Here is a 144,179-nt window from a genome sequence, read left to right on the forward strand (position 1 = left end):
TTTAATTTGCAACTTATCACAAGGGAAGCAGGCTGGCCCCTTCTATTGTGAGTCAGGCAGGGGGAATGTGGGACAGAGTCCAGAAGCGCCATAATTCAGCTGATTCAGGGTTTTAGTGAGTAACTGAGCCGTGCAGTATGGACCAGTACACACCAATACACAGTAAGACTGGAGCCACACTGCAGAGCCAGACAGCAGGGTCACTTTATCTGACATCTGCAAGTGAGATGAACAATATCATCTCTGAGGTTTTCACCAGAGAAAGTAGAAAACCAATTCTGCTGCTGACATGAATAAATAAATCAGGCCGTTCTGCTAATGTGTGTGCCTCAAATAGAACTTTACATCATCAACATTTGGGGGCAGCAGAAAGGTATTTTCACCTTCTCTAGATCCTTCTGAGAGCAAGCAACATCCTAATTCTGATAAAGGAGATATTCAAAGAAAAAGCAAAGTCAGAATAAGGTGATTTGATCAACAATGGAATAGTGAAGTCATTGTAAAGAACCATCATACTTCTATGACGCCCTCATAAAAACAGCAAATGCTTACACAATATAACAAAGAGTCAAATTGGTAATGGGAATAATTAAAAATAAAAGGTGAAAACAGCTGAAAAGGGAGCAATTTAATGTTAACGCATAAAAATCATTTTATAAAAATACACAAACTATGAAATACAATGCAATTGATGTCATTTTTAAAAATAAAAATAACATAATACATAACTGATATCTCAGATGTTAACTACCTGACCCAGTGCAATAAGGCACAGATTCAGAAACAGAGGTTTAGTGTACCCTGTACCCTTTCCTCTTACAAACAGGGATTGCAGTTGTTTTATCGACAGTATATGGTTAAGAGCTAAACTTGGGGAACTGAAGGCAATGGTTGCCAAAGCTTAATTTGGCTATAATGAGAAAAACAGACAAACGTTAGACTGTTAGAGTAGTTTAGCCTGAAGACAGGGAGCAGAGGCTGGCACTGACCAAAGGTAGAAAATGTGCCTAACAGAACCTCAGTGTTAGTTTATTAACACATTATATCTTGTTTTTTTTAATCTGTACTAAAGCCAAATCCTAAAGACCTGGATTCATGCGAATTCAAGCAACCAAAATTAATCCATTTTCAACTGGGGTCAATTTTGACACGCAAACCAGCAAGTACTTATTTTGCGTGGGTGAGTGGACGTCACCTTCTGGTGTGAATGCCAGGTTTAAAGAGAGGTTTTATGCTGTATTTCTTGGTCATGCCTTGTCATCACCCTGAGGATGCCAGCCAACCAGCAGAGAATTCCAGAAGTCACTGTACCCAACAAGTATGTAACCCCCCAAACCTGCAATTTGTTATAGATACCAACATGCTAATTAGTGAATTTTAAAGGGACTGGTAGGTGGATATTTGTAACTTTAGACAGAGTCAGACTAATTTATGCCAATCTATTATTTGGACTTGGTTTTGAAGTCAAGCACTTGTTTGACTTTCATCAGAATGAATAAAGCAATTAGCGCACATGCAGCTAAAGTGACCACGTACAGTCCCACAAAGAGAGCAGCCTCCCCATTCCTATGCAGGCGTGAGTACAGCTCCCTGCGGCCCACATAGTCGAGGTGGTACACATGGATCTGACACAGAGAGCAGCAAGATAGAAAAACATGGAAGATCTGATGACTCTGTCCCAGAAAGTCACACCTCCCAGGGAAGCAGCGCTCTAGCAGGGGGTAGGTGAAGAAGAAGGCGCAACTAAGAAAGAAAGCCACCTGGCCAAAGTGATAGACAATGGCTGGGTCATTGCTGGCTGTAGACCATGACATGAGTCTTTTAGCCACAGGACTGCTGTCCCAGACATAGGCGAGTGCTGAGGGCACCACCTGGCACACCTTCAACACCCAGGTCGGTAGGCTGTGGTTGCAGTATTTGCCATAGCAGCAACCCAGGCATGACAGACAGCTGAGAACAGTGGCAGCGGGCATGAAGATCCCATGCACATGTCTGTGCAAGCTCTCATCCACAGCATAGTAAAAGTGAACTATAGCACTGCCATACTGATACTGTGCTACCCCAACATAGTCCAGAAAGAAGAAGGTATAGTGACACAGCTCAGACTTGCCACCCAGTAGGTGAGCTGCCACACTGAATGCCGAGTAGGTCAGGGAGGACAGGAACAGGACCAACAGGGGCCACGAATGAGGATCGCCAGCAAAGTCCACAGTCTCAGCGAGTTGGCTCAATTTAACCAGGAAAACTAAAAACGCCAGCAGGTGAGTCCAGATGTTGATGGTCTCATTGTGGCGCTGGAATAAAGACAGGAAGTAGTAACGCCAGTTTTGGTTGAGTGGTCGGTAGCCGGTGCAGACGAAGCGCTCCCTGAAGTAATGGGGAACCTCAGCGTCTTTTACAGTGCCTGGCATGGAGGGGGCTGCCTCAGTCAGCATCCGGGGAACCTCCCTGATCTGCTGCAGGCTGATGAACACTCGCCCAATTCTCTCCATCACAATCGTCGCCATAACTGTCAGTAGCTGAGTGGTGCACGCTGGGTGGCTCCTGCAGAGAAGATTTAAAGAGTTAAAATCCACAACAGAGAACCTTTTGTGTGTTTCATAATTGTTATATTTTACACCCAAATATACATCCACCACTTTACTAACACAAGTAATATATATATATATACATGCACATACACATACATAGGGTAAAAATATGTTTTTAAAGTAAACAAGAGACCCCCGCATGAAAATAAATGGACATAAAAAGGGGTCAACAGAATTGAAAAACACTGTAAAAAAGGGCCTACTTACTTCATAAGAAAGTAAAAATGACTAAATAAGCTTAAATGTACAATAAGCTGTCAAACACTGTAAGCAGTATGGCTTGGATTTTTACACTTGAGATAAAGAATGAAAAACTTATACGTGTAAACAGACAGCTATTTGACCAATAGTGTCTGCAGGCTCCTTGTTGTCTTGTTTAATGCTAACTATGCCACATCCATGACCACTTGGGGGCAGCAGGTATTCTGTATTTCATTTGAGCTAGATCCATCTAATAACTGCCAAACCCTCCCGTCCAGCTGGGAGAGGAGGTCCATTCTGTACTGTAACTGTAAAGAAACAGTGAAGGACTCTGAGATGAGAGAATCTCACCCTATGAAGTGTGGAAGCTACCAGGGGTACTGGAGGGGTGCATAAAGAAGACCTCTCAGCCAGATGTTGGAGACTTTCTCCATCCCAAGTAGGGCACTGTCCCCACTGGAGAAAACCACAGAGGGCAGTGGGCTGAGCAGTCTGAGGCCAAAAGCTCCACTTGGCCTTCCCCATAACGATTCCAAATCCTCTGCACAATCCAGACATTTCTGCAGGCAAATCAATGAGCTCGCTTTGTTGCCTCACCGAGAGTAGAGGGATCCTGCAGTTGATGCTAAGATGACCCATATCCAGACAGTTGGTGTACAGCTCATCGTAGTCTTCGATGGAGTTTGGATTTTGTTCTCAGCTCTGGACTTTGATTATTGTGTTCTGTTTCTGGACTGCTACCTCACTTCAGGTAACCTGTAGATTTAATCTGGTTGTGCAAATAAACATTTCTACTTACCCACTCAGTGCTTTCATTCTCCAGTTCAGGGAATGGTTGACATGCAGTGATCCAATATTTTTGTGATCAAGCATCTTAAAAATAATATCATTATTCTAATGTGTGTTATGTGTCTCTTTCTCAAGATGACTGAATAAAAATATTGAATTATTGAGACAAGTTTTTGATATTTATTTTGGATAAATTAGTTGTTAGATTAATCGACTAGTAGAAAAAAAAATATTCGTTAGATTAATTCAAGCTTTTTAAAAATAATTGTTAGGTGCAGCCCTAGTCCTACAATCTTACATTGAGCTCTACAGACAGCACAACCTGGCAATCACTGTCAATTCAGACCTTGAACAGTGAAAGGGCCACAGGACATGTATCAGACAGGGCTGTACGCTAACCTTCTTCCCCAAGGAGTACATGTGCTCTTAAATGAAAACATTTAGGAGTACACAAAGAAATTTAGGAACCCAGCGAAAAATGTTCAATTAACACAGAGTTTATTAACATCTTATTACATACATACATGTATACTGCATGTGTGTGCGCTGTGGGACTTTTTGAACCAGGGATCAATACAGGATATACCAGCACCACCCATGCCACACTTTATGTAAACAAGATTACGGAACAATATAGATATCAATAACTTTAGTAAAACAGATGTAAAATAGAACAAGGGGAACGTGTTTCTCTCAGGAGGAGGTTGCTAGAAGGAGCACATGTTGGCACGCTTGTATCCTGGCTCTGGCTAAATCTATATCTGTCCACTGCAGAGGGACCATCCACAACCTGGAGGAGTAACTAGTATAATGTTGTGTCTTAGTACAATGTTGATTTATTTGATATACTGTTAGTATACTGTATTAATTATATCATGTTACTTTATTCATTATAATTTCAAATAATAGTAGCTTATCCCATACAGTTTACCACTAGTAGCTATAATATTAACTCCAGTTGGACAGCAGTTTCATTTTGTGGGTTTTCATTCTTTTAATCATTGTGCAAGAAAAGGGTCTACACTGATGGTTATTCTCTCATTTGTTAAAGCTAAGTACTGACTTGTAAATAATCATAACCATTCATGCATTTACATAGTTCAACATTTCCAAAGTTTGCTGTAGCACGTCAAACTTCTTTTATGTCCCGCCACAAAAAGTGACACTGACGATCGAGCACATAAACTTCATGAAAAGTTAAACATGTTTTACCATAAAGCGCCGATACAGCTGAACAGCCAAACCATGCTTATATGATTCCTATTGTCTTCTCTCTTACCGGTTCAGCTGCAGACAACGCATCTCTGTCACTGTTTTTGTATAACGGGCTGCTCCAGCGGCCCACAGAGAGACCGCCCCACCGGGACTTCTCCCGCTGCTCCCGATGGCCATTACCACAGTTTTGAATGATCAGCAGCGGAGGTGGTGGATAGAGAAAAGTTACGGTTGGTTGTAGTCTTTACTTGCACACTGTAAAATCATGGTAAATCATTTTTTTCCGGTTTGCACGTAGGCCTATCTATTTTTAGGGGGCATGTGCGAGTAAAGAGTTCACACCGCATGTAGCCCTGTGACTTCCATAAACGCAACTAACTCCAAGTGGGTTGCCAGCCAGGCCTACACATCACACATGTGACATGTCAGTGGCAGTCAGGGAGGGAAAAAATAGAACCCATGTTTCCTACATTGACTGAGGTAGCAGCTGCCAAACTGGCATCTCTTTCTATTAGTGGTCCTGTTTTAAGGACCCTTAGCACAGATAAGTGATAGAGAATTTTAACGGTGACATGCCACCTAATTGGTAAGATGTTGAATGAAAGGAACATTTTAATTAACTCACCCCAGTTTGTTCTTTTCTCCCATTACAGAGGACATGCTGCCCTTGCATACGGTCCTACTCTGTGTCTTGGCCTACATGTCCATGATATGTTGATTCAGTACAATAAGGCACAGATTCACAATGTGCTAGTCCTTAGCCTGATCTTACAAATTACCAACACTCATGCTCAGCATTGCAGTGTCAGGTGAATCCTCAGAGTATGTAAACAACAGCTGAGGTCCTGCCAGGAGGAACACTGTTTAACAGGTTGCTATGGAGACATCCATTAAGAAACAGCCATCAGATTTGGCATGGTATAACGATTTTCATGGTACAGTATAGTATTTTTTTCAACCCTTCTCCCATAAAAAAAAGGCTACAGTACCTGCATTAATGCACAGTATATCCAAAACAGCATACATTCCATTTTTAAAATGTCATATTATAAGAGGTTTTCCTTTTTTTAACACTTAAATTACAGTGGTTCCGAAATGATATAATAACAATACATTTTTATGCTATTAACCATACCAAGCACTATCATTTCATCTCCTTCTTTAGCTCTTGGTCTTGGGTCCAGCCATAAATAACCAGTCTAGTAAACAGGAGCTGCTGTTGCTTTGCTGGCAAGAAAAAATAGAAAAACATAAAAGATCTATTTTGTACAGCAGGTGGATTGGGAATATCACAAGCAGGAGGCCATTGTTTAAAATGCATTTCATTTGCCAATAGATTGATTGACAAAATCCTACAGTTTTTGCATAATGTCAAGAAAATAAACAATTAACAACACAGTATATCAACAGGCACAATAAGGTAGAACTCGGTTCCCAATTGGAGTTTCAGTTAATCCAAACATTAATAAGAGGCAGAGCGTAATTGGATCAGACAAGTGAGGTTTAACTAGTTATGTTTTGTCATTGAAAATACAGTTTGGTATCTTACAGATATATCTTGGCCAGGTGGTAGGCTAGATGCATATTATACTGTATTTTAAAGATAACAATCAAGATAAAGTTTTGGAAGCTTGTTCCTTGCACAGTGCACAAAACACTTGCCTTTGGTATGGGAGACTGGGGTTTAAATCACACTGTATCACACCCCTTAGCAACACACATAACCCCTAATTGCTTGCAAGACATGCAACCTCTGGCAAATATAGCAATTTTAAGTCCCTTTCCCTAACAAGCATCAGCTAAATTAATGTAATATAATGTAACACGCTCCTGATAAATATTATCCAATTCTCCCCATCCATATGGAACCGCAGTAATTTTCAGAGAGTAGTAACAGGGGAATTTGACGCAGTGCACAGCAACATGGCAAGAGTAAGAGATCACATCATTAGTCAATGTTGCACACATGAAATTCAAAGCTTATGAGACAATTGTTCAAAAAGGTTATTTCTGCCTCCAGACCAGCCCTGTCACCAAAAGATGTTTTTTAACTCGTACTGTCTATACATCTTGGTCAGTAGCAGGCATTATTATTTCCCAAAGACATATATTAACATGGTAATTTCATCTTTAATCAGTACTCTCCTGTAACACCCACACTCACTTTTCCCTTTTAACTCCCACGCATGAAAGAGTTCCAATAAGACACAATCAAGTGATTGCTCATATCCACATATACACAATACAATCTAATTTTATCAGCAACAGTAGTGAATTTATAATGCTAATGATTTTAAGTTTTGAGAATCAGATTTTTTTTATGTTCCCTTTTTCAAAAAGCACGGGCCTTTGCTGATGCATGAAAAATACTGATACTGTGAATTATTATAAAAATTCTAATACAAATCAGTGCTCAAACACTAACTCCTAATATCATTACGTATCCCTCTTGTAATCTTACGCTTACTGTTGTTGAAATGTCAAAATCCACTTACATAATACAAGCCCACAGCAAATATGACAAATTCCCTTTCTGTCAAAGCATTAAGTCTGGAAGGAAAGGCACATAAATGCTTTTGCACATAGTTCCTACAACATCTAATATGTTATATGGACTTGGTTTGAAAGTCAACCACTTGTTTGACTTTCCTCAGCATGAAGGCAACAATTAGCGCACATGCGACCAAAGTGACCACGTACAGTCCCACAAAGAGAGCAGCCTCCCCATTCCTATGCAGGCGTGAGTACAGCTCCCTGCGGCCCACGTAGTCGAGGTAGGACGCATGAATCTGACACAGAGAGCAGCAAGATAGAAAAACATGGAAGATCTGATGACTCTGTCCCAGAAAGTCACACCTCCCAGGGAAGCAGCGCTCTAGCAGGGGGTAGGTGAAGAAGAAGGCGCAACTAAGAAAGAAAGCCACCTGGCCAAAGTGATAGACAATGGCTGGGTCATTGCTGGCTGTAGACCATGACATGAGTCTTTTAGCCACAGGACTGCTGTCCCAGACATAGGCGAGTGCTGAGGGCACCACCTGGCACACCTTACGCACCCAGGTCGGTAGGCTGTGGTTGCAGTATTTGCCATAGCAGCAACCCAGGCATGACAGACAGCTGAGAACAGTGGCAGCGGGCATGAAGATCCCATGCACATGTCTGTGCAAGCTCTCATCCACAGCATAGTAAAAGTGAACTATAGCACTGCCATACTGATACTGTGCTACCCCAACATAGTCCAGAAAGAAGAAGGTATAGTGACACAGCTCAGACTTGCCACCCAGTAGGTGAGCTGCCACACTGAATGCCGAGTAGGTCAGGGAGGACAGGAACAGGACCAACAGGGGCCACGAATGAGGATCGCCAGCAAAGTCCACAGTCTCAGCGAGTTGGCTCAATTTAACCAGGAAAACTAAAAACGCCAGCAGGTGAGTCCAGATGTTGATGGTCTCATTGTGGCGCTGGAATAAAGACAGGAAGTAGTAACGCCAGTTTTGGTTGAGTGGTCGGTAGCCGGTGCAGACGTAGCGCTCCCTGAAGTAATGGGGAACCTCAACGTCTCTTACTGTGCCTGGCATGGAGGGGGCTGCCTCAGTCAGCATCCGGGGAACCTCCCTGATCTGCTGCAGGCTGATGAACACTCGCCCAATTCTCTCCATCACAATCGTCGCCATAACTGTCAGTAGCTGAGTGGTGCACGCTGGGTGGCTCCTGCAGAGAAGATTTAAAGAGTTAAAATCCACAACAGAGAACCTTTTGTGTGGATCATAACTGTTATATTTTACACCCAAATATACATCCAATATTTCATTAACACAACAAAGCACATATGCACATATACACACATACATATACACATACTGTATATGGAGTTAAAATCCATAAAAATGTACTGTTTTGTTTTTTATTTTGGTTATATTTCCAACACTTTTAAGTGGGATTAAAATACTTATTGCTAATAATATTACAAGATCACATCAACCTAAAGTATTTTATGTTTACTCTATGTTCATTTTCTGTACTTAATGTTAGGTAGGTTTGACTGTTTTGACTGTAGGTTGAAAGTGATAACCGCACTCATATTTTTGTGCTGAAATGGAGCCTGAAAATGAATCTTTGCAGCTGATGTTAAAATTACTAGTGAAGGCTAAATAAATACATACATTACATACATAAAACATACATATATTAAAACATTTTTAATATATTCAAATTGGATATTCATTGTGTTGGAGCTTTTGCACTCTTGTGGTGTATTGATAACACAATCAGTCATATCTGATAAAAGAACCAGGCTAAAATCCTGCCGGGAGTGTCTGGCTTTGTTGTGGCTAATGTTATTATCTTAGGTGCTTTACACAGAAACAGGAAAGAAGATACAGTCAGTCATCACCACAGCATTGGGCACGTCAAGCCATTGGCTATGGCCGCTGCTTCAAACTAAATTCCAAGTAAAATCTAGCCAACCGCCTGAAATCTGTGGATCAGCCAATTCTGGACAGCCGCTGACTTCATGACAATCAAAACAGTTTCCTTGATTTAGTCCTGGTAATTATAGCATAACTGTTTTCTTTCCGGCTAGAGGCAGGCCTAAGGTATGTCTGTTGCTCGGTCCAACACTTCGGTCAAGAGTGACATACTGGATCTTGACTTCTACTAAAGAAATTGTTATAGTTATCAAGGTATTACAGTGTACCAGTGTATTTTATTTAGAAATTCCTCTACAGTATGACTGTAAATACCATGAAAAATGCAGGCACTCCTCTTTCTATAGAGCAGAGAACAGTGAAGTGAATATCCCATTCACATTTTGAATTGATTATTGGATTATTGGATTTTGATTATAAGCCATAATGTCGCAACCATCCAAGACAGACTTGCCACAAGCTATGAGATTGTGAAACAATGGGATATGTTCCCATAGGATTCACAAGTGCGTATGATATCAACCTTATTTTAAGAAAAACACGTTTTATTTGTGATGTCATGGAGAAGTACACTACCCACAATCTAAACAACAGTGACATCTGATTGGTGGAGCTCGCTGTTACCATGAAAATGGTTATGGCACCAACAAACACGCAAACAGCTAGGGAGTTAGCGCTACCACTGAACTCTTCAATTGTTAAAGTCATGTTTACCACAGAGCAACCATAATGTCCTTTTCTGACAAGCTTTTAAAGAATCAGCCAGCCTGTGGGTTCTGTAAGGGCCAGTGTGAAAGACAAAGACATTCAGGGCTGGGAGTTTTGCAGGGTGGCTAGTTAGGTAGCTAACATTAGCTAACATGACTCCACATGAAACTACCTGAGTCGCACTAGCCATGCCACAATGAATATTAAAAAAATACAATTATATAACATCAAATTACATTAGTTAATAAGACTTGTGGAAAGTTTGAGAACTGTAACTAAGTTTAGCGAGTTGCAGATGAAATGAGCTGTAAATGGTGAAAAAGATTAATTGGCATAGGAGAAGATAGCTAACGTTAGCTAATTAAGGTGTTTAAAAGTGACTAAAGAATAAAAGTATTAATTATATGAAAACTATTATAGTATATCATGGTATAATATAAACAATGAGAGAAGTAATTGCGCAGAATGGCACGCCCTTTCCCAATATTCATGTTCATACTATACACAAATAAGAATACTTTGGTTACATTGTCCTTTCAATCAAGAGGCAACTTTAGATATATAAAATGGATTGATTATGTATTGTATTCTTTTTTGATTCCAATTACATGGTATTCACTGTGTTAAATAGGCTGTGTGTGGGATTTTTTAAAAAGTATTTGTCTTCCTCTTTAATGGTGCTTTGATGATCAAGTCAAAGCACCATTAAAGTGCTGCTTTGATGATCTGGGCAAGCGACAATCTCAGCTCCACAGATGTTGAGTGTCAACAGAAAAAGCCCAATGGGCCATTGTAGAAGGTCAAGGCAATGGAGTAGCTTTTTCCAGCGTGGGAGTACAAGCTATTGACTCTTCAAGTAACCCCGGGTGACCATAAGTGGCTGCTCAGTCGGTTCTAGGGCCGGTTTACTGGCCGGATTTCCTGGCTACTTACTCCTGAGCCTGAAACCCTGCAGGAACCTTTGCTTCACATCTCCACTGACAGCATCATAACCAGCCACAAACGCCTAAGCTATAAAAAATGTCAAAGAAGCAGCTACAGTAATGACCATCCAGACAGCGACAGTTGGGCAGAAGGATCACCTCTGGCATAAGTGTGCTGATGGAAAAGCATGTCATTCCTTCCCTCATTTCCAAGCTCTGTGGGAATCAGGACCTCCATGGAGTACAGCAGGGTATAGCTAATGAGCAGGAAGGAATCAAGGCATTTAAAGAAACCACGGGCATGAAGGCATCAGAGGGTCTGGTTTGTGGCTGGCTGACTCTGGGATCCTGGGTGCCTCCCACGATGGTCTGGTGGGAGAGACAGACATTGAGCTGAAGTGCCCAGCCCGGTGAGGAAGTAGTGCAGGAGATGTCATAACAATCATCAGGTGGCGCCAACAGCCTGAAGGAGGAACACCATTACTGGCACCAAGTACAAGGGTAGCGTCACATCTTTGTGCTACCTGCTGCCTTGCCATCTGTACACCTATGCAGCGTGAAATCATACCCATATCTCTTAATGACTTCTGGCAGCCTGAGTTGCAAATCTTGGCGTCTTTCGACAAGGATCACATGCTTCCAGGGCTTGTGAAGTTCTGTCAATAGACAAAAACTGTTGTGATGGCAGCCCGGCTGACGGTAAGTGTCCTGTTTATTTCTCCTTTTTTCCCCTACCCTTCTGTTTTCCCTTGTGTTTTGGCCTGCCTTGTTGTGTCTCCTCCTCTCCCCCTGCGTGTGCTCTCCCTGCTCCTGAGCCCAGCTGACGATCCACAATTGCACCTCATCAGCCACCTCCTCTGCCTACCACACCTGCCAGCAATCAACTCCATCTCTGCCAGTATTTCAACCCCGGTTCGCCACACAATCTCCGCTTGATCGTCATTGCTCCTGACCTGGTTCACTCACCTCCGTCCACTGTCGTGTCAGCTGGGCTCGCCTACCTACCCTCACCCCTCGGGCGTCTTCCACGGTGTCCTCTCGGCTACCCCCTCACTCCTCCGGTCAGTTCTCCTGGGACTCATCTCCTACTCTGTCCCCTGTTCCCCTCGGCTCCCTCGCCTCACCCTCCTCTGCCCCACCTCCTCCTTGGTCCTCCGTGCCTGCATTCCCTGGCGTCCACCTCTCCTTCACCTCCACTCCCTCAGCCCCTTGTCCCTTAATAAAAACCTGTTTAATCCTGAGCGTTGTGTTTGGGTCTGTTCTGTCCTGACTCACAACAAAAACAAAATAGTTCATAATGGTTAATCATTTCTGAGATCAGCTCACCTTTGTACATCCTCGAGGGTTTAAGAATTTGAAGAGACTGTTATGTTTTCTGCATTTTCTAGATAAATGTATTACTTATACTGCTTGTAGTACTGTATAATTAATTATAAACACTAAATACTAATCTTGTAAAGTATCATAATACTCAGTCGCATAGCCTTTTTCACAGCAGATACTTTGACATGCCATTGTAGGAAAAGCACAGGTGTTACTAATAACATTAACAATTGCTCCGCTCTATTCAAGCGTCCTAGTAGCCAGTATGCACAATAACAGGACCCTGAAACTGTTACGATTCTGTCCTGAGTTTCTCTGAGTTTATTGTTTGGTCAGTTCAGTATCTGTTATTTAGCCTGTGTCTTTGTAACCTAGTCCTGTGCCTTAGTTCATGTCTTAGTATTTACTTCTAGTTCTTTGTCTGCATTATTTTAGTTTCATCTGCTCTGTATTCTGTGATCTAGTTCTGTGTTTTCGTTTAGGTTTTGTCTGTTATGATCCCTATGTTATAGTTGGTCCGTTGGTCCTGATTCCTCTCACCTGTGTTTCTCCTGCCTGCTCGTTAGTCCCTGATGTAAAATGTTTGCCGTTTCTGTTCCGTCTCTGTCCGGTCATTGCAGTGTTTTGTATTGTGTAGCCTGCCTAGCTCTGTCTCTTGGTCTTCCTGTTTCCCTGTGTTTTGTGGATTTTGTATTTTCTGTGGATAATTTATTTTGGATTCAGCCACTCTGAAGTGTGCTCACCTTTTGTTGGTCAAATAAACCTTTTCTGAACTTGACCTGCTCAGTGTCCTGCGTTTGGGTCCTCCAACCTGCTCAACCCCACAAATCTGTGACAGAATCTGAGATGGTATTCAGCCATCTTTCATTTATTTGCAACTGAGCTTTTTCTACTGTGTCATGTCTTTGATGAAAAAGAAATGACATGCATTTGTTAAAAACATGAAATTAACCAAAACATCAAATCTTTCTTTGAAACAACTACAGTGAATGTCAGATGTTGCATAACTTCCAACCTTGCTTCTTACAATCCTGAACAAACCCCTTTCACCACTAAGTGATGACTTAGTGGTGAAAGCTTGTTTTGTTGCCTACTATCACATAAAAATTTAAAGAATAACAGAAGTTACCTTGAGCTGTGATTCTTGCATATTTCACGTTATCTAATTAAATCTACTGGGCTGGTAAATAGGCTGATTTGATATGACTTATTCTTTGTGTCTGGAAAAAAGCAGGTATGATATCCAAAACCCATATACAATACATGAGACTAAAAAAATAATTATCTGCATTTTAGATCAAATTGGCAATGTGAGATTAAACGCAACCATAAACTTATCACAGAATATTTACTGCTTTTTCTTGCTCAGACTTGAAAGCTTTCTTCAAATGAGTAAAAGATGAAAGTGATGAAACATAACTAAATACATTTACTTGAAGGTTCAGTGTGTAAGTTTTAGTGGCATCTAGTGGTGAGGGTTGCAAATTGCAACCAGCGGCTCACAATGCATTCACATGCTCCTCGGATGGGCTCATTTCCCAAGTTGTGAAGTCGTCGTTTCAAATTCAGTGTAATTGTGTGTTCTAAAGTCGGAATGTGTAGCATTATCAGAGCATATAAACAACACACAGACATAGAGTTCACTCTACATGGACAGCAAACTAACCGTTATAACCATATTACATGTTTGCAAAATATTTACGTGCAGTACGTGATTTTGCACGAATCAAAGTTCTGTATACAATAAAGATTTAAGGAGGAGAAAAATATTGTGATGTTTCGAACACCACATGAATGCACCACTCACCCCTCCCTTTCCAAGCACGCAGGAGAAGCTACGGTGGTCGACACACTCTGTCGGCTCTTCTTCTAAATAACAGATACTCCATTAGTCCAAATTTCACTTCTCTTCTTACTACTTATAAACCAGTCGACCTACTTTTTTGTGAATATTCAACGTAGTGATGAAACAAGCTCTCTAGAGACTTTTGCCCATTTGGGCTACTGCAGAAACAGGGCGGAGCAACGTGGCAACATCCATCTAACAGAGGATCCTAGGTGTATGCAGATAGAAATGGCTCATTCTAAAGTAATAAAAACATAACAATTCATTATTTAAAGTCGTAAACATAGTAATGGATATTATTTTGCTTTTCTGTCAATAGATCCTCCTAAATATTCCACACTGAACCTTTAAGCACTATTTTGAAGTATGTGTATTATACCTGTAAATATAATACATTTTTATAGATTGAGCATCATCACAGCACTTCCACATATTTACACATTAGAGCTGCCTCAGTCATCCAATCATCCAAACAGAGGACCACAAAGACTGCTCTGGCTGATGAGCACCTTGAACTAACATAAAGCATATGTGTCACCAGTCAGAAATTAGTATTAAAATTATTAGAAAGATACAAATTACACAATAGCTATAACGATGTGAATAAATCTAAAGCGATATCCATTTAGCCTCCAAACTCTCCTATGGTCAAAAGATAACAGAGAACAAGTGAATTAAGGGACACTCAAAGAGCTGAGCAAGATGTAAGGTGGTGTAGTTATGACCGAACTAGGTACACACTGACTGAAGAAAATGTAAAAAAAAAGACACTGAAATTATTGTTGAGGAGGTTGAAGCAATCAAGAACAAACTGTTTGGTGGAGAAAAGGTGCAAACACAGAGTGTGTCCCAGACGAAATTGGAAGCCAGAGCTCGACCTCCTTGATGAGCAACCTGCAGGAATGAGAATCCATCCAGGGTCTCTCCACACCTTTCTGATGATTTTGCCCAACGTTAATCTGATTCTCGTTTGGCCTGACGGGCTTCAGAAGATAAATCTTTTTAGCTGTTATTTTATTATTTATTATTATTTTATTTTTACGTGGAGTTTATGTTGGGGTCTCTATTATTATTTGTATTTTATTATATTGTTTTTGTATTATTGTCTCTTGGGTATTATTGTCTTTACACTTGTTAAATCACTTTGTAACTTGTTTTTGAAAAGTGCTCTACAAATAAAGATTATTATTATTATTATTATTATTATGCTGGGAGCCAGTCATTTTTTAGTGTCAGGGGACTTTCATTTCATTAGCTGCAGTGATGTCACAGCTCAGAGGTAGGAATCAGTAGGCAGGAGGCTCGGGAGCGCGCTTGAACGTCACAGCCCACATAAACTGGTGGATTTTGTGGAAAATCCAACCCAATTTCTTCACATAGGAAGAGGCATCCATTCATTTTTATGTGAACTTACAACCCGTTCACAAATAGGCAATAAAAAAGTGAGAAATTTCATTAAAAAACTACACTATAGTTATAGCCCATTTAAACATTATTTTACAAAAACAAATGAGACATTTTCAATTGTTTTTATTGGCTACATGTTCCAGCAGGGTCGGTGATTCTGCACCCAGCTGCACCAACTGCGTCTCAAACCTCCAGAGGCCATGTAGATGCAGTTTCTCATTTCTCAGTTTATGTGCGTAAGCATGGGTCAGAGTTACCGTGGAGGGACGCTCAAGTTTGTTTTTTATAAATCCCAAAGTTTGCTTAGAGGCCCGTGGTCATGCGTTGCTAGTGCTGTTTGAAAGTGGCGCTGTTTTAAGTTGACACAAAAGTGGGGCCAGGAATGTTTAGCCTCATCTCAATGCCCTGCTGTGGCTGAAATAGAGCTATGAGGGTGGCTTCCTAATTACAAAGAGAGAAGACCAGGGAACAGCAGACCCTCAAGTTTGAGATGGAAACAAATCAAACATGCACAAAATGCTCTAAAAGAAAGCAATTAATTGTTGTTGGAATTCACTGATAATTATTATTTTCATTTACATTTTTATTAGCAGTAGTAACTATAGTAAGGCCAGTAAAACAGGAGTGGGTTAAATTCTAGTGCTTGACATGATGAACCAGTTTCCCCCTATTTAATTTAATGATCCCTTCATCCTCTAAGAAGAAAGAAAAAACTGTATTTTTTCCTATACCCGCCCCTGGCGAGAACTGCTGTGTGTGAAATATCCCCATTAAACGGACTTCATCTGGGTTCACTAAACCGAGTCATGTCGATGACCTCAATCCTGTCTGGGCTACTGAAAAGGTCTTGGACCAAACCCGAGGCTGTTCGTTAAAGTTCTGCCACAGCCGTAAACAAGACATTACTTATTATCCCTTGTGCGCATCACTTTAGCAGGTTAGCTTTATTTCCTGATTCTATGCAGATAACGTGATACCTTAGCGATGTCTCACCTTGTAGTGATAGCTTCTTTCTTTTAGTGCCCGCAGCTCAAATGACCTGTTCTTCTTCTTCCTCCTCCGCCCGAGAAAGATTCAACAGATTGAATCGTTCTGAAGTAAGAAACCAACATCAAGTTACTGACCGTCCTTAAACTACAGACGGAAGTGTGGTGATTTTTGCCAGGAAAATAAAAGCGCCATTCTTTGACCAAACAATATAGGCTATAGCAGAAAATTCTAAAAATGTATTGATTCAGATTTTAAAATTAGATCTTACCATTAAACATGTCAGATTTATCAAAGAATAAAACAAACAGTGTAAATAGCACTAATTAGGAGTCATCTATAATATATATATATATATACCCATTATATATACAATCCATATATCCATTATATATATATACCCATTATATATACAATCCATATATCCATTATATATATATAAAGCCTATGATCAAGTGTCTATATTGGAAATCTACTTTACATATAGGCCTACTCTTTGCATTAGCAGGCATACAAATTGGCCTGGCACATAACGTTTGTGTTTGTTGTGAACCTCTCATCAGACTGAACAGTTTGCTAACCAGTCATTAGTCACTGCTCAGAACTGAAATGTAGCCTATTGCTTTGGTGGCAAAAATCATACACGATTACTGTTGTGGAGGATGCCTGGTTATTAAACGTCAGGAAGTCTTTTATTTTGAAAAGTGACACCGGAAAGTGTGCCGTACTTGTAACTCGCTGCCCTGTGGATCTCAGGAGGAAGAAAGATTTCTGAAAGGAAAGACGAAAACCTCAGACGTGAGGTGCCTTAACCAGGTTAGACGTCAGTAAGATAGATGTCCAGGCTTAAAGAGTAAAGGAAGTTGTTGTTCAGTTTAATCGCTCGGGGGAGCAAAGCAGCAGAAGAAACGTTAGCCCTCAGTAGCACTTAAATCGGAACATAAGAGAGAGAAAGGTAGAAAAAGGTGTGAACTCCTGGAACATTCTTTCTGCGCAGCAGTTTTTACATAGTTGACACAGACATGATAAACACTGGCTACAATACAGGCAGCAGCAGCAGCAAGTGTCCACGCTTCTTAATAAACAGGATTTGAATGAGTCCAAACAGTTAGAAATAACAAACTTTACATAGGCCTATTCATTCAGGTGTGTTGCAGTGTAAACCCAGAAGTCATGTGGGCTTTTATGAAAATACTTTGGGATTGGCAAATTCTGGTGACAATACAACCCTTATTCTCATATTTAAGATAATGTAAAATGTGGATACATTAACTATCTAAATGTAACTGAATTTGGAAAGTCCAGGCTAACTAATGCCGCCTTGACTGGACTGACTATTAATTTACAACCAAAGGGGAGGTATGGGATATTACAGGGACATTTATAAAGATAAAATAAAATAATAGGTAATAGTATAATAATAATAGTATATACATTTTGGGAAATTAGCTGTCATATCAATCTTGTAAATGCAGTGTAAGACTACATCCTGCAGTTAGCTTTGCTTAGCATAAACAGGAGGAAACAGCTAGCCTGGCTATGTCCAAAGATACCAAGAAATAGTCTGGTTTGCAGTGTTGTGATATTTCAGGAAATTGTTTTGAATCAAATCCAGCCTGTGTAGTCAGTTAAAAAAGACTTTGGCAAAGCTTTCTGTATTGTGACGTATCAAGTCCAGTTTACAACAAAGATTTCATTTGTTGTTTGGATCCACAGACAGCAGAGCTAACTGTTACATAATCATTCAGCCTGAAGCAATAGAACTGACCCTGGGGTTTGAGCTCTGCAGAATGTAAACCTTCCAGTGTGCCTACATATTTCCCAAGACTCATTTGTACCTTTGGAGTATGAGAGCATGTTACAGTCCCTGACAGTACAGGATTAGATGTTTTCAGTGTCTGCTTTATTTTAAACTTGCCTAGTACCAAGGCCTTCAAAGACACAGCATAGTATTTTCCAAGTATCTCACCACCACAGGAGTTAAACAATGTAATGGAATCTAATTCTTTGGGAGGCAATACAACATAAAGCAAGTTTCTCCAGAATTTCTGCTGTTCTGCTGGCTCAGACCCAGAGAAGACATTTTTGGAAGGTGAGGATGATTAGAAAGGTTAACATAATTCTAAGGGTTGAGGTATGCAGTTGTGATGGTTCAAGTTCAGGTTAGAAGGTGCAATATGTGGAAGAATGTCCTAACAAGTATAGAAGTAGTTTGTGGAAGAGAAACAGAATGTACTCATTTGTTTGCATTTTTGTGAGCGTGTTTATACTAAAGGATGATAAGAGGAGGAGGGGTGAAGCAACAGTGCAGATGTGAAAGATCTTCCCACTCTGACTGCACATTTAACTGAATAAATGTCCCATCTTAACCAGAGAACAGGGTTTTAAAAAACACTTACAGCTGCTTTCCAGCTTTTTTATAATAATCAAAGTTCTTGTGTCCTGGATGAAATGAGTTCACAGTGTACTAGACACCAGAAACTGTGGTCCACTTACAATGACACTAAATTTGGCTCTACTCGTTTTATTTAGAAGTCAGGGTTTCATCAGATGAATCTTACAGGGTTACATTTACATGATATCTGGAAAACTGGCCCCCTTCAAATATATAAAGTGCTGATGGTAGCAACTGCATAATGTTAAATTAGCAAGACACACTAATTTCCACACTGGGCAAATTAAAGCTACAGTTGCATCTAAACAAATAGATGACACTCATTTAAAGGTCTCAGTGGGTAATTTGGATCAGTGACATATTTGTGTGAAATGAATTACTGCTGTGCAAATAGCTATGTCTTGAACAAGTGTAATCTGTGAAATCTGGCTCAGTTGTTAGGCATTTTGAGCAGGAAATTGTCTACAAATCTAAATTCCCCATTTAGCAGAATTTATTTTTGACTCTCAGTGGTTCTGCATTGGGAGGATCTCTAAAAGTGTTACATTCACAACCCCAGTAACTCAATTTCTCTTCATAGTTTTAAATATAGACAAATGGCCCCTGATAAACACACATAGATACTGAGCACAAACGTTTTCACTCTGCCACTCCCCCTCTCATTTATCGCTCTCACAAATATTTACACACTTCCTGTTGCTGTGCACACTCATTTGCTCAATAATTTCATTTCCTTCCTCAGGCCTGTTTTGCCATGTTGCTCTCTTCTCGACATATCATTTTCTACATTTATCACTTTTTTTGTCTTTCTGGTCACTGAATCTACAGTTGCAAATCTCAACATCATTGACTCAACCTGTCATGACATGATGTGTCCAATTTGTTGTTTTGTTTAAAATGAAATCATGAGCATATCACTAAATAGAATTGGATTAAAAGCAAACTGACGAAAAGACTTACCACTGTTGCTGTGTTTTAATTGGTCTTTGATTTTTTGAGAAACTCATAAATTGTTGGAATTTGCACAAAACTGAAATACAAGATCTGCTTTAATGTAGAAGGCCCCTTTGTCAAAATCTAGTTTTAACACCTGTGTTGTTTTTGTTTATATTGTGCTTACAGGGGACACATCCATTCATAAGATATGATAAACTTCACTGATCCCACTCATGGAAATTCAGGTGTCACAGAATTAGAAGCACGAGAACAGATACATAAAAATAAAAAACTAGAATGCTGTATACCTTATAAACATCTACTGTTCACACAAAAGGAGCGATGAAAAACAGAATGTACTAAACAGAATGTACACCTACATAAAAAAAATTATTACGCGTACTGAGACAAAATAGTTACAACACAGGGGGAGGGAGGGGGCCGGTGTCCATTTTTCCCTGGAGCTCCTAACATGGCAATTCAGCCATGTCTTTGGGTGGATCAGTTCAGTACAGGTGTTTGATTTTTTTTCAACTGTTGCTCCTGTAAATCGAGCCTAGATCACTTTACCTTGTTCTCTTTTGCAGTAAGGCCACTGCACTTTTCAGCAGGATTCCCGTAATCCATGTTCAGTAACTCTCCATAATATCCACAGAGGGGCAGTGTTTCCCTTTGTTACCATGCTGGTCATAGCAGATAGCACTTCTTTCAGAGAAATGTTATTTGTAAACACATTTCACACTAATTTACTGTGTTTTTTCCCTGTTTATAGATGATGAGTCTTAAACATATGGCACACCCTGATAGAAAGCATTAAAGTACACCAAAGCTAAGGCAAATGTGGGCCCCCCACTGCACCCATATTCCTCCCACTCTCTGTGCATGGTCTATGTACCCACCTATATTTTGCCCAGAGCCCCAGACACCAACCATTGTTATATAATAATATACTGGCCCCGGTTGGGAGCTGTGTGTTTAACTTAGTGGTAAATTGATTGAACATACATTTATTTTGGAATGTGCAAACATTTGTCACAATATTAACTGAAATAATAATGTTTAACTAATTGCCACACAGTGTTCCCAGGACCCTTGGGTCCTCTGAAGGTCAAGGGCCCTAGGACAGTTTCCCCCTTTGTAAGGGTTAAGGGTATTTCATTGTCATTGTTACATTTAAAACTATCCCTCAAGGGAGCAGTGGGCAGCCACTGTGCCGTGCCCAGGGACCAACTCCTGATCTGTGCCAGTGTCTCAGATCAGTTGCACTGGCTGGACAACCTAACATGTCTTTGATGAAACCGGACCACCCGGAGGAAACCCACGCAGACACAGCAAACTCCACATGGAAAGGCCGAACACCACGCTGCTTTGTCCAGTTGGGAATCATGCCTTGCACAACATTAACTCTGGTTTATGCTGTAAAGACCCCCCTCTTCTCCGCAGGGATGTTATATTTGAAGTTTAGAGTACTGCTGAACAGAAAATCGATAACAAATGACACTGAATAAATGGATTGATTAGTTTTGAGAGTTGTATTTGGCTGCGCTTTTTACTTACATGACATTTCGCAAGGTTTTTATTCGCATTTATTGAAAAGCGCCTGATGTCTTAGGAGCTTTTAAAGTGACATAGTTTTATGTAGGGAAGTGGTGTGTAGCTTAAAACTACTGCTGAGAGAGAATTTTTTTGTGTCTTTAATTGGGGGCCTTTTTTTACCAGACAAATTGCTACATTTTACCTTCATTACTCTTTCATACAACCTTTCCGATAAATTCCCATTCTCAAATGGGTTTCTAAAAGTATAGAATTGGACTTTTTTTTTTCTTAGTTAGTTGGGTACTCACAGTCCAGAGAGCGGAACTGGATACTAGCAGACATCTGACATTTTACTTTCAAACCTTTGGCTGAAAAGGATAACATAGTCATCGAGTTACGGTCCCTAAAGCAGCACATCTTCTGGCCTAATTGGGTTGGATGCCTCAGCCAGATATTGTGGTGGCATTTTGCCTGAGAATTCCCTCAGCTCCCCGATGATGAGCCCAGTGTGCCTTCGTTTATCAATGTCTGCCTGCTTTTGCTGAGTAGTTTGTTTTTGGCCTTCGCACAATATATCACCTGTCACATCTAATGGGACCCAGTATGGAGTACACAGGGCCCCAGCAGATCCCTTGGGTTCATCTTTGTTTCCATTTCCACCATTGCCATAGATAACTCCTTCAATAGCTGCAGCCCTCCACCTCTGCTGTGCTGGAGAGCTCTCGCTGTGCTGCCACAAAATCAGGCTTTTTGCAGTACAATGGATGGAAGTCACAATAAAACACTTATGATTGAATTTGAATAATAACAATAGGCATTTATGGTTGACAAATTATTAAAGACTTCAACTATAAGTATTTGGTTGAGTGTTCCCCAAAGGTGCTTAATGGACATAATAGTACAACCACAGGTGGTGTGCTATGCTCAAACAAATAACTTTCTGTCACAAGTGGACATGAAATGATTTGGCCCCGGGACTGGGGAAATTGTTCAATTGTTGGGTGGAAAAGTATTGACATTATCCTCTGCAATGGGATTGTTTTATTACTATTGGTATATGTAGCCTAGTTGGTATGTTAGTTTAGTATTATTTTACTATTTAACATGATACTATCATATTATCATTCTCAAATGTATTGGATTGTTTTGTGCTCCTATCAATGTCAGTATATATATATATATATATATATATATATATATATATATATATATATATATATATATATATATATATATATATATATAGGGTTGGACCACCTCTTGCCGACAGAACTGCCTTAATTCTTTGTGGCATACTTTCAACAAGGTGTTGGAAAAATTCCTCAGAGACTTTGGTACATATTGACATATTTGTCAGCTGCACATCCATGATACGAATCTTTCATTCCACCACATCCCAAAGGTGCTCTATTATTGGATTGATATCTGACAAAGTTCAACGTGTTGCGCATTCAGACATGGTATTCTGCATACCTTGGTTGCAACGAGTGGTTTTTTGAGTTACTGTTGCCTTTCTGTCATCTCTGCCCATTTTCAACCAACTGCCGCTCCCTGGATATTTTCTCTTTTTTTCTCTGTAAACCCTAGAGATGGTTGTGCGGGAAAATCCCAGTAGATCAGCAGTCTTCTGAAACACCAAAACCATCAACCATGCCACATTCAAAGTCACTTCCCATAGGAAAGCAAAATCCAAGATGAGATCTCATAGTTGTTTCCTTCTTTTCTCCTAGACACAAATGAGCTGCTTTTAATACCAAAGTGAGACCAAAGGCCTTTTCTCCTACTCCTCAAATTCATCTCAGGAGAAACAACCATATAAAATCTCATTTATGTCTGACTCTGATCAAAACAAGAGATCTCTAACTGATCTTAAATAAGTCTAATTGAAGTCTCCTGAACATTGGACCATGAGATCAGAGAAAGAGCTCAAAGAAAACTCAGCTATGACTCCTGGGATCTCATGATTCTTCTCAAATATGTCTCAGTTTTCTCATATTGGCCTCAGGAACTCATCTCTGTCTTACTCTGATCAAAAGATGAGCTCTCTACAGTATCTTAAATAAGTGTCATTTCAGTCCAGAATGTGCATCAGAAAAAAAGCTCCAAGATATTTCTCAGTTTTGTCTTAGTGACCCCACTTAGGGCTTATTTTACTTTCATCAAATGTTGAGGTTGAGTATTTTCTTTTTATGGGGGTTTGTACTTTCACTCCCCTTAATTTCAAATCCTTATTGTATTTATTGTTAATTATCTATTAGAAGTTACTGAGAAAAATAAAATACATTTTGACATTGAAAATAATGCACTTCCAAATGTAATGTTTTCCAGTTTGTTAAGGTAGTCACAGCCAGCATAACTGGAACACCAATACTTTAACATGATGTTTAGAGATTAATTCATTAAGGACCGAATGCACGCAAGAACTGAGATACAACATGTATTCTGTATGTTTACAGAATGAGCACTTTTACTTTTGATAATTAAGTACATTCATTATGGAATACTTTCATACCTTTTTCTTGAGTCGAATTTTGAGGACTTTAATTGTGGTATTTCTCTTCTTTTGAGTAAAGGGAAATTGTACTATATTTAAAGACAATCAGTCCTTTGAGCAGTGTTGTTGCCCTTTGAACAGCAGGACCGGGGTTAAAATCCAGCTCAGGGCAAGCCTCCAGCAAGGTACTCTAATGCAATACAATCATACTCACAAACATCTCCCCAGTGCTCCTAACTGCTTTTTAGGAGCAATATAAGCAAGACATTAACAAACTCAAAAAGATACAATGATGAGATCTCATCTGTTACTTCCATTTGTAATCTCAATTCAATATCCATTTGTCTTACCTGAGTCTCAAAAAGTCAATCTCTCTTCATGCTCCTAGGTGGGTTTTAGGAGCAACAATTTAGGTTGGAATGATCTCAAAAAGATATACAATTGAGATCTTTGAGCTTTCTCCAGAGTTAAAAAAAAAAAGAAAAGTCTTCTCTGAGCAAAATATTTTTCCTCTGGGTTAAATACCCTTTGTTCCCCATTCTGCTGCTCGGTTTGAATCTCAGCAAGTTGTCTTGACCACATCTACATGCCTAAATGCATTTTGCTACTGGAGTTTATTAGGCAAACATTTTTCTTCATTGTTGATTAGCCCAGGTTATTCTTGAAACATGCAATATATTCATATTTGCAGCCATCAGTTTCAACATTTCATTGTTTTTGAATACCATATTATCCAACTATAGCTTAGTTACTTTGGAGAAAGGTGGTTACATCCGGTGTCAAGTGAACTACTTGAAGTGTAAAAGATATTTTTGCTCTTAGGGTTAAGAGTTAAAATAACTGTCTTGTCAGACTAAAGTTTACTACACTGATCTATTCATCTTCCTCGCTCGCATTGATACCGGAAGGTGCTGCTGCTGTCAAGACAGACGACAAGAATAAACTTTAGACTCTACCTTTCAAAGTAAAACCTACATTGAACTACCACATGTGTTGCTAATTATACAACGCTCGATTTTTCTGCTATGGTTTGCCCCAGGTGTTAAGGTAATACAGAATATTTCATTTGAATTACAGCGCGTAACCCTCTACTTAGCCATATTTATGACCAAAACGAGCAAGTACTAAATTTTATTTTTAAGCTAAAGTGATTACATTTCCGGGCTTGAGCCGTGTATTTCGGCTTACTTGACGCGGCTGTAAATGGGACAAATGAAGTTCATTTTCCACAGCTGGCGATGGCGGATGTTGTTGTTGATAAAGACACCATGAAGAATTACCACACAGCGTCTGAGAAAATTAACCCAGCGACCAGTCGCTATCCGTACTGTATTGTGTGGACACCTATCCCCGTGTTGTCGTGAGTTATCGCCGTCCACTGTGCCAGTCGGCTTTTGACAGACCTCGGGACAAGAGACGAAGTGACAGCTTTATTAGCTTAGCTAGCTAGCAAACGTACAATACCATCCTGTTGCTGATTTCCTTTTCTAAAATCTGCTATTACTAGCGTGGCTTTGGGGTTAGTAAGACACAGTAAGGATATGTATTCAGAATATTAAAATGTTATGTGTAACGTTATAATTTAAAATAGAAATAGATTTCGGTGCATATATAACGTTAATCAGGCAAAAATTAGTAAACCTATTATGAACACCAAGTAAACAAAAATGTCTTACAACACAAAAAGTGTTTAACATACTGAAAAGTTGAAGGCTAAAGATCTATGTGCTTTAACTGTTAAGTTACCCTGCAGTAAAGTGCACAAATCTTAATTTTTTTTTAGTAATGACACAATTTGTCAAAGATACCTTTTACATATTATTTCAAAACAATTTTCAACTTGCTAAGTATCGAGATCATATAGTTACTTTTAGTGATATTCCTATAACAATGGTTCTCCTAAAGTGAGCGTGTGTGTGTGTGTGTGTGTGTGTGTGTGTGTGTGTGTGTTGATGGGGCCGGCAGCCAGACAATTTCTTTTGAAATTACTACTTTCGCTTTTTATTGTCTGTCACCTCCATTACTTCCTCCAACTACAGTAAGTCTAGTGAGTGCTGTATAGTAGCACATCTCACACAGGCCTTGACTGTCCTGAGTGGACCTGGCCAAAGAAGAGGTTATGTCCACTGATATTTGGGTATGTGTCAGTGTTTCTGAGTTTCTAATGTTAACTTTGCATGTTTTGTTCAGATGGCTGTTTCCATTCATTGGCCACATGGGAATCTGCACTTCCACTGGTGTCATCCGGGACTTTGCAGGACCTTACTTTGTCTCCGTGAGTAATGACTGTAGTCTTGTAACATAAGTCTGTGTTTGAGAGAATGTTTTAGCCTGGATGTGATATTAAGTACAGTACAGTGGCTCTACACTAGCAGTGTGAGCTTCAAGTGTTTTTTTGGAGCTGTCAACAGAAAACATATGTCACCCCTTCAGCTTGAAAGTATACTTTTTGAAAAGTTGGTAACTTGCTCTTTCACAAAGGATGGCACTTACAGTGTCTTGCAGTGTAACTGCCATTGTTTTGCTGGAAAACTGTTTTGCAGTATTACTGCAAAATGAGAGTTTCCAAAACAAACTTGTCAAGCCACTGAATCATCCACTTCTTTTCTCTCCGTTTGTATTTTCAGTATGTTTCAAACACTACATTTTTTTTGCCAGAATATGGCTAAATAAACAACTTTAGTTTTGTTTGTTTCTCAATTGGAACCAGCGTCACTGAATGCAGTTGCGTCAGGCGTTTCATAAATAATGGACACAAACTGCACAGTACGCGTAGATGGAGGTACGGTAACTTTAAAATAATTACAAGAGGTGTTGCTTCAGGTACAAGTGGGATAATGACACATGATCCTGGAAGTCCAGTTTGACTCATAGATCCATGAGACTGAAAGCTTAACAGACACCAAAACTCTGCACAGCTGTGTTCACGTTACTGTTTAATTTACTAGGAAGGTGCGCTTGCATGCGATCGGGGAACGCAGCAGATGATGTATTGCAGTGTTGTACCACAAATTAAGCCCGATTCCCATGGCGGGGCCCTCTCCATTGGCACCCCTGCTGTATCAAAGCAGGGATCCCATTAACATGAGTGAGGGGGATGCATTTTTTTCACACAGTGCTGTTGTCTGTCTGGCCACTGCCTAACAGGTTCTTACACTTTTCAGCTGATTATAATGTAGAAATGGTTCACAAAACCCTACTGTACAACTAAAGTAAATTTCATGAGCCTTTTGGCCTGGAAAGAGTAATACAGTTTTACTCAAATTGTCTGGTAAAAGATGTCAACATTGCTCCTTTTGCTGGGGGAAAAAAACATACCAGAAGTCCAGCGTGGTTTCTTCTGCAAAGAACGCAACTGTTATCCAGAACATTGAGGTCTATCAGCAACAGCACAACCCACAGAGTGAAGCATGATCCCTAAATGCTTGATGTATGAGAACCAAATGTGTGATAGACCACGTTTAGATGTGCTTTACAGAGCCACTTTCAGGCCAGCCTTCCAAAGACAAAACTACTTAACAATTGCTTAAATTGTACACTCAAAGAAGTTAAGGGTAATTTTACACACAATGTTGTGAAGATGCCAAAGTCAAGTCTTTCAAACATATCAGATTATCATAATTTTTTTAGTCTGGACACCGCTTCTGATGAAGATGCATACATTTTGTAGAGGGGCATAGGGTGGCTCAAATTCTGTCAATTGAGTTAGAAAATCTATATGTTGTGGTTAGAAAAAAAGGGGGGGCAGGTAAAGAAACATGAATACAAATGATCACTTAATCTGTTTTGAAATTATAAATAGCAATAAACATTTTATTTTATTTTCAGGAAGACAACATGGCTTTTGGAAGACCAACAAAGTAAGTGAATGACAATGTTAGGGAAGATTACACAGAGATTGTTCAGTGAACATTTTGCTGCAGAGAAATGGTGAGAACCAAATGTTTTTCCCTACTGTCCTATACAACAATCCGGTTTGTTTTTCTCTCTTACTGTAGGTACTGGATGCTTGACGTTAGCAAAGTCTACGCTAGTGGCTCCAATGCCTGGGACACAGCGGTGCACGATGCTTCAGAAGAGTATAAGCACAGGATGGTAAATAAAATAATAAGTATGTATTTTATTTCATTTATAAAAGTGAAAACCCCACTAATGATTTGTGCTCTTGTTTTCTCCCAAGCACAACCTTTGCTGCGACAACTGTCACTCACATGTTGCCATGGCTCTGAATCTGATGCGATATGAAAACAGCACCTCGTGGAACATGGTCAAACTCTGCCTCCTCGCACTGATTCATGGAAAACATGTCAGGTAAAATAGGTCACATGTCCAGTCTTTGGAAAGACTGCTCGCTGGGGTTAGACTGTGATATGTATTACAGAGAACAACAATAACGTTCCAACTGCAGCAGAGATGGTTGAGTAGTGGTGCAAGGTCGTGTGAATCAGACTCTAAACATCAATCTTAAAAATGTTTACAGGTAGCGAGAAGGGATCCCACTGGAATTATACTGTTGATCTCATTGTCAACCAAAACAGGCATGACCCCATACACCTAGTTAAAAATTACATTAACATTAATTTCAAAACATGACAGATGACAGCTTTAATTCTGCAAGTGGTTCCTGTAAAAAAGGAATAACTTAAAATAATTATATTTTTCATGGAGAAACATGTAAGTCTGAATGCTGCGTAGCCTGCCGGAGTCTACAGTCCAGGCAGACAGAACTAGGACACTATATTTTTCATTGTTGTGGATCTAATCTAGCCCAGTGGATTTGAAATGAAATGGTTACTGATAACCACAAGGTTCACGTGCTAAAGGATGTTTGAGGATGTTCATGTCCATAGAAGGTAAACAGTGTGGTAACTGTCTCCCCAATTTTTGGACAATGCAGCCGGAAATGTTCTTGGCTGGTTGAATTGGTTACCTGATCTTAGTCCAACTGAACAGGTGGTCCACCTGCTGAAGCACCTGACACAAGCAAGAAGAGAAAAATGGCTGCTGCACGGGCCTGGCAGAGCATTGTTAGGAAAAGTACCTGCTCATGTCTCTGTGTTGTGGACTTTCACACAGAAAACACCGTCAAAGGAGGCTGAAACCCCGTATCAGCTCGACTCGCCTTTTTTTGGTTTTCCATTGTGGAAAAGTTGTACCTGAGATTCCAAGCAAGCTGAGGCGATACTAAAATGTGACGTGAAAACACAGCAGACTGCTGATTGGTCAGAGAGAATCGTCACTATTCACTGCATCATCATTGCGCGTGCCAGACCGAGGCCAGCAGCAGAAAGTTTTATATATTACAGTTTTCATCACTAAATCTACTTCTGAGAAGTTTTGAGGTGAGAAATCAACTGTGTAGATTTCAAATATTGACAGTTTTACGAAAAGTGATGGTAGAACAAAAATGTGCTTGAAAGTTTTCGGAGTTGAGGAGCCCCGCAACTGGCGGCAGGGGGAAGCCTGCTCACAAGGCCGGGCCAGCCGTCCGCTCACACAGACCGCTGCAGCAACAACAGCAGAGGAAAACGCAGCTGGAAGGTTTTCATACCGCTTATCTGTCTTTTCTGAGGAATGTTGAAACGTTTTAACTTAAATCAAGAGACAGCTGCATGTTGGTCCCTGGTGCGTGTGTCGCATTGAATATTACGTTGCGGCAGTTGCGGCGTCGCAATGACAACCAGCTACATTGAGGGGTACTACCTCTGGGAACTATCTGCAATGGAAAACGGAGCACGGCCAAACTGAGTCGCGTAGAGTCGAAGTGAGTTGAGCTGGTACTGGTAATGGAAAAACGTCAGAGTCAGCACTTCAAACTTGTAGTCATTGTTTGATTTCAAATCTATTGCGCAACACAAACATGAAAAATACCATCTGGCTACACTGTGAAGTAATTTTCTCATGTAGCATAAACTGTATATATAACAGTCTTGAAATAATGAGGATAAGCACGCTGGTACACACAGTGCAGCACAGTTATCCTGGACAGCATGTCATGTAATATTTTGGCTTTGGCACAGAAAATAGGCAATTTGTATCTTCTGACCAGAAATCTCAGCATTTTTTTTCCCCTTAAAGGCCCAAACTAGTGTCTAACTTATAATCTATAGCTGCTTTGTTCAAAGCCACCATAAGAAGTAGGGCTGAAGCTTGTGAATGAGGTTCCTCACTGGGATCCCAGGGGCTCAGGCATGATTTCACTGCCTTGAAACCTGTTGTGTCTCAGGACAAGAGAGAGCGAGAGAGGCCTGATTCTTGGGTGAGTATTAAGAGTGCATATAGGACATTCCTCCAGAAGCCGTTTGAATGCTATCTAAGGAAGGTTATAATCAAGGGCAGCTGGACTAGGTTGAAGATACTCGGGATGTTACTGGGATAGACTGCACATTCCAGTGAGACTCTGTTGATATTTGGAAAGTAAGGAGTTGATTAGACGAGAGAATTTAAACCACTACAGTCACTTCCCACTCTAGCCACTTGTGTACAGGGGCCACTGTATCAGTAGAGTTCAAGCTCAAGTCTTCTACAGACTGCCCGGGACTAAAGAGAAGAGGCGACATGAAGAGATACTTTCAAAGGTCTGTCTAACACTAACAAATCAGGCAAGCATGTCGACCCACATTTTTGCACTAGGAACCTCACTTTCTAGTCGCATTTCAACGTCCACACACTGTCTGGTACATTGATAAAATCATTGTTCACTCTGAATCCTTCACAACAGCTACTTGTTTCGCAGGGCTAAATGGGGTTGCAATAAAAAAGGAAACTGGTTACCGCAAGTGCAGGGTTACTGATGATTCATGCCTTGTCTTCAGCAGAACATTATCAGGACTGTGGGTGGGAAGGAAATCATACATAAATTCGATTACCCCCCCCCACACACACACCTCACCACGTCCATGCTCTTCTCCTCACCTTCATTTTTCACTTTTCTTTCTCTCTTCTACTGTCTGTGGGTGTTCTCTGCCTGATCCAGCTGTGTGGGCTTTCTGAAGACCTGGCTGCCTTTCCTGATGCTGATGGGCATCATCCTTACAGTGGCCCTGGCCCTCAACCTGCGGTGACCTGGGGGGCCGGTTAAGGACACAGTGGAACCCCTGCAGGGTCGGATGTGGGGTTGACCTTTTTAGACAACAAGCGGGGGGCATCACACGGTGTCGAGCGAAAAGTAACGGAGGAGACAAAGACGGCTCGCCTGCAAGAGAAGATCGTTGAACAGGAATGTCCACCGCATGTACGCCAACACATGCTTGGTTTGTGTAAAGCAGGAAGCCTGTTACTGGCTTTGCCCCAGTGGTGGAGCTGGAATGCCCTAATGATGGAAATTAATTTATATTCAGTCATTTATTTTTAAAGAAGTGATTGGACACCCCACCACCACCAAAAACTACCAGAACCGCACAAACACTTACTGGATTAAGATTATTGAAAGCCTAACAGCAGGTTTAAGCCATCGGCACCTGCAAAAGTGTAGAAGTTGTGTATGTAGCTATATTAGTAGCTATAATAGTTGAGTAGAGGTACATACTTTGTAATGCACTGGGAGTGTATTCCCATGATTCAATGCTTCCACAATGCCATTTTTATACTAGGGAGCACAAACATGTTAAATCAATTAGACGCCTTTCTAGGGAATTTATTGCTTCATGCTTGATCTAATGTAGCTCTTCTACAGCACTGCAACTTAAAACCTAAATATGGCAGAGCGGGTTGTATTTCTGTGCATTTTCTTACTTGTATTCAGTCTAACTCCATAGCATATCAAAAAGCCTGCATCTTCTAAAAAGAAAATATTTTCTTAGAGATACGTTGTACGTGCATTACATGCATCACCTCATGGTACTAATTTCGTAGGTTTTACGATAAATGTTTTCATACCTTTGTAACTACAGATCATCAGTGCAATGATTGTAGCAACCTCAACGAATGTGTCTGTGTAAAATACCTAGAGAAGCCAACAGTATAGTAAAGCTCTTTTTGGTTTTCTATACTTCTGCCAAATGTAAGGGAAAGGGAGACCAAGTCAAACTGTGTCCTTAAATATCTAACAGCTCGCTCATTGGTGACGAAAGCCTGTTGATGTCATGAGTTATGAAACCTGGTCTGATCTTTTTTGTTTTAATCTGAGAGACGTTTGACTTGACGGGAAGAAGTTAGTCAGTGCCTAAAAAATATATACCTCTTAGATCCCTTATGTTTTATATTTTCATTTTTAGCGTTACTTTTGCCGCCTTTAAAAAACAAAAAAAAACTTGCATTCCACATGATGGTTGGCACTCAAAATCCGTTGCCATGGCTGTCGTGAGTAGATTCAAATCCCCTCATTGTTTGTAATCAAACAGGAGGAGGGGGAAAAAAAGCGTTGAGCCCTCTCTTTGTCTGCGGTGCTGCCAGAAGCAGCAGGTAGCCAGGATCCTCAGGTTTTTCACACTCACCAACCCCTACTGAATATCCCCACTTTCACCCAGCGTCACTCCTGCTGGTTACCACCTCTGCAGATCAGATTCGAAGGTCATTGTGAAATGTCAGCGCTGTTTCACAAAAGCTTTGATATATGCAGGCCAACATCCTGCAGTAATCCAAAGTAGATGTCATTTCAGTGTGAGCTTGTAAATTAAACTCAATTAGATTTTCTGTGTGAAGGGTTTAACACTAGGGCTACCACTGTGCCACTTTTCTAGACTTGGCTCTCCTCAGTGGGCTTCTGTTAAGAGCAGATATTCTGTGGCCTCTTGAGTGTATTTCACCCATGTTGCCTGTAAATATATGATCACACATTATACTGTACACCAGGTGCTCTTTATGGACTTTGCAAACTTGATCACTCATTCTACAGATTTATCCTTTCAGTAATGTATCTTTTTGTTCTCTCCTCCTCTTCTGCATATCATCTCTGCTCAGCTATGAAGCAGGTTTGTGCCTGAATGTGTGTGTGTGATCCTGCACGCCAACTTGTGTGTATTGCATGCTTGCAAGAATGCAAGTGTTTTAGAAAGAAGTTCATATTTGACTCTTACTGTGGCTTCTCGATTAATAATCGGCTGCATTTCATTGCAGCCAACTGCTTGGTGATTGATTTTCTATATTTATTGCTCCATATCTTTCTCTTAATCTCTTTCAAAAATTTTATGTGATTGCTGGTAAACCTTAGCAAGAATAAATTATACTCTAACAGGCCTGCTTCAGTTAATGTTGTTTTGATGGAATAGCCTGCACTGTGCCGTGTGTAGCTGCAGATTCTGTAGATTAGAGATTCAGAGTCACATTCTGAACTTATTAAAATGAGGAAACGGAAAGAAATGGAGAATCTGCCCTCAATCTGAACAGTTGATGGTGTCGACATAAAAACAACCTTTTTACTGTGACTTTTTTTTTTTTAAAGACATGTCACTAGTAATTAATGTGAAGCGGTATAATCGCCTTTTATTGTAAATACAACTTTATTCCCCGAATACTCAAATTTTTATATTTTTATTATCAGGAAATAAAGATTTAGGACTTTGGGTGGAAGTTATCAGACTGATAGCCCTGCGTTCCAAGGGGTGTGACTAAAAGTGTAAGGTGTTTCAAAAAAGAAATCTGGAAATAATGCTCATTATCAGATTAGAATAACATTTTACATCTGAAAATCTCTGGTTCTCTGGAATTGTGCTAAATGATAGAAAATGGTAGAGAAACTGCATCCGTGGATATGTAACTTGTTGTCTTTAGCGAAACAGCTCATTCATTACATTTCGAGCTGTGAAAGGTAATGAGTGAATGGCCCAACATTGTCATTATTACTGCTTTTACACATAAATATATATGTATGTTTTAGGAAGAGAGAGATAATACACCACTCCCATATTAGAGTGCATGTGCAAGAATGCAATATTGAGTGGAAATCATTTGAATGGTTTTAGATGTGGCCTGCTGCAGTGCCTTGCTGTATCCAAGAGCCAGGTCCAGGAATGTGGAGACCTGTGGTCCTAGCGATTCAGTCCATTGACAAAAGACAGTTGGGATGCTATTATTAGTGCCACTATCCATATATACTTATACCAGTCTGCAATTTCAACCCCCCTTTTGTTTCTCCCAAAAGATCTTTTCTGCTGCAGATCATATAGCCGATGGGGAAATGTAAGACTCCTGTAAGTGACTGTGTCAACTCTGAATGTGTTTATGACTTACAGGTATAATACAAATAAAGATGTCTATTATTGTAGAAATTTGTGGGAGTGTTTTTTTTTTTTTTTAAACTTATTACTACTAATTATTTAATCATGACAACTGTGTTTCAAGGCTGTCAGCAGCAGGGATGGCTCTCTGAACCATGAAAGGGAAAATCACCACAGTGATTCCTGTAAAAATCATTATAAGCTGTCAGAATAAACATTAAGCAAGGGAAGCCATCACAGCTTTGATAGTCTACTATCAAGTGGCTAAAAGTCCCACTCAGTGGCAGTTATCCTGCAGAGCCAGTAAAGGGAATCAAAGGCTTGGAAGTTTGGCCCCCAAACACCCCTCCCCCAGTTTTACCATACCACCTGGGTAGGTGGGAATGACCCGGGACATCAAATTGACCAACTAAATAGTAAGAACATGGCAAAGTCATTGCATTTAACAGCAATTCTCGTAAAATAAACATCCTCTATAAACTCAAATTACAGTAATAAAAGAAGGCAGTGACTGATTCCTGACAAGATGCTGTTATACAGAAAGAAAACATGCTCCAGTGGGACTTTTATTACGGTAAACATGAAGAGAAGGAGAACTGAAAGCCCAAACACGTTCTCCTCCTCATCCATCTCTCCTGCCAGTGGTGTCTACTGGAGGCAGACAGGAAGATCTCGTGGATCCGGACGGGGGTGAGGGCAGGAGAGAAGCCCCTCCCCGCAGATCAACCTACCAGATGATGGTCCTTTTAACTTCATTGTTGCAGAAGAAGCGACGCCCCGCTTTGCAACGGCTAAGGATCAAACACCCTCTTCTGATCAGCACGACCCCCGGTTTTGTTCTCATGGAAATCAGACCCTGCCTCCCGGCCACACTTTCTGCAGAGATGCGAAGCTGAATCGCATTCCCAGCCGGGGCAGCAGATGATAATGATGTCTCGGAGCTGATCGTTTCGGTATCCGTTTTCTGTACGTTTCTTTTCCGTTGTTGCTCGCCACTCTCGGACTTCACACTTCCCTCCCAACATGCTGGATTTGGCACGGCGCATTGTTTTCTGCGCGCTGCTCGGCTCCGTTTACGCGTCGTGCCCTCAGCACTGCGAGTGCTCAGAGGCGGCTCACACCGTGAAGTGCGTCTCCAGAGATCTGCGGAGTATCCCGACTGGGATCCCCGGATACACCAGGAACCTGTTCATAACTGGGAATCAAATCGGTCGTATCGGTCCGGAGTGCTTTAAAGGACTGGATAATGTGACCAACCTGTCTCTGAGCAATAACAGGTAAGACTCCCCCGGTGACTTCTGTGCCTTTTTGTAATTATTGTAATGTAACCAAAGTAGTTCCTCTCAATAGCAGAACACTGTTTTTTTAGTCATCAGTTGGTCCTCATTGCTCTTGAAATATAGCTAAGCTAAGCAGATTTGATGAATTTGGTTGTATGACACTGAGAGGGGGGGGGGGGGGGGTGTAGGCTTTCAAGGTGTATTCAATTGACAACCATATTCTATTTTAGTTTAGTTTAGATCCAAAATAAATCAGAAGCATGCACTCTTTTTTCACTTCCTTACTCTTGTTTGTGATTTGAAAGTGAGAATGATATCTGATGGATCTCCTCAAATCCAGAATTTACGAGGTGGAATCCCATACCTTTGCCGGACTCCGCAGCCTTCGCTCTCTGGATCTGAGCAACAACCAGCTGGCGGTCATTCACCCCGAGGCCTTCACAGTGCAGAACCAGTCTCTGCGGGAACTCAACCTGAGCCGAGCCCTCTACAACCACTCGTCAGTGATGGACTTGGCCACCTCTCTCCGCTGGAGCTCCCTGGGGACCCTGAAGGGACTGGACCTTTCTGACAACAGCCTGATCTTTTTGCCCTCGCGGATCTTCTCCCACCTAACCAGCCTGCGGCGGCTCCATCTTTCCAACAACTCCCTGGTGGCCATCCACAATTCTACCTTCTCGGGTTTGGAGCACCTGGAGGAGCTTGACCTGACCCTCAACGCCTTCAAGACGGTCCCAGAGGAGGGCCTGCGAGAGCTGGACTCCCTGCCCAGCGCTTCTCTTCTGCTGGGGGAAAACCCGTTCACATGCAAGTGTGGAATCGAACCTTTTGCCCTGTGGCTCAACAGATCACAGGGACGCATTAGAGACGCTGAGGGCCTTGTGTGCTCCTTCCCAGCCAGGATGAGAAACACATCCCTGCTTGCTGTGGGCACGTTGACGCTGGGGTGCCACCAGAGGAATGCAGGGGCTGACCTTGCTCTGCAGACCTCTTACGTCTTCTTGGGTATAGTCCTTGGCTTCGTAGGCCTCATCTTCCTTTTTGTACTTTATCTCAACCGCAGGGGGATCAAGAAGCGGGTCTATGACATGCGTGACGCCTGCAGGGAGGTGTGGGAGGGCTACCACTATCGCTTCGAGATCGACTCTGGTCCCAGGTTATCACAGGTCTCCACGAGCGCTGACATGTGAGAGGACAATCACCCCTGGTGTATTTTCTAATGAAGCACACTCTTTTCTAATGCATTTATCAGTAGCGAAATGTAAAAACTGTACAGATTTGTCTGTAAATATATACATATAATAGTGCTAATAATGCCTTGTTGATGAAAGCATGCACTGCCTATCTTTCCTCATTACACCACCAGTACTCTCTTTTAAGCGTATCTTAGATTCGTTGTGAACTTTGTTGAGTCAACTGAACATGAATGTTGTATAGGGAGTTCAGTGATTGGCATTTCTTATGTCCTTGCATGCTCCACACAAAAACAGTGGGCTGAAGGAACCTTTTAGTTCCTTGAAAAGAGATCTGGGGACTTAAAAGTCCTTCTGGTCAAAAAGCGGCTAAAAGCAACAGCAAGTGCCTGAAGTCAGCTATGTATTGTTTTCAAATCAATAGTGATCTGAACTGAACTCACCCTCTGCATGGCACATTTCATTAATGATTCTGCATCAGATCTTGTCTTCATGTTTAGCTTGTGATAAAGCAACAGAAACTACAAAAACAAACCTCTGGGACTTTAAAGCACAACTGCAAATTCATCTTTGAACCATTTCAAGCCCTTTGGTCTCTCTGTCCTTCAGCCCCAGGGTGCCAGAGAGGAATTAAGCCTCCAAAGCTCTCCTAGAGTCACCACTCTGCTCCTCTTTGGCTGTTGGATTGGAAGGGGGAGGGGAGGGGAGGGGAGGGGAGGGGGGACAATTCAGTGCAGACTAGCGGAAATCTCCTAGCCCCCTCATTTTTTTTTTTCATGAAACGCTGCTTTGTTTCAACTCCTTGAGTTTTATTGTCAAAATGATGAGAACCAGTCCCGAGCTGAGGCTGCTGAAAGCAATCTCCCTCCCTACTTAAAGACAACAGCCGCTCTGAAGGCTCTTTGAAGGAAGAGATTGGCTCGCCACGTTTTTCTGTTTAGGGGATTTTTTCCAATGATAACATACAGATGATTCTGAAACACCAGCTACATTGTTTCATTTAGCAGTTTGCACTGACCAGTTAAGGAGTGAGCAAAGAAAGAAGAGGATGTACTTAACCCTTTGGTGTTACAATATGTGTCAAGATAAGAAAAGTTTCCTTTTAGTGGAACTTGTTTTCTGAGAGCAATTCCATAAATAATACTGAAATCAAGTGGTGTATGTCAGAACATTTATTTCTCAGTCAAATCCCAAGCCTTAGATTTTACATGCATGTTTAAATTGAATCAAAGTACCTTACTGCGCATGTATCCCAAAGACAACATGTTAGTCTTCTCAAATGTCATGTTCCTCAAAAGTGTTTTTCTCTGTGGCCTTTCGATGCCACAAAGTGAGACAAACACAGACAGAAAAAGGGGGTGGCAAGCTGCTATTATTCAAAGTGTTTATTGCTCTAATTGCTAGCTATCAAGGTATTAGAATGCCTGGAGTTAGCTCAAACAGCCTCCCATTGTTAGAAGCCAAAGCAGCATCTTCATCCTATCAAGATGTTCTCCAAACCCCTCTGCTAGCGATCCAGAAATGTTTATAACATGGAGTCATTTACTGCATGTGAAATGGCTAAATAAAGCTTTAGAATGTCACAATCTCTGTGTACTCATTAAGTGTTAATCTAATCTTCAGCAGAAATGAATGTGTTCATAATCTTTGGGCTAAACTCTTGGTATCATCTCTCTGCGCTGCATTTACTCGCTGAGGAGAAAACAATTGAGGCTGTGCGCTGACACAAAGGGTGACTCGGATGGCGAGACGCCTGAAACAAGCTTTGTTTTCCAGCGGAAAAAGATGCCTTGTGATACTCATTCTCTTTCTGTTTTCACAGACGGCCATTATGCTGCCGCGTAATAGGATTCGGTCATGATGACAAAGTTGAGCACTCTGATCCAGCTATTGTTGAAGTGTCATCATTCTTAATAATTGGCCTGTGGGAGAAAAACCCGGGAGCTTTCATTTGCTATTACACCAAGTGTCACAACCGGGGCATTAAGCTGGCCACAGGTCATTGGTGTCACTTGGCGGGGCAGAAAGAGAAAGATTACTCCCTGCGCGTCATGACTTCCGTTTTCACTCATTAAAGTGCGGATTAGGAGCCATGCCTTTTCTTTTTTGTCTTTTTATGAGTCTGGTTGTTTAAAAAAAAAGGTCTGTTTGCGATAGGCTATGCAAGATTGTCTCAGCAGGAATGCATTGAAAAGAGACATTCTCCATTACTCACAGTGCAAAAGAGAGGCTTGTTAAAAGCAGAAACATTGCTCCAATTACAGAGTTCTTTCAGACTGTATGTTGCATATATCTGATTAAAAGATCACATCTTTATTTCCACTTTGCTTGCCTTGTCTTGTATTTCCACAAGCCGTCTGTTACACCACTGTGGTTTCTTTTGAGGAAGCAGTTTAAAAAAACTTTAACAGCTTTATGTTGCTGTGTATGCAGCATATGGTTCTTGCTATTGCAAAAGGCTAAATACACATTTAAAGTATTTCTTTCTGTTTCAAGAATGTTTCTCTGGAGCACAGCAGGCCTTTTATTTTATACGCCTCCTGTCTCCGAGAACATCTTGGCACCATTACATGGGCTTAATGGTCATGATAGGGAATATGCCTTAAAAGTGAAGACCACATCTGTGAGGAATTGAACATGTTGAAAAGAGACCACAACAGTCAGCAGCATGACGACAGAGACAAAGTGGCATCTACCCCCCTCCACTGGCATGGTTTGACACATGTCAGCGTTTACATTTGCCATCACCAAATACTTGCACAGTCATCTGATATGTTCTGCTTCACATTTGGTTTCCCACTTACACAACCAAACCATGCACGGGACAGTGAAACAAAGTCTAGTGTCCCTTCTCTTCCTTTTTCTTTTTTTAATTTTTAAAGAACATCTTTGTGATGTGAGATCAATGAATTCATTCGCCCAGCTTCCTGTGTGTCGCCTATCCATCATTTCCAACAAGTCTGGTCAGTGAAGATGGAGACTAAAACACAGAGGTGGTTCCAGAGGGGTTTTGCCCATTGTTCTGCTGCTCACTTGATATTGAATTGATTGTGTTTGCCAGAGGATGCAAGCAAAGAGGAATTGGTGCAGCTGGCCCAGCTACCCATTAAAGCTAACTGGCTCCCCCATTTATCACTTTCATAAAGGCTGGAGCTGACAAGCAGTTAAACACACATATAGCATACAGTACATGCACACACACCTAAATTGTATAATTTTTTTAAAACTGTATTCAGATAGTCTCTCTTCTATATATCTAAATATCCACCTGAAATCAGTATACTTATTAGGTCAAAATTGTAATTACCCAAAAATAATCCCATGGGACCTTATTTCCAAAAAAGTATGGTAGCCTAGTCAACGGCTAGAGACTACTTACTTTTTAAAAATCTCGTTTGAACTGTACCCTGAATTACACTATGCTGTTTTTCAGTAATATTTATTTTTTTATTATGCAAAACCGCTCAGCGAACTTTGTCTCTCCTCTGGCCAAATATACATCACCAACATGTTAATACAAATGTATCTCACCTGATATGTTTAATCCAAATACTCGAGACACATTGAAATCTGATTGCTCAGACCATGGTCTATTGCCACATTCTTTCAGCAGTGTGTAGCCTATAGAATGTGTCCTGGGCAAGTGGCTAGCTTCAGGGCCATAGACATAAGAAATGGACGTAGTTATAGTGACGTCACCCGCTGGTTTGTGGACTGCGATTTTGAAGGACGAGTCTGGCTGATGGGGCGCCGGGCGCCGCCATGTTGATTTTTCGCCGTCGATTTGACGCCGAAGTATAAATTGCACTTTAGCTAGGTGCATCTGTAATTCACGTTAACTGTCATTTTAACAGGGCTGACAACTTTGTCCAGCGAACACCAGGCTTAAAACTAAATGTACTCACCAGAGAAAGTGAACAGCCAACTCCTAATAAGCTTTTTCAACGGCGCTGGTTAAATTTACACAGTGCCGTGGTTAGGAGTCACTCTAGCCTGATTGACAGGTCGCCATGGTAAGGACTTGTCAATCATAGATAATCCCGCCCTGAAGCATACTCTGCTTTATGGTCTATTTTCCTCTAAATGGGACCATAATTTACTGAGTGAACATCATGTTGTATTGAAGAAGACTTGAAACTAGCGATTGAGACCATGAACTCATTATGAAAGTGTTTACTGAGGTAATTATTCAGCTGAGAAGTAGGGTCATTTTACCATTATTTCTAATGGGGCCAGACTTCTTTTTGCAACCAGAAGAGCTGCCCGCTGCTGGCCGTTAAATAGAATGCAGGTTTCAGGGACTTCTGCGTTCGCATCAGATCGCTGACCGGAAGCTTCCCGCTTGTCCAGGGCTGAAAACTAAAGCCAATCTGGAAGTGCCAAAAACTGCATTTTCTCGAATGGCCACGTCAGGCTGGCTCCAGAAGTGAGCTGTCTGCTGTCTGCCAGCCGTCACGTCAGCTAATTTAAGTCACTGAACTTGACCTCGCAGCCTCGCTTGTGCCTTTTGGAGATTTGTTAATGCAAATATCGGATGAATAATATGGCTTGCTGTGTGGTTAATTGTACTAACTCTAACGAAATTCTATATTCAATAATTAGCAGGTATCAGTGTCTGCCCTCACCGTACATGGCTTGTTTGCTTAGCTCGGTTACAAGCTGATTAGCCAGCTTCAGTTGTAACTGAGCAGGACAGGAGAAAAGTGTTGAAAGGGAGAGAGTTAAGGTGAGTGTGCTGTTCTGTGGGGAGCGGCGCTTTTCTGGCTGCATGTATTTTCATCTTTCTCTCATGTGGAACGTGTGACGGCCCCTGCTTACTCTGCTTGTGTCTTTGCTTTGAGGTGCCAGAGGAGCTGATTGCAGTATCCAACCAGATGTGGATCGCCTTGGCCCCGTGCTCTACAGCAGCGGCCCCCAAACATTTCACTTCTACATATTGACCGGGTTGCTGCAACCCAGCCAATATTACTGAAGGTGCAATAAAGATCAAAATATGATCTGTTTCTATGATGACAATCAGCGCAGAGTCCGTGTTACACCAGTGAACATGCCCGAAGTCACCGCTACGGGGTTTCACTCAACGACATGAAAGTGACAGCTTTTAAATCAATCGCTCTCCACTTACCCACTCACTGCGCTCAAACACAGCATGCATCTTCTTTTTTCACTGCAACTCTGCATCGCGATGTAATGTTAGATATTTTTTACTTTAAAAAGTAACAGTGGCAGTAAAACTTTTTGTCAGACTGGTTAAACTTTGCAATGCGGAGCAGGGATGGGTTGGAGGGTGGGAGTGTAGGGATGAGGAGGAGCAGAGGTGGTAACGGTGTATAGCAACAGATGTTATTTTTACATTCACCGTGACTGCCAGGGCTTATGTTTAGGCATAACAAATTGGGTCCTAAAGGCCAAATTCAAAATCTGTGACACTGCCAAGCAGTTCACTGCATTTGTATGTGGTCCTTAAGGCAATTAGCTACTGTACTTACAAACATATAATTTCCCCTAGGGAGCTGGAGGAAGCTGGTGCAGGTCCACCTTCATCATGTTGACCAGCTTGATGCTTCTGTCATCCACCACAGTGGACGATGAGGACATCTGGTGCTGCTCTTCCTTACAGGGGGTGGGACAAGAAGGGGAAAATGTTTTTCCAACGCAGTCCATCCCAGCCAAACAGATATCCGGCACACTGAGGTTGCTTCCCAAGGTTTCTGTAGCTCTCTGGGCACCCCACCAGACTGTGACGCTGGAAGGAAAAGAAATGAGTGTAATAAATGTTTCAGGTATTGAAAAGTTAACTATAAAGGGTGGCTCAGTTTTTATGTTGACAATAGTATCATGTCACATCTGTGGGAGAAAATGGAGTTTGTATTTTCATTGTCAGCTGTCTAAAGTCAATTACAGTTAATGCCGTTTGGCTGTAACCTCAACAAGAACCAATCACTGAAATCTAAAAAAAATCTAAATTGAGGTTAATTGATTTGCTTTAAATTGTTCTTTAGACTTTAGACGAAGTAAACGCTACGCTGATTACACGGTCACGGGCCACATATCTGCAAGTCTCAACAAAATCCAGTGTTGAAAATGATCACAATTGTATTTTTAAGAAGCTATTTACATCTTGTGTAGTATAATCTCAACAACAGATCCTGAAATGTGTCATTACAGTTTAAATTTCATCTGACAAAAAGTGTGGAGAAGTTTAATAAAACTCAAGATACAAATGGATTTGATTTGCCTGTAATTGTATAATCTTTCAGTCCCACTTGGGTTTGAGTTTGTACAACATGTGTGTGTTCACATGTCATATTTGGATTCTTTATGCTCTTGAAATTTAAACAAAAACCTCTTGGTGCATGACCGCAATGGATCCCCAGACCCGTGGAAAATGAGAAACAAATGCTCTCAACAAAGTCCTCTCTAGTATGAAAGAAAGGCTCATGTAAAACACTCCACCGCAACAATGCAGCTTCCCTCTGAAGTCTTCATGACTGTCTCCATTGATCTCTGAATTGACTACAACTGTAAACGGAGCAACAGCACGGCTGTGTCAGGCTTTATAGCCCCTCCCCCCTGATTTCCCCTACTCTGGGCCTCAGAGCTGAGAGTGTCCTAAATCCTTGTTGTGGGCTCCGCTGTCCTCCAGCTGGCCACGAATCAGTCTCTCGATCCATGCGGCTTGTCAGAAGTTTGTTGTTGCTGTGGTTGTTTATAGGAGGATGAGGTTAGGGAGTTTTCAATTATAAAGACACATTTCCAAGTGTCCCATCCTGCCTCATTCTCTCAAACTCTGACTGAGACCCCAAAGCTGATGCTGACTTCACGCACTCGGTAACACAACACAGTATGAAGATGAATGATTCAATATGACTCATTAAAGAGTCTCTCTGGTCCGCTCAGATAAAAAGGAATAAGGCTGGTGTTGCTGGCTGATTACAAAGGGCCGTGACCCGTTTAAAAGAAAGGACAAGACACTCACAACTCCTGCACTACTTCATCATCTGCTTCATGCGTCTATGAGTTGGGTTGGAATTAAGCTGATACAATAGTCTGGCACTTGGGATCAAATGCGCCTTCGGTAGACTCAAAAGAATTCATCCACAATGACTTAATGTATTGCTATGTCCCCCCCCCCCACTTTCCAGTTACAGTAGTAGACATTTTATGAGAATAAAGCTGCAGTAATCAGTATTTTTGTATGTACAATTGATCGAATGCGTGTCAAAGTGAATGGACACTATTTTCCAAATGTCTTACTTTTAATGTGAAGATGAAAATCAAATTATCATCACTGTCTTGTTGCTTTCTCCAAGACACAAATTCAATGCACTGCAGAAGTTTTCCTGGGTGTATGCATGTATGTATATATGAATATAAATGACTGTATATAGTTTTATTTATTTTATATATTTACCGTATTCTAATATGCATTTAATTATCTGTTAAGTTCTATTTGTGTAGCATGAAGGGACTACAAACTTTCATTTTGCTGTACCACCTTGTAGTGTATAATGATAAACTACCTGAATGTGAAAATTGTTGCCCGCAGTAATGAACCCACGAAGAACTATCGACCAACTCTGCAGTTGCCCCTTAGTAACACAGAGTATTTTAACATCTTTCAGCTAATTGTTTTCTGGCCTGCAAATAGACTACTTTGGTATAGACTCGTCACTCTCATTAACTCTGTTAAATCTGTTTTCAGCAAAATAAATTCACTGTACGCCAAATTGCAGATAGTCAGCTGGCGACTAGCTTTTGAATGTATTGGACTGACAAATTTCAGGGGGATCGAAACATGATAACAAATAAGTGCTAATGTCGCTCTGTTGTCTCTGGATGTTCAAACAGCTATAAATGCTAGCCAAAATGATTAGCTTGATAAAGATAATCTATTAACATATCTGTCAAAGCATTCTTACTTCACAGCATTTTTCCTCACCTGCCTAAAACTTTTGCAAAGTACTGCATGTTATCAAAACCAATAGAAATGATGACCAAAACTACCATAATAAGACCAAAGTTGCAAACAACTTCAGTGAGCCTTTAACGTTAGCTTCAGAACGATGTTTGTTGTAAAATGTGCAGCCTCTCTGGTGATGAATCCTCGAGCTGCTCGTGGAATGTGTCGGGTGTGAACTCTCCATAGGTAGTTTGACCTCTCGCCTTCCTGGTGGGAAGAGACTTAAGCTCATTATTATTACCTTCATTACTGCAAATGCTGGACCAGATGCCGGAGCGTGAGGGGGCCCAGTGCACCCAACAGAGACCTGAGGCACTCGATTGGTCAGAAGGAGAAGAACGGTTCCCGAAGCCAAAGGGTAGATTGTTCCGGAGAGGAGACACCATCTGCTGACGGTCTCTCTCTGACTTTACATCATCTTGCTACATTAAGGACTTTGAGGAGAAGATGCTGCTCGCTTTGGATGAGGTTACAAAACTCCACCAGCACAGTTTGTTACCTCGTGCATGATAAAAAAATAATACATCTCTTGCTGTAGTATCAGCTTCAGATGTCGGATATCATGTGGCTCCCTCCCAACAAATTATATAATGCCAGTCAGTGAAACCTGAAATGTTATTTTAGTTGTAAATAAATTGTTTTCATATAAAGTATTTATGAAACCCATGGCCTCATAATCCTGAACAGGCAAGGTACAGTAGGTTGTCCTTCCTTTGAGGACTGCTAGACCTAGAAAAATGTATCAGACAAAGTTAGCAACTAGCCAGTGAGCATTTAGCAGCTGAAGATAGAGACATTTTCCCCAGGAGCTGGTGGACAGCAAAACAGAGCTAAGAAGTGAATGAATACTGGACTTCTCACCAGGTCCAAATGAATGGTAATGTTGCTCTGTATGCGCTGGATGCAGAGATGCTCACAAGTCTTTGAGCTGGAGTCCAAGTCAAGTCTCAAGTCTCTCGTGGTTATTACAAATGCTGTATGACCTGCTGCGTTCAATCCAGGTTGCTAATAAAATTGCATAGCTATAAGGACTTCTGTAACTGTAACCTGCTTTTCATTTACAGAGCACAACCATGTAATGTACAATGCAATTATTGACAGCTTATTAAATACTGTAAGTCAACACACTCCCCAGACTCTTAAACGCAGTGTTAGTTATAACTAAATAAAACTGTAAAGTTACATAGTCAACAATAAAGCTGTAACCTGTTTTTAACTTACAGAGCACAACCATGTAGCCTAATTTATGTGTGTCTACAATTATTGGCAACTTAGAAACTACTGTAAGTCAACAAACCCTGTTGACTCTCAAACCCAGTGTAAGTTATAACTAAATGTAAACTAAACTGTAAAGTTACATAGTCAACAATAAAGCTGTAACCTGTTTTTAACTTACAGAGCACAATGTGCAATGCAATCACTGACAGCTTAAACTACTGTAAGTCAACACATCCTGCAGACTCTCAAACCAGTGTAAGTTAAAACTAAATAAATCTGTAAGGTTAGATGATCAACAATAAACCTGTAACCTCTTTCCAGCCAACGGCAATAATTAAGGTGATGGCAGCCAGCGGGACGTAAATAATTACCTTAATCAACCACCACAAGTTTGGCAAGTAAACAAACGCTCGTTCATCTTTTCATAACGAACGACAGTTGGAGTAAACCTCTCGTAGGTCGTAGCTGAAGCAGGAAGCAAGCTAACGTTAGATGGCCAATGCTGAGCTAAACATGTTCACTCACCACAGGTTACTAACCTATTTGCGTTCTTGGTTTGGGTCTTGTTTTATGAACTTTTAAAGCCAAAGTTTATGATGAATGGCGGAGCGGCTGCCGGTGTTTGTTGTCCTCTCTCACGTGCGGCTGCGCGCGGCAGGTGCTACGTGTTACGTAGGCAGGTTATAGGTAACGGAGGGAGGGAAATAACAGCAAGCTCATCAGACGTTTCCTAAAAAATAAACATTGATCGCGAGTCCCGCACCTCGAGTCCGAGTCGAGTCTTAAGTCTTTTGAGGACGAGTCTCAAGTCGAGTGTGTGCGACTTAAATCGGACTCGTGTCCGAGTCTCAAACTCAAGTCCCCGTCTCTGGCTGGATGAAAGAGTGAGTCAGTCAGTTTATCCAAACTTAAAACCAACAAGAATTCATCATACTGGCAAGCCAAAGCCTGATCTTATTCCTCTGTGCCATAGAGTAATGGTTCTCAGTGGGGTCCTGGAGGGGGCTCCAGGGGGTACCCAGCAAAATACTTTATTTTTAATCTAATTCCATCCAGGAAACACAATGACTGAATGTGTGACTTGAATGTATGATAGGCTACACTTTACGTAATAAAACATCTAAAAGCAAAGCTGTGGTCTAATTTGTGTCTGTTTAGGGGAAAAAAGTTTGAGAACCACTTCCATTGAGTTCCACTGTGGCCGCACTGCGTGACATGTTCCTTCATTAATATGAACATACACACATGTAGTTTCTTTTTTCTTTAGGGGATCAATAAAGTATTTCTGATTTCTGATTCTGATATCTCATTAACCGTTTATTTGACCCATCCTGTGTCATCAGGAATGTTTTTGCTGATTACAAAGAAGGAATTTCCACTTGCTCATGCGAGTGTTGACAAAGCGTAATGGCACGAATTCAGAAAGGAGGAAACTGCTCCTGAAAAAAAGAAATTCCTCTGCCTTTCCTTTGACAGGAAATTGTGTCTTTGATCTAAGCCACCACACTCATCTGGTCATCGCATGCGAGGTGTCACTCCTTCCTGCGGCGGAGGAGCGAGGAAATTTGCACCCGCAGCTCTGGCTCATACGTTGGCTCCAGCACCTAAAAGATGAAAAATAAGATTTTAATGGGCTTAAGAAGTGCGCCCGATGAAGGCATACAGCACTGGGGAAAGTAGGACAGAGTGACGGATTCATTTGTCGTCCACTTGCATCATGCTTCTTCTGGCAGCAAGGGAGTGTCACTAATGAACACTATTGACCAAGCACAGTCAGGGGGTGAAGATTCACACCTGCCAGACTACCAGGGAAAGTGTCATTAGTGTATGTGCGTGTGTGGGTTTGTATGTGTGTCACCTACACTGACAGTGTATGGGGTCGTTTTCATGTGGAGCATCCCACATGGTCACAGATCTGTCAAATAGACGCAGGAAGCTGATGATACTACACTCACACGCAAGTATGACATCATGCATTATGCATATCATTTCTAACAGTTGCATCTGAATTCAAACGTAGGCTAGATGGAGATTTCTGATGCAGAGATTGTGCTATTGGTATTAGGCCTACAGTATGTGATTTATTTTCTGCGAACAGAAGGTGAAGGTGTGCTGATCTTGAGGTTTGTCACAGTTCGGCTGGACTGCATTGTTACTGCAGCATGCCGTCTGGGTGCATTCAGCGTCAGGGGGTGCAGGAAGAATCATTAATAATGTTAACAAGGCCTTGAGACTAACATGATCTGTCTCAAGGTCAGGCTGAGATGCACATTGGAGTAATTTCAGCATAGCAATGCCGGCAAGAGCTGGTAACTGTTGTGTGTGTGGGTAAAAAAATATATATTGGTCTATTTCTAGCAAAATAAAGCTTTTCCTCTACAGTTCTTTGCATATAAACCCAGAGCAGAGAAAGGTGGCAGAAAAAAAGTCAACAAAACAAGACTCTTCTCCCAAAGGCTTTGCTCAGACTGCAGGAAAATCTGGTGTGTGATCAGATCAAACCAGATCTTTGAGACAGACTTTACACACTGTTGTGTGTATCAGATCGGAGTTGTGAGTCCAGACATTACCAGCCCACCTGCATGGGTTGGTATGGTAACGACACAGGCTTTCCAAACGCGGAAGGAAGCGTGAGAAATGGAGATCTGTCATCTCCACACACACCCGTGGTCGCAGCAGGATCCCGCTCAGCCGCTCTGATGCACTTCCGTCATTTTTAAAGTGATGCAAAAGACACTTAGTAGGGGCGGCACTGAGACCCATTTGTAAAAAAATTGCGATTGAAATCAAACCACCTCCAAATGTGTGTGTGTGCTTACTGTTTTATTTATGTATTTTAATTTAATATATTATTTTCTATTTCTAATTTCTTTGACAATATTGTTGCTATACATTCATGCCAATAAAGCTAATTTGAATTTGTGTGTGTGTTTTCGCTGTCCAGACTTCCTAAAATCAATCATGCCAAAGAAACGGATTTGGGCTGGCAGCCTGAACATGGCCAAATCACCCGGAAACCACAACTGCAAGCACCTGTAGACAATTAGTTCATTAGGCAGTGATTGGATGCAGGTTGCAATAAATGCGACCTCTCTACTGCACACACATAGTTTCAGGGCTACTGATCCTCTGGCAAACAGAAATGGCTTGTGGAGTTCATTTGGGGTATGTTTTTCCTTTTTGTTGCAGCTTTTCTATATTTTGAGTTTCTGTTAGCTGTCCCATGTTTTCTGACCCTGCTGTGGTGTTTTCTGTGCAGGATCTTGCTGATTTGCTTCATAGATCATGTTTGCTGTTTATGGGCTACAGAAGGTGAGCAAAACCCATGCATCCCTGTAATCTAGTGCTGTGATTTACTTGCTGTGGTTTTATAGCCTACTGTTTCTCTTACAGCTCAGAGCTCCCAGAGTCAAAACGGCAACAGATATGTTGGCATCTCACAACAGGATGTTGGACCAGGAAGACCTGGTGGCAATTATCCCCAGAATCAACTCAGACAGGCCTATGTTTCTCAAGGCTCAGCCCAGAGCAGTAGCCTCAACACAAACACTGCCGTTAGCAGGGGTTATAGCCGGGGACTCTTTAGTAGTGGCTACCCTCAAGCTCTCTCACAGTCAGCTCAAGGTGGCTATGCGTCAGTTGTTCCGGAGCGCAGAGCAGGGTCAAAACCTAACTGGCGAACGAGAAAGCTGAATCGGGTGAAAGTGCCAACATGGCAGTTACCTGGCCTCGCCACTCCTGTTGCTAGTGGGGGTTTTGTAAGTCAGTACAATCGGAACCAGGATAACGTTCTTGATAACAGCAAGAAGAGAACTTGGCCAGTTCAGCATGGTACACCTCGTGCTAGCAAACAGCACCGTAGCTCTGCATCTGCTCAGAGGTCTAGCAAAAGCTACCCTTTCACAATGGCCTCCCACCAGTCTGCAGCACAGAAAGCTCGCAGTGCTTCAGCTAAATCACCAGTGTACAATATTGCGACAGGGTCTTCTAGCCTATTTAGCGCAGGTGCTCTTGCTCCACAGACGCATTCTGTACGGCTGCCGACATCAGGCAGTGCCCCTGCTAGAAGAGTCTCTTCACGTCGTCGCCCTGATTTATCTAAACCCTCCTGTTTCTCACCTTCTCAAAATGAGAGAACTAGAAGTGACCCAAGCCAGACTGAAGCTGCAAAACCATACCAGAGCAGACTGTTTACTGTGAATAGGGGACACGCCCAAGGAAGCTCCAAGTCTACTTCTACGTCCAACATGGCCTATAGCCAGCTCTTTCCAGTGTCTAGCATAGGCAGCGTCCGACCAGGCAGTCTAGAGATGCCCACAAGTCAAAGGTTGAGCTACAAACCCAGCTACGCCTCCAGTGAGCAGATTACCAGCAGTACAGGCTCTCTCCAAGCCTCTTGGAACAGCAGGAACTCTGCCCAGGGAGCTCGTAACCTCCCTGCCTTTCAGCGGTTTGTCCCAACCAAAACCCTCAACATCCCTCAGTGCTTCGGGGGCTACGCAATCAGGCGGCTGAAGAAACCTGACCAGGAGGAAGAGGGTGTCCAGAAGCCACAGCAGACCTACACAGCTCGGTCATGGCGGCCGGCGTCTCCCGAGCCACATGTCCCAAGCAAATTGCTGAGGATAAGGCCATCTTGGACTCTAGCCGGTGAGTATCTAATACTTTCTGGTCCATTTGCTTAAGCCTGGTGTGTGTGTGTGTCTGTATACACTTTTTCTATAATATGTCTTGTTCTTCCAATAGGTGCAGCAGGTCCTTGGCCAACCTATTAATGTTTTGAAATAAAGTTATTAATTTAAATCTTGGTTTGTGTCTTGAATTCACCTCACTAGTAGTGCAGTACTAGTGCCAAAGCATGTGTGCACATTTGTGTAGTCTTGGTGCCATCTAGTGTGTAAAAGACGCATTGCAAAAAATGGTTCTTGCAAACCAGACTGTGTCAAAATGCCCTGTCAATGTAATCCTTTGCAAATGCAAGGACTTAACAACTTGCCGCTCTGGAACAGAATCTTCTGGGAAATCGGACTATCAAAGGTGATTTCACTGGATGCATTGAAATTAAAATGAGAACTCAACATTTAACAACTTAAACAGTTCACTGAATGTAAGCCTCTAGGAGGGGGGGACAGGCAAAGGATGCTGTCTTAAAACCAGCTTTTTTTTTTTCTTGGAAGAAAACCACCTGTCAACTGATGTGTTCAGATTAAATCAGTTCCCATCAGAAGCGCTTGCTACCATGATTACTCTAGTTACTTTGTCCACATTTAAAATGAAAAGGATGTGCCAAGGTACATATTTATCTCTCTGAAAGCACATGAGCAACAGAATACACCTCCATGTAGGAGGTAGAAACAAATGATTGACTTCTCATTTGTGGTCAAAGTAATCTCTTGCACCAGAAGAATATTTCAACTTTGCTCGGACTATCCCTCAAAAGGCATTTTACTTGGAAGATGTGCCTCAAACACAAGTGATCTGGGCTGTGTTGAGGGGAAAGTGACGCGTTTCACTGAACAAAGCCCTCAGTGCGACCTGTCCTGTGGCACTTCGAGTCTTCACACTGAAATTTTGTTAAACCCCTGATTTGATTTCAGAGCTGTTAAACATGTAGGAGCTGCTCCAACATGGGACTGATGGGGGGGGGACCAAAATCTGAGGGTAAGGGATCTCGGAGAATACTGGATCATGCTACATAGTCTGTTTTATTGAATCAAAGTTGTAAATAAATAGGAAGGTACTGCACAGCCCCAAAGTACATGGACACAACTGTAGCTTAAATACTTGGATAAAAATGGTACTGGATGGATGAAATGGACAAAGTAAATACGATCAGTAATACAGCATTATCTTGACATTACTAGGTTACTTGTTTAATGTATGTTTACCAAATAATTCAAATCACAGCGTGGAAACTTCTGCTGATGGTTTGGTCAGTGTGTTCAGTATACTGCTGTGGTGCTGGAGCTTCTTCTCGACTGTCATTCCCTCAGGAAGAGTCCTGCACTGAAACTAAAAACAAGAACTTAATATGTATGATATAGAACTAATAAGATGTTTATGATTTCATAAATATCATCTATGTACAGTATGTAATGTTAACTGGTTTATCACAACTTTCTATTTGGTGACTTCTAACAAACTCATGGACCCCCATTTGACAAGACTTTGTTCCAGGATCACCAATCTGATACGATTTAGGCTTTTAGATTTTTATTAAATTACAGAATGTGTATGAAACCCACGACCAAAATAGTCCGACATTCTGTCATTGTGTTACTCATGGATGGAATTATAGTGAAAATATATTATTTCCCGTTTTGCTGGGGATCCCCTGGAACCCTCTCAAGGACCCCTGGGGGTCCCTGAACCCTAATGTGAGAATAACTGGTCAAACTTACTTAGTCGGCTGAAGCAGCTCTGCTCTATAGGTTGCCCTCCTCGTACTCTTGACTGCTGGGGGAGGTGAGGTGGGGGTGGAGGGTTTTGGGGATCGAATTCCTTCAGTCTGGTGGTTGACATCCACCTCCGGGTGCCTCAGGAGATGCAGGAGTTCTGCCCTGACATAAAACAACCAACTCATGAACATGATGTTATCAAATATCAACATTCAGTATGTAACGTTAACTTACCACAGACTTGTCACTGACTACGTTTGCAGTCTTAATAAAAGGCTTGCTTACTTGTCTCGTGGAATGCCACATGCTCTCCATCGTATCCTTTCTTTTGTCGACCTTCTCATCTGGTCGGGTGTGAGCGTTTCTTCTTCGTCGTCATGGAAACCCAGGATGTACTGTGGAAACGTGCAGTCTCTTCTCTCCAGTGGGCTGCTCCAAGATCCCCAACAGTTACCACGTATTACCACAGGGAGGCACTGCAGGGGTGTTGGTGGTGGAGCGATCGTGGACTGGCGGGAAGACACTCAGCTCCTCTTTCACCTCTCAAGGTATTTGGAGTCAGCCAGTGGCAAAAGCTGGGGGAACATAAAAATACACCAGAGTGAATGATTAACTAAAAGTGAAAATGAGATTTGCAGGAGACGTGTGTTAATGTTGTCATGAGCTATATCCATACCGTATCTGCTGCAGCCTCCTCCACCTCTGTGAAGAAGCATCAAAGTACAACAGAATAAGGAATAAATCTTCTTTGAAAGATTAAATAAGACAGTTTTGTTAATGGTGTTATTAATTATGAGCATACCTCTGCTAGTTACAGCCTTCTGAGTAATGGAATCAAACAAAGAAAGAAGGAATCACACAATTACTTATGAGACTGTTGTTAATGATTTTTGTACCTGTGTCTCATGAAGTGACTTTCACCTCAGTAAATAAAGAGTGAGTAATCTTATTAATAAGTGACATGCAATGAATAAACAGGTAGATCATATGTCATCTGTTTTGTGTGGGGTGTAAATATACTGATATCATACAATTATACTGTAGGCTATATGAGGAGGACAGAAATGAATAGAAAAAGAGGTCTCTACTAAGTTCCACATCTAAAAAGATATCTGTTTTAGCTGAATTCACCACAGTCAAATTTTGCCAAATCAATTCTGTCACATCACATCATATTACAATGACTGGAAGGAGATGATAGAAAGTGTGAACAGACTCTTCTGAGGACCTTGGGTGGTTTAGAAGAGATTATTCTGTGTGAACTGTGTGTTTGCAAGATGATGTCTCACCATCACCCCAATAGTTGACAATAGGCTGTGTAAAGTATTGACATAGCCAACAAGTTTGATGTGCGCAAAACCGCATGCGTAATTACGCACGCCGTTCATGCGGTCACACACACAGTTGCACGACGAACACCTAAAGCACCACTTTTCATTCGAAAGACATTTCACTTCAACAATTCTAGTTCTTTATCCAACGAAAAGTCAGACAACTGCTGGTCCATTTAGCTCCTCCTTCACTCCGGCTCATAACAACATGCGTTTTAATGAATAGTATCTGATAATGAGTTCACAAATGTGATGAACGTTTAACTTAAAAGGACACGGCGCTCAGACAACAGCTGTCAATACATTTAAAACGAGCAAACTCAGCTGTCCACAAAGGGGAAAAGACCCTGGTTTGTTTACACCTGCGCCTTCTGCTCCTAATTTTGTGAGAAATGGCCCAGTCGCCATCTTTTTTTCCCCAAACGTTTGACAGTTACATATGTGTTCCACATTATATGTAACTGATGATTAAATGTAACCTATATAACATTGTTTCTTAAGAGGTGTGATTCTGTGTTGGACAGGAAACCTTACTTTTTAAAAACACTGAGTTTGTCGATGTACTTATCTTTCATGTGTTATAGACATTGTAAAGCCTAGAGTAACTGCAGTCCGATTCTCTTTTCCTAAGTCCTTATGAATATTCCTTCACATCTTTCCTTGACCTCATGATGTTTTCCATAGAGTTCAAGGAAACGTGTTAGGAAAAGACATCATTTTTTTGACTATCTGACTGCAGCCTAGATTTTTTTCGCACAGAGCCCGCGTTTCACCACTTTCACTGGGCGTTTAACCAGCCAGGAAGTGTTCTAATAAAACTTCATGGAAATGCAATAATAATCACTGGAATAATCTTTTTAAAATTAAGTTGAGCCCATGTGATATGGCGGCAGCTCTTGCCACATGTACTTATACCTCACTAGCTCACATTCAAAATATTTACAGCTGCGACATAAAAATGAAAAAATACCTGCAACCAAAGTGAACACATAATACTGTAGATACACTACCTGATGTGAAACACTGAGTCAAAGGAAGCAGATTCATCAGACCTCTTGGCACACAGTGATACAGGGTCGCGGGGGGGCTGAAAGGCGGGGTACACCCTGGACAGGTCGCCAGTCCATCACAGGGCCACACATAGACAAACAACCACTCACGCTCACACCTAAGGACAATTTAGAGTCACCAATTAACCTCTTTGGACTGTGGGAGGAAGCCGGAGCACCCGGAGAGAACATGCAAACTCCACACAGAAAGGCCAGGGCAACCGGGATTTGAACCCACGACCTTCTTGCTGTGAGGCGACAGTGCTAACCACCGCACATACAATCAGTTAATTGATATTGTTCTGATGCAGGGACACGCTGTACTTTGCCGTTCTGACCAGATGAGGGTGCCCTGCCTTCAGAGAAGAAAGAGGAGCCAGCTGAAGAACAAGATGAACACAGATTGTATGTTGGCCACACATTAAAGACTAAATGTATGTTAATAACAAATCATAATAACAGTGCATAGGTTAAGTTCAAATCCTCATAAGTGTGATGTAATAGTCTATTCTATATAGAGCTATGGCCCTTTCCTGCTTTAAATACAATGCTCTGTGATGCAAGACTCATTTTACTACCTATCAAGGCAAATCTTAGCAATCACTGACTGCATCTTATGCTGAAATCAATATTTGAGGATATGGATATTGATGTTCCACTGAATCCCTTACATGCTCTGTAATCAGTGCTGTCAGCACTTCAGTATGTTGGGAGCAAATCTACATGAGAGGGGATGGAGGGATGGTGGCGGGGTGGCTCTGAAAGATTTGTTAGGCGCTTTTTGTTGATGCAATTATAACAGCTCAGGAATCTCTTTAGAGACGTGGAGAATCTCTGGCAGTGTGCGTTTACCACTGGCGGCTATAATTGTTTGTCATGGCTCTTCTAAATATCCATGACAGATGTCTTCAGGCCTCAGCGAGCTTAAGGCGCTAGCATGACTTAAATATAATGCACAGAACCTCGAGGTTGTTTTCCTGGCACCTGTAGCTTAGTATGGAGCCGGAGTGCCGGACAGATGTGGCAGGTAGCAGCTGCAAGATGGAGACACTACAGATTAAGAATTTTCAGAGCCAAGTCCATATATCTTTGTCGCCTCTTACATTTGTTTCTCTACCTTTTTGGTCTAGTTAGTCACTCTCTTGTTCTGACTACTTCGACCCTTGTACAGAAACAATATCCAATAAAAATTTGTGCCTATCAGAGGCCAATTACAAATGGCTAAGAATGTGTCTTTTGAGTGCCTGTAGTGAGAATAACCACGTCAGCCGGTTGTTCCCCACTTTGGTCCAGTCTGACATGTCTGGATGGATTTTCCATGAAATTTAGTAAAGACATCCATGTCCCCCTTAGGCTGAATTGTAAAAACCCCAACGTGTGCCAGGTCAGGTCAGAGGCTTAGCTGTACTTTGTGTTTAGTGCTAATTAGCAAACACATGCTGACACACTAAACTCAGATGGTAAAAACGGGCCGTTAATGGCTCTGATTTTTACATTTTCAGATCACAAACTCATAAACTTCAGCTGTAGTTTTCCAATATCTATATCTCCTCAGAAGAAAATGCTGACTTGCTGATCGTAAAATCAATTCTGTTAATTCAACTTCTTTCTCTGCTTCGATAAGGGCTTCTACTTTATCAGAATGTCTACTGTCTAACTGTCCATCAGAAATCTGCTGTATCTACAATAATGCTCTGTCTCAAACACTTGAGATGCATGCTCCTGTTAAAACTAGACTGGTTCCATCTACACGTACCTCACCCTGGTTCACTCCTGAACTTCGAATGATGAAAACTGAGGGTCGCCGCCTAGAAAGACTATACAGGCAAACTGGACTCATTGTGCACTCTTTGGCTCTTAAAGAACATCTGCTCAACTACCGTACAGCCCTTTGCTATGGTTAACAAACTCACAAATCCACCACAACATGTTATGTCAGGCTCTGAGGAGCTTGTAAATAGCTTCTCTAAATTATTTTCAGACAAATTGATGTGAATCACTTATTCCATCACCAAAAACACTCATACAAGTGACTCAAACTTAATGTTATCTGGTCCAGCTCACTCATCAAACTCTCTCTCTACTTTTACTCTGACTACTCCTGTTGCTATAAGTGATCTAATTGTGAAGTCAAATTCTACATCCTGCCGGCTCGATCCTACACCTACTATTTTGCTTAAGATGTGTGTCCTCGAGGTTGCACCATTCATAATGCATATGATAAACTGTAGTTTAGCTTCTGCCATTGTCCCAGCAGAATCAAAAACAGCTGCGGTGACCCCCATTCTTAAAAAACCTGGCCTTGATCATCTAAACATGGACAATTACAGACCAATATCCAATTTAACATTTTTAAGCAAAATCCTTGAAAAGGCTGTTGCTTCGCAATTGCGATCTTATTTGGATATAAATGGTCTTTTTGAACCTTTTCAGTCAGGTTTTCGTAGCACTGAAACTGCTCTTCTGCGTGTGGTTAACGACATTCTTTTGTCCATGGATTCAGGGTTAAATAATAAACATCTTGATGCTCCTTGATCTAAGCGTTGCTTTTGACACAGTCTGCCATGAACTACTTATTTCTCGGCTTTCTGATATCGGCATCACTGGTTCCGCTCTTTCCTGGCTTATATCCTATATCAGCGACAGAAAGTATATCAGCATACAAGGTCATAATTCTGCCACTATTTCACTTACACAGGGTGTTCCTCAAGGTTCAGTTCTTGGTCCACTATTGTTCATCATCTATATACACCCACTTGGTAACATCATACGCAGGCATGGATTTCAATTCCATTGCTATGCTGATGACATCCAAATTTATTTCATCACCAGCTCCGACAGGCCATCCCTGCCTGACTCACTCACTGCATGTATCAGGGACATCAAGCATTGGATGTCCCTTAACTTCCTCAAATTAAATGATAATAAAACTGAGATATTAGTAATCGGCTCTGCTGCCTCAGTCAAAAGGATGGACCAGTTCTTCTATATTGATGGTTTCCAATATTAAGCCTTCATCACGGACTCGTAACCTCGGTGTCTTATTCGACTCAACTCTATCTTTTGGCTCTCATATTTCTTCTCATGTCAAAAACTCTTTCTTTCATCTTCGGAATATTGCTCGTCTAAGATCTTCTCTCACTTTAGCTGACGCTGAAATCTTAATCCATACATTAATCACATCACGTCTGGATTATTGCAATGCATTATTTCTTGGTCTTCCCAAAAAACTTATTGCAAGATTACAGTACGTTCAAAACTCAGCAGCAAGAGTTCTCACCTCCACCAGGCGTTCTGCTCACATTACTCCGGTGCTTCATGACCTTCGCTGGCTACCCGTGGCATCACAAATCCACTTTAAGGTATTGCTTCTAACATTTAAAGGCATTAAATGGTCTTGCACCCCGATATTTGTCTGATTTTTTCTACCACCTACCGCCCTGCACGGCCTCTCAGATCAACTGAACTTGGTTTATTGTCCATCCCTCGTTTCCAGTTGTCTACAGTGGGTGGAAGGTCATTTAGTGTTAAGGCTCCAAAATTATGGAATTCACTGCCCCTTTCACTTCGAAATATTTCATCTGTGGCTACATTCAAGACACAGTTAAAAGCACATCTATTTAACATGTATTTCGTTTAAATGTGACTATATGTATCCTATGTGATTGTAAGTTGTGTGTTAGTGTGTAAATGTACCATGTAAAGCGACCTTGAGCTCTGGTAAGGCGCTATATAAATAAAACTTCTTCTTCGAAAAATGGTTAACATTATGGTAAACAGACTGTACTTTACACCACATGTTACATTCAGCCCATTCACACACTGATGGCAGGGGCTAGTGTGCAAGGTGCCTCAACTGCTCATCAGAAGCAGAAACTAATAAATTCACACACACAGATATCGGGAGCAATTTGGGGTTCAGTATCTTGCCCAAAGACACTTTGACAAGCAGACTGGAGGGTTAGACCGCCAACCTTCTGATTAGTGGACAACCCGCTCTAACTCTAGAGCCACAGCTGGCCCTGCTAAACTTGCCCCGCCCCTGCTATTATGTATGTATATTATGTTAGCATTGGTCTTGTTGGACTAGATATGTGAAATAGTAGGTTTTTTTATTATTTTATTTCCAATTTCTGCTCGTCTAATTTTCAGCCTTCTCTTAATGTAAAGCTCTTAAAACTGCATTTTCCTTGTGAAAAATGTGCTCTATAAATGTATATTTCTAATTTGGATATTATCAGAGTTCAAGAACAGACTGAGAATCTTCTCAGTGCACCTCTGGTTTATTTCAGGAGATCCACCTGCCTTTGTGCATTTAACCACGTCAAGGTGAAAATGTTGTGAAAATGGAAGTGAAGCCTTTACTTCGTTTTCATGTCTCTTTTGCAAAAGAGATCTTGATCTCAGTGAGACTTCCTGAATAAAAAAAAGCCTAACTAAGTAAAACCACATCAAGAAGTGGTTGTAGTCTTTTTAAAATAATTTAGTTGGTGCCAGATTTAGCCCATGCAGACTGTGTCTTGTTTTTACAGATGCTATTTTGTCTCACCACTGAGGACTAAAATGGAAATATTTCAAAACAGTATTATGTCATCTACTGGAGTGAGTTGTAATTTTGTGCCTCCCAAATTAACCTGGGCTCATTATAAGCACATCAGGTTTTTTTCCACTGGCTGCTTTGAATGCAGCTTCTGTCAAAATATCACAAATGATATTCAGAGACAATATTGTAGGGGTGGAGTGTTCGCCCTTAGTAAATGAGAACTACTAGGATATCTGTATGAATCAAATATATATATATCAGCAAGGACAGCCATGCAACAGCAGGGTAAGATGTCAATCAATGCACGGATAGAAAACATGGCTGTGCATTGGATAGGCAGGATCCCCCACATGGCTGTGTGTTGCGTCTCTGCATCCATGTGTAAATATCAAAACCATCAGCCAAACACACTGTATACTACTTCAGACATATCGAGGAAGGAGTAATAAATCCACTGCAAACGTCTTACGAAGATTTAATGTACATTTATTCTTAACACGTGGAACATATAGTATAAAGATTTCATACTGAATAAATGATATTCATTAAGCCAAAAAAAGGAAAAAAGAGGAATTTACATCAAGTTTTTAGCTACATCATCTGAAATACAAATATGCAGAATCCGCATCACTGGAAAAAAAATAATTAAAATGGTTTCTTCATCAAGGTCTAGTTTGTCATTTATGGAGGAGCTCAAATGGAACCGCAGACATGATTTATGTTATATTCTCTACACCCGGACCGGAGACAAACTGAAACTTGAAGTTGTGTTTGTTGGGGGTGGCGTTGGACAGCAGCTAAACACCCCCAGGAGCGCGATACGAGCAGGGTTGAGGCGCCTAAGTAACGGAGAGGGTGGGTGTCAAGTAATCACATTGCTTACTTGATGCAGGAGGGGGAGGGGGGGGGGACTTGGCGTCAAAGATTAAAAATGGTGAAGAGCAACAGAAGTTGAGAAAGAGAGAGAAGTGTAATGTACAACATCATATATACACTGCAGCTCGGACTGCATCTAGAGTTGAGGACCAGTCCTAAAGAGGTGACTTTTTAATATAAGGGTCAAGTCATACAATCAAGGGACAAAGAGAAGAGGTCGGGGTGTTGTAGGTTCACCATACTTTGGGGGGAAAGCCGTTTTCTCTCTCGACATTAACTAAAACTGTTTTTAAAAACTACAGTTTGCTGCCAAGCCAGCGTATCTCAGTGTGAAACAGTATTATTACAGTATGTTTACAGTTTTTAAGGTGTACAGTACAGAAAAAAGTCCTACAATCTACTGCACAGGCCTCCCATGACAGATGTCTGTTCACAGCCAATAATGTGGTTCCTGTGGGGCTGAGTATATAGCATCCAAAGTTACAGCAATTATACCACACCACAGTCCGTGAGTCTATGTAGCCTCCAAACATGAACCATAATATTGTTTAGTCCGTGCCCTCTTCCCCCTGCCGACCCCTCGAGGGAGGAAGCGAGCACATGTATCCCCCAAACTCACTGTAAACGAGACAGCAACTTTGGTTACAGTTTCTTCTTTTTTTTTCTGGAGATTTTTCTTTTCATTAAAAAACAAGTCCTTTTCCGCAGGGCAGCGCACTCTGTCCTATGCCGGGGTCCCAATCTGCTCTTCGTTGTCAGTATCTTTCCATTTCAGACGCTTAAAATCCACAGCTACTTCATGATATTCCTTCCTTTAGTGAGAAGCAGGGGGAGAAAGACAGTGGAATCCGAGGTGATTTTGCATAAATAAAAAAAAAACAAAATAGGACAGTCAGTTTTGCTCTTTTCACTCACACGCAACAGACACACGCACATACAAAAAAAGGGGAGGAGGGGGGGGTGACTGGGAACGGAAAGAGGCAGAGCTGAAACCTCCCCACGGCTGTCATGACTGGCCAATCAGAAACAGTACGTCACAGATCACCTGGGACACCAGAGAGTTCATAAGTGGGGACACTGAGATGTCAAGTAGCCGCGACTCGTACAACGTGAACTCCGAGTGGTTTTCCTCCACCTTCGCCAGGGCGTGCAGGGCTCGGGCTGCCCGCCGCATCATGTCCACGCTGGTGGGCTCAAACTGAGGTGCACCCTGCATTTGTAGCAGAGAGCTCTGGCTCTGCTGGTACTGTGTGGCAGCTAGGCTGTCCTCCAGGAAGCCCAGCAGGTTACCCACGCTGCCTTTCTGCACAGCAATAGCCCGCGCCGCTAGGCTGTCACCCTGGGCCAAGTTAGCCAACAGGACGACCGCCATTTCCCGGCAAACGGCCACCTTGCGTTCACCGACCAGGCGCACCAGGGAGCCGTACAGCTTCTCTAAGCGGCTGAACGGCGGCGTTGCCAGGATGAGGTCGACGTTGTTGTCCTGGATGCTGAGCTTGCTGAGGGTCTCGAGGACCAGTCTCTGGGGGGAAAGTGAGCCGTGGGGCCCCAGTGTAGGGAAGGGGTCCAGGGCCTCCGCTGAGGGGCAGACAGCCCAGTGGAGCAGGCCATCCAGCAGAGGCAGGCATATACTCTCTGGGTAGATAGAAAGGTCCAGCTGGCCTGAGATGTTCGCCAGAGTGACCAGGCAGTTTTCCCTTAACACCTCGAGGCAGTCCCACCACCACTCATCTCTCTCGCAGCTCACGCCTTCATCCTCCTCCTCCTCCTTCTCGTAGGTGACCGGTGCCTGTTTACGCTCGGGGTGCCTGTGGTGGAGCAGCACCAGGCGGCCCAACAGCAGCAGGAGGCCTGGGTGTTTCGACATCTCCAGGTCGTTCCCCGGAACGAAGGAGAGGCTGCGCACTATGTTGGAAATGCAGATGCAACGCCGGGCTAGTGAGTCCTGCCAGTCTGACAGCGTGCTGAGCGGCGTTTCGTCCTTGCTGTGAGGCTCGTCCTCCAGGATTTTGATGTTGCGTCGGCTCTGGAGGTCAGGGTTGATGCTGAACAGGTACTTGCCGTTCTCCTTCTGCTCTTCGGCGCCTCCACGAACCACTTCCTCTGTGACCGACCCCGGGCGGGCAGATAGTACATCATCGATGGTGGCAGTGACTGGTGCACCAATGGGAAGAAGAGGAGACTTCTGAGGTTCAGAAGACTGGGGTTGCTGCGGCCGAGGCTTGTCTTCCCCGTTGGACTTGGATTTCTCAGGGTTTTCCGTCACCACCTCGGTCACCTGGACCTTCTTGCGGCTCTCAGTGGCTGTTGGTGTGCGTTTCCTCTGCTTGAGAAGGTCCATCTGGCTCTCAAAGTGGGTCTGGATGTGTTCGGTGGTGTCACCACCACCAATGCTCCAGTGTATTAAGCCGCTATCGAAGCTCTGCCGCTGCCCGAGCTTGGACGAGTTGTTCACCAGGAAGGGATTCTTCTTCCGCACCACCTTGATGGGGAGTTTATCAAACTTGCTAGCCTGCTTGGGCTTTTCCGAGTGGAGGTTGGGGTCCTGGGAGGACCCTGAGGTAGAGGTATTGGGTTCCTTGATAGAAGACTCCCTTTCCTTCTCCTCGTCCTCGTCCTCTGAAGACTTGTGTTTCTGTGAGCTCTCCTCCTCCTGCTTCACCTGGACCAGTGAGGAGATGTCGGTGTTGGCCTTCGTTTCCTCTACCTCCTCGTCCTCTTCGTCCTCTTCTTCGATGTCCATGTCCTCGCCCTCAGGCATGGGAATTTCGTCATCTGAGTCCTCAGCTGCGTTGGGGTCTATGAGTGTGCGCTGGCCGGGGTCTCCGACTTCATACTCCTTTAAGATGCCAAAGATCTCGATGAGGCAGCGTCTGAAGTACTCCACCACCAGCTCCAGGAATCCAGGCAGCTGAGAGACCAGAGAACAAAGTCACCAAAACAATCCTCTACACACGGTGTGACAAGATAAAAGACGCGGGCTTGTGAAACTTACCTGGCACAAGTTAAAAGTAGAAATGCTATTGTCATCATAAAGTAAAATGTTTATGGTGTCCAGGGCCCAAGTGCTTTCAGCTAGTAAGCCTGACTTTAGTGACATCATCACTCTCCAAGCCTCAGGAGTGCCTGTAAAAAGACCAAAACAGAGTGAATACGAGCCAACTCGGTCATGATCAGCAATCACAGGTGTTCAAAATAAGCAGCGTTTATCTGTTAAACTATTTCAAATTGGCAGGCAGGTGGGCATTCATCAGACATTTGGTGGTGATTAGTACTGGGTCCATTCATTTAAAGAAATGGTCCAACACTGCTCTTACTATGCAGCTTTTAAGTCAGTAACATTTTATGACTTCTGTAAAACTACACCTTCGAGTCATTAATTGTAATTTGTTCAGTGCGTTTCAATACTGAGTGAGGTGTGAAATAAAACTTCTGTACCAATGTCTTTCATGGTGAGCCGCCTGCGGGGCTTTAGGTGGGGTTGGGAGGACTCCACAGAACCAGGAGGGAAGGCCACATCTCTCCTGATCATGGGTTGCTGCACAGGGGCCTGGCCAATATGGGAGGCGGGTACTGGGGGTCCGGCTTTCTGCACCTTAATGCCCGGATGAATGTAGGGGGACTTGCTGGGTGACGTCCTGCTTTCCATTGGCCGGGGCATGGGTGCTGGGCTCGACACCTGAGGAATGTGGTTCTGGGAAGTCTGGTAGGTGGATGGCAGGGGTCTGGTCATGGGGGGTCCAGAACCACCGGGGCCAAACGGCGGCTGCCGCTGGTTGACGTGGCCGGGCCACTGACCCTCGTGGTTCATGCGTTGGTCTGACGGCATCATCTCCTCGGAGCGGTTCATGCCGTGGTAGCCGGGGCCCTGGCCTGGTACAGGAGGTCCCTGTCGGTTGGGATAGTTGGGGTAGCCCATCTCATTGCGGCCCTGCCACATTGGACCCTGGGGGCCATCGGGACCTGAAGGCATGGGGGTTGCCATCATCTGGGGAGGCATTGGAGACTGGGAGTTGGGGCCTGCAGATGCCGGTCCTCGCTCCCGGCCGAAAGGGAAGGGGAACTGGTTCTGTGGGCCTGGTGGTCTGCGATCCCCTCCAGGGTATGCATTATACTGGTTATACATGTCCTGTTGCCCTTGGGGCCCCGAGGACTGGGGTCCTGGCTGCTGCTGACCACTGTAGGGGACGTTGTACATTTCTCCCTCATGGCGCTTGGCTGGAGGCCCATACCCTCCCTCTACAGGACGCTTATAGTTCTGTCAGAGGACAACATTCAGCATTACACTTAGTATCTTTATGCAACAATATTAACAAGAATTAATGCTTAGATCTGTTCAATAGGTTATAGGAACATTTACCTTTAATACATGTATGGTAAAAAAATATTTTTAATTAGGGAAATGTTTAAAAAAGAGGAATCAAGTTGCAATAACAGCACTGCAAATGCTGAACAAAATGTTCTTACCGGTTGCTGCTGTGGATACATTCCCGGCTGCTGATTTGGGTACGGGCCACCAGGGGGAGCTCCTTGGCCAGGGAACTGATTGGTGTAGGAGTCATGCCTGAAAACAATAACAAAAGTTCACACCATTAAATTTCACATTTCGTCTTTACAGTAAGTGCCAGTTGTAGTATGAAACTCCAACGCGGATGCATTCTTTTCAAAAGAGTACACTGGCAAACTGCCTTGAAATCACCATCTTTGTCCTTTAATGAAGACCAGTGTTAGCAGTGCATGGTACTAACCGTTGCTGTGGAGGAGGGCGGCTGGGCGAGTACATCCCTGTGTCGGCTCCAGAAGGCATCATGTTGGGCTGAGGAGCCCCTGGTCCCATACTGCCGTCAGGACCCATGCCTGGCTCCTGTCTGTAAACCCAACAAACATCACTCAGCAGCTGATCTGACTTAACTTCATATTAGGTATGAACAATATGGATTTTTTTTAAAAGCCGATATGATAAATGATGATTACCTGCTTCTCATGGCCAATACTGATAAGATAACTGATAATTTCGGATTTTAGTATTTTAGTAAGTTAGTTCATAACCAGTAGTTTATGCACACCTGAGTGAGTAGTGAGCAGAGATGGATGATTTCATATTCCATTGCTCTGACCTAACCAAATCTGACTGACCTCACGATGGTTAACACAACAAAAACAGAACAGTTGGAGCCCTTCAAATGTTTTTTTCCCTAGTATAGCACATCAAAAAACTTCAAAATCACTGATATGTTTGGCCCTCTGGTCTACACTGTGTGGCTCCACCAGGTGATGCTGTTTGACGTCATGAGCGCGGCAACAGGCCAATCTTGTCAAGCACTCTGCAACCCTTTTATTTATGTTCTACAGATATACAGTCATTATAATTATACAACCATGCTGACCGCTTGGAGAACAATGCAGTATGTTTACCTTCGGTCATATCCGTAAGGGTACTGTTGCCTCTGGCCCATCTGCATGTTGCCCATAGGGCCTGGTGGGCCCCTGTTATACTGTTCTCCCATCCCACTGTTGGGACCTGGTTGCATGAACTGCTCTCCAGCTTAAAAAGAAAAAGACAGATTATTGTTGGTTTCAGCTCTAACGGAACTCCTACGGCATTCTGATCCGCTGGTTCGGCCGTCTCTCACCTTTCCTCATGCCACCAAAGGGGTCCTTGTTAGACTCGTAGGGCCCCATTCGACCCATCATCTCTGGGCCCCCCATCCCAGGCTGGTAGCCCTGTGAGTTGGGAGTCATGGCATTCCTTCTGGAAAACGCCGGGTCTCCGCCGTCAGCAAACGGGTCCTGGAGATTAACGCTACTCCTGTAGGAGGGCAGGAGGCTTGTTAGTGAAATACAGGGGGATCATTCATGCTTTGTTTCAAAATTCTTGTTAATTTCTTGTTTTGAAGGTTTTAGAGTCTTGCCCCTACTAACTATTGCTTGGCACCCAAGAAGAAGTTGCAAGTGCAAGTTCAAGAAATGAGATAATCATAGAAATTGTGTTTTCCATCTGTAGCTTTTAAGACATTAAGCAGTGTGTGGACCATGTGCTGCGCCTGCTGCTACTGCATTTATTCTTAGGTGTTTATTTAACTATACGTTTTTATACAATTTTCCAAATCACATTTTTAACAATTGTTTCTCTTTAACACTTATTAACAAGCTGGTTGTGTGTATATCCTAACATGACCTACCATTACATAACTTACAGCATATTTTTCCGCTTGGTGTTTTCTATTTCGGGCTGCAATGATGCAATTTGTATTCATTTATTTTAACAGGGATCCGTTTCATTTTATTGTGATGCCTCCTGATATTGTTGACGTCACAGAAACAAGATGTTGAGGCTTCTAGCTCATACCTGACGCCAGGCATCGGAGGCATTTGCGTGTGCGGGGTGGAGGCTGGGGTCGGGGGCTTCGGGTCTCCCCCCTCTGCCATCGAACTACTGGTGGACTGAGGGGTCTGGGGTCCTTGCAGGGATCCGGAGCCAGCTGCAAAACAAGCGTATACATGCTGAGTACTGGGCAAAGACGATAAAGTCCTCCGGTTAGTAAAATTGAACGATCCTAGAGAATTCAAAGCACATCCCCTCTCCTCCCTCCTCTCTTCAATCCAGTAAGGAAAGCCAGAGCTGATAGCTGATAGTGAGGCGGGATAGTCTTGTGGATAGGCTGAGCACTGCTGGGGAACACACGCTGGCTTTTGGCAATCCTAAATCCCATTAAGAAATTCCAGAGCACCGCACAGAGGAACACCAGTTTGTGTCAAGCTGACTGGCTTTTGAGTGCGCAGCCAGCGAAAAATCTTCCAGCTCATCACAGCATGCCAACCCCCCCCCACCCCCCCACCCCCTTCCTCAGCCACCACCGGGGCTCTTGGAGTCACCAGGAAACAATGATCTAAACCCGGACTCTTGACAGATTACTGCCTGACCTGTAGAGACAGGGGACGGCACGTTGTGTGATTGTGTGCATGACTGTTCGTGTTGTGTGTGTGTGAGAGACATAGTAGCGTTCATCCTTAACTTCAGCTCAGGACTTCTCACTATTAGCACGGCAGTCTGATGACTCACAGGTTCCCATTCATTAAACTGGCACACACACACACAGAACACCGGGGTCACTTGCAGGTCACATTTATTCACATTTTCTCACATCATCCTATCGCCTCTCTAGCGCTCACACACACACACACACACACACACACACACACACATTAACAGGCTCCCCCTCCCCCTCCCCCCTCTGGGCAGGGATTTCCCTCTACTAAAGATGAAGGGAGGAAAGGGGGGGGGGGGATCTCATGAGGATGGAAAAAAAATAGAATGGCAAAAACAGTGTGTCAGAGAGTGAGAGAGAGAGAGAGAATAGCGTGACTTTTACGCACACACATACACACACATCCAAGCCGCTTCTCCCCATTCATCATTTCTGGCTCAGTACTAATCTCCAGGGAGTGTTGCCTTGCGCCTCTGTAGCCCTGGGCCAGGCACCAGGCAGCGAGGACACGCCACTGACGTGACATTGCTATCACCAAATCACCTCCTGCCCCACGCAGCCACCCCCCCGTCCCAGCTCTTCCTCCGTACTAACTAGAGGGCTGATGCCAGCTGACAAGCACCCTGATGCCTCCTGTAACAACACCCCGGCGCTGACTCAGTGCCCCGTGTCTGACAGCCTGGGTCTCCGCCAGACTGAAGCAACACGTGGTCGCTCCTGGTGTGGTTGCTCCTGGCAGTTAAAACCTGAGTCCCTCCAAAACAAACAGCTTCCAGGCGACACATGGTCCCAAGGACCGCCCCCCACCCCCCCCTCATACCGCCCCCCTTAACCTCTGATTGACTGCCAGTTTACACGCTGACTTTTACCCAACATTCAGAGTTCATTGAAAGATTTGGCATGCTGTGTCTGTTCGCACAAAAACCAACGGGTGGATTCTGAAAGGACAAGTCTTTCGTCATGTCCTGTGCAAATGCCAGGGAGTATTCCCCCAAGAGATGTGTTCGTGGAACTGTCCAGAGGATGTGGTGCACTTCTATGACTTACAGCTACACCGCCGCCATTTACAACTCCTCCAATATCTGCCAAAATAGCGGTGATTTATGGAGGATGGCAGCCGCATACAGGAGATGACAAACGATGTTCTGAGATTGGCTTTTAACACTGCAATTAATAGGATACAATAAAATACACTAGTTTATAGGGCAGATGATGTGAGGCAAATAGGGCAAGGAGGATGTGATGAATTGCATGGAAACCACACTGCACCCGAGGGAGAAAGGGAAAAAGGAAATAGGCTTTCATTCACTGGACACGATTGTGATTTAATGCAGACAGGGAAATGGTGATGAGGTGGAGGAGGATGACGGCGCTCACCTGGGCTGGGAGGCTGGATCTTGGGCTGGTTCTTTTTGGTGTCTGTGTTGAAGAAGTCCGGGGGCGGGTCCTCGCCGCGCTCAATCTTGCACTCAAAGGCGTACAGACACTGGATGTACTGTTTCTTGAGCGAACTGGCCGCGCTGCTCGACGTGCCCACGTTCAGGTTGGTGGCCAGCTCCCTCCACTTCTTGTTCTTGTTCACCTGGTGGGCGACAAAGGAAGGAGGCGGCTCAGAAAGCTGCACACAACAGCCTCATAAGAATTACTGTGATGTTTTCATCTGTGATCAAAAGGTGGAATCCAGGCGTACCTGGGTGAGGCCGCCGATCTCTTTGACGGACACATAGAGTCTGAAGAGATCGAGAGGCTTGCGTCCCACTGCCGGCAGGTTGTTCATGCCCATGGCCTTCTCCTCGGCAAAGGCTAGGAATCGATCCACCCACATCTTCCTCTCTGGCTCTGGGCCAAGCTCGTACAGACGAGTGATCTTCTCGTTGGTGATGGTGGAAGAGCTCGACTTCTACAGGATAGACGATGGGAGGAAATCATGGGATGAGAAAACAAAAAGGCTCTAATGTGCAATGAGAATTTCAGCATGTGGATTTTGAACTTCTACCTTTTTGGATTCTGGCTTGGGAGTCCCTTCCACTTTGTTGTTCATTTTCGGGGCAGGGGTCATTTTGTCCATGCCAAACTCCGAACTTGGAGCCATTCCTGTGTTGAACGGTAATAAGAGGAGGGTGAAATATAAAAGGTTACCAGTCTTATCGCCCACATTGGTACAACAACCACTTGAACATGGGCTGCAGTTACTCACCCGGGGTGTTGTTGGGCATATTTGCTCCCATTGGATATGGCCCTGGCCCTGGCCCTCCCTGGTTCATCATACCGTGCATGCTATTCATGCCTGGGCCATATGGAGGGCCTGCTCCCATCATGCCCTGGGACATGTTCGGGTACCCAGGTGGCCTAGAGTAGAGAACGCTTGTTTAGACACTTGGGAAAAATGAGACACAACAAGCTGATAAAAGTGCATTATTGTCACAATGAAACACCCAGAAATAAGTATCTGAGGGTCTGGCATGCTTTCCATGACTTTCTGTTTCATTCTGTAACATCTATGCTATTCCTTGTCTTGTGTTTACTGGCTTCAGCTTATTCTGTAGGAAATATCAATTTACGTCATATGATTCTAGCAATTGCCAAGCCCACGAGGGCCTCTCTGTAGGCTGAGCTGGCACGCTCGCTGGGGAGAGATGTGATTCACCGATGTCAGAGACCATCTCCTGCTCTCTCATTCGCTCCACTTTTTCCTTTTCTCTCACAGTCAAGTGTTTGGTCTGCTGCCATCTACTCTGCAGCACACTCAGGCACCAAAACACACAACAGACCGGCTTGCACGTGGGAAGAGCCAATCATTTTTCATGGTCACAAAACCAGCACATATAATCAAGGACACACACACACACACACACACACACACACACACACACACACAGCTAAACATTCAGGCTGGAGAGTCTGAATAGAGTGCGTCATACTGACCCTGGACAGGCAACTGCTCCCTGACACACTGATGTAGCCAGTAGCTGTAAGCACCCACCTGTTGTGTATTGAGTTTGTTGGTCCGTGGTGCATGGAGGGGCCGCCATCCTTCCTGTTCATGCCTGGAGGGGGGCACATCCCGGACGCCACCTGAGGAGGCATGCCGGCCATGTTTGAGCCCATCCCAGGACCATAGGGTCGAGCACCCATCTGCCCCGGGCCTATTCTGCCAGGTGGGATGCTTCCATACTGAGCCCCGGTGCCCTGACCAGGCATGGGGTTCATGGAGCCGCCCATGCCGGGGCCACTGGGGTAGTTGGCATTTGGCATCCCTGTATAGCCGGGCTGCCTGGGGTAACCTGGAGATGTCACAGACGGACAGAAATGTTGTTTTTTTGCCTAGTACCAGCAATCATCTGTTTATAAACCATGTTTTGGTCTAAAACAGGGAAATGTGTGGCAGGACTTATTCTCATCTCTCCCTGACGAGATAAAGAGTTTCAGCAGCCGCGGTTCTTAATTTACCTCTATGCTGCTTGTTCTGACAAGCAGCCTGATGAAGCGGGCTTTATCTGGCCGCTGCTGTTCGCTGCTATGACTCATAGCAGCGAACTTCTTCAAAGCCCACAGAAACCATCTGAGACTTCAAAGTGAAGTGATATAATTTCATATATGATATATGAAGTAAGAAGAAACTTCAAAGCGTTTGTGAAAATCAGGGCTATCTACAAAACTGTGGTGGTTGCAGGACGACAAATGTAAACTCATTCACATTATTTTTGGGGTATGAAAAAAAACACCTGCGTGATATGACGGAGCTTCCTCTTCTCTCCTCTACTATTTCGTTAAACAGTGTAGAGGGCCTGTTAAAGCAACACCGCCTACACTTCTACCCTGAGGCCTCACCTTGTGGACCATACTGGGTCCCCTGAGGCCCGTAGTTTCCCATGGAGTTGTTCTGGGGATAAGGTCCCATTCCACTATGCATCTGGCCTCCCGAAGACTGGCGTGGAGATAAGGCGGAGCCAGGTTGTCCAGGGGACCCGTATGGAGGCATCTGAGGGTTACGCATGTACACTGGAGAGGATTGGGAGGGAACATCATCAGACGCGCGATTCTTCATTCATAAAAACTCTGCATGTGCTTCAACACATGGTTACATAACACGTTATGGCCCTGTGTGAAGAACCTAGCTCTTTACCTCCTCACAGACACACAGTAGTAGTACAATGTGTCTGGCTGCTGTTACCCTCATTTGACCAGGCAAGTAGACTACAAGCACATACTTATTTAAAAGACACAGCCTGGAGGAGTGTTCAGGAGGAAGGAAGGCATACAAATGCAAACAATCACACCTAAAAGCTGCTGAGGTCCAGACTCACATTCACTTTTGGCTGCTGAGCTGAGGAGGAGTATGGGGCTTTTATTTTAAATACACCTCACAATTTGAACCAAAAGCCACTTGAGGCATGTCTCAACACTCACCCCTGTCCTGGCCCATGGCTGACTGGTTCATGGAAGAGTGCATGATGCTGTCCGACTGGACGCTGGGCGGCCGGGGAGGCATCTGATTACCTGAAGGGCAGCAACAACACAAGGGCTCAGGAACTCGAAAAGGACTTAAGAAATCTGACTGCTGTGGTTACCTACAGTCCATCCAAACGATGAAATATTATCCATAAAATTAACATAAACCAATCAAATCCAAAACAAAAAAATTAAATAAAAACAAAGAAAGACTATCCTGGTATCTGCCTATTAAACTGCTCTCCACACAATAAGTTGTCGGCGGCATCGTAACTTCTGTTTCTCTGGTGTCTGGATGGTTTACTAGCATCACGTTAGGAGAAAATGTTCCCATCTGGCATGTCACTTGTCACAAATGTGATCTGTTGCATTTGTGAGCGAGCAAGTGCTGAATAAAAACTCTAAATCAGACTCCTGCTTGTTTGCTGGATGTCTCACACAGCATCCAGCTCAGTCTATGAAAAATGTATTCAAATTATTTTTCCTGGTTAGGTATTTTTAGCAGGGATCCTTTTTATGTTCAGCCTTTGGCAGGTAAACTATTATCACTGCATTCAGTTTCATACTGCACGTCGCTTATGTTTGGGACAGTCCTGTAAATAAATCTGCATTTGTTCTCTTTCAGAGGCCCTTTGCTATATTCTTGGTCATTTAATTTTTCTTTTAAGGCTATGTTTCATCTCATTACACTGAATAATTTCAGTAATACATTTGTGTTTGATCTTGGTTGTTTTTCCAGTAACAATGCATCAGCCTTCTGGGTGCCTGCTACATGGATATAAGACTGTCCATGTGAGTTATATTTCATTCCGAAAGCATGGTTTGAGATTTCAAAGACCGCTTCAATGCACGTTTTCTGTGAAAGGAGCAAAGTCTTGGAACTTGCTACAAACTGCACACCTTTAAGAGAAATGTCAAGTCCTGGTTGGTTTAGCAACACACTTGTACTCACGTCTAGTCTCCTGTAGTCTCTGTTACATGTGTTTTATTGTATGTTGATATACTCATTTTACTTCCTTTTATCTTCTTTTTCTCTCCCATTGTCTTTTTTCTCTCACTATTTTACTATTTTATTTCTTTAAAAGCCCTTCTAGGGAAGGGTGTTGCGAATTAGTAACGGCTAAAAACACAATGATACACACACTGGATTGCTGCTTTCAGTTTATCTATGCAAACTGGGTCGGTCCCTGTTAAAATTAATAACTTAAATTTAAGGCCTTCCATTTCAAAAATAAATAAATATTGAAATGAAGCTGACATTGAAGATGCCAAAATCTCCAGTACTATACATACAAAAAAAAGTTATAATACTATAAATAACCAAATAAGTCCAGAAGTGTTCCATACTGTAATTCTGATGCTGCTGTGAAATCCTGAGCAAAAACAAGACCGTCATTTAAAAATGTAGATATCTTATCTAAGTCTTCTTAGTATTCTGTCTTTACCTGGCACAGCAGCAGGGGACAGAGGACCTGTGCGGGAGGGGGTGACGCTTGCGGGGGAACCCACAGGTGATGGCGAGGGCCCACGTATCCCTGGCAGGTGGGGCGAAGTGTGCGGAGAGAAGGGTGACTGGGCAGGATTGCTCTGCTCACCCTGACTGCTGGACACCCCTGAGGTACTGACGCCGGGGCTCAGGGCCCCCTCTGCACCGGTGGGCAGGTCGTCGATGGAGCCCGACAGATCCTGAAACAAGAGGAGCAACATAGGTTAATGATGGGATTATACAGGGAAATTAAGTTAGTCTCACCTTTTAACATGCTTTGGGTTTCTCTCAGTGGAAATGGAAGTGACGTTATTTGATAAGATTTTTTTTAAGGTGGAATGAAATAAAATAAAATTTACTTTGACCGTTAAAATGCATGATAAAACAGCAACATACTTTGCAAAACACACACAGACACAGACTTAGTTCAAGTTCCAATGTCCAATCTATTGTTCATTCAGAAGAACAGATTAGACAACTGCCTGTAACTGTAAAGACGGAGCTGGAAGCTGTCAATATTACCAAGTACCTTTTTAACACCTAATTCATTCTCTTCAAACACGGCAAATTTTATTCTATGCACCATTTCTTTTTAAGTTGATTTTTTGGGCATTTCTGCTTTCTTAACATAGCAATAACTGGAAAGGAGAGGGGGGAGGACATGCAAAGGGCCTGGGAATCACACCTGGAGACTTTGAAATGAGACGGTTTGGATGGGATTGGTTTGTAAGAATCAAAATTTCCAAGACAAAAACCATCAAACAAAAAACGATAAATGATATCAAGGCAAATCAGTCTGTGTGTGTAAGCAGGGATGTAAATAAAGCCCAGTTTGGTTTTAAAATATAAAAAGGCTGGAGAAAAGAACTGAAAAATGTGATTCATATCCAGGTTTTGTCCTGCACATTCTTGAATGAGAAGGGTGAGAGCATTTTATTTCAGTCATGTCAAAGTCAAATGAAACCAAATCAAGTGAATGGAAATCCAAATGGCCACTGTTGCGTTACCGCAATCTTTGCCTTCACCAGGGTTGTGTCTGTTATTCTCTCATGAGACTGCCGGCCCTATTATGGCGCAAGCACACATGCAATCACAATGACTTCTTGAACATCATCACTCCTATAATGTTGATAATGATCCATCTTGGCAAGGAAAACTCTGTGTGGCTTGCAAAGATAAAGCTTGTGTGTATGTATGTATGTATGTATGTATATGTGTGTGTGTGTGTCTATGTGTGTGGGGGGCATTTTAAGCAAGTCATCCCGGGAAACAGCTGAAATAATTGGTGCTGGGCACGGGCTCTGGTGCCATGTGGTGTTGTTATTGAGCCTCGCTGGCTGTGACACAAAGACAGCCAGGCAGGCAAGAAGGTAGGAAGGCAGCCGGCGGTGATTATGTTTGTGGGAAGGTGAATGTTTACACACTGGCCACTCACGTGGAGCCCATGTGCTTGCTCAGAAATGCAAGCTCATCTGCCAGTCACATCGGAGGAGGGAAAAAATGGGAGGGAGGAGGAGGAGGGAAAAAAAGCACTCATTGGAAGGTGGCCAACTATTCCCATAGAAATCTCACACTCGCAGGCTGGCTGCAGCCCCGAAGCCGGCGGTTTTGCACTTGAAACAGCGCCCGTTGCTATTTTTGGGATGTGACCTGATGGAGGAACCCCAGAGGGAGTGACAGGAGGAGAACGCTGATTCAGAATCCACCCTCCCTCCCTCCCCCCTCCAGTCTACCCCCACCCTGTTCCCTCTGCCCTCCCTCCATCTCTTCCTCTCTTTTTCTCACTTCGGCGACTGCACAAACCCAGGCCTTTCCGACCTGCACAGGAGACATGGCAGCTACACAACCATGCAAAAAGCAGCAGGAGGGCTTTATGTATGAAAACCACACTCCAAAGTGTTTCACACTGGCCGACAACCAATTAACGTTCACAAACGTAAAAGCAGGTCAGAACAAGGCACAGCCACACTGCGTGGAGCAGGGAGATCTTAATGCTCTAGAGCAGAGAGCACAAATCAAACAGCATGACATTCCTTGCTTAAACAACCATGGTGAGATCCTTTTTCCAGCAGCCAGCATCGTCAGCTGACCTACATTCCCCCTCTTCCCAGCCTGCACCACCCCACCTCCACTCAGATATCACAAGACCGGTCATCTGACACTGGGCTCGGTCTGAAGGCCCTGGGCCAGCCACCACGATGACCACCTCAGCAGCTGCCACGCTCAAAGCTTCAGAGATCCCCACACAGAGCCGTTTCCCGGCCACGAAAACCCTCCCACACCAACTCCTTCGTGACCCAGACCACGGGGCAAAAAGGTCAAGGGGTCGATTCCTGGGGAGTCACGTCTCGGCAGGAGGTCACTGTGGACGGCTGACATACACACTTCAGTGAAAAGACAGAAAGAGGGACTGAAAAAGTATTACCAAGGCCAGATCTATCCTGTTAAAAAAACAATGGCCTTTAAAAGAGGGATTCGGGTTAGCCTACTCCTGGGGTCGTTTAAGCAGAATGAGGATCAGTTGAGTAAAAATCTAACAAAAATGAGCAACATTGGAGAAGTGGAAGTCTTCAGTCTTGCCACCATTACCTAATACATTGTTGAATATGACTGAGTATTAAACCTCTTTACGTTTTTGGCACTAAGGTCAGCTGTCAAGTATCAAAACCCATCAAGTGCCAAAAACTGCCATTGAATACTTCCTCACATTTGTTATCCTTTGACGAGACAGTTTCTGACTTAAACATCTGAATTTTGGCAACCGTTGAATGATGGAGTAGAATTATTATCATTTCCACTGTGTTGTTTTTACCTCTGCAGCCGCAGCACAGCCCCCCAGTGAGAAGCAAATAGCGTTGTCCTAGCAAAAGGAAAGAATGAGTCAAGACAGGGTTAATGAATGTCACAGAGCAGTGACAAAAATGTGGTGAAAGCCCTACATCTTGGGTTTGGTGGCTGAGGTATTATACTGAGTGAAATAAAAACAGATCTATCAGCATACCCCAACAAACAAACTACCTGAAATGATTCAATAGAGGGTTAAAATGATTTAGATTAGACAAGTGGATTCAGATTCAATAAAATGCAATTGAGCCTCAGTCCTGGTTACTATAGGTCTGACAGGGGGGTTTGCCCCCTGATTGGAGTCTGTGACAATCTTGCTTGGATTTTCTTTGGTGTGAAAGACAGAATTTCTCTGCAAAAAGAGCTATTGGTGTGAACGCCACCCACGGGAACCAAAATCAATTGACAAGATAAAATACTGACATAGTAAAATAGTATATTATTAACTAAAAAAAAGTAGATTTAGTCTTAAGTTACTGTTTAACATTATTTTGTTAAATGGACAGTTAATAGGATTTGGTATCAGAAAAACACTGGCGTCATTGGCACGACAAAGTGTAGACAGTTGTACAACAAGAACTTATGACAAAATCAAATCAACAAAAATAAAAATCTAATGCAAATCTCCAAAAACATTCTCATATACAGTCCACCTGCCATACCAGCGTGTACGCAGCATAGAGGGCGAGCTCTTTAACATCCTGTAAATATCTGACAACTGACAGCTCTGGTCCCTCAGCCTGGATGGGCAGAAGCATGGCACACACACACACACACACACACACACAAGCTCCTACCTACTCCCACTCTGCAGTCATTGATTTTCCAGGCTCAATACTGCACAGCACCAGCCTGTTCTGCTGACTGCACAAGCCGGACAGCGAGAGGAGAGAAGAGGAAGGGGTGGGGGAGGGGGTGGGGAGGTTGGTGATACTGATGCTGCTTTGGCTCGGCTATTCAGCACGCTCATCATTAGAAGGCAAATGATGAAGAGGACGTGGATCAGGCATGAGGAGGAGTGGGGCGGCTAAGTTTGAATGTGGGGGTTTATGAGCTCGGAGGAAGGTTACAGCGGCATTTATCTATATGACAATTATAGCAGGAGATAACATGAGGATATACAAGGGCACAACCGTTTTCCAACGCGACAACAGGAAGAGGGGACGATGTGTGAGCTGTGTTGTGGAGAGAACGAGAGAGCTGCAGCTCTTTCTGTGGAGCTCCAAGCTCCTTTCTATGGCAGCCATTTTGTGTTTTTTCCCAGCACTGCCTAACATGGAACTTCAGAGCTGAGAACTGCAGAACAGTGCTCATGATGTCTGAGGGTTGAAGGGAGGCAAGAGAGACAGATTTAAAACAGTGTTGTGTTAAAAATCCAATAAATATTCCTGAAAAACATTTTCTCATAATGCAATTATTGTTCATGAATGTGGAAAATGGCAGAAAGTCTTTAGTATTCCCATTATTCCCATATTCTCCACTGCTCTTCTGAGTGTGCCTGTGCTGTCTGAGTCATCTGCTCTGCTCTCCTCTCCGCCGTCCTAATGTATTCCATTTGCAGATTACTTCACTGAATCAATCAAGCCCGACCTGAGCCATTAGTCTGCCAAACCAGCCCATTTCTTTCTTCTTCTTTTTTTTGTAGGTTGTGGAAAACAGAATGTGGGATAAGAAGGGTAGCGTGGCTGCCCTGAGATAATGAAACGTATCTGGATTGTGTCACCCTGGCCAGTGTAACTAGATCTAGTGGTGGGGGTAAGGAGGGAGATGTGGTGTGGTGTGGGGGGGCAGAGTTCATCCCTCAGTCACACACTCTCCCTGACCCACTCTTCTCCGTCATTCTCAGACCTCAGGATTTCTCAACCGCCTGGGCTGGCAGGCGTCCTTGTTCTCAGGCCTCCAGATGCTAAACGCAACGTATAAGGGTGGAGGGTGGTGGGGGAGAAAAAAATCTCACTCTCTCCAGATTAGCTCGCACACACGCTCACATACCCCTCTGTGGAGAGGTGATAGCTGAGGAAGAGAGAGTAAGGAGGGGAGGGAGGTTGGGGAGATAAAAGAGGGAGGGGAAAAATGGCTGCATCTCAAGGGCTGCCATGGTTACTGCGATCCACGTGGTTGACACATTAGAGCCGACACAGTCCCTCCCCCATGTTGCCGCCATCCCCCTGTCTCTCTCTCTCTCTCTCTCTGCGGCCTCCCTGCGTGCCTGGCAGGGTCACAGTGCAGTCAGCTACTACAAAAGAAGCAGCCCGTCATTGTTACAGGAAACGCAGACGCACCAAAGCTGTGCGCTCCCCCACCCCACCCCCACCCCCGCTTTAATTACACACTCAGCCTCCGGGTCGAGGCGGCCTGGGAGACACACACACACACACACCCACACGAAGTGGACAAACACAGAACAGCAAAACCTTGAACGTCTTTCCCTGATGTTTATGTTTACATGCTGACGACCTCGTCAGTGAGAATACTCCAGCGCTGCGCATTTACCGCTTATTCATGGCGAAGTGGGCTTTTAAGATCCAAACGGGGTCATGGGAAAAGTCATCTCTTCCCTTTTAAGCGTTAAGATCAAATGAAATTTTCTCTGCACATCTCCTGAAGGGGTTTCTCTTCTCCTTCTCCCAGCTCAGCCTCTGAACGTGCCGACTTGACTTCACTGAGCCCAGTAGCATATTATCTCCAGACCTCAGTCACAGCGCTTCTATCTGCACGCACAGATGACAGATAGACCGTAGGCTCTCCGACAAAACAAAATTTAGGCTTCTACTCTTTTGAAACCACCTGTAGTGACTCCATGCTTCAGTACCGTGGGAGGACAGCAGAAAATGTTCAGGCGCTGAACAAGACGGGCAGACGGGTGCTCCCGACGCCTCAGCCACCTGCCCAGAGGGTTCCAACTGCATCCAGGGGCCGTGCAGAGCCACGAGGAGCTTCCGGGAAGTCCACCAAAGGCTTGGAGAGAGGAAGCTCTAGCCCCAGCTGGAGGTTTGCAGGGCTGAGCTCAACCATAAGGGGGCACTCCCATCCCACTATGAGGGAAGAACTGGAGAAAGGAGGAGAAGCAAGGCAGGCCCCTGCCTCATACAGCAGCAGCAGCCATTACAGGGTTTCACATACAGCACAGGCTGAAGAGAAACTCTCTATATACAGTTAGAGCTACCTATAGGTGCACCAAGTTGCTATTTCCCATTGCATCCCGTGATATAGAAATGAGCCGTTGAGCAGATGGCTCAAAAACGCTCAGTAGATGAAATGAACGTGTGTGAGTCCTGTTATCTAATTTTTTCAAGATGTAGGCAAACGACATGCGTGGCCAGCGAACACGCCAGTGACACAATGCTCAGATACTGGGAGCACCCTACTGGGGTTGGATATCTTGTCTGGAGTATCAGTGCCACAGACACAATGTCTACTAGCGCCACAGATGAGCTACCTCCAGCTCCCCAGAGATCTCCATTACACTGATACTTTATCACCAGCAGCCACGTGGGAAGGATAATAACAACACGGACAAAAAAGTACAAGATGAAAGAGCGCACCAGCATTGTTCAGAAAAACAGTCTGCTAAGGCATAAAAAGAATTGATCAATACGGTTCTGCTTCAACATTCCTGTGTGACGCTGACTTGCACTCAAAAAAGAAAATAAAGGCCAACTATGAATCTTAATCAATAAGTAGTGAGTTGTTTTTTTTAATGCTTCACATTTGCCTAATTGAGCTTCTCTGTGGGGGTAACAAAAAAGGGGGTGTGCAAGGCACACAAACACCACAGCAGTCTGTGTGTAGCTAACACCGAGTAGATGGGGAGTGGGGGGGTGCGGTCTGATTGCCGTGAATAATGGGGAGATGGTGTGTGCATGGGGGGCCTTTTGTAGAGATCACAATAGTTGCAGGGAGTCCTAGGCAGCACACAGATGCCCAAGTGAGGCAGGCAGCTGCCCAGCCCGAGGTAAGGGGTGCTGAGATACAGAGGGCGAAGGGGCTGAGGTTGTGGGGGGGGGTCTGTGGATGGGGAGGCTCCAGACCCCTACAGCCAGTCTGCCTGCTCTCCAGAGCAGCAACGCCCCTCCCCTTCTACTGTCACACACACAAACACACATACAGCGTGTCTAGAGGGCGCTACCAAAGCAATGACACTACCAGTGAATTAACTGGGGAGACAGGGAAAAAAATAATATAGAGGTTATTTCATAGAGTGAGAGTTAATTTCATTGTGAGGCCGTTTTCATCCATCCACGCTCAGCAGCTTGTTCCAGCGAGAGCAGTAGAAAGCAGAGCACAGACAGTGCTGCAGTCAGCCACAGTCTTTGTGCTGCAAAACTAGCTCAGCCCAGCAGAAATGGAGGCAGAGGGGAGGGGCATGGGAGAGTGTGTGTGAGTGAGCGGAGAGAGCAAAAGGGAGAGTGTTCTGTGTGTGTGTGTGTGTGTGTGTGTGTGGTGTGTGTGTGTGTGTGTGTGTAAGCTCACAAGAGCAAAATAGGGCTTGGGTTTTAGCAGGCTGAGAAACAATTCACTGAAGCAAATGCAAAACAACACACTTTGTCAGCAGATTGAATTTTCTCAAGTACATTAATTAAAAATCACATAGAGGAAAGAAAGGGGTGAGACAGAGGGGGAGCAAGGAGAGAAACAGACGAGCGGAGAGGGAGGGTGAGTGAGAGGCACCCTGGAATCTGAATAAGACATGTCCACACAGGAAGCAAGGCCCCCAGAATAGCAACAGGAAACTGGCCCCGGACTCTGAATACTGTCAGCGTCAGAGCCTCGCAAAACAAGGCTGCGCTGCACAGCGTTATGAAAGCTGATTTACTGAGAGAGGGGGGAGAGAGAGAGAGAACGAGGAAGGCGAGGAGGAGGAGAGCGCAGGCGAGGGAAAGAGAAAACGAGAATTTAGACAGAAAGAGGAACGAGAGAGAGAGAGAGGCAGAGAGAGTGAAATATAAATATATAAAAACAGAAAGAAAGAGAAAAATGCAGCAAAAAACAGAGTGTAATATTGAAAAAGGCACGGAGGGGGTTGGGCTGGGCAGGAGAGGAAAAAAGTGGGCCGGCCTTGTCAGGCTGATTGCTCCAGAGCTATGTCGCAAAAACAAGCTTAGCTGCAGGAGGAAAGTAGAGCTGGGCTGGGCTGAGCAGGGAATGAGGATTGAAAAGGGGGGGGGGGGGGCTCAGTGTCGATCAGCACCAAGACTGGAAGATCCCTCAGTTCCAGATCAGGAGGCTTGGCACATAACATTAAAGGTCATTAAGGGGGGGGGGGGGGGGGGGGGGGGGGGGGGGGGCGTGTTATGATGTGGGTGGTCCCTGGGCTTTGCAAATGTACTGGATGAGACTGAAATTCATGCAGTGATGTAGTGATAGACTGGTAGAAGGAGGACCAAACTAGGACCTCCAGTTAAGAATTAGCAAAACAAAAGCAAGAATGTATGCCTTTCACCATTACTCATTAGAAATACTCCAGTTAGGGGCCTCTTATTTACCACATATTTTACTTAAGTTGTGAATTAGGGCTAAATAAAAAAGGACCTGAAGCTACTCTGTTAAACCATTATGAACAAGCAACTATCACCGACCCAAATAAAGTACACAATGTAAACCCTAGGCCCTTCCTTTGAGATAAAACCACTCCAGATGAAGCCTCTTATTTGCAAAGGCATGAGGACCAGGAGGATGGAGGACAGAAAAAAAAACAAACTCAAGCGCGAGAGTGTGTGACCAACATGTGACCTTCCTCTCAAGTCTGGAGCACATTCAGACACATCAGAAAAGAGGAGCATCACAACCAGTGGGCGGCCCTGAGTGGGATTAGTCCCACAGTGGAGAAAGGGTGTACAAAAGACCTGGGAGGGGGACAAGGAGGTGGTTTTGGAAAAAAGGGAGCATGGTGGGAGGGAGGAAGGGAGGGATGTAGGTGGTGGTCCTGGTAGTTGTTCCCATTCCCATGGGCTGACATAGAGAGGAAGTGTCACTTCCAGGGAGTATGAAAGCCGGACAGTGACAGCAAAGACTCTGGCCTGCTTTACTTCAGCTGTAGACACGATGGAGGAGGTGAGCTTTTGTATTAGCTCCTGCAAGGAGCTTTCACAAGAGACATAATTCACTTTCATAAATAAAGAGGCCAGTTCCCTTGAAGAATATTTCTTCAAAACATGACCCATGAGTCAAGCTCCACCTACACGGGATCCGACATTTCCCATAATCTAACTATATAGCAAATTTCATTAGACCTTCCCTCCGTCCTAAAAGCACACATCTTAAACTAAACTCCACACCTCCCATTTTTTAACACAGACTTTGCACTCAACATTTCATGTCTCAAGCCCATACTGAGATTATCCTGATGACAACACTATGACATCAGATTTAGCTTTTCAACATTTTGAAACTCCCTCCAGAACTGCTTTCACAAGCTGTGCAGTACACAGCATGAAGAGTAAACTGATTCATGTGGAAACCTGGTGGAGTTGCCCCTTTAATCAGCAACTATGGTTATTCATTAAAGACTAAGTCAATAATAGGTCATGTTTTATACAGAAAATTACAAAAAAGTACCTCTTTCTCTCCCTCCTCTTATCTTTTTGCTTTCCTAGAAATAACATTACTGTTATTACGTCACAGGAGCATTAAGACCAGACAGACTAATAGTTGCACTGCTTATTGTACTGTACTCTCTATAAGTTGCTTTAGTTTTTTATCAGCTACCTGACTACACTGTGAAAGTGTAAAGCCATTTCCATGAAGACAACAGTTACGGGGAACTGACAGTGTGGTAAATACTCAACAGTTAAACTGTGCATGTGTGTGGAGCCAGGAACCAGCTCGACCTGCTAAGCTAGTTCCACTCTGGCTGCATGTTTTTCCCCTCCCTCCTCCTCCTCTTACCCACAGCTCTTTTCACAGGCTGACTGTTGCTTTCCTACCTGCGCCTTCCAGCAGGCGCTGAGCCTCCTGTACTCCTTTATTCCCACCTCAACGGCGGCCTAACAGACGCTGGGTTTTTAGCACCTGGCTCAAACAGACCCATCTGTGCTCTGGATGAGGTGATGTCTGCCTGACTCTCTGCGAAAGCTACTAAAGTAGCTAAAAGGATCTTACTCCTCAGCCACCGATGGATTCAAACACGTTCTGAGGCAGATTAAAACAAATCACCGCAGGTTCTTACAAAATAAACACATTTTTCCCCCAGCAAATGAAACCTGCCGATCTGTTATCTTTACCCAACATTCTGTCAGGTGTATTTTAATTTGGAAAACACACTATTTGCTTAACATGATGCAAGTCAGTTCATTTAAGATTAAACTATGCAACACTTCCTTTATAAGTAAAGGTGCACAAATACGTATGAGTACTGATCTCTTATTCGGAATCAATCACAGGAATAACCTGCATCTGTTGTATTTATCAATCTGCCAATTAAAGAAAAATAAAGTAATATGGAAAATATGATACCTAACAGGAGGACAGACAATAGGTTTTTTTGTGTTGCACTTGTTTGCTCATGAAACAAAGAGCTTTGTAGTGAGCTAAAAAACTGCTAATCATATGAAATGCTTCAATCCCACTGCATATATGATATCAGAGTTTCAGTACTAGTAGCAATGTGTTTTTTTTATACTCTACTTTGAATTGCATAACATTTTTTTCAATAAAAAATCCCCTTTTCTAACCTCACAAATGCCATAGTGTTTTGTTGTCCAGCAAAAAAAAAAAAAAATCCATACAAGAGCTTTGGATCGATTTATGCTCAAAAATAAGTAAACAAGAGTAAGGGGACACATCTTTTAAAGCATTTCAAGAGTTTTTGGAATCCATGACGGCTCAGACCTGCTGTCATCTTAACAAATAACAGTCCACACTGACTCTAAGACACACCAAACAAATTTAGGCACTACACCCGTTTCTTTCCTCTCCCAGTCTATATTTTGGACAGCTTGGTGAAGCTGCTGTCTATGTTGTGAAGTTATCTATAACCAAGCCCTCCAGATTCACTACGGGCACATAAGGGCGGGTTATGCTAGAAATTAACTTGACTATGACATGTCTGATGTAAAAGTGTCTATAGCTCTTCTGAACAGGGAGAAAGACCAGCCATCACAGGCAGTTCCAGAAAGACACAACCTTTCCAAAATTCCATTGTTGAAAAATGTGTGGTTATCTAAAAAACAAACAAAAAAAAAAACACCTGTAAAAGTCAATTCAGCCGTTTTGACACAGGCTGTCAGGGTTAGACTCTCATGGTCTAATCTGCACACAGTGTCATGTGCTCTCCACAGGGGTGCAGAGGCAAGAAGAGGAAAAGAAGAAGGGAGCGAATCAGTTCATCAGTTCAACCAGATTAATGGCTATCACAGCCAATCACAAAGCACTGATAGGGAATCCCCGAGAAGTCAGAGGGAAATAAATAAAAATAGCCCTAGTCTGGCCTGCTTGGCCAATGGCTGAGCCCACAGAGAGATGTATAAATAAATAAGAGAAATAAATAAAAGAGGAGGGAAACACATCCTGAGGGCATCCCCTACCGGCATAGACAGCGCTGCCTCTCATCCCTCCCTCCCAGCATCTCCCACTCCAACCTATCACTCACACTATTTGAAGTTATTTGCTTGCACTCCCCGAATCCCCCCCCCCCCCCTCGCCGCCGCCAACTCCGCTCTCTCACTTTCATTCTCTCTCATTAATGATCTCATTTCTCACTCTCCTTCCCTGAGGCCCAGAATGAGGTTAGCTCCGCAGTCTGACCTATAAACACTGCCATGGAAACTGCAACGTGTTACAGCGAGACACCTCTTTAACAGGGGGGGGGCAAGCGGGTTCCTCTCACCTTTATCTTAGCCAGAGGGATATCAGACGCCAGATTTGCTTCACTTTGAACAACCCTTTTTGTGGTGGAAATTGTCTTTTTTTTTTTCTCCCACAATTTTTTTCCCCTAACCAGTCAGTAGAAACCTGCAATACTTGAACGCCCTTTACTCACTCTTGGCATCAGCTTGTTGTTGTGTACTGTAAGAATGGTGAACTGGTGAAGGGGCCTAAAATTTAAAATTTAAAAGATGAGATAATCCACAAATTTCAGTCATTCGTGCCATTAATATTTGGAGTGGTCAAACACTATGTGCCAGCTGGGGAAAGTTTTGTTGGAATTTTATGCAGCATCTCTTAACATGTCAGTAATTCAGCAGGCATGGCAACAGAAAGCAGTAAACCTGAGGAATATCTGGGAATCCACCAGCATAAGTAGTCCAAAGTACTGAATATTGACCCTAATCTAGTAAAGCATGCAATACCCACAGTAGTTCTCTCTGAAAAAGCGGACAATGTCCACCACATGGCTCTGAAAAGGTCGCCGCAGCTGAATTCAAGTGTTTGGTATTCAATCGATTGCCCAGTGGGAACAAAAAATCCGACACATTTCTATGTACAGCATCTCACAAAAGTGAGTGCACCCCTCACTTTTTTGTAGATATTTGATTATATCTTTTCAGGTGACAACACTAAAGAAATGACACTTTGCCACAGTGTAAAGTAGTGAGTGTACAGCTTGTATAGCAGTGTAAATTTTCTTTGGTGGCCTTACACATTACACAGCCATTAATGTCTATCTCACTATTGTGAGATGCTGGATCTTCCTCCCTCCGAGGGCTCCTGTCACACTGGAAAACTTTGGTTTACGTGCCTACATCTATGGGGTATCTCTTACTGCTGTAGGCTGATGTTTGCTGCATTATAGAACCAGGTGCCAGGTGATGCTGGTCACAGGGCAACAGTTTTGGAAAATTAACTGGTAAATTTCTTCTTTTTTCCTGAGCTTTAAATCCAGCTGTGTTTAATAGGGGGACGGATAAAAGAGTTAACAGCAGCCGATGTTAACTGTTTGGGGTGAGGGAAATTAATTGTTTAGCCAGTGATGTTGGACAGTAAATAACGCGTTCAAGTGTTTTAAATAAAAATTTAAAAAACGGAGTACTTTGACCCACTTTTTCTGTTAGTCATCGAGACCATTTAGCTTCACTGCCAGTTATGCTTCATTTAACATTTCAGTGGAGTAAAATCCTAAAAATAGTGCACACCTGTATATTTATTTAATTGGGAATTGGTTTTGAGAATCTAATCAAACTGTGAGTTTCCCAAAGATTCCCAATTACTATTAACTACGTCTTTAGTGGTCCTTCACAGTAGTTGAATTTTGACTTTCACACACCAGTTAGGTGCAGATCAGGAAAACACCCGAATGAGATCTGGTCCAAAATCAGTTCCAGTCAAAGACAGGGCTCTACAGTGTGAGTATTTCACTCGCATATGCCCTTAAAAAGGTATGTGTTACTTGAACATGTTTTGCTCTAAACAAAAACATTTAAGAGCACATGTACTCCTTGAGAAAAAGGTTAGCAGTAATATTATCACATGCATCATCATTTTGACAAATAAATGGCTCTAAAGCTACTTGCAGTGCCACATTACTATATACTACTGGACTGACTCTGGTCATAAGATTAAAAACTGAAATTTCTAGCTGTAAATGTGTCTGCTTTCATAGGGGCCTTTCGTGTCTAAGGGTTATAAAATATACATTAAACGGGCAAACTATGGAGGTGCTTGGTGCCCATGGAGGCCAGTGAATGAAACCCAGCTTCAACTAGTAAATGTCAGAAATTAAAAGATGAGACGGAGGGCTCACCGGCAGACTGGATGGCCGGCCCTGCATGCTGTCTTCTTGACTGCTCTTGTTGGAAGCCATGGGCTGATTGGAAGGCGGAGCACTGGACTGGGAGCTAAAGGAATCCTGGGACAGTTCCTGATTATGGGGACAAGAAGGAGATAATGCAATGGATTTCACACATGTAAAAACAAATTCCCAAATCAAGCATCTCGTTACTGCTTATTGGATCTACGTAATACACAGTAATGCATCCACTGACACATGAATACAAATAAGTCACCCCCACTGAGCTGGATAAATGTAGCGTGCCCTGCCATGAGCAACTGTGTGGTGAATACGTACTGTATGGCATGACTATGTCGCCACAGGATAGGAAAAGTCATCGCTTACTTTACAACTCTTTGCCTGAGTGGCTCACTTGAGGCTTCATCTTCATTTCATCTCCCATGTAATGTAGGAGTTTCTGTGATGTGTGTTCCAAAATCCTATTGTTCTTACTATTGATTTCAGAAACAGGAGCCTCTTTAAATAATTATAGATTATTAAAGCAACAAGTTAACCCTTGACGGCTTACGTCAAAGGTTTATTCAAAACCTGCTTTAGCTGCTTCACAGTTTAAGCCGTTTAGAGTAACAGTTACGTTATGAAAACTAAGTACACGCTTTTCATTTTAACTATCTATTACACGACAAAGGTAAATATGACTGAAGGGACATGAAACAAGGAAGGACTGGAAGGTGTTTACTGTGAAGCAGCTAAAGAGAGTTTTGGAGGGCATTAACAATGTAAGGGAGGCATGGACCGCATCTGTACAGCACTGATATAGCACAGCAAACGTAAAGAGCCTGCGTCAGCTCGGGAAACTCCTGCTGCAACAGTAATGGAAACACAGATGGGTCCGACACGGCACATCACATTTAGCTAAAGTGTGCTAACAGAGTTAAGTGTGGCGTTACTACCTGTGGAGGAGGTGGGAACCTCTGATATGGTGACTGTTGTTGTTGTTGTTGTTGCTGTTGCTGTTGCTGTTGTTGTTGCTGCTGCTGCTGCTGCTGCTGTTGCTGCTGCTGCTGCTGCTGCTGCTGTTGCTGCTGTTGCTGCTGTTGCAGTGGGGGTGTCTGGGAGTAAGGGGATGGTTGACCCTGCTGACCATGACTTGGAGGTTGCTGGGCTTGAGGAGGTGGACCTCCTGGTTGTTGCTGCTGCTGTTGTTGTGGGGGTCCTTGCTGCTGCGGCGGTTGCTGCGGCGGGGTTTGCTGCTGTGGTGGCTGCCCAGGTCCGGAGGGTTGTGGATACCCAGGCTGGCCCTGAGGGCCCTGCTGACTTTGGGGGCCTGGTCCCTGCGGCTGTTGAGGCTGCTGTTGCTGCTGGGGAGGGACGTAGGATGGCTGTCCAGGCTGAGACTGTGGGGGCTGGCTATAGGGAGGCTGACCTGGAGAGGGGCCGTGGGGACCTTGGGTTTGTTGGTAGGGGGGTCCTGGCTGCCCGTGTTGGCCAGGAGGCTGTGAAGGGTGACCCTGCTGGGGGTAGGGAGTCCCAGAACTGCCCTGGGGTTGGCCAGGATATGGAGGCTGCTGTTGGCCAGGGTGAGGGGCGGGGCCGTGCTGACCATAGTAGCCCTGGCTCTGCTGGCCGTAGCCACCCGGCCCCTGTTGCCCATAGGCAGACATCTAGACATGAAAACAGAAAAATTGGTCGGGATCAACAATAATTCACCTTTAAAAGGGGAAGAACACCCAGCACAGTTGAATTGCCTCTGAACATAAACACCTTTCTTCAGTTGAACCAAGATTTTACTGCAGGTTTACTATCCTGAGTCCCTCTGTGGATTATCAATCACTACCTGAATACAGTCTGTGCGCTGACAGGATCCTTTCTAAAGCTGTAAAAATATATAAAAATAACCAAATATCCACAGTCACCTCTGATTTTTTTACAATTCGTTCTCAGCGGAGCAATCAGAGCATCTCTTCATCTTACTCACAGATTAAAAGTGAAAGACAACTGTTCTCTCACTATAAGAGAGAGGAGTGTGTTCCGCGCTATAAACTGATCAGTCAAAGCGCATAAGGAAAAACATCTGAGTGTAGGAATTTAGCAGTGTATCGCTTTAAATTACAGCCGTGAAAATAAAAATTGAGTTTTGACTTCATCTCCTTGAACCTCAAAATGAGGCTTTTCATATTCCACCCGATCCCATGCACGGAAAGCCTTTTAATACAGCGTTTTCGTTTCATTACCCTCAAGGAGCAAGGAAGGAGACAACCCTGACCTTGTGAGGGAACACAGTAATAAAAAAGAAGAGAAGAAAGCCACGTGTTGTTTAGGGAGGGTTTTCAGCTACTCCAGAATTCAAAGAAAATAAGAGATAGTAAAGAATTGCCACACATTTAAAACAACATGAAGTGACTGTATTGGACGTCTTTGACAAAGGGAGGGAAGTCGTTTTCTTCTCTGCAGGGCACTTATCGAGTCCATGGTCAGGCACCAGGCAGGCCTGTATGAGATAATCACACCGCACAATGGGCAGAAGACCACAGACAGCAGACGTGGAAGAAAAGGCTTCACTCTACGGGATTCCCTGCATGCATTTCTCTGTTAAGACGCACTGCCTGGCTGAGAGAGTTCACGAAGGGCCTTTTTCCTAGCTATGAGTAAGTAGCTACGGCAAACTGGAGGTTTGCTGTTTTCAATTGGACAGCGCTGTCAGAAAGTGCTCCCCGCTGTGCCCCATACACAAAACTTGAATTTTCACCAACTTTTGATTTGAGTATGAAAATAAAGCAGAAAGTGGATGGATTCCTCTCTTTGGGTCTGTTCCTCTAGGAGATTTTGGGGCTGAACTTTGGTTTTGTTGTGCTCGCCGATAACTTCTGTTGGTCAGATCATCTATGACCGGTAGGGGTGAGAATCTTTGGTATCATTCCCGAAAGCATAAATAGAAAGGCGTGCACCATTTTCTGACTTGCAACATGAAAGATAACTGTCAGTTACCTGCATTAATTTGGAAGCACGTTACAGGATCTGTCAGACCTTTTGCTACTGGACTTCAATAAACACTGTGTCTGTGGTGCTTCTCCTGTCTCTCTGCTACAGACACCTTAATGAATAGTTAGACAATTTGGAAATACATTTATTTGCTTTCTTGCCAAGATGTAGATGGGAAGGTCAATACTTCTCTTTCATATCTATCTGAAACTACATAAAGCAGCTGGTTAGCTTTGCTAAGCACAAAAACTAGGAAGAAGTTAGCCTGGCACGGTCTAAAGGTCACAAAATATATCTTGTGTAAAAACGACAATGTGGGGTTTTATAGAAGGTTATATGCGGAATTATTTCTTGGCCAGGAACACTACCTTTGGAGAGAGCCAGGTTAGCTGTACCCTCTGTTTCCAGTCTTAATGCTACGCTAAAGGTAACTGTCTCCTAGCTCCAGCTTCTGTAGTATCATTATTCTCATCTGACTCTTGGCAAGAAAGGAATAAGTGTATTTCCCAAAATGTCAACTATTGCTTGAAGTACAGCTACATCCATCAGCTCCACCTCTAGGCTAAAAAGGATAACGTGCCTCAGTTTCACCTCTTTAAAGTATTGACCCCACCCCTTTGTCAGGGCTGATAATACCCTAACATACCTGCATCATGACTACTCACTACCAACAAATAACTGGTTTTGAACTCCTGCAGACTTCCCCACGTGTGACGTCAGATGCGTCTGCCCCCCATAACGTCACTTTGTCTGCCGTGTAACAGTAAGTCACAGACCAAATAAACTCTCTTCTGCCTCAACTAGCAAGAAAGTAAAAAAAAACAAATTTATTAACTTGTGGTCCGTACCACAGATACTCAAATTGGCCATGTTAAACGTGCACTCCTAAGGCAGGGGGTCTTTAATTCAACAGAGATGTGGCTTATGTCTGGTGATGCAAGCCCCTGCCCATCATTTACTGGTGCTTTGTAACTTCTTTTTAAAAAGGAGTGCCACCCTCTCAATGTTGGACAATATTCCTCATTGAAGTGGACAGGACACATACAGATCACTGTTTTTTAATATGCTGCCCTCCCAACCTTAACAGTAGTCTCTAATCAGTTCAATGCACATTACAAGAGACAGTGATTTCTCCACTCATGTTGAGGATTGTTCAGATGGGTTTGACATTGACTAGTTGAACATGACACAATCTTCTAACCATGGGCAACATGTCTCAGGTCCCAGACAAAACCCTGGGCATATGATGCACTTTGTACTTGCTCATTATAAATGCATTGTCTTAAATCTTGATTCTACTGAATATAAGGAAATTAACAGACGGTGCTCCTGTTATATTGGCAGCCAATGTTTTTAAGAAATGTCCCAGAAGTAAACCTACAAGAACTTCTCATGCAACAACGTGGTAGTAGGGTTGTGCGACACGACAAAAAAATGTATCTCCCAATATTGGTCATTTCATATCCCAATATAGAACACTTTTTTGTAAATTAAATGAAATATTATGAACTCATGATTTTTCTCTGCGTCATAAAGGTGGTGTAAGTAAGGAGAAATCTAACACCAGGACAAATAGCGTGATATAGAGCGCACAACAACAGTTAACTAACATTAGCTAGGTTGTAGGTTAGCAAGCTGAGGCTATTTGCTGCTGCAAAGTAAACATGAGAGAACAAAGCGGTGGTATGAACTCCTCGTTTTAGCTTGCATGGTCTGATTCCTCCTATTCAGTATTATCCAGTTACGAGTGAACTTCACTCTCCTCCACGTTTGTTTATTCCTAATGCAAATTTCGTCCCTGCAACAACGGCAAGTGTGGAAGAACGGACCGCGGTGAAGTTTCGAATATTCAACGTAAAACTAACTTCACCGTGGTGCAAAGTGTCGTCCCCTCAAAGTGTGGAAATTGCGACACAGCGAAATAAACGATAGAGGATCATTTTACTGACCTGTTGTCCATACTGCATACTGCCCATAGCGCCAGGTGTTCGGCTCTGCACAGCCATAGGATACCTCTGAGGGCCTGGAGGGCCATAGCCCTGCCCTGGGTAAGAGCCTCCCTGCTGAGGTCCAGGCCCTGTGGCGGGAGGCCCTTGCTGCTGGGAGTAAGGGCTGGGTCCTCCATATGGCTGGCCACGCATCTTCCCTACCTGGTCCATTGGGCTTGGAGGCTGGAGGACACATCGAGAGAATGTGTAATGTTTTAAATGAGCTGAAACAGTGGATGGATAAACGGGCAATTCTGGCATCAAAACTGTATGGAAAAAGGTTTCACTTTAAAGATAATTGTCTGTCATTCAGTCATGCTTTTGGGGTTGATGGTCATGGTGCGTCTACTGCCCATGTTTGACTGTACAGTCACACAACCTAACAAGCTAGAACAAGCTCTGTAATGATGCAAGTGACACTGAACATTGCTCAGGATCCAGCGACAGGACAGGAAAAGATGAGAAAATGTAGTCCAGTTCAAATATTACGAGTTATATTGGAGCCTTTTTAGTGGGTTTTCTTGAAACAGCTTTACTCAGCAATAACACAAACAATAACTCGACCGCTGCAATGTGTCGTGCAAGCATCATCCCATAAACCAGTCACAGTATAATCAAGTAAATATAGAACAAAAAGCATAAGGGGGAGTGAAAAGCAGTAGTGGATTTACTTCCCTACTAGAAAGGGAAAAAATTGGCCATGAATGAATGAGTGAGCCCACTATATCCGCCAGGAGCGTTTCCCTGCCCAGGAGATCATTGTGCCAGTGAGTGGATACTGTTACGGCGGAGATGTTGGGGAGGGTTTCTATGAAAATAAGCTTAAGGAAGTGGAAGTGTCTGCGGTAGCTGGATTTGGGCCCACCCCTCAGCTGGAGCCACGTCAGGATGGAGGCCGGCGTAGTGGTGGGGGCTGACCTCGGCCGGCTTGGACTCTGGGACATCCACATGGTCCGGGCAGGCAATGTTACTGGGCCAGACGGCCTTTCTGGCTGGAGAGACGGTGAGGGAAACGGAGAGCAAAGGAGGAAGAGAAGGGGGGGGGGGGTTTGTAATGAGGTAGCCTCGCATGTCAGCAGCTGGAGCCAAGGTCATAAAACGTCTGATGCTGTGTGTGTGTACATAAGAGATGAGCCTGGTGGAATCCCCCCCAAACACAACACTCCACCAGTTTAACAAAAAATAAATAACTATAATGAACTGGCCCTGGGAATCTAAAAAATAAAAAAATAAATAGAAAACTACATTCACACCAGGGCTCTGCGGGTATCTGCCTGGTTGGCGCAATCTGATGCCATCAACACCGCTGGCAGCCCCTGTGTGTTCCCAGCAAACCCACCGCAGCGGCGTCTGAAAGTAAGAGCCACAATGGGGGCTTTGAAGTCGCAACACCTCCTGGCCCGCTGACCTCGGGCAGCAGACACAAAGCTTTCATTGCTTCCCACGGTTATTAATGTGTGTGTGTGTGTGTGTGTGTGTGTTCTTCCTCCCCCAAAAACCTCTTTTCCTTGGTTAAGGGAGACAACCACCGGGGCTATTTATAGCCAGCGAGACGGAGAGGGCAGTCTGCCGAAAATGTAACAGGTCCCAGCTGCACTGCTGTTTGAACCTGGGCCAGGCCTTGCTCTTCCTGGGCTTTAATAAAGCAGCAGGCTTTGGCACTCTATGAATGACAGTGCTGCAATGAGAGAGTGGAGGTCGGGTGGGGGGTGGCTCAGCAGGAGACTGGTGTGTGTGTGTGAAAATATATATGTTTGTGTGTGTGTTGGGGAAGACTGTAGGTGTTGGGGGGGGGGCTCAACAGGCTGTCAGGACAGTCAACCAACATTATCCAAGATAACATATTCCGCTCCAGGTTTTCCTTCTAGCCTCCCCCAGGCCACACACTCCTGAGCTCCTCCAGATTCAGGAGAGTATGCCTGTTATGTTGTGTGTGGCGGAAGGGGTGGTGGGAGGGGTGTTACTACGCTCCTCAGAGTCATTACCGACCGCACCGTGGGGGGAAGAGGTAACAGGCCTTGGTAGGCACTCTCCTCTGACCTCTAATGCACTTTTAACCTCAGTCTGCAAAGGAAGTGTACCATCCCTCCCTCCCCCCACCTGACTTCATGGCATGATGAGTCTGCACGCCTAAAGATGGGGGAGCTGATGAAGCTGACGTTTCAGACAGGTGTATTTGTCCAATTATGGCAAGCAACAAGAAACAAAAGCTTCCCACAAACAAAGCTGGAGCGACTTCTTTCATGGGATAGAAATATGCTCCTGCTCTTTCCTAATGAGCTGCTTAAGCAGTTACACACAGCCTCCTGTGTCATCCGTAAAGTGTGCCACCGAGGCCTGAATCACCCCGCTAACGTCCTCCAATCCACATGAAAAATGACTAGTATGCTAACAAACTACAGAGCAGCAACACTAAAGGTAAAATCTATTTCTCATTTAGACAAAATCTCCCAGCAATGACCGGGGCCATAAAACAATCAAGCTTTTTCCTCCCCAATTTTAGTCGATATTTTGCCGGCGGTGGGAATATTTCTACACCAGCTTGTGTACCCACTTTTCCATTAAGAAGCCTGACAGCTCTGCAGGGAGAGAATTGGAAAGTACAGCTCGACTACAATCAGGGTTTCCAGCTCCCCGAGCCACGTGGAGAATCAGTGCCGACGTTCCCAAAACAAACCACTGGTCTCTCTCTCTCTCTCTCTCTCTCTCTCTCTCTCTCATGTCTCATTTAACAACCACTGAAGAAGGAGATAGTGGTCATTTGACCAGGAGGTGATCAGATAGCAGAGATAAGTGTACAACGTGCTCACAAGCATTACACCAACATGTACATTATTTTAATATTTTAAAGAAAGCAGCTGGCAATCCTTTCTACAAATATTTACTAAATACTCAGATAGTCTATAGTATTTTGTAGCTTTTGCAATTTTCTTGCAAGAACATCGAAGCTAATTGTAATAATTCAATTTAGACACTAGAATTGAAAATCATTAAGTTTGTTTACAGATCCGTAAAGGATAATTCCAGTTTATGAAAACTTGGGTCACATTTTCATATGGAGCAGCAACAATTAGCCAACAGACAGAAAGTCAAATCGACAACGATTTAGATAAATCAATTCATTTTTCAAACAAACATTTCCATTCTCAATTGTGAGGATGTGCAGGTTTTCTTTGCTCAATCCAATTGTAAATGGAATATTTTCAGGTTTTGGGGTGTTGGTTGGATAAATAGAGCACATCACTGTGGGTTTTTAGAAAAGTCAGCACTGTTTTCATAGTATTGGCCATCATACCAATCCCATCAGTATAAGAAAGAAAAAGGTACTCACCTAAGCCATTGGTAAATCGTTGAATTAAAGAGGAATTATCCTTTAAAAAGGCATGGTCAATGCAAACTTCATCAATGAAACTTAAATCCCCACAACATAACTAGAATACATCCTATAATTATTAAAACTAGTGCAGTGCCCGTTCACACACTTGCTTGATCGCAAAGGGCAGTTTGCTCAGCCTCCGGTATTGCTGCTTAGCAGCTTTTTCATGAACCGCTCATCCGAACAACTTCACACTCGACAACAGCGTTCAACCATGAGACAATCAGATGGCTGCAAGCTATTTGGGACCAGGCTATTTCCAGGAACAAAAGTGTTCATTCCAATAAGTCACATTGCTGAGGCTTGAAATGTTTGAGTTCAGAGAAACAAAATGGAAAACTTACAAGACTATATAACATCTCTGGTCTCTCTTTCTTCAGCTATTCTTTAATGTACTATAGCGAGCGACGGAGGGAGCTGTACCCAGTTAACAGGGATCCTAAACCACGCCCAATTCTATGTAATGATGTTCGTAACCTTTAAGGATTGCTTTAGAAGTATGTGGTCCCAGTATGAGTCCAGGATGTTGAACCTGCTCAAGAGGTTTTGTTTTTCTACTGCTCGACCTCATTCGATCATGTTAACACATCTGTGCACTGCACGCAGGGAGATAGCTGTGGCCAGTCTACTGCTCAGGCCTTCATTGATCTGTTTACCAGCATTTTTCTCGCATTGCTTAAGTTGTTCACATCTGACACCCCATTATACCTCCTCCAAGATCCCAGAGAGCTTTGGCTGAGGCCTTTGTGGGTGTGCATGTGCGCTTTAACCACACACAAAAAACAAACAAACAAACAAAAAAAAACTCTACTGTATCTTGTGTATAGAGGTCAGGGGCTGCCATTGAAGGCTCTCTTCCTCTTTCTCTTAGTTGCAGAATGAGTGGCCCTTCAGAAGGACAACACCAAGGCTGGAGCGCTGCTGCTGTTGAGACCACAAGCATCTGAATTTACTTCCCACGTTTGAGAGTCGAGTTGAGTTTAATCATAACTAACAAAACTATGATTAAAATTACTATTACTTTAAATATTGAGATGGATGTATGAGAAGAAATTTGCCAAAAGAAGGCATTGCACCTTTTTGGTCTATTTAAATGGAAAACACAATTTAAGGTTAAATAACATGCAAGTAAATGTTTAACATTAATCATTAAAGATTCAGTAAGTTTCCCCACATCAGTAAAATGATCAATAAAATGGTCAGACTTATTTGTTGGCTTGGAAATCAGTATGGTTGTTCATTGTTCAGGGTCACAGAACGTGATTTGTTTCTGATGTATCAGAGGAAAATGTCAGGGGATGGAGGTGGTGAGTGATAGACAGCGGAAAGACGATAAGGCATGTACCAGTACAGCTTTCCGCTTTGAAACACAAATGACTAGCATCAAGGTCTAACAAGATGACCTTTCCAACCGCCACATGCTGGTCAAATTTAGCTTTGGATTTTCACTTTTCAAGTTCATGTTAATTAAAAGTAAAATCTTAAACGATAGTAGTCAAAAATTTTTCTTATGACTCATCATGTCACTCTTTCTGAATATCCAACAATGTTCTATCAATCAGCATCAAAACATGTGAACGTATAGTCACAGTTCAAAGGACACAATGTATTACACCAAGTAGGCCCACCATGGTACATTATGTTAACTGCTAATAACTAGCAAAATTTGATGACATGACAATGACAAATTTTGGAGAAAGTTTTCTGATAAATAATACAAGCAGTTTACTGTTTCACTGATGTTTTAGGCACTGGTGATTGCACTGCCTTGAAATCGCAATCTTTCCTAGAGGAGCAACTGATCAGTTTAACATGCTAAAACACAAAAAAACAAGGTAACAAGTAGCTGAATTTTCATCCAACATTAAAAGCTTTGCTATGTAACCTCTGAAAAAAGAAACGGAAATAAAAAAAGAAGCAATAAAATGTACTCTTGCTCAAACTAATAATCCCAGGGCTTTTGTTTCTACAGCTTCACCTGGTTAGCTAAAAAAAAAAAAACAAGCTAACAAATATCAGAAAATAGCTACATCTTTTATTTGGCAGTTTTATTTTTATTTTTTCAAAAGCAAACAGGTAATTTCATTTCATCCTTTGCTGCACCTACTGTTTCTAAAAATAAAACAAGTCTGTTATGACATGTAGGGAGATTCCCTGACACGTGGATCAAAGGGTAGGTGCTAGCTTTGCAGAAACCCACTCATCTGTTTCTGAAACTGTTTCAGCTGAACTCCAAAAGGTCAATGGGACATTCTGATAGTTCATTCAGGTTACAAAACAAAGATAACCAATACCGTACTGTGTGTAAATATTTGCCTTATTATTTTGGCCTCACAGGAACAATTAAGCAAATAGTGAATAAAAATGTCATTTTTTAATGATATACCACACAGACTTAGAACGAACTTCACCCATACAGCAACAAAGTCTCAAACATGCCCACTGGATGGCAACTCAGCTAACACCACTGCACTGTCTCTTTTTTTCTGCTCAGTCATCTAATCAATTTCTGGAGGAAACTCTTCCCCTCCCTTTTTTTCCCTCTCTCTTCCATAAAAAAAATAAATAAATAACCACAATTAGCACGTGGCTAATCTGCATAGAGGAAAGCCAGAGCACTCTTGGCAGAAGAGGTTGCACTGAGTATATTGTGTCATGACTGGGCTGCTGGTGGATATTGCAACTATTCAAAACTGTGTGTGTGTGTGACATTGGGATAGGGATTTGTAAGGGGGGGGGGGGGGGGGGGTCTGGAGCAGTGCCTGAGAGCAGAGATGGAGTCCACGGGGCCAAGCAGAGCAGATGGACCAGAGGGGGTGGGGGCAGACAATAAACAACTGCTGCTAATTTAATCCGCCACACAGCCACATGGCCTCGGCACACACACCATTGTTCTGTGTTAAAGCCCTTCAACACGCAACACACCAGCGCTAACACACGCCGGCTAAGACCGCCATACGGTGGTGGAGTCGCACACATCACATCAAGGGAGGACAGAATATCCTACCCTTTACAACCAGTGTCAACTTCAGGGGTGAGCTCTTTGAAGTGTATCTGTGCACTTGCTTGCTTTAAGGAGCTTCTTTCACGTTAATACGGATATCCACATTCACAGTGGGAGCTGCCCAATATGACCAGTCTTTCACAGTTTACGCACTGAACACTTCCACTGCAGAAGTGATGGGTTAAGTACTTCGCTCCAGGAAAAGCGACTGTGATCCCCATCCACTTTCTACACTGACACTGAGGAGTCATGCTGAGTACGGGTAGTAAACCTCAGTGTCTGGTGAGACTTGAAATCTTTCCAAGTATTGTCGTGATTAATCAATCAATTGTTCTTACAATAAATGTCAGAAATATGAAATATATATACACAAAAAAATGCCAATCACAATTTCTTAGAGAGGTGGTATTATGCTCATTTTCAGGTTCATCATTTTATTTAGGGGTTGTACCAGAACAGGTTTACATGGTTTCAAAAAACAGCATATTTTTTTTTCTAACTTGCTGCAGCTCCTCTTTTCACCCTGTGTGTTGAAGGCTTCCTTTTAACAATGGAGTGATACATCTTGCCTCTACATGATCTTTGTTGGGAGTTGCACATGCGCAGTTCTTAGTTAAGGACTACTAGCCAATCAGAAGCAGAGTAGGGCAGGCTCTGAGAAGCTGGGAAACACGGCTTCAGTTCAGCTGTACATGTTGCCGACCAGCTTAGCAACATGGACTGGAGCAAGAGTTTCAGAGTGGTGAGTTATTAATCTGTAACAAAAGTATCTTTCATCCATAAAGTTCTAACTGAGCTCTGTCTCAGAGGAGAGGAAAGGCAGCAGGCGGACGTCTTGTCACTGTGTGCTGCAGCTCATTGTTTTTCCACCGGTGTTTTTGAGGGCGTGTCGGACTAGCCGCCAGGCAAGTATTGTGATGCATCTTTTCTTGTGACTTCACCAGAAAGCGGAAGAAAAGGCTGGACTACAAACAATCTGTGAGCTTGAGGCCATGTGCAGAGTTTTCTGTGGGAGATGGGAACTCCCTTTGGGCTTTTTCACTTTGCAAACCTATTACATGCACAAAAAGATATATCAATAAAGGAGAGGGGAAAAGCCAAAAGGCATAATACCACCTCTTTAAAGAGTCAAAAGCGACACACAAATTATGTTTGGACCAACCAACAGCACAAAACTAAAATATTCAGTTCACGACACTTTAACACAAGGCTTATTAAATTCCCACAGCTGAGGAGCTGGACCCATCAAACGTTTGAAATGTTTGCTTGAAAATTGACAAATGATTATTCAATTATCAAAATCAATTTTCTGTTGATCGACTGCTCTAATACTAATATTTTCAGGTTTTGGGGGTTATACATTCTCTTATATCAGATAGATTTCAAAGTTCTTGCATAGAGGTACACTAGAGCTCTATACATTTAAAATGGAACATTCATATTATTTCATATTATTATTTGAAACTGTGCACCTTCATTAAAAATCCACAATTCATATCATAAGGGGTTACACACTGTGTGAGTATCTCCCTTTTTCATAAATAATACCCACAGCTGTTTCCCAGCAGCAACAGCAGCGAGGTACTCTAACTGTAGCCAGAAAGCTTTTAAACAATCTAGACTACTTGTCAATATGTTTGTGAAATCTGGAATCACCAAATTCATTCTCAAGTCATGGCTAAAACCCTAATTTGAGGTCATTCATTGTCCCACCAACTGTGAAATATGATCAGTTCTTAAGTTATGGCCACAGTGAGGTCACAGTGACCTTTGACAACCAAACCATGTGGAAGTTTGTGCCAAATTTGAAGAAATTCCTTCCTCAGATATCGCATTTACAAAAATATGACAGACCTGAAAATGTAATATGCCCGGCCATCGCTGGAACGCAAGCTTCAAAACATCAGAAAGGCCATCTCAATTTAGCAATTGGCCTGCCTTCCCACTGCATCAACCTGAGAAGCTCCAACTTGGAGCTGACTGCAGCATGACTCTGGATAAAAGCAAGGAGGTCCTGGGCTGGGTAGAGGGGGCGGCAGCATACGCCTGCTGGTGTTATCATCCACGCCGAGCAGAGGCAACAGCACATTACTCACCCAGATGTTCACCCAGCTGTTCCAAGGAACTCATAAGATGTTTGGGGACGAGTGGAAGAAGGGAACGCGTACACTCAACGACAAAATCTGCTTTCACATCTCTGAGAGATGAGGGAAAAACAAAGCCTTCCCAGGGTTATTTGAGGTTGATAAGAACAACAGAATCAACAACAACAAACACGACTCTGAACCGGCATGATTTACAGGTGGAAAACACCACAGCTGAAATGGTCACATACATTAGAGAGATTCCCAGGTCTGTTCCAATTTAGGTTTGATAGATAAAAAATGTACTACTCAATGTTTACTGATGGATAGCAACATCTCTGCTAGGTGTTAACTGGTTTCCATCTCTATCCTGACAGGCCCAGTGAGCTCTGTGAAAAGAATCTCCAGTTAGGTAGATCAGAGACCGTCCAGTTATTGTCTGATAAAAAAAAAATAAAAAAACATAGCAGGGCTGCTTGCTGCTGCCTGGCCTGTCAGTGTGATGTTGAGGTTGGAGGTACAAGAGAGTGAACATTTGCCCTGACTGCCGGCTGTCAACCTGTCAGGCCAAACTTATATTTCCAGGTGACGGTGGCTGATTGCCGGGAGTGAGACGAGGCGAGGGGCGTTTGGACTGAGAGCGCTCACAAGGGAGCCAGCGGGGCCAGCGGGGCCAGCGGGTATGGTGCACGTTGTGGTGAGAAATGGTAGATGGCAAATTGTTTAACGTGGAAATAATGGTACTACTCCCAGTGATGTATCCCGCACCTGGCAGACACAACAGAAACAGAAACGGCTCAAAATCTAGCAAACAATAATCACATTTTTAAAGGGTGGAAGACCTTTCGTTGAAGATAAAAAGATTCTCTCTTTTTTAGTGTAGCCAAGGTAATGACTAGGTTTGGGAGCGACTGAAGTGTGTCAATGGCACAGAGTGCTGAAAAATGTCACGAACTGAAAGCTGGTATCGAATGTGTGGTGAAGTTAATACTCATTAACTTGATGAACCAATTTTAGGCAAGCCAAAGTTCTTGTTCCTGTCTTTGCATTTAGAAAACTCTTAACATGTGGGTGCTTTGGATTTTTATTAAATAAAAAAAAGGGGTCTGTGTAAAAACTTGTTTAGATTTCTGAACTAATGTTTTTTTGGCTTATTTGAGGCCACAACGCGAGTTCAGTGCAAGAATGGCATGATTGCTTTATCACAGCGGCCTCTGCTCTCCACTCCTGCTCACAGATAAGCCACTTGATGTGTTAGCGGGCAGCGACTCCTCAGTCAGCATCGGAGGCAAGACAGTGATCAGTTACATCATGTCGCCGAGGCTGGGCTCGCGCTGCCGAGAAGGAAGGCCGACCATTGGCACCCTGGACGACCCATTACGATAAGTGTGTCACTCACTACTATGCCAAAAATACCCTGGCTACTGAATGAGACGAAGCTACTTAAGGACCTGGCTGGGTCACTGCCTGCCTCATGGTTAGAGTCACAACTCTGACACTGACGTCAGACACACTGCTCTGCGTGCGTGCACACACACACACACACACACAGCCAGAGGAAAACATGCCTGGTCATAATCTTAACAACAGACGCGTAATTTAAATGGAAAATTGAGTTTGTGCATTGTAGCAGAGCTGTCCACGTTTACTACCAACCACAGCACGGAGGGAAATAGTTTTTAGGTCGCAGTGGAGGACCGTTTCCAACATGTTTCAGGGCAGACTGAAGTGGACTGGGGAGACCGTTGGGATTATTCATTTGCACTCTCTCGTTGACAAAACAGATGCACTCGGGCACGGCCATGCAAATCTTCAGGTCGAGAGGGGAAGGTGCCAACAACGGTTAACACATTTTTTCTACATCCACACCACCACACTTTCAAATATCACAACAGCGTGCGTTCAGATGTGTCTCTGGTGCATAATCCACAGTCACCTGCCACACAAGTCAGAGACAATCACACTAAATGGCCTTTTTGCTGTTGCTTTTGTCAGTGTATCTTCATCCCTGCTGACCACTAGCTGCTATTTTTTTTTTTTTTTTTTTTTTTAAACCATGAGCCCGATCGAATCAAAACAAAACAATGGCTCCGTATCAAACAGGATTCTAACTGGCCGCCTGGTACAGTGCTGTACAGAAAGAGGTGGCTTTTAAACTTGTGTAAACACTGGCCTATTTCTGTGAAAAGTGTACATTAATTATTTTAAAAATAAAAACGTTTTTTTTTAAAGAGCATTTTGGACTGTACATTTCAGTCTGCCTATAAGCATTTGTCAGAATTACATCTCTTATAGCTTTGTGTTGGAGAGCACAGTGTTAAGTAATTGATAGGGCTACAACTAATCATTACATTTATTGTGAATTATACTCTAAACCTGATTAGGTTTATTCTATAAAGTTCTACAAATTCTACAAAAATGAATGAAAAATGTCCATCCCAACGTCCCAAAATGTCTTGTCTCACTAACAGTCAAAAACCTAAAAAATTCAATTAATATCACAGAATCAGCTACAAAAAAGAAATATGGAATGAATTTTTGCATTAAAGCTTACTCAGTTATTTTCTCAATTCATAGATTGGTCTACACAGTATCATAAAATATTTTTTTCAAAGAACATAATCCAAAACAATGATATATTTAGTTTATATCATTGACTGCTAAGACGACCTGAAAATTTTCACATTTAAGAAGCTGGAGCCAAGGAATTTGGGCATTGTTGTTGAAAAAAATGTCATCAATTGAGCAATAATCAAAATAATTAAGCCAATTACTTTTCTGTCACTCAATTAGTCAAATCGTTTCAGCTGTGATTCACTTTGCAATGACATAAAAACTGTGAATTGTTGCACATTTCAGCAAAGCTACACAAAACTTTTAACAATTATCAACAATGTTACAGATTTATTTTCTATCAATCAACTAGTCGCCTAATTGAACCTTTGCTAAGCCACGCCCCCCTTAGTTACTGTTGACTTATCTGTCTGACTTTTAGCACGGCGCTGCCACTGTTTATTACTGCGTTCCCTGGAGAAATATTGTCTAATTTCTGGAAAAAGCGATCCCAGAAAGAAGCAGACAGTTTTGCAGTTGCATTGTACATATGAAGGTTGTATTCAGGCTGTCAAACTGACGTGAAAAAAATAAAAAAGACAGGAAAGCCTACCAATCACAGAGTAAAAGTGAACCACCGTATTACTTGACTATTGAGACAGAAGACAATGATATTAATGATCAATACTGTTCCTGCACAGCTGGGCAGGTCTATATTCACGATTACAATCATTAAAAAGCAGAACGGCAGGGCTTTATAACGCTACATTCAGTAGTAAGTTAGCTAGCGCTAACTAACATTTCAGCCTTTCTGGGTAGAGACTATAATTATTACAAATGCCCCAGGAACAGCGTTTGACCACATCTTGGAAAAATACAGCAAAAAAAAGCTTTTGCATACGAGTCAATGGAGCGCAGCCATGAAAGTTTCGGACCTATACTGCGCTGTGATTGGCCAGCTGCTTATTCGGGGCGTAGCTTAGCAAAGAGTGAATTGGCTAGTCAGTTACTGCTTTCCTATTCTAATGGTATGAAGATCTAGAACACGAGGCTTGCACTGGATTCAAGATTTGGGTATTGATCCACCATTCAAGCTCAAGATAAGTTCAGTCTGCATCAGGTATTTACCAGGTCTAGCTTGCCCTTAGTGCACTGCACAGCTTTATTAGCCTCAAAAAGGCTGAAACGGTGCACACAGAAAGTAACGCTATGACTGGCGGGCACAATCCAAAATAGGCACATAGGCTTATGTTCCGTTGTGCTGCTTCATATATGAGCCGGGCGCTTTTTTTCCCCTGCAGAGAGCAAAGGTGAGTGCTGTGTGAGAGCTGGGAGAAAGCATCATTCTCTACCTTCTAGCATCATCAACTGCACCAATTTAAAAGGTTAACCACTTTATTCCATAAAAACACACACCATACGTCATTTAAATGAAGTCTGTAGTCTCACACAGGCTCGGAGAAGGATATTACTATGCTAATCCGGAGCATTTTAGAAGGTAAATGTCAAAAGAAATGAATTACCTTTACATTCCAGCGTGCCCCGGTGCAACAGCCCAACTTTGACATTTGTCCATGGAGGAACTTTTTTTCTTAGTGCATTTTCAATGCGCACACAATTATTCAAACGAATCAATTTCAATATCAGCAGCGTAATTTCACTTTTTGAGTCATTAAACTGAAGGCTTCAACGGTATCACCAAATATTGGCAAGATAACTTTCTATAGCTTGTGGAAGTCAATAAACCTGGAAGTCAAGTCTATAAGCATATGCATAGTAGCTGGCTTCATACCTTCTTGTGCCCTGTATCAAAACTTCACAGGGATAATTATTATTATGGATGATGCTACCGAGGAACAAACACATATTGCTGCAATAATTAATCGATTAGAGCAATTTTTAAAAGGAAAGAAAGTCAAAATTATCTCATTCCAGCTTAAATGTGAGTATTTTCTTTGCACCCGTGTCGGTAAACTGAATATCTTTGGGTTGTGGACAAAACAAGACATTTGAAGACATCATCTCGGGCTTTAGGACACACTGATTGCCATTTTTCACCAAACTACTAATCGTTTCATCGAGATAATGTTCAACAGCTTAATCAGCAATGAAAATAATTTGTTGCAGCCCTAAAAACAACAGTTCACTCTAGAAAAAGACTGGAAGGAAAAATGCAACACTGGCTGTGGCTGTCAGAGGGATGAAAAAATCTGAAGAACTACGGATGGCTAGTGACACGTGGAGTAAGAGCTGGCCAGAGAGGATCCTGAGGCAGCGGCAAACACTCACACACATGCACGCAAGCGCGCGCGCACGCACACACACACACACACACACACACACCAAGTAACTGCCGCACTTTATACACAAATACACACAGCTGTCAGGGGCAGACGGAGATCATTCACAAAACCCCCCCACCCCTCCCCTGGGTATCACTGACACGTTTCTCCCTTATATGCACACACCATCCCATCCAGTCACACACGCACACACACACAGTTGCCGGGAGGCAGCATGCTGTCCATGTGGCCTGTGGAGAATCATTACTCAGCAGTGCAGACTAAAAAGCAGAGAGTGAACTTCCTTTTTGAATGCTCGGGCTTCCTCTTCTCCGCGGCACCAACCCCCACAACACAGCGTCTAAACAGTAGCTGGAAGTTGCTCCGTACGCCTTCTGAACGTGTGTTGTGTTTACTGAATAGGAGCAGTTCAGAAGGTGTAGGGCCAGATGTCAAAGAACAGTACATGACTTTCTAGGGATTGTATATCATTTCAAATACAAAAAGTGCCAGTTAGAGTTGCAACTAACAATCATTTTAACTACTGACTGAAGTGATACAATTAACTGTTTGGCCAATCAAGATAAAATAATGAAATGTGCATGTTAACAATTTCTCAGGTGATGTCTTCGAATTGCTCGATATGTCTGATAAAGATTCTCAGTGGTATACAATTTATAACTAAAGTCAGAACAATTGTTTGATTATCGAAATAGTTGTTGATTCATTTTCTGTCAAGCAACTAATCAGCTAATCATTTTAGCTCTGAACTTATATTACTAATTTCATCTTAAACTAGTGCCGCAAATAATGATTATTTTGATAATTAATCTACAGCTCCATTTTTGCTCATTGTCTGGTCCACAGAATTTCAGCAAATAGCAAAAACATTACATCCCATTCCAAGTTCCCAGACTCAAAAGTGACAGCTTATGTCTTTGTATGGTCCAACCAACAGTTCAAAACCTACAGACATTGAGTTGAGTTTAGTATCACATGTGAGAAGGACAAGCATCAAATCTGCATATTTAAGAAGCTAAAGCCAGCGTAAGTTTGACATTTATGCTTGAAAAATAACTGAAACGATAATTAAAATAGCTGCCAGTTAATTTTCTGTCAATCGACTCATTGAATAATTAACTAATAGATTCAGCTCTGAATTCTAAATGTTGTATCATTTCAAATGGAATGAATGTGGTGCGTGGTGACAGATGACTGTACAGCTCGACCACATCACATCAGACTTTAGGTGGTAGGTAGGATAGGTGAGTCACCTGAACGATTAGCAAACTTGTTTAAACTAGCTCAGCATCAGCTATTTAACTCTAGCTTGCTAATAGCTTTGTAGCTAAGGGAGGATAACTTGATTAGATTGGCTGTGGCAGAATATTTTGAAAAGATGAGCGAGTGTTTGTTTGCTAACTGCCAGACTTGTTGGCATGCTGGCTTTGCCATGACTATAAAAATGGTCGGGTAACGTAATCATCCACGTTCCACTGCCACGTTTGATATTAAACGGCAGCTCTAGGCAGGTTACAGGTTTATTGTTTGCCACGTAACATTATTCCGTTACCATTACACTGGATTTGAGAGGTTACTGAAAAATAAGTTACAGCTATTATTGCATGCCTAATAATGTAAGCAATATTTTCCTGTTAACTTAAGTAACGTTAGTCTATAACTATTTTTTATCCAATACTAAATAACTATAAAGTTATTAATGAATGATTTCATTGTCTGTTTTTTTTCATATTGCATTGCAATAGCCCAAGTAAAACAATCACATACCGAACAACTAATCAATGCTGATAATAATCATGCTTTGAATTCAATAGGTATAGCTATGCAGGAGTCTTGAGATTTGACTTTGACTTCTGGTGTAATATCTTTATCAGTTTTACTTTTGAATAGCAATACAGAGGCAAGCCATGTGCTCTGTTAAATATTAAATACATTACATCTTTACTTCTTGTGAGAGTTTTTGACACAGTAAAGCTGCCATGAAACTGTTTATTTGTATGCTATTTTCCAATTTGCAGTGGGGCTTCCCTTGTACATCAGCAGCAGAGCTGTTCGTCTATTAGCGGCAGTCAATTTAACACCCTTGGTTTGGCATTTTTCATTATGTTTTCAACTGTGGGACTTTCTCACAGAAATATTTACAAAGTGTCTTCGATTATGGTTTAATTCAAACTCAATTTGGGAAGTCAGTCTTGCAGAGCTGAGGGGGCATCCCCGACGGCTCTCTCCCATGTGCTAGGCAGAGGGAAACACCTGGTGTTACAGCATCCAAAACAACCACACTACAACCCACTTCATTTGTTTTATGTGGAAGGCATTATAAAAAACCACATATTATTAGCCATCTAACTTACCACTCAGTTAACACCACTCCGTTAACACATTAATTCATCTTCAGCAGTGGCCCAAGGCAGGTGAGTGGCCCCATAAAAAATTTTTAAAATCATCCATCCAATCACTACCGGCGATATATCAGCAAATTAAAAGGCCAATCTTGCCTCTGTTAATGAATGGAGAGCTTAAGTATTTCATAAATTGCTAAAATACAGCCAACAGAACTTATCATGGCCAGCTCTTCAGCAGGGAAAAAAACTCTCCACCTGAACTTAAGTATACTGGCTACCGCATCCATCTCTGCAGTCAAACATCAAACACATAAGTTCTCTGACTGGACATAATGTGCTCGCACATGGCCTCATGCGACATATCCACACCATGATTTAACAACAGTTTATGCTCCAAAAATGGAAACTATTCACTTCTTCTTTCTGTCCATTTGCCCATCTGAGCAGTCTCGCCTCCAGGGATTAGATCCATTAAAAAAGGTGTGCGCTCTCTAAACCTGCACCACTGACACCTAGACAAAATAAAACTCCTGCAAAAGTTAAAGTGATTCTACTTCTTCCTAATGAGAGTTGGCCACAACCCGTTTGCATTCTGCAAAAATACAGCTTCTGCTACCTTTAAGTATGCTTAACAACCAAAATGTTCAATTACCTTCCCAGACACTCTTCTTCCACTCGCACAATAAGAGTGAGGCTGAGCTTCCTTAGCAAAGAACTGCTCTGACAGCACTTAAGCCCACATAAAAAACCTGCATGGACGGCTATCTAGCAATCAAGACGGGTTCAGAGCGCTGGGATGACAATATAGTTGATATGAACACAAATAAATCTTACTAGAAAACTATTCTAATCACAACCCCGTTTTCACCTTTAATTGCAATTCAGTGCTGTCACTAACACAATCTGTCACCTACAAGGAGCACGACTACACCCATTAATTCAAGAAAAGTGGCGGCAGGTTTCTTTGCACGCTGCTCTCTGAGACATTTAGATAATATAGTGAAAAACTTTCCTGAATACCGAACAAAGTTTTTCACATTTTTTCCATTTATTTTGCCTTTTCTTTTTTTACCATTGCATAAATTAAATAGTCAAAATGTGCTTTTTACTCAGTGTTTCCCAAAGGATTTGGAGAGACTATGGGGGGTGGGTCCAAGGCCCGAGAGGGTCCGGTGAAGTAAATTACATGTGTTTATACTTTCTGTGAATTTCCTTTAATTAATCTTATTTCCATACTATATAGACACCTTATTTTGAAAACCGGACGTTGTCACATGTGTATCCTCGCGCTAAATTCATCAAGTCCAACCCAGTTTGATAAATAATGTTGTATGTGGTTCTCGTACGGCGTAACATCAAGACTTCACAGCCTCTCTTCAGGTAGGACTCTCTGCAACACTTGTCTTTGTAAAGAGAGAAACTGACAGGATAAAGTCTCTAACCTGCCTGTCAGCTCGCACTGGTCCGTTTCAGTGGATTTACCAAAAAGGCTTTAATACTTGTGCACTCCAACTTTAGGTGCGGCTAGCTTAATTGCCTTCTCACAGACGAGTGACAGAAACACTCAAAGCATTCAGAACGTTTGTTGCCTTTTCTAAGAAGTCAGCCACGGACAGAGTGAATGTGCTAGGAGACAATTCAAAAGACCAGTGTCTGCGAACGCTGATTTTTGCGTCTTTCTCAGACACAGAAATGCTTCCACACTCTCGAAATGTCAACGTAATTGTTCGGTGAAATTTATTCGGTCTTTAGACGTATTAGGCCAAACACCGAAAGTGCTTCTTTTTTTTGCCATTTTCGGCCGATTAAATTCAGTGGCCAAACATTTGGTGCATCCCTAAATTACATATCATGCTATTCACTAAATGCAAAGTCAATAAAAAGACCATAACCCACATGGTCACCTCAGTAGTCTCACTAAAGACATGGCCGCAAATAAGTGCAAGATTTTTAATATTGACTTAACTGAAAAGAACAACAAAAGAACCAGCCCAACCAGAGCATGAAAATACATGTTTTAAGTTTGAATGCACACTTGACTGTAAAGATGTGCTCGTCTTGGTGTTCAAAAAGGAGCTTCAACTGAGAAAAGCACCACATCCACACTAACTAGGGTGCTGTCCATTCACCTTGTCTGGCAAAATTTTAAGCTGGCCTTTAGGTATGGACCCCTCTCTGCACACAAGTACCAAAATTAAATAAATAAAGGGAAATCCAAACTCTCTTCTAAACAGCAGCAAGCTGCACTACAGGAAAAAATAAGGACTGACTAGTACCTTTAGTACAGTTTTGTTAAGAATCACAGATCAACCCGGTTAGTCAATATGACCATGCCGTCTACATCCGCTGATGTCAGGTCGCAGAATATCTGGACATTTGGGTTAAACATTTTGACCCCAACCCTTTTTGCTGACATTCAGACAGAGTTATGACTGTGCGAAGTGCAGCTGTAAGTGCCCACAGTTTGGCTTGTTTTGATGCAGAGAAGCGTCAACAAATGTGTGTGAAAAGCTTGCACCTTTAAAGTTTCAGGCAACAAGTGGTGCCATCACTTCCAGATGAACAGTCTGTGCTTAATGATCACCTCTTTGCTGGAAATAAAAGGAGTAAAACACAGTACGCCTACCTTCTTGTTGAAATAAACCAATATACCAACACACATACAGCACACCTTTGGTCAGAATACTGATGCAACATCTCCTGATAAAGGGGAAAGCTTATTATTTGAATATTTGGAGAGAATGCATATAAAATACTGTCATTCGGAGGAGTCAAAGTGACTCCCCCTTAGACCAAAAAAATTAGACCACATGCCCAATTTCTGACAGGTATACAATTGAGAGATCCTTCACACGTGTTTAAATGATACAAATATTTCTTTACTCTAAAAGGTAGAGCTACATACTCCAACTGTAGAGTAAAAGCACTACACATGTGGCTGTTGTCACTGGAGAGAGAGATGTAGTTAGGCACTGTTGACATGGATACACTCTCTGCATGTGGGAAGTAAATTAGGCTATTGTAAACCTGATGAGAAAAAAAATAAAGCGCTGTGACACCTGGCTGACACCTTGGTTGCTTGTAAACACAACTGCAGCCGGTCCCAACTCTCTCACGTGGCCATGACACCGCTCTGGCACACAAGTTTCCTCAACTCCTGATCTGGAAACAGTGGAAAACACAGTCGTACAATGGGACTACATGGCCACACCTACTCTATCTGCTGTACCAGAGTCAGCCAACTTGAACAAGCAGTGCACAGAGTGTACACATCAGCAAAAAATAAAAAATAATATACACATACAAACACACACACACACACACACACACACGCATGCCTGAGGTCAACAGCTAAAAATGACAGAAGAGATGTGACTCAGCACAAGCCAGCTTAAGCTTTAATGAAACAAATAAAAACAGTGGTACATCCACATGAGTAGTCATCATGCAAATTACTGCAGCGGAGGAACTATACCAAATGCTCTCAGTAAATGCAACCAATGAGTAAGTTATTATTCTGAAATTATTATTGGTTTTTCTAGTGTATTTGTATGCTGATGCGGGAGAACAGTCAGATATATTTATATACAAAAATATAAAATATATTTTTAAAACTACACAAATGCATACAATAAAGTTCGAAATTAATAAAAACAGCGAAAAAACACCGGGACTATGTTGTCTTGACATGGTGGAAGAACACATAGCCGGGCAGAGGGGGCTGTTTTTCTGCAGCCTTCCATTAGATGCAATTATAAATGGCCGAGAGCAGAGGGATGGGGAGCCAATCAGATCTCGGCTCGCATGTCAACCTAAGACCAACTGTCTCCTGGCTCTGACAGCAGGATTTTACCTCCATAATTCAAATCCCAAAGCAAAGGCAATCTGCACTTTGCCAACTCCAACCAGCGGGGCCGTGTTTACAAAGGCGGCACATGGAGGAGACGCGCAGGACGAAGCGAGCGGATTCGAACCGAGCCACAATGAATGAAACCCTCCGTCTGGATGAATCAATCGCGGTCACAATCACACTTTGATCCGAGTAAACACTTAGCGGATGTAATAGTTACCATTCGCTGGACTGCGAGACACATCACTTCACTGTGCAGCGGCTTTTTCACTGACAAGAGGGGTCTTTTTCTTAATGATTATGCAAATGCTGTTTAACGGCTTTCGCTGTCATTTGCATCTTGTTGATTGCCTTGACAGCCATTGACACAACTTTGATAGCGCCGTTGGGAGCACAACACTAAAAAAAAAAAGGACGCGATTTCGCCGATTCGCACAGAAATAACAGTGGTTTCAGCACTTAGATGTACGATGAGGCTGAAGAAGCACTGCGAAGAAATATCACCCTATTTCCCTCTGCACGCACGCACACACACACACACACACACACACTTTCTCCTGACAAACTCTTGCTCTACTTAGTGAAACTCTTGCCCTGTACCCAGCAGGGAAACGCACTAACAACCACAACCCAGAAAGTTGTTTCTAACAGAATATGCGGCTTCTTTCTCTGTCTAAAGACTATTGCAGGGGGTGGTGTTGGGAGAAAGAGAGAGGCAGCCATTTTAGAGCTCTTGCTACATAGACAATGGCTGGTCCAATGCAATATGCAACTCTACAGTGGCTTTTCTGAGATACTGGGTGACTTTAACTCAGTCAGCTGTCTCAGTGCAGTAAGTGAAGTTTACCTGATTTCTGTTTGGAGGCTGTCCAGTGTTTCCCGGGCTCATGGGAGGCGGATGGTGGGTCCTTTGTTGCCAACCCGGATGGACCCCACCATACTGACTGCTGCCCATATCTCCTGGTCCCTTATTGGCCCCTTCCTGATTGTTATAGTCTCCTTGAGGGTAATTCGGGTAGCTCCTGGCAGAGCTGGGGGATGTCAAGAGCTGATTTAAAGTTGGCGTAGACGTAGGTTGTTGGGTTCCCATGTTATACCTCTGATTATTGTAAGAGGCAGCCATAGCTGTGGTTCCTCCTGCTGGCTGTTGCTTGCCTGGCTGCCCCCCAGCCGCCGGAGGCTGGTTGTTACGCGGGGAATTCATGGCCCCGTATCCTTGGCCCTGATAAGAAGTCCTGTTCTGGAACGGGCTGTAGTTGTTATAATGGTTGGGGTAGCCGTGCTCGTGTGAATTAGGGGGGTAAGGGTCCATCATGCCCGGCCCCGATGCAGCTGCCATGCCAGGGCTTTGTTGTCCGCCATGTTGATGAAAAGGGGCCCGGCTGTAGTGCTGGTTGTAACCGTAAGGAGGTGGAGGAAAGGGGCCCGGGTGGTGGTGTCCCATGCCGGGATGGTTATTCCCTTCGGGCCCGCCTGTATCATTCTGATTACTGCTATTATTTACCCTGGGCAAATTCCCGTTGCCGTTCTTCATGTCAGGATCCCCTCCTCCCCCAGCATTTCCAGCATCGGCCCCGTCCTGCAGCTCCTTCTGGCCAGGAGATCCGCCGTCAGGTCCCGGTTCCTTATTTTCATGCTGTTTCTCTCCCGGTACCGACTCCTCCTGTGGGTCCCGATCCGGCTTTTTGAGTTCGGATGGCGGGCTAGTGTTGAGAGTGGCGACGCTGGCGACCTGAGCGGCCATGATATCCCTCTCTCTCTCCCCCACTCTTTCTCTACCTCTCTCTCTCTCAGCACGGCGACTCACTCACAATCAAACTCCGAATAACCATTGAATATAAATACAATTATATTTATAACAACGTACCCGTCGTCCCGGTTCATTCCCCCCTTTGCCCTCCGCCCGGACCGATATCCGGTAATCCACCGCGACTCCGTTTAAAGTTAAAACAGAGAGGGGAAAGTTTGTGAAAGAAAAAATATATAAATACAGAGCCAGGGAAATAAATTTCACCGACACAAGTGAATGTGTGCGTGTGTGTGTGTGTTGGAGGGGGGGGCTTCTGTTACAGAACGAGAGCGCGAGCTAGAAATCAACCAAACCAGCACGAGGCTCCGCGAGACACAGCCATCTTACCGACCTGTCGCGAGAAAATAAAAACCCGGAGTGGAGTCCTGCGTGAAAACTGGATCCGGACTGTGTGGACCATCTAATAACAACATTGTTTGTACCCAAGTAGAGCCATTATTGTAGGTCTAATGCGCTTTAAACTGAGCTCATACATAAATACGTCGACGTATTCGAAAAGCCCTGTCTGTTAGCATAAAGTACTGGTCATTCAGAGACTATAAAGCTTATGCTAATGAGAATGCTCAGCAGGCTGTCTGAAGTCAGTGAGATTTAGATTCGAAGATCCTATAAATATTATACTTTTTTTTTTTTTTTTTTTTACAAAATGGGCTTTTTATTAGTGACTTTATTTCATGTTATTTGGATAATCTACACAGTTATACAGAACTAGTGTCTATAATTTATGCTTGGATGCTGCATTGTGTTTTCTATGGCTATAAACTTGCTAAATAGCTATGTCTGTTCTAAGACCTAAACTTAAATGTTTTACATCCCTGGCCTCAGCAAAGACCAGAGAGAGTCTGATACATTTCCCTTTGGTCAAATATGTTTTAAATGGTCACAGGCTTTCATATAGAAGGCTTCTGTCCAACACTGCAAAATGCCACAGACTTTGTGTCTACAGTTTTATGCTATTAAACTAGTGAAATGTCCTTTTTTTTTACCATACTAATCTGCCTTGAAGTCAACAATAACTATTCAACCATTCTGATTCCAAAAATTGCTTCATGCATGGGCTGTGTGTTCCTCTTTGTTACATTCATTTGTGCACCTCGTTAGAGGAGCAGAACAAAATAGGGTTCTTCTTTTAGAGTGGGCTAATGGATGGAAGTGACTGCTTCCATACTGCTTCCATGTGTCGACAACAGCAAATGAGAAGAGTGAGTATGGAGGAAAGTAGAGGAAAGCATGAAATCACAACCTGTGCAGTGTGTATGTGTGAGTGAGTGAAAGAGAGAGAGAGAGAGAGAAGATAGAAAAAGAAGAAGGATGGGGGATGGACTGAGCCAGTCACAGAGCAGGAAGTGAAGATACAAAAAGAGAAACAGTGGTGGTGGTGGAAAAGTGACAGTGTATAGGCCACTGGAAATCAACACATCACTCTCTGTTAAAAGCCAAATCTCACGCCAACACACACGAGAACGAGAAGAGATTTGGGGAAGGCATAAAATCGCCCTTTACAATTAATAGGCATAGACATCCTATGTCTCTCCACCACTCTCTCTCTCCCCACCCCCTTTCTTCGTGCTCTCTGCCTGCCTGCCTCGCGCTCTCTTAGCAGCAGCAGCCTTCGTGCAGCCTTCAAGCGCTGTCGGAATTTCTGTAATCACGCCCTGAGTCAGAAAGGAATGACATACACATATTAAACGTTGAAGGAAAGTCTGAAACATTGTACCACAGCCTACCATAGTTGCCGGTGTGATAATTTAGAGTCATTGCAGTGTGTTAAAGGCCTCTTATATATACACCAAAACACATCAAATAAATCAGACACAGTGATTTCGGCTGAAAGGTAACATTTAGGTTAATGTAGGTTTATATAGACATTATCAGAATCTACTTCAACACAAGATCATATGAAATTAATGAAAATATACAAAAGTATTAAATATCTTCTGTGTTAATAAATCAACACTCACACAGTTCTTGACAACTGAGAGGAATAGAAATATTTATAAAATATAGTTTATATTTGTTCATATGGAAAGTGTGCTTTTTAGTTGCATGACATGCAAAACATGCTTGCAGGCAATAAGCTTTTGTTTTTCTATTCCCTAATCCATTGATGTATATTCTGCTTTTAATTTCGTGAAGCAGCTCTGAGATACACACACAAAAATAAGCAACACGCTGAGAAAACAAACTCCTGCTTATGTAATAGCATAAAGTGTATTATTTCCAACCATAAAGCACCCGAATGCTGCGACATTGTGCGTTCACGAGCCTCGGGTGGAGCACGTGAAGGCAGCATCACCGCTTGCAAAAGCAGCAGAACTTTGCTATGTGAATGTGGGGGATGGGAAGCAGCAGCTCCCTGCTCTGCTCAGCCCTTTCTCTCTACAATGCGGGGCTTTCTCCTCGCATTGCTCACTCTGTCCGTGGAAAATAGATCCTCTTTTACTTTAAGTTTTACTTAGAAACCAACAAAATCATCCACATGTATTTTAAAGCTGCGAAGGCAGCTTTTGTATGTGTAATAAAGCAGAGAATGCAGGGTGGAGGGGGTCAGCTCAGCTGCTGTCTGCTTATATAGGCTAAGGGAGGAGTGTGTGTGTGTGTGTGTGAGTGTGTGTGTGTGCGCGCGCGCGTGCGCGCGTGTGTTAGCAGAAAGCGCAGAAACCAGGCTGTAAGAGAGGAGGGGGTAGGGAGCTTCTTTTTCTTTTTAGCATAAACTTGCTGTTTATTATCAAGGGGTGCAGTCTTTCTTCTTCCATCTTTCATATTTTTAAAAAGAGCACTCCAATCTGCTCTCTATGCTCTGTTTCCCTGGTCTTATTTTAGAAATGGCTTCAAATGTGCTGTATTTTCAGCGCTCACCTTGAAAAATATTTATCTGTTGTTCAGCTGTCTGCGTGGCTGCAAAGTGACTTAAAAGCCCTAAGATCATATGTTATGAACAACATGATGCTAAAGACCTCCTGTGCAGCTAAGAGTGCCATGCATTTATTTATGTGAATCTTGTTTTACAAGAATATGGTGTTCGCTAAAATGCCATGCTTCTTGTCCAGACAAGCTCAACAGCAAGCCAAAGGATCTCCTTTACACAGAATTAACAGGGACACAACGTTTGTTTAAATTGATATGACTTGGAAAGAAGAGTCTTTTACTCTGAAATACTGAAGCTGAATCTGAAAAAAGGCCACCTACAGAAGTTTACAGTTGATATTACAATTGTTGTGCACATGCAGTCACTGTACTAAAACTGTTACCACCCACAGACGAAGAATGACTTGACGAAAAGGTGTTACCACGAAAACCACTCACTGTAATTCTCTGTCATAATCCTGTCTGGCTCATATGGAATAAGACTTCCCACATGATCTCATAGTATTGTGTCCCATGTCTGTCTTTTGTCTTTTGAGAGTCATTCAAACAAAAGAAGAAAATCTGAACTTATTTTCAGATTGTTGCACAAATGCTGTTTGGATTCTGTCACATTTGTCTTTCTGCTCTGACTGTTGATGGTGTGTGCTGAGGGAGAGGCAGAGGGGATGGCAGGAGGGGTCATGTGACACCCCCACCCCCCACCCACCCTCCCACCGCATCTGTCCCAGGATGATGATTTAAGAGTGTTTACTTGTGCCCTGCCACTGCCTCCCTGCGAGGATGACCATGATGCATCACCTTCGGCCCGATGCCGCGGCTTCCCCGGCCGTCACCAAGGCAGCAGCCTGGTCTTCATCCAGCTGCCCCTTTCTCTTGTAATCATTATCAAATTGATATCAGGTCTTGATTTGAAGGAAGGACAAGAAAGTAACAATAAACGCCGTGGTGAAAAGCTGCATTTAAAGATGCAAAGAGTTAGGGGGAGTTCATTATTCATGTCATCAAATCTAGTTATAAATGCAAAACACAAATTTCAGTGGACAGGCTAGGGCCATAAATATTTTACTAACTTAACTAAGCCAAAATATTCCATTTCTGTTAATTTATGTGAGCCTTTGATATTCTTAAATATGCATTTTTAATGTAGTAACTTTCTTCAATTAATCTCAGCTTTGAACAGTAAAAGCGTCGCTCTTGTTGACCGTGTTAACTGATGAGTGATCATTCAGGAGTTTTTCTTTTATTTTAATCCCTTGAGATCCAGTCTGGGAATGGAGCCATGCAATCACCAAGACAACCCAATAATGTGGCGTGGAATTTCCTAACAAGAGTTGAGTTGAATTCAGACACACACACACACACACACACACACAGATGAACGGTACACACCCACGTGTGCAACAGCCTCACACAGCTCATATATGACAATAATGTACACACTGAGAATTTATGGCCGTCAAGAGTCTGTCATCAATGCATACCTGTGCCAGACATTAGTGGCAATCCCACAGTGACGTTGTCCTGGCCACACGCACTAAAACAACACACACAATCACAACTGTTGGGTCCTGTCCAGATGGTTGCCAGGCAGCAGTTCAACGCATAGTCTGGAGTGTGTAGAGGAAGGAAGTGCCACTTTGCGAAGTGCAATGGGCATCCGGCTCGTTCCCAGATGCTGTGTGTGTGTGGAACCTGCCGTTTAAACTTACACCTGACAAACACCCACCCACCACTTTGTAAACAGCGCAGGAACAAGGAATGTGCAATAAAAGCCCTGCATGGTTTCCTCCGAGGTTCCTTAATAAATGTGGACAATCAGTTTCATATAGGCTTTGACAAAACAAAGTCTGTCTTCACGGTCAGGCCCTCAGAATTTGTTTAATCCAAACATACAGCTTCGATAGATGAAAGGATATTAAAAAGCACTTGTGGAATTATTCCGCTGCCTTATGAGGTCATATTTCAGATTAATCTTTCAGCCATTGTTCTTACCTGATTTGATCAAATGGGATCAAACTTTTCAGGAGCCACAGCTCACCCTGAACTGCTTAGCAGACATTCAATCAGTTGCTCCTCTCTCCTTGTATTATTCTCTCCCAAGCAGTGAAATCCTCTCTGCTCCTTAGGTGGAAATAGACTGGGGGACCTAAGTGCCCCCACGACAGGCTTTAAAATAAAAGCTGATAGGACATATTCAGGTTACAATGAAGCACTTTTATCTATCTTTTATTTGTGTGGAGTGATAACTTTCTGGGGAGCATTTTTGAAAAATCTTTGAATTCATTCAAGTCCACGCAGTCACCGGCACTGAATTCTAAACACTCCATTTTCTCGCAGCGCGTTCAAGGGAAGTGAAGGAAGGACCCCCGATCTCACCAAAGCCAGGCAAGGTTAAGAGCACTCAAAATTATGGTGTCCACCCTGCAAGGACAGAGAAGTGCTCGCTCTCTTTTCAGTGGGGATGAAAAGAAACCGTGCAGGGAATCATCTCTGCGGTAAGGGAACTCATCACTGCGAGCACACTGGGAACTGCTCCATTGTGGGTCACAGAGCCCAGTATGTGAGTGTCTCCTTGACTGACTAACAGCCCCATTCCTGTAAATCACACAGAGCATCTTGTCAGCATTTCAGCTGTGAGGTAGATCCAAAATAAATAGGCGAAACAGACCGTACTGTGGCCTTACGGGAGAGAATTATAATAGCACTCCTCAAAAAATAAAGATACTGTTTTACAGTTACAAATCTTTAGATATATTCTTATCATTCTCGTAGAAGTATTTAGGGCCAATCACACCAGAAAAAGACAGAAAGATATCATATGTCTTTGCAAAACAGACAGTGCTAGCTGGCAAGCTAACAGCTAACACACTGGCAAGCTGGGAACATGTAAGCACAAGTTTCTAATGAAGAGTTTATCTATCTTTATCTATCTATCTTATCATAAAGCATGTATTTGTGCCAGACAGTTATGAGAAATCAAGCACATAACTGTCTAAATCCACACCTATTTTATGGAGCAGTTTATTTTCAGTCAGTCAGTGGAGGGCTAAATAAAACTGGATGGTGACGCACAGCTAATAAGCTACAATAGCCCATTTCATTTTGGGCTTTCTGTTCCCTCAAAAGTTAGCACTGTCAGAGTAGAATTTGGCAGGAAAGATTTGCTTTGATTTACCCCACAGCTGTGGGCGAATCCAACAATCACATTTCTCATAATTTAAGTGATTTTGCTGCTAAATGTTGCTATTTTGCTGATGTGATTGAGCCTTCACTCAGAGCTTTGCAAAAATATCACTTTGCATAAGATTACTTTTATGGAGAACCAAACTCTTAAAAATTACATGAATAAATTATGCAGAAAATGAGAATAAACAGAGACAAAATAGGTAATATGAACATGATATTGTAAAATTATCTAACTGTTTTTTTGTATTTAATGATGCCACTTTTCATTACAAAGTCTTTTTCTGTCAGTCATTGTCTTGAAGGACAGACAGATACTTTTATAAAAATGGACTGCAATTACATAAAATTTATAGGATTATTTTAAAGTTGGTGGTGATTATATTTTGTCTCTACTTATTCAAGTAATTATTTATTTTGTCTTGTTTATTTATTTGTCTAGTGTTCATAAACACTAAATCTAGTCATTAGAGAATACCTTCATTTTTTCAGACTGATGAAGTGAAAATGAAAGAAAATGCAGTATGTGGATGTTTGTGGAGCTGCCCTTTTGTGTGTGATGATGGACTGGGCCTTTTCATTCTGCTCATGCAGTACATTCAAGATAGAAGGATACACCAGGCTATGAATATTTAAAACTATAATTGAACCAAAAATGCATGTTTGAATTAGTGATCCAGAAGCCATAGGTTTGCAATCAATGGTGGCACTCAGGAGACCTGCATTTGTTTTGATGTGAAATAGCTAACTGTAATGCAGACATGATGAACAGCAGAGTGGGCAGGCAGAGAGATGGGCGAAATTGACATGTTGAAGACGGAGTGATTAAGTTACCTGTTACAGAACAGCCCCTGAGCATATATCAATATGAACTGTGGCAGGCTGAGAAGATGAATTGGACGCGAATGAATGGATGTGAAAAAAAAATATGAATTGCAAGCAGCTGTACTTATCCAGCATGGAAAAATAGAGTCTATGTAGAAACCAAAGGAGCATTTTATGGAGAAACCATTTTCTGTTTGTAATATCAGTATGTTGATACAAGGCATTATATTGAAAAAACGGCAGATGTAATTCACTCCCTGGGCCCCTGAGATGCTCAAGAGACCAATCTTCTCATATATTGAAATTGGATGCATTTCAGCTGTTACCAGCTGAATAATTTTCTTGTCCTACTCTTTTAGCCTATTGTTTACAGATGCGCCTTTTGTTGTGCCTGAACTCTTCCCTCTTATGGGGGCTGATGTTTGTGCCGTTTCAAGCATGAGTGCTTTAACTTACAAAGGGCAACGATGAAGCGAAATTGCAAAAAAAGAGAAGAGAATGCATTAGCATAGCAGTTTGATATGAGATGGGTGGTGGAGTCGAGGTGGAACCAGCAAGTGAGTTCTGTTTGAAGGGGGATACATTCTAACAGGGACTGCCAGGGAAATGGGGAACAAACTTTGGCATTCAAAACATAATTTTTCCAAGGTGACAACACCAGGATGGGATGGGTTTTATAGGAAGGCAGCTAAATAGCCATGATGATGATCCAAGGGCCCTCTGTTGTGATGGGAATTGTCTCCATTTGGGACAGCACACTTCAGGAATGAACTTTTGTATCCTTGCTAGGACATCAGGTGGTGGGGTGGTGGTTTGAAGAGGGTCCAGCAACACCCACCAGTCAACTGTGAAAACAAAACTTTATCTTGACTCTGTGGGGAGGCTGCAAGATAGGGGGGCCTTAAGGCTTTTGGGGTCAGAAACTATTCTTTAGGGCTGATTATTGGCCTGGGGCCTGCAGGGCAAAGTTAAAGACAGGGGTGGTACCGGCTGGCGGTCAGATCTCAAATCTTTGCATTGAAATGCTGATGAAAGAGGGGACATTCAGCTGTAATTGCTCTTTTGCTATAATTCTGGGTGACACACCTCCAAGCTGAATACCAAGAAAACAAACCGTGAACGCTGATGTGCTGCAGCTGCCACCTTTTTCTCCATGCACGGTAGAGGGAGGAGGATTCTGAGATTAACGAACAAAATCTACCATAATGTGCGACAATAAAGAAAAACGAGGCTGTGCATACGACTTTCCAGTTTTTCTCCATCTGTTGCCAGTCGAGTTGATAAAACATAATCCACGGTTTCCTCTGAATATGATATGAGAGCTTACAATTTGGAACGCATCATTTGGATAATTTAGGATTTGGATCAAGTTCACATTTGAAGAGGGTATTTGAACCAGAACCTTAAGAGACACTGCTGGGCACCGCTCTTGCCAAATAGGGCATTTATAAAAGGTTGGCACAGGCCCTACAGAGTGAAGGCTGGCAAAGGCATGATGCCCACATCATAGTGCCAACCAAGGGTTTTGTTTGGCATGTGTCTCTGTAGTATGGCTTGTCTCCTCCAGACAACTGGCCCAAACACAACTTAGCATTAGGTTACAGAAGCATTACAAATGGAAAGTGATTCATTAAAAAGCTCTCAGTCTCCGCGTGTGATGAGAGGTGCAAGAATGAGGATCAACTGAAAATATATAGCAAAGGTGTAACATAAAGGTGCACACATTCCATATATGTTGTAGCCCCCTTTATCCTTAGCTGGCTGTTCACATAAATTCAAATAATAAAGTAATATCATATGGATTTAAATAAAAACATGTGGCCCATAGATATTGTTGTATATTGTCACTCTATTGCACATAAAAACAGGTGTGAAAAACTAAATTAAATACACACTATCTCCTCAATTACAATCCCAGCATGACAGTGTCTTTACCATTAACCTTCTTACTGAAGGATTTGGCTGAACGCCTCTCCAAGAGATTTTGATATCCCTCGTTTGATAGCAGCAGGCGCCGCATACGCAATCCTCACTGAGACTGTCACAATAAAAAGGACTCTAGGAACATAGTCAGGGACAACAGCAATGTTAAATTTCAGGCACAGAGGAGAGCAATTTCTGTCCTGCAACTGTACAAATAAAGACAACATACGGAAAGAAGGGCAAAATATATTTAAGTAATTTATTCTGCCTCATTTTAACCTGCCGGAGAGGCCTATTTTTAAGAGAAAATAAAAAGGAGGGAGGAGGTGCTGAAGACAATGCATTTTAAAGGAGGCTTTCCCCCCAGTGTACCTTTATCTGTCAGTCAAACCCAGCAACGTAAACACATATTAAGGGGGAAGACAGAGGGGTTTCCATAGCCACAGCTTTAAATGGTACTGTCGTGCTATTCACAATACCCCCCTCCTTTTGCAACACTGTTTATTTGCTGTTGTGTTGGAAGAATTCAGGTTGTGCAGAAAGCGCTGAACGTGAGGCACTGGGAGGCTTGGCTTGCGCTATATCCACTGCAAGGGAGAGAGGAGAGAGACAGAAGAGGGCCCAGCAGACTGAAAAAAAAAAACATACAAGGCCGGTTATGCAGAAACACAGTTTTAATGTAAGGCTTGGCTCTGTTATAAGCAAAGGAGAGAGGAAAAAGCTGGTCTGGACTGGCAGGCAGAGGGAGACGGAGAGTATAGGAAGGGGAAGCAGAGCCTCATCGAGTGGCCTAAGGGATGCCTGTTAACCTGCCGATAGAGCACTCAGAAGAGTTTTTGAAAGGATTCCGCCCAGTAGACATCACTGGCCCTGGGCCGACCGGACTGTCCCTCTGGGAGTGACTTCTCAGAGAGGACGGTACCACTATTGAAGCAGCTCCTGCCTCTTCTTTGGATAAACAGTTCCATAATACACTGAATTAACAACACAAGCCCTGGGGAAATCAGGTCTCTCTACAATAAATTGCCCCCCCCCTCCCTTTTTATACCCACACCCACTATCCATGATTTTTATGGTTTCAAGCTCAATAGCACATTTATTATTAAATCATGTTTACTGGAATCACATGCATGTCCTTATCTTGGCTGTAAAGCTATTGGGATGGGATTTCAAATATGCCTTTTTTACCTTTTGGGGGAATTCATTACATTACATGATATTTCATAAGCGGTTATTGATTGTAGCTGTGGGCTGGGACATTCAGCACAGCGTTTGGTTTTTGAATCTGTGCAGAAGAATTGTATTACAGCTTTAAATCCATGTATAAGAAAAGAGCATTTGGTTAATGCCATTCATTCAAATATATCACTTCTGGATGCTCAGTTCATCGGCCTCCCATGCAGCTGTGCTTGTCCCCTGCAGGTCTTTACTTAGGCAATACATAAAACACCAAGCATGTAAGCAAGAAACGCTGTTCATCAACACAATGTGCGGTGTGAAAAAGGGATGCGAGTCTTGCTGAGCCACATTAAAGCGCTCTCCAAAACCTCTGATTCTGTTTGTTCTGTCGTCTCTGCTGGAGACCAGGTAGGAACCCCTTAACTGTGGCTTCTCACCCGCCGCTTAATCTTACCCACAATCACATTCAGTGACAGGAGCACAAAGCCGTCCGGCGAGCCCAACAAGGCCCTGCTATTATGTAACCACTGACAGCTGGGCTTTCAAGGGATGGGTGAACCCCCATCCGTGTGGCAGCACTTTGTGTCAACCAGACGTGACAGTCAAGAAAGGGCCTGGGTAGAGAAAGGGTATTATCAGACCAAGCAGAGCCATACAGTCCCAATAACAAATGCACTGAGTGATGGAGTCCAAATCAAAACAGCAGTGCAGCCATGACACTAACATTTCCTTCAGATCCTTTATCAAATGTCATGTAAAATGCTGTATCTGTGCGACACTTGATAAAAAGCGCTGGGCCATCAGTAGCCTGTAATGTGAATGTGATCTAGAAAATAATATAAACAAAATGGCATGGCATCACAATTCATCCAAGGGGTGACAGAGAGCATTTAATGTCTCTTAAGTGCACCCAAAAAAGTTCTTGGTTGCATTTCAAATATATGCACCTCAATGCAGATTCCTGTGTCTTAACAAAACTGGGAACGGGCACATGCATAGGGTTGAAGCTTCCTCACTCCAAAGGGGGTGATTTCTCTCCCATTGTTTTTCTTAAGATGTAATTTCTTTGAAACGATGGCACATGACACTGAACACAGAGGCACCCAAATGTTTGATTAAACTGTGCATCGCCTCCCTTTAGGCCGACATCTCTGACGGGTCTTTGATGCTCTGAACACACAGCAGAGCCAAAGGACCCAGAATAGCAGGGGGATAATCGACAGACGGTGTGTTGATATTACCACCCTTTCCAAATAATTCCCTGTTGTTCCAGAGAAGAATCGCTGTCAGTGGCGGCATTCCAGGGCAGACAGACTGGAGAGATTGTACAGGATGAGGGCCGCCGTCTAGATACAGTAGATCTAAACATGTCTGTGGTCACACAGACCTGGCCTTCAAACTGGCTCTGGTTTTGTTATATGCCTGCCTGAGCAGCTTGGCATGCATATAAACTAGTTTATAACATGCAAAATTTATGACTAACACTCATGTTTGTCCATAAAATACTTTACATGAACGTGGACTGCAGAAGCAGCATGACGGAGCAAATACACAATATAATCAAATTAAGGGCAAAGGCTATATTATTGACACATACACAAATACATTTACATTACAATAACAAGTGTTAAGTAGGGTGAAAGCAAGTAAAATAAAAAATAGATTAGAAGGTTTTCACCCATTTATTATAAAGAAAGTTCTGTACACTATAAAGTCTGGCTTTTTCCCAAGCAGTTTGGAAAAGGAAAAATGAACAAGGCATTATTAATTTAGAGAAATACATATATAAAACTGTCTTCAAAAAGGCTAGCTTGTAGATATCTGTTGTTATGCCTTAATTTCATCATATGTGCTTAAAGCATAGGTTAAAATCTTTTTTATAAGAAACTAGCCTTAAAGTTTACTGACTGCATGGAGGATAACGCCATGCTAACTTTCCCACATTTCAACATGTCTGCCCTGGTGCAGAGGCTTCAGAGGTGTACTGAACAGCTAATACAGACCTGAAAAATCTCCCCATTTTATTTCTGGGGGACATTTTGTAGAATGCTAACTGACCTTTGGGCCATTCTTGACACAAGGATGTCAAAGTTTACCGACCATCATAACCAGTTCCACTCTCTGTGTAGCTGAGAGTCTGGCGCTCACACAGTTTAGCCACAGATAGTCAAGTCTAGATAGAGGTCATAGTACAGCAACCGCTCCCTCCAATACACAGGCACTTCATTAGCACATGGAGGCTAAAAACAGTAATATATATTAAAATATAAAGGATTTTACAGTCACACTTTAGTGTAACATATTGGTTAGGCTGTGTAAAACACTGTTATACTTTCTTTTTTTATTTATTCATTTTTAAAATGTGATTTTGTGTCAGATTAACATCAAACTCCAGTCCGTGTTTTCCACCAAGCCGGAGCCTCAATTTACTGTGTGTGCTTTCAGCGCCGCAGCACTCACTGGCAACCTCAAGGATTCCTCCGCGGTTCACTTGTGTGTGCGTGTATGTGACTCTTGTTTTACAGCTCAAAACGACACATAACGTCACACTTAACGCCACGTAAAACCAACTGTAATACTTCATTTTGCTTGTCTTTTCACGGGATAGTAAATATAATGCGTTTCAACAGCCACAGGTCAGGTTTAGGGAACTTGGCGCACTATTTTGCCCCAGCTGTCCTGTCTTTCTAACGCATACAATACATTCCTGTGTTGTTCCGCGGTGTGACAAGGCCCTGCCTGCCTGCTGTTCCTGTAAACTCCCGCCTTGACTCAATGGGTGAGAGAGGCCGAGAGACACAGAGAGAGAACGGAGAAAGTGAGTGGAAAAGCCCTACAAAACATTAGTCCCACAGCACCCACATTGGAGTTCATATGCCATAATAGAGCACACATCAAGTTTGCTGGGTATAATGAACAGAGTAATCACATAATAAAATAATGACTCACACATATGAGAGTGGGGAAATATCAATATACTCAACAAAACTGCCCACATGACATTATTCTGTACTTATTGTTCACTAATTTAAGTGCTCACAGACAACTAATGAGTATATTGAAGTATTTTTAAATAACCCCCAATGTATTAACAGGGATATGTTACTTTTCAATAGGAAGTAAATATAATGAGCTTTCATTTTAATTCTCATTTTTAAAAAGTCAAAATGTCTTTCATTTGACATTTAAACCAAAACTGTAGCTATTTTATGTTAAATGATTTCATTATGGATTAGTTTGATCAATTTTGGCAACTAAACCCTGAATATAGCGAGTAGGTTCTCCAAAATAAGTCTTTCCAATAAAAAAAGACTCTCCATAATATTCCTATCATATTCCTAAGTATATCTGTGCCACTATGTCTGTAGTGGCTTTGTCTCATATTTTATCACCTATCTTGTCACTAAAATATTCCCATAACAATGGGTTTATAGCTAGTGGTGCTACGATGTGACCCAGAATTTCTTATAGCCTGACTTTTGTGGGGTGTTTTGGGAGCTACCCAATAGAAGCAGCCCTGTATCGGCTTTGCATCTTAACCATCAATTAATTTCTGACCAGGTTCTGAGCGTGGTTGCATGATGACTGATGCTTTAGCAGTCAGATTGCGTGCAAAACCAGATTCCACTGCCCCTAAGTGACAGTTTATGGTCTTTGATTTGGTTTGGCTGGAGATTGCCAGGCAACAAAACTACCCTGAGTCCTGAATGAAACAGCCATCTGTTCCATAGCCCGGTAAAACTGAATTCATTTGACACAGGGCCTAATCCTGAAATTCAGCTGTAGATTGATTTTTTTAGACTAGAATAACGAGCAAAAAACAACAAACAAAACTAGGTTACATCAAAGAGTACAGTGACTATGGTGAGACATAATATGAATGCACACTGAGAGTATTGCTTGGTCACATCTTCACTGTACTCACATGATGCACACACTTCCCAACACACTTCGACGAAGGTGTGATGGGAAACTTTGAGATGACAAGTGCAAAACAAAGGAGAAGCCATTGTTTGTGCTGACTGTAATGCAGGTCATAACATACTAATCCCCTTGTCTAGACTGTTACCCACTGAATGATGGCCATTTTTTCCTTTATATAGACATGGCTAACCAGAAGACTTTATAAAACTGAGATGGATTAGAACATGTTGGACAGCAAATTCAAAGGAATAAGACTAATTAGAGCCTAGGCTAAAAGCTGCACATATGATAACAGCTCCAAGTTGATTCAGGTGTATGGGCTTCAGCCAGCTCCTGTCTACATGTCAGAGACCTTTCCCCCCGCAGATTACCCCGCTGCCCTTGACCCGCGGCACACTGAGGGCAAGGCCCTTTGGTTCGGGCGACAGCCTCTCCTTCCAGTGTCCCTCAGCTTTATCCGCCCTGCTTCATGCCTGTTAAACCTATATGCATTGTTTTACCCTCCGATCCATGGGGCCACACAATGCCCATTGAGAGGGAGAGGTCAGAGGCTCACCACTGCGACCAGAGCACGGGGGCTTTTGTATGGAGCCAAGCTTGTATCCCATTCTCCACCCCGGCTCAAATCATGTAGCCGAGCACAAGACACACTTCTGGGCTCACACTAAATCAGCTTCATAAAGGGTGTAACGACAATGGAAACAGAGCTGTTCATCCGGCTGCTGTTGTTTCCCATCCCACACAGTTGTAGGGTTAACTTGGATGGATCACACTTTTTTTTCTCTCTCTCTCTCTTTCTCTGTGATATTAAACCAACGCTAAGGGAGCAGGGGCTGATGCTGACAAATCCACTAATACTGCCACGGTGTCAGACACACTGCCAGGCTATCTCTCTGTCACAGCTGGTGAAAGTGCCTGATAACCTACATGCTCCCTTTTCATCTCTGATGTTGTCTAGTGCTCATGCAGGTCAAAAGGTGTGGCAGCAGCGGCCTCACCTGCGTGGGGATCCTGACACCTTTGGTTTGCCTGAAAAATTAATAACAACTACTTAAGTGCTGTCCTCCCCTCGGGGTGGAAACTGAGAGCTAATCGAGAGCCGCTGTATTAAAATGGGAAAACCAGCACAGAGATATGTTTGGTTTCCTCATTGTCTTTCATTCTTTATAATAAGATCACTTTGAAGGAAAAGATAATTGGCAAAGAGGGTCAGGAGGAGAAGTGCAGCAGCTATTGTGTTAATTTACTGTCATAAGCTCCTCTTTTTAAAAAAATATTTAGCTGGGCTAGTCTTGATTTGCAAACTGCTTTGACAGCAAAACAAGAGTGTTTGTCTCAATCAGAGGAATGATGATGGTCTATGAGGAGCGAACAGAACAAACAGCTCCCTCTTTCATGCCAGTAATTAAACCAGCAGTGGGTGGAAGAGTGTGGGAAAGAAGCAGGGAGGACTTAAGAGGGCTGGTTCAGGATTGCCACCTAGTGGTGTGACAAGCATAATGCAGGCTAAGACATGCACAGTGCATTGTTTTATGGCTTTTTCTGTAGTTAAAGAATTCACTGAGTAGGATTGTCAAATCATATTGAGCACGGTGGAGACAGAAATCCCAGCCACCTTTCCTGAACCCGTGACTCGCTCTTCTCTGGTGTGTGAAAGCACCGACTGACAGGATCTCCAGGATCTATCATCTCCTTACACTATGAATGGCAAAAAATAATTGAATAGGGTGACCCACACTTGGCAGCAGAAGTGGAGGACTGATTCTGATCCCTGTAATAAGTAGGGCTCAATAAGCGCTGCAGGAAGCCCCAGCTCGGCTCCAGCAGGAGAATGACTGGGTCAGATTAAGGTTGAGGAGTTTAATTATGAACAAGGAAATGAAGTTCTCCAAATCTGTGGCTCATGGGATAATTTTAGCTGAGAGACGGCAGCGGGTGTCTCGGCCCGTCTTCTCTCTGTCTGTGCGCCATAGCTCAAGCATCTTCTGCCACTTCACAATCAGAAACCTCCTTAGGGATGAGGAGGAGGGGGTGAGATGAGGGGGGAAGGGGGGTAGAAGAAGGAGACAGGGATGAAGTGCCACTTAGGATATTGCTTCAAGGACTGCTCTCCTTGTTAAACTCATTGCCGTGGGCATAAATATAGCCAGGCGTCAGATGATTTATTGACACGCGCTCCCTCTCCTCCTACTTCCTGCCTAACAAGCCTGTGGACAAATGAATTGTCGAACTGGAGGAATTTTGCCTTGATTTACACTCAGTTCCCAGCGCCTGTGGGAAATCGTAGGGGAAGGAGCTGAGTGTGTAAGTATGTGTGTGAGAAAGAGAGATGCAGTGTGGAAAACTTGGAATAAGAGTGAGAGAAGTTACAGGACTTAGATCATTTGTTCACCAGACACCAACAATACCAAACTTCTTAGATTATTAAGAGTTCCTTTTGTAAAACTTATGTAAAAGTCTTAAAGGGAAAGCGAGTCAGCTTTACACATAAAGGTCAGTTTGACTTGTCGTGATGATCACTATTCAGCCTGTGAAAATGGTTGTAAAATGTCTTGGAGGGTGGAGGGTCTTTGTCAAGTCTGAGAAAATAACCCCTGACGATGTCATCAGGGGTTAGGGACTGCAGATTTATAACAGAAAACATATGCAACAAACTGGGATCATGGAAGTACCTAAACATAAAAGTGCCCCGTTAAATAAATGCGTTTCATAAAATCAGTAATCTCAAATTTGTGAAGATTGTGTCTTCTTGGAGTTAACCAGATTCTCTCAACTTATTCTTTAAAGCTGCACTAATCAACCTTTTTATTTTCACAATGGATCACAGGACTGAATGTAACGTGACGACACGTCCTTATACCTAAACGACAGAATAGGTCGAGTCAAGTGTCCCAAAACAATGTTTAAGAATGTTTTCCAAAACAACGTACATGTCCATCGGAAAGTACAACGACATGCATGATCATGCCCCAAAATGACATGTAAAAGCGTTGGTGAGTATCAGTCCAGCAACAAGCGTTACGTAACCCAAGTCAGGTGACTTTTAACACGTGGTAAACGTTGCAAAACGTCATTTAACTTAAAACATGCCTTTCTTCCACACTGGACTCAAACCTCAGTCTACCAAGGGAAAGTCTTGGGTTTTCTTGACACATTCACCCAACCCATCACCCTCTTTACACAGACTTTTTCACGCTCTTTAAACTACATCACCTGACTTTCTCTGATAATTGACACAGCGTATAGACAACCTGTTCCCGCTTCTCCCCTCTGGTAGGCGCTGCAGAGCACTGTACGCCAAAACCAACAGATTCAGGAACAGTTTCTTCCCACAAGCCATCACTCTGATGAACAGCTGATTTCTGACTTGCAGTGTCAGGAACAATTCCTGTGTAATAACCCAGTAACTCTGTCTCACCTGTTTACTGGTTACCACTTATTATTTATTTATTCACCATTCTCTATTCAGTGCTCTTCATACTGTTATATTGTAGATACTGTATACCAATCCACCTACCTCAAGTCATTTCTCCTGCACAAAATACTTATACTTATTTATTCCAGCATCCTATGCAGTATGCTTCATCGCACTGTGTACATGTATGCACATCCGACATGTACATACTCTTGCATCCTTTGCACTCTGATTACTGCACTATTTGTCAATATGTCTATATTGTTTTTGTTCGTTGTGTGTATATTTGTGTTGTCTACACAGAAGTCTGTGTCTGACTTTATTTTATTACTGTGTTATTGTTTTTTTGTATGAGTAAGCACATCGGGAGCAATGTACAATCCTGAGCAAATTCCTCGTATGTGTACACATAGGCAACTTGGCAATAAAAGCTGATTCTGATTCTGATTCTGATAGTCCTATTTAAATGAGCTGAATCGGTTGTATAGTGTGTTAACAGTGTTAATGTGAGATCTTACTTAGATTAACTGCCAGTGATGGCGGCTTTGCAGCGATGTCCAGGCGTCTGCGGACCTCCCTGTAGTTCTTTTCTCCAAGTAGGCGATATCATCCTTGCCAGATATCCGTGATATCTCTTATTCAGAAATCATAACTTGGAGGCTGATGTGCATGGTTTTTCCTACCAGGCTGTTCATAGTCAAAGTCTGAACAATACACAGCATTAGGTCATAAAATCCCAGATGTTATAGTTTTAGCTTGGCCACAACATTTTGCGACACATAAGCACAGATAATGTTACTGTAGAATGGCTTTCTAACTACTGTTTTTACTCTCTTGTCTCAAAACATATGCTATTAGTAACCTTATAGCTAAAATGTGGTAATCAATATGTGAGACCTTTTCTCAACTTAATGTAACAGATTTAAGTCATAAATACATGATTGCTCCTAGCCTACATGAAAGTTCTATGGGTTGCAGTCAGTGAGGAAAGCCCCTCTTTTATTCATGTTTGCATTGTCTTTGTAAGGTAAGATCTTGTTTGAGAAATTCCTCTGTGAGACAAAGAGACGTCTGTGAGAGAGAAAGAAACTAATCTTAAGCAAATATTGGGGAACTTCACTTCTTCAGAACTTCCTTAAATTTCTTCCTCTCCAGTAATCCTGCTGTGAATCCGGCCCTGACTGCTGCAGCCCGGCCTGGAGCCGTCAGGAGACAACATCAACTAAATGAACACAAGAGCAGATGAAGAGAAATGATTGTCACCGTGCTTCACTGGTTGAAGATAATAATTGTACATCTCATAAGCTGTCAGCGCCATGTGCTCACATGTATTTCTTTGTCTTTCTTACTCCTCCCACTCGCCGCCCCCCTCTCTGTTTACCTCTTCTTCATCCTGTCTTCCTCACAGTGTCAGTCCCCACGGTGGGTAGGAGGGTGGCACGTTAGGACTGATTCGCTCTGACAATGAGCTACTCGCACTAATTTACTCATTTATGCTAATATGATTGACATTTCATTTCAGCACACTCCCCTCCCCTGCCACTGATAGGGTTGGTCGAGGCAGCCAGTAATCACTGACAGGCCCATTAAAGGGAGATTGCATGCAATTATCTCACTAATTCAGAGGGTTCTTTTAATTTGGCAGCATAAAATTGTCAATCTTGGAAGTGTAATCGGCCTCGTCCCCATTTGAGGCCAGCACTAAAAATAAATAAGTATGTGGGGTATGTTTCTCTTTTCTGCAGTCTAATGACAAGAGACGCAGAGGCAGCAAATGAAAAGGAAAGAGACTCTCATCTGTTGTCCATCCATGCTGACAGACGTCAGGATGATACATTGAGTGCAGGAAACGAATATTGTTTTTACTGTCACATTGCTTTTATTGCTGTGACGCCATCTAGATAAAAGGTTTCTTTTGTTTCATTTTGCATTGTTCATTCACCATCATAGACACAAGCCACATGCAGTAAATGACCAATTATACACATACCATAAAATTACACTTAATGATCACTAAGGAAATAGAAGAGACAGTATCAATGAGAACACAGCTAATGGGGTTTAAATTATATCCCCAAAAATATGTGGACACTTGAACATTATACAACCTCCAAAACCATGGGCATTAATCTGCCGCTGTAACAGCCTTCTAGGAACGCTTGCCACAAGACTTTGGAACCTGGCTGCAGACCTGGCTCAAAGTAGGCGTTCCAGCTCATCTCAAGGTGTTGGATGGGGTTGAGGTCAGGGTCAGTATTCCTCAAGGCAAGGCAAGTTTATTTGTATAGCACAGTTTAACAACAAGGTAATTCAAAGTGCTTTACATAAAACATAAAAGCAACAGGGAAATATAAAAAAGTTTAAAAGCAACATAAAATATAATAAAAGTTACAGTGTTACAATCAGGGTTAAAAGAGTTAAATGGAAAATAAAAACAGGCTGAGGGGTTGAGCAAATAATTGAGTTACAATTATTCTGAAAAAAGAATAAACAGAGAAATACAAAGTTCAAACAGCTGAAAGCGAAACGTGAAAAACTCCTTAACCCCTAACTCTTTTGGTTAAGAATCGATCCTAGATGGCTGCAGGACACAGACAGAGGTGATCTTCTTCTGAAAGAAGTTCGGGAGCTGTATCATGGTTCATTATGAGCATGTTAGCTAAAGTAATGTGTGTTATTAAGACCAGGGTAGTTTTACCCTATGCCGTTTGCATTTGATTTGAACATTTCCATACTTTCCATACCATCTTTAATGTCTGCTCTTCAATCCCCCTTTTCATTTCTCTTCTCCTTTGCCAGCAGCATAATTTCCTGCTTGCTCCCATTTTCATTTGTTTCCATTAAATTTCCTATGAAATTTCCTATGATTTTGTTGCTATTTATAGCAATATATCACATATAAATATATATTAGATTGGTATTAACTTTACAAAAATAATGTAAACATTAAATTTTTTTGATGACATGTGTTGCAGAATAACAACTCATAAAAATAAATAGTGAATAACAGCAAATGTTTCTTTTAAAAACATGAAAAATGGCAGCTCTAGGGTAAGTCCTTGTCTCTGATTGGCTGTTCCTGCTGTAGCACACATGTGATTAATCTTGTGATCACTTACTCTTAATTGCTTAATAAATGTGTCTTAATTTTTGGACATGTTACCTCCAAATTTGGCTCTTTAGAGTCTAATTGTTAGAAGTTTAATAGATATGACCTGGATGACTGGGAATCTTCACAGACACTACTTAATAGATAGACGCGTTACTGTTGTCTCAAACGTCATTGTCTGCTGTAGCTTTAAGATTTCTTGTAATTAAACCTAAGGGGTCTAGCCCAGACCATGAAAACCAGCCTCAGCTTAAAAACATGAGGGCATGTGTGTCCACATACCTTTGTCCATATTGAACACACAAATGTCTGTCATTTCACCAACAAAAAAACTGAATAGAATGGTTGAATAAAAGGTGTGAGACAAACATCATGAGAGTGTTATCATATGAGGGAAAGACAAAAGGATACAAAACATGCAAATAAGCAAGAAATATGAAATACTGCAGCAAGAAATACACAGAAAATGTGTTTCAGTGCATCAAAATGTAAATGTAAATAAATTGCATTCAGAAAACAAATTACTTGCAGCATATAGGTATTCCTATATAGAAAGCGTGTTAAATTCACATTAATAGAGTGTCACGGTGTGCAGATGTGTGTGTGTAGATGTGCAGCGAGTATTCGCCTCATCAGTACATTCAATTTGCACATGTAGATAACATATGACATTTACATCTCACCGCTGTCCCAATGCATTTCTCAACCCTGCTTTAGAGAATTGTACAGCAAGAGTTCATCTTATTCCACATTCCCACAGACTGTCATTTCTCCCTCCTTCTGTGACTGTTCTCAGGATTTCCAGATGAAGGAGTGATTGGTCATTTCCCCATAAGTGCGAGGGCACCCGAACGCAACCCCAATTCAACAGCATTCATCAACCGGCCCTGAGAAACACTGGAGTAGATGGGAAAGGCTGCAAAAAGTGGAACTTTACATGAATGAGAGAGCCAGCCCTTGGCATGTAGTGCTTGAAAATGGCTTTTCATGCCACGCTCTCAGAGAAGCCAATTGGGCTGTAATGCGTAGCACGTCGCCTCGCTCCCTCACTGCAGGCGATTCAATTACCTCCCATGCAAATTGGCCAGGGCTTTCATTTCTGGGAGGCAACCCTGGCAACTCATAAGGCATCTCATTGGTAATCTCAGCAATTAGGGAGCTGATGTATCTGTTTGTCATGGTTTGGAGAGAGTGAAAGACACTGGTGCAAATGAAAGTGTCCAATTCAAGGAACGGGGAAGAGGAAAAGAGGTCCGACAAGAATGCAAACTCAGTTATATAAATTCCATAAAGCCTGATGAGATGTGTTAAAAAATGTTTCTCTCTGAAATCAAAGTCTTCAAAGCAGAGAGGAGATATTTTCCCTGCTGCGGATGCTCCTGATGTCAGAATTCAAATTACATTCAGACCAGGGAAAGATATACATTTTCAAGTGATAACACTACGAATGAACGATTATACAACAGTCTAATGTGTTTGCTCCTCTCATGAATCCATTGTTTTGTGGGTGTACACGTTTCAGCCAAGATTTTATTGTTTATCTAACCCCTCATGAATAAAACATCCCCTAGTAATTTTTACTGCATGCTGTTGCATTATATCAATCATTCACAAAGCCTGGGCCTGTAATTTGATTCTCAGTGTAATATTTGTGGCAACAAAAGCAGGCCTAGAAAAGTGAAACTGTAGAGACATGTGCATTTTGTGTCGCCTCTCTATATGATTTGTGGCTCATTCATCATCAATCTTGTGCATGCTGTTGGGGGAGGGGGGGGGCATAGTACATTGTTTGGGGTTCTTATTCAGAGGAGATTAAATTATTGTATCCAACTTAATGCACAGTAATGTGGGAGGCTGGTGCATGAGAATCCATCTTGTACTACACAAGGCCTAGTGGTAACTGTTTTGGCCACCAGAGGGTGACCATGCATTATTTAAAGACTGGCCAATGTGTATGGGAAAGCAAAAACTCAATAGGTAGACCAAATTGCTCTGAGCAGACCTTTCCTATCCAAACCCTTCATTTGTACAGATGTTTTCCTCTCCTCTGTAATAAACACCAGGGGGGCATTTAGCCAGAGATCACTGCGAGGATCAATGAAAATGTCACCAAACGTCGAAAGAGTGTCGGCAGCTGGGTCTCTTAAAAGCCACAGAGCAGTGACAGGAGGAGAGCTTGGAGAGACTCGCTTCAGGGCCTCGCTATTAATCAGCTGGTTCATCGGAAAGATGTCATTTGCTTAATTTATTTGCAATATATTTACATATTTACAAGGTCATCAGCAATGTGGAAGTTAAACTCAAGTCAGTTTGATATTATTAACAGTAACCTATGAACAATCGAGGTGAACTGAATCAATATATCAATAAATAAATAATAATAATAATAGACAGATAAAGTTGTTATAAACATCTGGGGGTTACTGATCACAACACATGCAGCTGGAATATAGACTGTGAGAAGTGAATTACATGTGAATAGTGATTATAAATAACATAGTGATTATAAATGATACTAATAGCTTGCTCAGTATAGATTACTTAAGAAGAATTTATAATATACTTAATAATAATCTTTTTGTTATAGAAATGGTTGCATGTAATGGAATGAAGGTCTTTACCAGCATGTTAGCTGTGTGTGTCTCCCCCACAGCGGCTCTGTTGACAACCGTCAGTGGCCGACTGGTAAAAACGATCACAGTGCAATATATCATCCTGGGAACCTGCTACCTTTACTGTCACCTGGGATAAAACAATCTCCAAAGCAAATAAACAGGGGGCCTGCTGTGGTGATGGGAGCAGCGACTGAGCTTGTGGCCCACTCCCAGCCTCGATGGCTCCCCCTGCAACAAAAGAGCAGACGGTGATTCCGACCTGGCTCTTTTGTCGGGGTCCACATGGGGCCTTGATTAAAACAGTTCAACTCACGGAGGGGGTCCGGTGGCCCACCCCTTCCCTTGACAGCAGCACTACCTGCAGCCGTCCCACGGAGGGCCTCAGGAAACTGAGGAGACAGGAGTGTTTCTGCCTGAAGTTTGTTCTTATCCGGGTGGAAGAGCATCTGATGTTATTGACAGCCACACAAATTACATATAAATTCAATTAAATCAATGTAACATGTCACAACCTACACTGATAAGTCAAAATTTTCAAATGAACTAGCTTTTCAGGAGCGGCCCCTGCTATGGGGACATCAGCGGGAACCAGGTATCCTACCAAGCGAGTGTGTGAAACAACATGTTTGACTTTGGTTGTTTGCATGTATCCACGCTGCTCTTGATAGGATTACTGACACACAGGGGCGCTTGGTCGTTCTCTCCGCATAGATTTACCTCTTGTCACCTTGGAAGTTCAAAGTGAGGCAGAGAAGGCCTGTGATGGGGCGCAGTGTGAAAGCGTGAGAGTGTGTGTATCCTCTCTGGCCCTGTTTCTCAAGTGTTGATTCCAGTCACTCCTTTGACGTGTCTCTATTTTGCTAGATGTGTGTATTTGTGTGAATGTGAATGAAGAAAAGGAATAAGAAAATGCTTTTATCCATTAATGCTATGGGTGTCATCCACAACTGTTTCAATCCCCAATTTGTTTTCTTCCTATTCATAGTGTATTTTTCTTGGCTAAAGTATTTGCTTCAGTGATCCAGTTTCCCCTTAGGAGCCATTAATGTTTCCTCACATTTTACTGGATGATTTACAGAAAAATAATAATGAATCAATGCACTCAGCACCCATTTGTCCTGCTTTGTATTTACACTATGAAATCAATTTTTTTGGCCACATACAATTTTCCTCAGTGCAGTTCATGCAGAATTTGCCTGTGCATTTACCCCATCCTAATTAGGAGCAGCTGGCAGCCATTGTGCAGTGCATGTGGAGCAGGTCGTGGTTCAGAGCCTTGCTCAGGTGCACCTCTAGTAATGGTCCATGCTGGACTTAAACTGGTGACCCTCTGGTTCCCAAGCCAAGTCCCCAGGCAGTGAGATAATGCTGAATTCTCAAAATCAAAAATAAGCAGAAAAGCACTCCCATAAAATTACTTGTTCATTTACTTAGTTTATAGACCACACACAGAGTAAATACCTTTTTTATTTGTCACTCTGCAAAAAAAAAGCATGCATCCACCGTGATTTCAAAATTTTCAGATAAACTAAATGATTTGAGAAAGTTCTCTGACTTCTTCATCTAAATAAACCATTTTAAAACCTGCTGCGTTAGCTGATACACACATTGTCACAAAGCTGAACGCAAGGCTTTTCATCCAAGCTAATGAAAAGTTGATGTGTTGGAGATACGTGGTTTTCACAAATACAGCACATGGGATTATTTACATCAGTACCGAATATATTCAGTAGCAATAAATAACGCATGTAAAAAGAGGCTCATTCCAACATGCATAAATGGCAGTTTTATCTGAAGAACGAGGTGAGCAATTGGAAGTTGCAGTGCAATACAAAAGTGTGGATTCTAGCAGTACGACAGTGTGCTAAAACAACAGCCACAAATCATAGAAATAACACAATGAATGCAGAATGTGTAAAATATAAAAAAAGACATAACAATATTAACTAGGGTCGGCATGAAATTTTTAAAATATAAAGAAATATAAATATATATAGTATGTTATTACTGGATCAATTGATTAAATACCCCATGTCCAGTTGCTGAACTTGATATTTTCCCTTCTTGTGGTGATTTTTTAAGGAACCCCTCTGTTATTCTCTGCACTGATCAGTCAGTGGCCCGAACAGACATGTCCACCATCTAAGGTCAGGTCAAAGGTCAGGAGAGTCTCAGGACCTCCAGTACAAACACTGCTCTGATGCATTGGACCTTTTGGGTGCATTTGGAAAGTAATGGGACTACAACTTATGTAGGTACGATTCATTTATGCTCTTTTCTTCTAATAAATTAAAGTGTATAAAGAAAATAAGAGTTTGCTTTCCACACCCTGACATAATCTACATACATGTAAGTCCTAAAGTGTATCAAATGAACTACTTTCCAGCCAGTTTGTGTGGATTTCTCAGAGACGGAGGACAGATAGATAGAGAGGGATTGAGAAAGAGAAGAAGGCAGGGGGGTAAAAAAAAAGAAAAAAAGAAGAGACACTCCAAGATGAAGGGGCAGCAGAAGAAAAGGGGCAATTACTGTTCCTTTCTTATGGAAATGGTAATGAAGTGGGACATGGGGCTCAGGACAATAGAGGGCCACAGGCAGGTTGAGCGTCACCGTGTAAACTGCTTCCTGTTAGGGAGCCATTTAGCCCTCACTTTTACTGACTAACAAGCCATCTCCAGGCCAACTACAAAGAGGCTTCCCCATCAAAGCTGGAGGCTGCTGCTGTCTGTGGAGTCCTGATAGGCTTTTCCCAGGCCAGCTCACATCTAATGGTGGCGCAGCGCAGGCCTTCAGGGTGCTGCTTTAAAATGTGTGTGTGTGTTTTTATCCTTTCGCAGGGATGAGTGATGACGTCTTTCACATCTTCTGACTGATGCAGAAATGCTTGTGCAAGTAATTCCAAGAATTTCACTCAGTGACTTTAGGGACCCAATTTCAAATTCAAAGTGTACATCAGAGATGCAGCCGCTCGGTGATGTAGCTGACATGAGGACGGGGAAGCGTATGGCAGACACAGTGCTGTAATTGATTTTTGTTTTAGCTTTGAAGTTGTTTTTCCTCACAATGATCACTGACTGCTCAGGGAGAAATTCTAATAATAACAATGACTTTAATACAAAGGCATTCACTTCATATATTATTACCGTCAACTGCACATCTGTCAGGTCTCTGCAGTGACAGCTGGTAGTGATACTCGATATGATGAGGTCGATATTGTGAAAATAAGATAAGACATTAAATGAAAGACTGGAGCTCTACCGTCTGTGTATTATTATTGAAATTTATTCTATAATTAACCAGTTAGGTTCTGCACAGTGAGGAACATTTATTTTTCAGACAAACTAGAGAAGAAAAAAATTACAACCACAGGTGCATTGCACATCTGAGAAACAAACAGGAAAATGCATTATTAAAACGTTTTAAACGTAATAGGAGACACTATTGCTTTAAAAGAAGGGAGGAGGCAAACAAATTGAAGAAAAACTGGTACCAATAGTGACATAGTGATAACCAATAGTGTGTCATGTTATTATATCAAACAATTAAAAAGGCAAACAAAACAGAGCACATTACGAGTAAATAAGACAATAAAAGCACAATGAAAATAAACAACCCACCCATTGCCCATGATCCACATTTGAAGGACTGTATGAGTGTAGATTATTTACTGTGATAATTTATACACCAAATACCAAGAGTCTGCAAAATGATTTTCATATTGGTACAAAGTACTAAAGTGTTGTAGCATGGGTTGCAAAGTGATGCAGTAAGCTTGATTGAAAGGTGCAATGAGTAAGATATGCCCAGACTTTTAGTTTAAATATTAACAGACACATTATGTATTGTGCTGGAAAGACATCTGCTCAAATGAGCATGCTAACCAGCTAGCAAATTAACAAAAAATTAACACTAACTTAACAAAATAAACTCACAAAATGTCTAGCAAGGAAATATTCTTGCACCAATTTTCCTTATCAAACACAAAACTGTACATCTTCTGAATTCAAGTTTGAACTAACTGCCTTGTTAACTCATTGTAAAACACATTTCATTCAAACTCGACAGAAACAAAATAAAACTCACCAAAACAAACTGGGCACTACGGTTTTTAGCAAATTCTACTCAAACTGGAGGAAGTTGTGCATCTGTGTATGTGTGTGTGGGATTGAGTCAAAAGAAACTACAGTACGTGTGCTCTTGGTAATGAAGGAATTTTAATTAATGACCCAGTCCCATTGTAACTGGATTGGGATGTTATATCCATGTTGATTTATTGATGAGATGAACTTGATGATGGTCCTTAAAAGCATCAGACTGCACACTTAAACAGACCCAAGCCTTTAGCAATAATTAAAAATAGACTCATACATAAATGCTCTCGCTCGCTTTACATATGAAGTGACATTTATTTCACAGACTGATTGATGTTCTGGCCTGTTAGGAGCACTGGAGCCTGGACGACGCTGCAGTCCTCCCCTCTCACCACCACGCTGGACACAGGGGAGCTGCAGTGGAGTGGGGAGGTCTGTGTGTTGTGGTAAAAGCCCTGGCAGGACTTGGGGGGAGGCAGGGGTGTTGAGGAGGAGGGCCTGCATCTATTGTCTTTTAATGAGACCCTTTGATGTGGCCCCACTGTTTGCTGTTTGTACACCTGGGTCGCTGCGCCTGCATTCAGATTGGCTGTCTGCTGGTGGACGGGGGTGACTAGGCATATTCCAGGTAACACTTTCCAGTCAGCTGCTGCTGCTGCCTGGCGTGGGAAGGCAGTAAAAGCAGCCCGGCCCCCTTTGTTTACCCCTCTTCAGTTTACGGTGGAGCTCCCCCCCTTTCCTATAGTCCTGCCTGGCCTCCAGACTCTACAGGCAGAGACTAGCTGCCTCTCTGGGGCCCCTGGACACCCGTAGAGGTATAGCTGACTGTCAGGGCTCACAGGCAACGATACTTCCTTCCAGTGGAGCAGGAAATTAGTGTTACCTTACAGCTGCTGGTAAACATGGCTGAGCTGTTTGAAAGAGAGCGGCAAGACATCAACACAGATACAGAAGGAAAGAAGGGATTTGTGGGTAAAGCAGGAGAAGGGACAGCAGTTTTGCAGCAGCATTGTATCTGGTTATGGCCACAGCACCAAATGCACTTACCTTTTCAGATAATGACATTGTCCCAGTTACTTTGAATAATCCACAGATCTCACTGTAAACCGTTTTTATGTGAATTCTTTCTACTGAAAAAATAGTCCTAATAAAAACATTGGGAAACTGTGGATTACCCTGATTAACTGCATGGTGCATTGTTTGTGGTAAGTCACATTGGAGTCATGTTTGTCAAATGTACGTTTTACAGAGGTTTGACCGATACTAAATTCCACTTACCTCCATTGTATATCTCAAAACCTCAGCAATTAAAACCTATCTATGCAGAGAGACGTAAGAAAGGAAATGTGTTTTGTGGTTGGGGAGACCTGGCCCTTTAAAGAGCTTTTAATGCTGTAGAAAGCCACGCATGTGGGTTTTAACAGAGACGTTTGAAGTCAGATGATGCTCTAAATATTTTTTCAGGGCCTCTTTTCCATACGGGATTTGATCAGTGGATCCTGATCTTTTGGAGATCTTAAAATAAACAATTGCAATTACATATAATTATTCAATCTCTTACTACAAGAGCTCTTCTTTAAGAGGAACCTGTGCACAATAATGAACATGTGCAGACACACACAGAAATTCACAGCAATTTACAGTCCATACATGTTAAAGTTCCCCTCCACTGAGAAAAAGTGTTTTGCTTATTGTTACTTCACTTGGGATGTTTGAGCTTAACTGTGCAGAATGATTTGTGTGCAGTTTGTTTTCACATTCATGTGCTGAGTGACAGTTTCTCTGTGATCATCTTACAGTGTGATTTATACTTCTGCACTGAATTGATGAGGTGGCCTACGCGGTAGCCTGACGTGCACCTCCTCAATAATGTAACTACACGTCCGGGCGACGCGGACTGTAAGAATTGTGGTCGGCTGGGTAGCCTTGCAATGCCTCCGAGCTGTTTTGACATCACAACTAGTTTGGTTCACAACCACTGAGCATGGGACACAAATATAACACAATGTCCAACAGTGTGGCGAAAAGGTTGAAAATAAATCCTCCACAAAAAAAATCGTGTTGCTTCAGCCAAGAATGATGGCTTAAAGACTTTTTAGGTTTAGTATCAATGGGGAGTGAAGCCTCGGCCCTACTCGACTGTAATGAGGTGTTTTTAATAATCAGCCTGTCGGATCCAACTTACTTTAAATGTCCTGTTTTTCTTTGACTTTGCTTAGTCTTTTTACTTTGGCTCTATGACACAGGCAACTAAGCCTCACTCATTTTTATTGAATTCTGGTTATTTTCAGTTGCTTTAACTTGTGAAATTATTTACCACAACGCAGATGTTCAAGGTTGTTGTTGGACATCAGTGTACTACCTGACCTTTCTTGCTGCTACAAAAAATGAGTGATTAAAAAAATAATTGACCCAACTTTTGAAACGAACAATATTTACATGGATGGATATGGAGTTTTCAATCAAGGGGAAGCAGTGGATGTAGTTGTAGAATTTCTATTAAGTTAGATGTTTTGTGGAAAAACTTAGACTCAAGTTACCTTTAAAAGCAGCCTGGAGGAGATATCTTAAACAGAAATTAGAGATTTTATTTTACATTATTTAGAAAGGTTCTTTCAAATTCAGTTGAAATGAACTTCTCATTTAAAACCATTTTGTTTTTAAACTCAGCTTGAGCATGAAATAAAGTAAAAATGTCTTTGACCTTGCACAGGGAAAAACACAGTGACTATTTATTCTTGTTTTATTTAAATTTAATGTTTTTTTGAGGTCTGAAGACGCAGTAGTGGGCAGTAATTCACAAAAATGACAAATTAGAAGATCATCTGAAAAAATCACACAATTTTGTTTTCTTATCCTGTTAATCACCTGATGACCCAGCGGGTTTAACTTACGACTCTTGTGGGGGCCCCAACCCCTAGGTTGACAACCACAGATTTAGCTAGAAGCTTTGTGTATTGGGGCTGCAATGACACCACAAAGCACATGTCCTAACATCCAACAGTGGCACCTGTGTTGTTTTGTTCTTAACTTTCATTTCTCACTGAATCTCAGTTCTCAAAAACTCCATGTCCAGGTTTCCCACATGCTGTAAATACAGTGCCACTATTATTGGTCCATCTTATTGTGTTATTTTTATCATTATATTGTGGGACAGGCCAGTAAGATGCTGATAGCTCATTGATCATGCATTAGAAGGTGACACGGTGTTGTGTGAACATCTCATTTTAATTGTGCATTTATAGAGAGAGGAAGTGCCGCCAGAGGAAGAAGGTGATGAGCTCCGAAGTCACACGTCCTCTGACTCTGGGTAAATAATGTTCCTGGCTGCACCTATCATTAATCCTTTAACACTTACTGTTTGTCAGTGGAAACTGGCCTCGCTCCTTTTGATCCCCCCTCCCCACCACCACCCATTCAACCCTCCCTCTAAAAAACTCACCCACCCAGGTCAGAGCAGAGAGGCTGAGATGGCTATAAAAAGTCCTTCCGAGCAGACAGCGGGGCCCGGTTATGATGATCCACCCCAAAGCCATGATTAATATCTGCTTATATTTGCTAATGTCTTTCACAGCTTCCCAGCACAGCCAAAGTCGATCCCTCTTCACGTCAGAAGGAGATGAAGTGTGATCTCACTCCGCAGGGTCTACTGTTAATATGTGTGTGTGTGTGGGTGCATGTGCACACAGCTGGGGGCCGCAGCAAGGAGATTTAACTGTGTTTTCTCACACACTGGTGTCTGCTGACCTCAGCTGCTCATATTTACATCAGGCAACACTGATCACTGTGGAAAGAAAGAAAAAAGAAGAAGAAGAGGAAACAGGCAAAAACAAAGCAGCGAGGAAGAAAATGTGTGTACAAATGCAACGTCACTATCTGCTGGGGCGGAAAAGCATAAACCAATGAGAACGTTTTTCTGTGTGTTTGTATGTCTGTAGTGCTGATCATAAGACGACTCAAAACCTTTAAGCAATGCTAAGCTGTTCTGCCGTAGATATGTCCATAATAAAACCTGTGAGGACAAATAGCACACTTACGCTGCATTACTGGAACAGACAGGACACTGAATGTTCGAAAAATCGCCAGAGTCAGAAAACCTTTGGCTAATAATAAATCATAAAGGAGTGATTCTGTTACCCTAGCCTCCTGCTCCTTAGAACCTGATTTCAGTGTGAAACAACTACCCCACCAAACAGATCATCAGCAAATTTACCATGATCTCAATCTTGGTGCGTTCCATTCTTGTGATTTCTCGTTTAATTAGAGTCATAATATGCACAGGACACACTACATAGAGATAATATACAAAACTAAAAGCATGGATTAGCAACAAACTGCCACACACTCTTGGTACCAGACTCGTGGTTCACACAGTGCATGTGCACCACGAGTCTGTACATACTTTGTTTTCTTGCTCTTGCGCTTTGTCTATATGTTAAGTTCACTTGTATTAACTTGATGAGCTGGCTGCATGTTTCCCTCTGTGTCGTTGAAATTCCATGTATGTGTCATCACACAAGCGGATTCTG

General features: G+C 42.7%; 6 protein-coding genes and 1 long non-coding RNA gene across 10 annotated transcripts; 3 read left to right on the forward strand and 4 right to left on the reverse strand.

Moving 5' to 3' along the window:
* Nucleotides 1–1,427: 1,427 nt before the first annotated feature.
* On the reverse strand, nucleotides 1,428–2,579 carry LOC119907398 (membrane progestin receptor alpha-B-like). Its single transcript, XM_038725157.1, has one exon. It carries the CDS (start codon nucleotides 2,505–2,507, stop codon nucleotides 1,443–1,445), a length of 1,065 nt encoding a protein of 354 aa, XP_038581085.1. The 5' UTR covers nucleotides 2,508–2,579; the 3' UTR covers nucleotides 1,428–1,442.
* A 1,483-nt stretch (nucleotides 2,580–4,062) lies between these two features.
* paqr7a (progestin and adipoQ receptor family member VII, a) lies at nucleotides 4,063–16,562 on the reverse strand. Of its 2 annotated transcripts, XM_038725159.1 has the most exons (3): nucleotides 16,421–16,500; nucleotides 11,011–11,314; nucleotides 4,063–8,504 (listed from the first exon to the last, which is right to left on the reverse strand). In XM_038725159.1, the coding sequence occupies exon 3, from the start codon at nucleotides 8,465–8,467 to the stop codon at nucleotides 7,403–7,405; it is 1,065 nt and encodes a 354-aa protein (XP_038581087.1). In that variant the 5' UTR covers nucleotides 8,468–8,504; nucleotides 11,011–11,314; nucleotides 16,421–16,500; the 3' UTR covers nucleotides 4,063–7,402. The 2 variants fall into 2 exon arrangements, with proteins under 2 accessions (XP_038581087.1, XP_038581086.1); XM_038725158.1 differs by lacking the exon at nucleotides 11,011–11,314 and having other exon boundaries at nucleotides 16,421–16,562.
* An 8,407-nt stretch (nucleotides 16,563–24,969) lies between these two features.
* Nucleotides 24,970–33,983, forward strand: tmem222b (transmembrane protein 222b). The gene is made up of 6 exons (XM_038725160.1): nucleotides 24,970–25,135; nucleotides 25,966–26,050; nucleotides 27,604–27,635; nucleotides 27,774–27,870; nucleotides 27,956–28,086; nucleotides 30,752–33,983. The coding sequence occupies exons 1-6, from the start codon at nucleotides 25,014–25,016 to the stop codon at nucleotides 30,837–30,839; spliced, it is 555 nt and encodes a 184-aa protein (XP_038581088.1). The 5' UTR covers nucleotides 24,970–25,013; the 3' UTR covers nucleotides 30,840–33,983.
* A 261-nt stretch (nucleotides 33,984–34,244) lies between these two features.
* Nucleotides 34,245–42,633, forward strand: tpbga (trophoblast glycoprotein a). Of its 2 annotated transcripts, XM_038725455.1 has the most exons (3): nucleotides 34,245–35,209; nucleotides 35,553–36,398; nucleotides 41,915–42,633. In XM_038725455.1, exons 1-3 carry the CDS (start codon nucleotides 34,956–34,958, stop codon nucleotides 41,955–41,957), a joined length of 1,143 nt encoding a protein of 380 aa, XP_038581383.1. In that variant the 5' UTR covers nucleotides 34,245–34,955; the 3' UTR covers nucleotides 41,958–42,633. The 2 variants fall into 2 exon arrangements, with proteins under 2 accessions (XP_038581383.1, XP_038581384.1); XM_038725456.1 differs by lacking the exon at nucleotides 41,915–42,633 and having other exon boundaries at nucleotides 34,305–35,209; nucleotides 35,553–38,727.
* A 6,056-nt stretch (nucleotides 42,634–48,689) lies between these two features.
* LOC119907769 lies at nucleotides 48,690–50,389 on the forward strand. Its single transcript, XM_038725457.1, has 4 exons — nucleotides 48,690–48,751; nucleotides 48,846–48,898; nucleotides 48,980–50,236; nucleotides 50,333–50,389. Exons 1-4 carry the CDS (start codon nucleotides 48,729–48,731, stop codon nucleotides 50,359–50,361), a joined length of 1,362 nt encoding a protein of 453 aa, XP_038581385.1. The 5' UTR covers nucleotides 48,690–48,728; the 3' UTR covers nucleotides 50,362–50,389.
* Nucleotides 50,390–51,301: 912 nt separating this feature from the next.
* LOC119907770 lies at nucleotides 51,302–52,586 on the reverse strand. Its single transcript, XR_005445131.1, has 3 exons — nucleotides 52,270–52,586; nucleotides 51,988–52,146; nucleotides 51,302–51,598 (listed from the first exon to the last, which is right to left on the reverse strand). It is a non-coding gene; the product is annotated as an uncharacterized LOC119907770 (long non-coding RNA).
* Nucleotides 52,587–60,789: 8,203 nt separating this feature from the next.
* arid1ab (AT rich interactive domain 1Ab (SWI-like)) lies at nucleotides 60,790–112,850 on the reverse strand. 2 transcript variants are annotated; one of them, XM_038725458.1, is made up of 21 exons: nucleotides 111,556–112,850; nucleotides 91,155–91,376; nucleotides 87,177–87,887; nucleotides 86,236–86,352; nucleotides 75,523–75,570; nucleotides 72,670–72,910; nucleotides 71,183–71,272; nucleotides 70,604–70,774; nucleotides 69,756–70,056; nucleotides 68,970–69,121; nucleotides 68,769–68,866; nucleotides 68,463–68,672; nucleotides 68,150–68,354; nucleotides 66,133–66,265; nucleotides 65,417–65,592; nucleotides 65,199–65,328; nucleotides 64,532–64,651; nucleotides 64,251–64,347; nucleotides 63,222–64,041; nucleotides 62,779–62,909; nucleotides 60,790–62,694 (listed from the first exon to the last, which is right to left on the reverse strand). In XM_038725458.1, the coding sequence occupies exons 1-21, from the start codon at nucleotides 112,450–112,452 to the stop codon at nucleotides 60,790–60,792; spliced, it is 6,975 nt and encodes a 2,324-aa protein (XP_038581386.1). In that variant the 5' UTR covers nucleotides 112,453–112,850. The 2 variants fall into 2 exon arrangements, with proteins under 2 accessions (XP_038581386.1, XP_038581387.1); XM_038725459.1 differs by lacking the exon at nucleotides 75,523–75,570 and having other exon boundaries at nucleotides 111,556–112,452.
* Between the last annotated feature and the right edge of the window lie 31,329 nt (nucleotides 112,851–144,179).

This window comes from Micropterus salmoides, unplaced genomic scaffold (genome assembly GCF_014851395.1).
Source record: "Micropterus salmoides isolate LMB-PRFRI ecotype aquatic unplaced genomic scaffold, ASM1485139v1 Ms_hic_scaffold_17, whole genome shotgun sequence".
NCBI lineage: Eukaryota > Metazoa > Chordata > Actinopteri > Centrarchiformes > Centrarchidae > Micropterus > Micropterus salmoides.

Coding starts and splice junctions, on each gene's coding strand:
- tmem222b (XM_038725160.1), top strand. CDS start 25,014: ATGGCGGATGTTGTTGTTGATAAAGACACCATGAAGAATTACCACACA. Junction 27,636..27,773: donor GCTTTTGGAAGACCAACAAA/GTAAGTGAATGA, acceptor CTCTTACTGTAG/GTACTGGATGCTTGACGTTA. Junction 27,871..27,955: donor AAGAGTATAAGCACAGGATG/GTAAATAAAATA, acceptor TTTTCTCCCAAG/CACAACCTTTGCTGCGACAA.
- tpbga (XM_038725455.1), top strand. CDS start 34,956: ATGCTGGATTTGGCACGGCGCATTGTTTTCTGCGCGCTGCTCGGCTCC. Junction 35,210..35,552: donor CTGTCTCTGAGCAATAACAG/GTAAGACTCCCC, acceptor CCTCAAATCCAG/AATTTACGAGGTGGAATCCC. Junction 36,399..41,914: donor GTCTCCACGAGCGCTGACAT/GTGAGAGGACAA, acceptor AATTTCCCCTAG/GGAGCTGGAGGAAGCTGGTG.
- arid1ab (XM_038725458.1), bottom strand. CDS start 112,452: ATGGCCGCTCAGGTCGCCAGCGTCGCCACTCTCAACACTAGCCCGCCA. Junction 66,266..68,149: donor GATCCAGCCTCCCAGCCCAG/GTGAGCGCCGTC, acceptor CTTGTTTTGCAG/CTGGCTCCGGATCCCTGCAA. Junction 62,695..62,778: donor CTACTTTTAACTTGTGCCAG/GTAAGTTTCACA, acceptor CTGGTCTCTCAG/CTGCCTGGATTCCTGGAGCT.
- paqr7a (XM_038725158.1), bottom strand. CDS start 8,467: ATGGCGACGATTGTGATGGAGAGAATTGGGCGAGTGTTCATCAGCCTG.
- LOC119907398 (XM_038725157.1), bottom strand. CDS start 2,507: ATGGCGACGATTGTGATGGAGAGAATTGGGCGAGTGTTCATCAGCCTG.
- LOC119907769 (XM_038725457.1), top strand. CDS start 48,729: ATGGCTTGTGGAGTTCATTTGGG. Junction 48,752..48,845: donor GCTTGTGGAGTTCATTTGGG/GTATGTTTTTCC, acceptor TTTTCTGTGCAG/GATCTTGCTGATTTGCTTCA. Junction 48,899..48,979: donor CTGTTTATGGGCTACAGAAG/GTGAGCAAAACC, acceptor TTTCTCTTACAG/CTCAGAGCTCCCAGAGTCAA.